Genomic DNA, 119,140 nt, shown 5'->3' on the forward strand with positions numbered 1-119,140 from the left:
GTTAAGTGAGTCATGGATATGCACTTTAATGATGTCTTCAGTAAACAACAAAAGTGCTTTCCACATTGTAAACTGTTGTTGGCATTTCAGAAGCACACAGCAAGTGCCAGTGATGACCACTTCAAGATGGAAATGGCTATGTTCAAAGATATTTTAGAGATGTACAACAAGGAAGATATTGGGATTCTCGTTGTCATCGATATATGCGATCTGCATAGCAATGTCCAAAGCCTAACGGGCACTTTCACGTAGAGATCCTTCCTTATACGCGCTTATTCGCAAAATTCTTGCAGCAACATGTTCACATCGTACACGTGCGCATCTCTCCATCATAATTTTTGGACCGCAAGGTTTTTTACTGCCACTTTAAGAAAACCAAAGCCTCCAACCCAGAGAGAGTAAACAAGAGTAAGGTAGCCAACATAAGAAGGTGCAATATGGAAGATTGAACATGCTTTTCTAAAGACAGAAGAAGCCTAAGCAGTGAAGAGAAAATTGGGCACAGGCAAAAACCAGGTGTATGCACTAGAGAAAGGCAAGGCAGTTTCACTACCAATATGTAAGTTAGTCAAAGCAGCAATGATTTTCTACAGAGATCAGCCAGTACAACAATGGTAGTAATAATAGTAGTAGTAGTAGTCCCACGAATCTCACCAGCAGTGGCAGGTGAAGGACGAAAACTTCCTTGTCAGAAGAATTGGTATCTGTTTCATCTTAAAACCGCTTCATGCACAAAAAAAAAAAAAACACCCTAGAGAAGATTCTGCCAGGCAAAGACACAAAGCAAGACATTATTGGAAGCTTTTTACATAAGAAAGCAAGAAAGTTTGTGTGTTAGTGATACATAAGTAGTTTTATATAAACTGAGAAACAGTTTATTGAGCTGTGTTTATTGTATTACCCCTGATGTTCAAATGGATGTTTGTTGCGCAGGGCCGAATTGATGGTACATATGTTGTGTGTGCTTTCTGGGAATTAAAGCAGCTGTGAGTGGCGCCATGTCCAGTCATCTTCTCTTGTGGTGTGCGTCTTCTTTTTTTTTGTTGGTCTAAAGCAGCTTTAGCATGAGGAAAGAAAGCCTTAGAGGAATGCAGTGGGGCAAAGCAGCTGGTTAGATATAGGGGTTGTTGCTGTACAGTGATGCTATTAGTTTTCTTGTGCCCTTTGCAGCCATCTGCCACTGGTAAAAAAATGCAGCCCAGAATTTTTCAGCTGTGCCAGACGCTATGGCAAGGAAAAGCATTAAAAAAGTAATAGCATTGCTCTGCGATAACCGCCAGGTACAGCAGATCTGTTTAAAGACGGGGACACGTTCTTGAAAAACTGCCAGTTTGTATATGCAATGCCTCTTTACTGTGAGCGTGCTGAAATCTTTGAGAATGTGAGTATTGCCCTAATTAATTATGTATGACATTACTATACAGTTTTTATGTACTTTTTAAGCTTTGTTTATCAATGTCTTGTATTAAGGTATTTTTTTTTGTTTTTGGTACAGTTAACTTATACCTATTGCAGGGCCGTACCCAGAATTTTTTTCGGGGGGGGTTCGCGTGTAGAACTGCCATTTTTTAAGATTTATACTGGCTATTTCGTGAATAAAACAAGTACATCGCTTACTTGTAATAATTCGATGGTACTTTTCAATTATTTGTACCCAATAAAGAAATTGGTATGTCAACCTCAAATTCTGGTTAAAGCAAAGAATAGTTTGGACAATAGCACCACCAAGCTGGGACACCGCGACCAACGGCTCCTGATGAAGTACACAATGTAACCGCGTACAAAAACGTTATGTATGTGTTACAACTGCCACTCTAGCGTCGCCAGCGCAAAGTCGGCGACGGGAATGGCAGCAGGTTAGGTCGTTCCGTACGTAAGCAGAGACAGTAAAGAGATCAGAGACGTGGAGGGAGGCGAACCAGAATGTGTAGTGCCATGTGCCACTCACCTTCCTTGGGCATTGCCAGTGGTAAAGAGGCGTCACTTTGCCCAGCGTTGACGTAGAACAAAGGTCACTTGGAGTGCACTGCGGCCACCATCATTTCCGGCGGCGCATGGGTGTCCTGCTTGTGTTCGTTCTCATGTGATTCATATAAACCGGTGCATTCTCCTGAGTCGCTACAGAAGTTCGGACGCGCTTGGCTTTCCACCAGTGCTGAGGAGGGCGAAGGTTTTATCCTTCGAAGGAGGCGGTTCTTCTCCGTCCGCTTCATCGGTTCGAACTTTCTTGAAGTAAGACGCAAGACTCCTTTGCTTCGTTGTTGCAGAGTGTCTTTCATTTTGCTGCCGCAATCCTGTGCACGCACACAGAAGTGGCCAGTGGCTCCAAAAAGACGTTTGCGACTGCTCGACTGCCTGGCGTGACGGCGGGCGATGTTTTCTTCCTCTCTTATCCACTTTGCAGTGGCTAGAATGTGAAGTGTGATGAACGCGCCGGCTCCCGCGTGGCGCATGTGTTTTCTGAACGCCGCTACAGCTGGTGTGCATGCAGGCCCATTATTGTCTCCAGCTGCAGCAACTGGGTTAACGCTACTTAAAAGACCTTTTTCACAAAGACTCCACGGCACTGCATACTCCCTTAATATACGTGAACCCCAAGAATGCACTGCCGAACATTTGCACTCCCCTGGTACAGTCCAGAAAGGAGGTGTTGCCTCCGTTCCTGTGAAAAAGTCACCTTTTCACAGACGGCTCCCTGGGCGCCTGCATAATTCTCTGCTCTGGCTGGCGCTAATTAAATAGCCGTGACCCCCCAAAAATGCACTTTGTAGCTGTGACTCCGCCTCTGTACTCCCGCGCGCAGCTCAGCTTGGCGGCGTTTTTTTCTCTCCTGTGAAAGTGACCGCTGGTGCCGGATTGTGTGCCGGCTGTATCCTCGCTTGTGCGCTTTGTAGGGAGGCGCATATACCTTCGTGTACAGAAGGTAGATGTCCTTGCGTGTGGTTAAAGTTGTTCGAAGTTGCTCGGATATGCCAGTCTTTCAGTAGATGTCATCTTCGATGATTCGTTTCGGTGGCGAGGACTACAGTTTGAGAAAAGTTTACCCTGCAGCCTGCGTCCTCGGAATGCTCCGCTGAGTTTTTCCGCTTAGGGGTTTCGTTCCCTGGCAAATTTGCGCACGTCGTGTTGGTGTTGCCGTTGCTGTCGAACTGTTTACCTTCACAGAAGGAGACGCGCTTTTCGTAGGAACCCAAAGCCGACACGTGCGGTCCACACAGACGGATAACTTCTCCAGCGCAATGCACAAGGAAAGCATCTGGAATCAATAAAGGAGCTGCTACGGGGTGAAAGACGAAAAAAAAAAAAAAGACTCGAAGGAACGCGAGGGCGAAGTGCAAAGCTGTACAAATAGGGCAGGTGCGGGGGAGGGAGCGCTGAGGTGTTCTGGTAAAAGGGTAGGTTTGAAGAAAGGAAGAAGAGGGAAGCAATGCCAGGAAAGTTGCAGTGTAACTTTGGCAGCTGGTGGTCGCTGTGAAGGCGTGTAAATATTTTAGTATCACCCGAAAGTTAAAGCATCAAAAAAATTTCGGGGGGGGTCAGAACCCCCTCAACCCCCCCTAGTTACGGGCCTGCCTATTTGTAATTTGTATCCAATAATCATGTGCTCATGTATGGTCTCATAACCAAGGGACCCTTTTCTGTATATCCCTTTTTGTTGTAATCATGCTTTGCAAAATAAATGTTCGAATGAAAAGGGGCATCAAGAAATTGAAAAATTAGAAGCCGATCAGCTTACTCATAACTGCTAACAAGGTATTTGCAAAAGTAATAGCTAATAGAATTAGGACCACCTTAGAATCCAATCAACCAAATGAGTAAGCAGGATTTCATACAGGCTACTCAACAATAGACCTTATTAGCACTGTTGATGTTATGGATAAATGCATGGATATAAACCAACCCCTATATATAACCTTCACAAATCATGAGAAAGCATTTTAGTCAGTTGAAACCTCACCAGTCGTGCAGGCATTGCAGAAATGGTGTGTACACAATTGTATACAAAAATACTGGCTAAACTCTAGCTTGCTGAGCCGTAGGAGTACATATGTAAATTTTATTACATTGTTATAAAACGGACAGTCAACACTGCCACGCCAACTGTTGTTAGACAACCGTTGATTAAAACATTTATTCACGATCTACACGGTGTGGCTGCAGCATGGTGGTCATTGCAGCACATTGCTACAGTAAAATCACCAACTATAATTGGTATGTCTTTCTCTTGTCCAACCCACACAAGATGTCTTATAAAACTTCCAGTGTCTATTTTCCATGTTCCTGAGATGATATAGACCAGGGGTCTCAAACACGCGGGTTGGACCTTTCGTAGCGGCATACCCACAAATGACTGTCTTTGTCCCGCACTTTTTTTTTCTTAATAGTCTTTAGCAAGCTACGGAAATATGGTACACAAATACGGTAAGGCAGTAGGGTAGCGCTCCTCCTTTCCTGCTCGTTGTGCTTAAGCCGCTCCCAGTTCAGGTGACAGTTCAGGAAACTGTGCATCCTCAAACGACAGGTTCCTCGTTAACAATGTGTAGGCTGACAGGCAACAATGATGCGTGACAACCGCACAGTAACTTGAGAAAGCTTTTGTGGTGTTGGGTTGCCTTCACCGGCAAAAGCACAACGAGCGGGAAAGGAGGAGCGCTACCATACAGCCTTACCGTATTTGCGTACTATATTTCCGTAACTTGCTAAAAGACTCTAATAAGTATGTTTATGAGCTACAGAGACGCGACTGGTTTTAAGCATTTTTTCATGTGGCAACCCCATGTGAGGTTGCAGTGCGGTGAAACATAACCATGGAACAAAAACTGTATATTTCAGAATCAAGGTCCAGATTTCAGTCATTATGGAGATCTCTCGAGTCCTGCTGTCAAATCCCTCGAGAAATGACCCACATATGACATTTTGTTCAAGCTACTGTTGAAACTAAGTAAATGGCAGATACAAGGATGAAGCATCAAGTTGGCGATTGCAAGTACGCAGCATATTAACTGCATACACAATAAACTGTCAGTGCGTGGATGTTGTCAAGGCTTTTCAAAGATAATTTAAACTTTAGGCAAATTGACATCTATGGTGACTTGTGTGTGCTGTCGGGAAGAGCCTTTTTTTTTCTTATAATTATTATTAATCAAGTGGTGTCGTATGTACAGTTATCAGTCTCGTCAGTGAGCAATTTCCAGCTGCTGCTTTTTCATAATTCAAAACATTCTTCGGATGGCACTAAAACAAACAAGAGCCTTCTTTTTAAAATGATTCCTATTGCTCCCTTTCCATTATATCTACAGGAGGCCTGCACTAAGCACACTGAGCCTGCACCGAGCGCATTGAGCTCGGCCTGCCAGGCGGCGCTAGCAAGTGCCTACATCTGGTCATTGTAGCCGTAGTCGTACAGCGACCAGGCGTACAAGTCTGATGTCACGAGAAAAAATATTGAAACAATACGCACGGCCAACAACCTTGGTTGTAGTCCTAGAATGAGGACCACGTGGACGACCACGGCTATGGCAGCTGCCGCCCTAGTGTTCCTTGCTCATGACATCATGTGATTACCTCCTATAGCATCAGCTTTCATATGCCAAAGCTTAAGACAGCAGACTACGCAACTGCTGTTAGAAGCAGAAGCAGTCTACGAGGCAAACATGTGGTATTGTGCAACGTGGAGGTGGACAAATATCACATAGCAACGTTCACTGGACTAGTTCTCCAAACAACGCCGGCAGACAAAGAATGGGCTAGAAATCGCAGAAACTGAGAAGTTACTGCAGCAACGAGCTTGCAGCTATAAAGCAGGGTAAAAACAAGGTGTAGAGACTGCAATAGAAATTTTTAATGTGCAAAAGTCTATGGCAAGTTTTCCAGCAATTTCGGTGCCAATATTGTGTCTATAACGCAAAAGGTGTGACACTTTTCCAACAAGAATACATATGGCTTTGTAGAAAACAAATGGATTTGGGACAGGTCAACTTAACTGAAATTAGCTTGAGTGCATCAACCTAATTTTGGGGGTGATATGGAGGTAAGAAACATATGGGCCACCTTGAGGAAGAAAAGCATCATTAGCTGGGCAGCGTTCACAGGCGAGTCTCGGTGAGTGCTTCCTGCTACTCACCGAACATCGCAGCCCCACGTCAAAGCAGAAATCTTCCTTGTGGAAGTGCTAGCCAGTAGCTGTTTACAGTTTCTAAGTTCTGCATTCGCAGATTCATGCACCTTCTTACCCTGTGGACACATGTGAAAGCTGGCAGCAGGCTCCATAGCGTACGCCCTGCATTGAGCACTGGCCTACCATACAAAACTCCTCCAAAGACAGTGGCTACATAATGTAGTGATTTCTTTCAAGTGTTGTCGAGCGCACAGCAAGGTGGCATTCTAAAGTTTTGTTTTCAGCTCGCTCTGGTGCTCCCAAAGCAAGACTAAGCAGCCACTATGACCACATGAGCCTGCCTAGCACGTTGCACCAAAGGTGGCGTCTGCTCTTCCAGTGGTATGCCTTACGCCCAATACCAGTTACGGAAGTGGCCATGAGAGCACCCGGATAAGGGCAGCTAGAAGTTAGATGGAGTAGATAATAAGGAAATAATTTTAAATGCCTCAAGTTAAAGGCACGCTGAAAGCATAGACAGCTCTGTACAAATGCACAATGTTGGTAGGTCCTTATGGTAACAGGTTGTCTAAACCATGTCACTTAGTAGGCTTTAAATAGTGTAATATATGAAGACTGCACTTACACCTATGTCTTCGGTCACCTCCGCTTGGCGGGGAATGCCATTCATGCAAACAGTGCGATTGGTTCCCAATGTGGTGATGTTGTAAACAGATTGTAAACAGATGAGCCATGCCGCCCTATTTAACGCCTTGTTTGTTCTGCATGCACGAATCGTATTTTATGTACGTGTAAAAATAAAACAATTTCAATGTACGCAGCTTGCAGCATTCAATGTAAGCATCGTAGACAGTCTGCCACAGCTGTATCGGCGCACTCGCGCTAGGAGTGGAACGGATTTAAAGGCTGGGATAGTAGCCGCAGCAGCCCGTGGAGGGTCCCCTGTAGCGCCAAACACGTGACTGGCTTCTTGCGATGCAGAAAATAACCTAGCCCTTTCAGACTTCAGCAAGCATGTCAATTTCTTTTAGACGGATTTTATGCCTTCACGGGCCCCTTCGATGGCGTGGTATTGACTATCTTCTTTTGCGAACAAGGCAAAGGCAACATTCTGCACGTTGCGTCAGTTGACGAACGAATGCGACCTCGTTTCAAAGTCCGGTGAAAAGGGCAGAATATAAACACAAAGAACGACAGAAAGTTTCTAGAGGTAGGAATCAGTCTTTAATCGGACGAAAAGCGTCAAAAGCCCACACATGAGAAGACACGATGTCTGGTTCTCTAGTGTCCGTATTGGCGCGGCTCACTTTCTTCTACGATAAACATGGGAGGAGTCGATCCCGCCTACGTCGTGCCAAGATGCAAGGACAGCGGTCGCCGTAAAGACGATACATATTTGCTTCACTACGCAGACAGCAGGAACGTCGTGCAGCATGCAGTGGTGTTTTGCTTACCTTCTAGTGGCAAAGCGCAAGTGTCGCACATCAGATTTCGATGCTTGATATCCCGGATGGTGTCTAATATAACCATAACGTACACAGACGCATATATATTCCACAATATCAAGTACAACAGTGCAAGGAAAGGTTGCAATCGCTTGGAGTTTCAAAAAGTTAAACAGGAAGTCTCCATGACACCAGTTGCAGGAAGCAGGTGGCGCTTCGCGCTGTCAAAAACCGAAACCGAAAGTTATCCTTGAGCGCCTCCCGTCATTTACGGCCGCCGACCCACTCACTTCGATGAAAAGAAATCGAGAGAACTTTGCTCCACGGGAGATATGGGGATTTTTGCTGTATTTTAAAACACTTATGCGCCATATGGCTAAAATGAAGGTGTCGAATAGTGGTTTCTGCATCGAATTCTTTCATTCAGCAGCAATTTTCACCCTTGAAAAAGACAAGACTGCTTGTTAAAACGCTGACTCCAGCGACACTCCGTGTCCAAGGATTTTTCACCTTTTCAAGCCTCCATCTTCCCCTAACTTCTGCCATTTTTGGATTATCAATTTTGCTGGCTAGAGAAGCTCCAGAAATTAATCCGATGCCATATTATGCAGACATCCCTTTAGTTATCACTCTTGATAGAAGTTATATGGAGGCATAAAGAAAAACAAATGCCTCAGCTTGCGCCACCGAGGTGTAACAGGCTAACAGTGAACAGCTAAAACTTTTGATTGTGAAATGCTGCCGTGGTACAACGCTTTGACTAGGCTGTCACTGGAGCCAACATTTCGACAAGCCGACTTGTCTCCAAGTTGCAGCCACGAAGACAAGTACGCTTGTCGAAACAGCTCCAGCAACACCCCGTGTACAAGAATTTTTCATATCAGCAAAATCGGTGTTCTTTTGTCCAAAGAATTAGTTAATGCTGTTTATTCTGACATGGCAGTCGCTTAATTCATTGCGCTCCAGACAACATAAGCATTTTAAGTCGACTCATTTTCATAAGTAATGCTGCATGGAATGTGTTATACTGCGCTTCCAAAGTAAATGCAAAATTTCAACAAATGTTGTCGATCATAACCTTTATTGTAGCAATTCCAACCAATATGCTGGCCACTTGGCATAGGAAGAGCAATGGAATTGATGACTTGGTCCAAGAACCTGCACGCAAAAGGCACAATAAGTACAAGGTGTCTCCATCGAGCAGGCATATATCACCACAACAAAAATCTGAAGGCTGACTTGGCAAACGCACAAGCACAGCAGCAACACTTTGTCGAATTGTCGAACACCTGTAAATGCCAAAAGCAGGGGCGGTTGAACAGCTGATTTTGTCTCACTTAATGAAGTAAATCTAGATATGCTAAAGAATCTAGGGTAGGCAAAATTAACGAGCTCCTCCACAGCACTGTGTGTGACAATCATATTGTGGTTTTGGGAATATCTGGAATTCTAATTTCATCTTGCACACAAAAGGCATATTAAATGAAAAAAATGTTTCAGTCAAGCATGCACATACACCTGCATACCAAAAAACAAAACAAAACAAGAGGCTATAGTTTGGTCAAAAGACAACAGACGATGCAGCACAGGGTGACAGAGGTTTAGGGAAAAATTCAGCCTAGTTGGCAACATACTAAGAATTTTTTGCACATAAGCAACACGAGGAGGAAAATGGAGAGACACAACACATGCACTAACTTTAAACAAAATCGTTTATTGCACACGAGGCAAACATTTATACAGTGTTGGTGCCCTCACACTGCACCAAGAAGCCATGCACAGAGATTTATTTGTCTTTTTCCACTTCATTTTTACAAGACGTACGTAACACTAATCAACTAACGAACTATTGCACAATCAAGAAAGCAGATTCTTTATCCGACAAGGACAGGGACAGAGTGCTAACACGACTGGTACCCAATTTTTGCAATTCCTGCAGCTAATAGTATTATAAATCTCGTTAGTTCAGCTCTGTTAGTTGACAAAACCTTTGTGTTCTGCAAGAAAGGTTCACACATTACAATGCTATCTTAACCTATCATTCATGCAGCTGCTTGTTTGCCCAGCATACTGCTTACTGCAGAAAAGAGGTATCTGATAAGCAACAGCTTGTCTACATTCCGCAAACCACATCCTATATCGTTTTCTTACAAGCAGTTTTCTTCCGTGCTTGACTGCAAATTCTGCAAATTGATTTCAGCTTTCATAGAGCTGGAAAACTATTTGCACATTTGTATGTGACACCAACCTTATTATGTAATGCTAAATTTTGTGCAAGTATGGCACATCAGCTATTCTTTTTTGAGCGACATCACTGTTGGAACAGCCAACTAGAGCAATGGAGCGGTACTTCCTATTTAAAGGACCCCTGACACCGAATTTGGAAACGAGAGATGCTTGTGTTGTTTCATAGTCCTGCATGCGGGGGCACTTCTGACCGATTGTGAGTGACGAGCGTTGCCTTTAAGATATTTTAATTTGGTTTTAAAGTAAGCCTGAGTGCTCACCTGAACTTTGAACTCCTATCAACATAACCACTAGTATGACGTAGACGTAGGCCCCTTGTGACGTTGCAGAGGTAAAGCAAGTATTGTCGACGTCACAGACAGAAATACGCGCGGTGCACTGTTGTTATAGTGAACTAGAACCAACTTCCTTGTGGCGCGAACGGGAGGGTTCAGGCGTTCCTCTTGGCGAAGAAAAATCCTGATGGCGCCAGTGCAACTTTTTCTAGTCGCACCGCCCCTTCTGCTGTAGGCGCTTGCGCGCGTTGTGTGCATTTCTCCACATTCCGCGTTGTTGTAGCGGTGCCGTGCATTAATAGACAGTTTCAGTTGAGCGCCCACTACATATATGTGGACGCAGCCTGTCATTGGGAATGGCTGGCAGGCTGCATCCGCAGAGCTGCTGCGGATGCCCAAATAAAACTGTGTAACGCGTTTAACAGAGAACGTGTATGCTGTTCGCTTCGACTAACTTCCAATGAATATCGTACTCGGCTGTTTCAGGAGGTTGAAACAACTTACACATGTTATAGGTGGATAGCAAAATGACGTCTTCCGGTTCGATGCCTAACTTTCGCTGTTTCAAGGTGTGCGCCGTTCAGCGCTTTCGGGTGAGGACGTACAACTGCGGCGTCTAAGCGGCATCTGTAGTGAACTGGAATCGTTATAATTTATTATCATACTCTTATGTTTTTCTTTATATTTCACTACAGCTGCTTCGACTAAGGCGCAGCTACCATATTTCAGACGCCAGTGATACACCAGCTCACGGCTTCTCACCGTTCTTCAACGGCGGCGCCAAGCAGTGCTGTCAGCACTAGACGCTTGTAAAAAAAAATAACTGCCGGGTGGCGACAAAAAGAGTAACGCATAGTGAGTCCACTATAGGCGAACGCATCGGAGCGCTAGAAAAAAGTGCAGCCGCGATCCTTGCGGCGAGGAGACGCGTTCGATTTCAGCCGCTGCATTGCCTGGCTCCTCCGTTCAAAACATTCGCAACCTCAGCGTCTGCCACTTGCGAACCGTCGTCGGGCTCGTTAGACGATGAGTAGGGCCACGAATCTGCGTCTGACAGCGATGACATCGTCTACCATGTGCTCGACGAGCAGACGAACTTATCCAACTGGCAGTTCAACAAGCGCGTGGCTGACGTCACCCAATACTGAGCGTACGTCATCACGCGGCGCTAGTTTCTTATCCTCTTTCGGCGCGCGTTTTGAACCTACGTTAAAAATGATCATAATTAAGGCTGCTAAGATTAATTAGACATCACGTAGGAGCATTTGCGGTGTCATTCCGTGATTACAAGACATAGACCTACTTATTGCAACATAAATGTCACAAACAAAAAATCGGCTGTCATGGGCCCTTTAAGCCTTTTACGACTTACACTTCTGTTTGTGCGACGCGTTGTGTGTGAACCTTTCCCATGTGCTGTGTGTCCTGTTGAGTTGTTACGCTATCCAACTACAGTTATGGAAAGGATGGCATCACGTGCTAATGTACAAGTAGTTTTTCAGCTCCATGCAAGCTGAAATCGATTTGCAGAATTAGTAGTCAAGCACCAAAGTAGACAATTGCTTGCACAAAACGACATAGGACATGCTGAGAAGCTGTCGTTTATCAGATACCTCTTTCATGTGGTAAGTGGTATGTCAGGAAATGAGCCACTGCATGAATGATAGGTTAAGAGAGCACTGTAATCTTGTGAACAAATGCAACGATGGATAGCTGGCGTCACAGTGTAGGGCATGAGAGTATGAACCTTTCTTTCAGGACACAAAGGTTTCATCAGCTAATAGAGTTGAACTAACGAGATTGATAATAGAAGCTGCAAAAAATGTAAAAGTGGTACCAATTGTGTTAGCACTCCGCAACTATCCTTCTCGAATAAAGAATTGACTGTATTGAATGTGTAGTCGTTCGCGAAGTGATTATAGTGTGCCATATATTTTGTCAAAATAAAACAGAAAAAGACATCTCTCTGCATGGCATCTTGGTGAAGCACTAGGGCACCACCACTGTGTCTATTAGTGCCTTGTGCGCAATAAACCATTTCGTTGAAAGTTAGTGCAGACGTTGTCCCTCCCTTTTCGTCCTTGTGTCGCTTATGTGCTAAAGATTCTTACCAAGTAAGTTGAGGTTACTTATGAGTACAGACAGGAAAAAAGATATGTTAAAGGAGTACTGACATGAATTTTAAAATTTTTCGGATTGATGCTCTAAATAAAAATACTGGCGTCGAGAAACCTAAAACGAGTATTGTGGTGCCTGGGAATGCATCGTATATATTTTATTTATCGCTACCTTAAAAAGACACTTTTGGTTTCGATATCGAGGGGGCGGCTGCTCGGTGACGTTTCATAGCAGTGTGATGTCACGGGGATACAGAAACTCGCGACGTACTAGCGGCAAATCCATCATCTGCCCGTGGTGCACATAAACAACAATAAGTTAACCCTTTGTTGCATGCTGTCCACTACAGTGGACAAATTTTTGGAATTTTTGAAGCAGCTGCGATGCCTCGGAGATGCGCACCTGCGTATTGGTAGCTACGGTGGACAAAAGGGGTTTTCATTCGCCGCACTAGACGGCGGCAGGATACCGCGGGTTTTTTTGCACACTTGCTCAAAATGGCAGCCTCCTGCTCCGGCGCGTATGTCACGTTCTTCTTTACTTCTTTTCCTTATAACTGAGATGAAATAGCGATTTGTTATGCGTTATTGTATGCACGCGATAGAATAAGCATTCGTAGTCACGAGCCATAAATATTGTGGCTTAGTGAAGTGCAGATAATTTTTCAGAACAAATTTTGCAATATGTCTACTGTAGTGGACACCATGCATGGTGGGAACAATCAACGCTCACGTGCGGGTTTTGTATGTCATGGCTCTTCCTTTTTCTGGCTTCATATTTGTGGTTGCTGATGTTTCTATTATTGCGATAGCAATTATATGGACACTCTCGGCTGATTTTTGCCGTCGCCGTCATGCCTCGGATATGTATATGTATGTATGTATATATATATATATATATATATACAAAAAGGCACAAAGAAAAATAAAGCAGAAGAAAAAGAATCTGAAGTACCTGACCGCAGATTCGAACCAGCAACCCTTCGCTCCCCAGCGCACTGCGTTAGACAACTCAACCACACGCCATGGATGCGCCGGCGCAGCGAGCTACTCGAAAGAAACCATTGACTGGTTCTGAAATTGAGGAATTGTTGGACCTTCCTTTCTCGGAGGATCAAGTGAACGCGCTGCTCGACGAAGACGTGCCATCTGGCAGTGAAGACGACCGCCTTGAAAGTGAAGGTGACAGCGGTGATGAAGTAGAAGTAGGTAGATGGAGTGACATCGTTGATAGCAGCGACACTGACGATAATGCCGTGGACACCGACAGCGATGCCCAGGAGTGGGGCTCAAACCTCTCGCAAATTTTTTCAATTTGTCATGTGTACATTTCTGGCGACTCTCGTGGTACCGCATCCAACGTTTGGTGTTCATGCATAAATTTGTTCGGGCAAGAAATCTCGACGATTGAAAAGACTCGCCACTTTCACTAATTGAAGCTGGTGTTCATGTTGTCCACTGTAGTGGACATTCTGTATCTTATGAAATAAACTTTTAACTTCAACGAGACTTTTTTCTCAGCTTTTTCTGAATGCACTATAATAGAAAATTAAAAGTAAGCGGTGTTTACATGCGTAGATTTTTGTCATGCAACAAAGGGTTAATTGTCGTCCAGTGACCCTGACAGTGATTTCTACGATATAGGCTGCATGCAGGATGCAGAACTTGCAAACTCGGGGGAACTGTCTTGACTCGTCAGGATAATGCCCATTGCACTGTGGCTGGCTTGCAGATGCTCAGCGACGAAAACTTCAAAGTAAAATTAAAATATTTGATACGTGTTCTCCAATTCCGGTGTGTGGATATCGTTGACACTGCATACCAAGGAAACCAAAAATGTCCCTTTTGCGATGTCTCAAAATCGTGTCAGTACTCCTTTAAAATTAAAGCAATTTCAACCACAAAATACACATAAGCGCAGCAGCAAAACATTGGTAAACAGCACTAAACTTGTAACAGCCAAAAGCAGGTGCAACTGAACAGTTGATATTGTCCCACACAGTGCAATTAAATTTAGGTGTTTTATGGAATCCCGGGTAGGCAAAATCAACGAGTTCCACCACAACAGTATGTCTCACAATTGTGACCTGGTTATGGAATTACCAGAATGCTAATTTCGTCCTGCATGCAAAACGCACAATGAAGTCGGTCAAACATATGCATGCAGCAGCTTACCCTATGTTTCAGAAATTACGACAAATCGGAACATTTTCCAAGTATGTTTGTGACACTTTCTGCGATGCCGCAATGGTTATTTATACCACCTGCACAAATCCTTATAAGTGAAACACACGGTGTCTTTAGAAATGTTCACGCATCCGAGGGCAAGCTTGTGAAGTATTTGCGCGTTTTCAAAACCTTTAGTACCGATGAAAGTGCCACCTGCATTATATGTTTCATAGCAAGCCCACTTTTGTAGCTGCCGAGCCATTTGTTCTAGAAAGTCTACATCGTTATCAGTGCCACGGTACAATTAATAGGTCCCCAACTGCTGCAAGTTCATAGGTAGAAGGCAGGCACGTAGCCAGGATTTTTTTTCGGGGGGGGGGGCCCAAGGCCTAACTATTCGAAAGAAAGTCTTTTCATGGCAAAAAGAAAAAAAAGTTGCCCGGGAATATAAAAGGATGGACGAATTTCGGGGGGGGGGGGGGGGGGGGGGGCCCCCCGGGCCCCCCCTTGCCTACGTGCCTGGTAGAAGGGTATGGCACACCAGCAGGCGTTTCTTGTGTGAGGCGGTACCGGACATAATACACCTATGCTATTTAAAACTCTGCATGCCTTAGTTGGTTACTTGTTTTGTACTGAGCGCACTATGAGAGTATGTACTTACAAATGCACATTATCATTATCATAACCACTGCTATGCTTGTTAGAGCAAGCTTACTCTCTCTTTGCACTTTGAAAGCTCGACACCTTGGCAGACATCGCTTGGTGTTTAGTCAATGAACTTTTTTCCAGACATGCAGCACTGCACTTTCCCCTGATGTTGGACTTTGGCAAGAGGATGCGCCAGCCAGCAAATGTCCACAGGAATGTGAATGCACCGTGCAGAATTTGCACATTTTCTCCAAACTTGCTGACTATCTTCTGTCCTGATCGGTTGGGACATGCTAGTGCGCACACCGTTGAACCTTCGGCAAACATTTCACAAGGATTTAATTGGCTTCAGCCCGTGGCAGGAGCACCAGAAAGATGGTAGACAAGTCTGCTATCTGAAAGGCTATGCCTTACCACCCTGCAACTGCCAAATTAAGCATAGCACACAAACTCAGTGCACAGATTCCAGACAAGGTAATTGAGCAGCGTTTCCCTATACAAATAAACTAGTTAACATGAAAAGTAATACCGAAGGATTCCAACAAAAATATGCAGATCTTATGCGAATTTGTCTTTTTTTTTTTCGAACGTCGATGAATTTGCATGGAGGTAAAGCATCACCTTCGAGATTGGAGTCCAGGAACTCACCCTTTCAAGTTTTTTTCTTCCTTCAGAAACTAGGCAACTAACAACGCCAAATGCTACTTTGAAAGATGGTGACGATAATACTGAAACTTTCTGCAGTATTTGAGCACATATGGATCTGCGTATGTGCAAAATCTATCTCATACAGAAACGTACCCATCCCTACAACATGCTTTCAATAACAAACAACGGAAGAAACTGTTGATGTACTTGATGTCTTGAGCCTCTAATTCATGATAGAACATAGCATGGAATGGAAGAATTTAGGAAGCTTGTACATTAACTGCTGACCTAAAACAGCCAGAAAATATTCCGGGATGTCGGTGTTTGTCATAAGAGCCATGCTAATACATGGCAATAGCAGAGGGTAATGAAACTGGCATGCTTTCATCCGGGCTCTTTGGCTCGCTCTTGCTAGTAATCTTAGCACTGTTAATGATTACAAGAATCTAAAAAGGAAATTTCCTTTTCCTGGAGGGCTATTGAAGACTGAATGACACAGTTATGCCCTGCCTTCTGTATTTTGCGGGCCTCGAAGATTTCGCATGTCAACTGGTCGTAGTGGCGGAAAAGAATCCTCATTCTAGAAAATTCTGCGGTGTACCCGCAATCTTGGCAGTGCATTGCCAAGTGCGTCGAGCGAACATTACTTCTCGGGGAATTTTGATGCTCCCTCAGTTGCGAGTTTACGCGTCGCCCCGATTACCCAATGTAAACACTTCCACACGTACACAATGCCAATGGCACAAAAACATTCGTGTGCTTAATGGAATATGAATCCTTCACCACTGGGCCTTTTTCCGCACTGCTGTGTAGATATCACCAACTTTATTCTTGGTTGCGAACACCACTTCAATGCCATGACGTCGTCATGAGTTTCTTGCCTTGTAAGAGCATGCGCAGTAAGAGTACATCATGATGTTTCTTCAATAAACTTTTCAGTTGAAAGTCAGCACTCTTGTCGTGTGTACTCGTCCTTGGTCTCTGTTATTTCGCACTGTTTAGCCTCTACCAGCTATTAATTGTTACCAACTCGCCCAATTGTCAATCATACTAGCCTGTAAACCTTCGGCCTAGATTTCTTTTACCTTGAGCGGTAGTCCTGCCCACGGTTTTTGAACCACAAGAGCCCTATTGTATGTGTTAGCCTCCTGTAAAGCTTTGAACAACGGCTTGAAAATAGAATTTTGAATCACAGCGCAAGTTGCCCTCATTAAAGCCAGACCGATGCAAAAGCTGTGTCCCCTTGAACTTCATGTCTGGCTTCTTGGCAGAGCAGTGGCCTGTGCCCATTAAGCTAATGAAAAAATGCCCATGAGCAGTGAAGTGGGGACACTACGGCTCATTAGTTTTATTAAATGCTTTTTGTTTAACGTTGGCAGATCAATTTTTGTGCACTGATTAGTACACCACTTCTGACATATTTCGCAATGGTCAAACGAAGAATATGCACGCACAAAGTGTACTTACATACAGCTCCAACTTTCTCCATGGGCTCGGATCCAACGCCAGTGTTACGACTGCACTCGCAGCATGGGCACCTGCGCAAATAAAAGCTTTTTTGCACACTAATGTACAAGCGAAGACCTAGCTTATTGCATTCGTTCTCATAAGTGTGTGTCACAAACCTTTTACTAGTTCAACTCTAGGGCAAGAAAGTAACTACAAGCGGTATTCAACCGTTTCCATACAATAGCGTGAGACGGAAGCTGCATAAGTTTCTGTCGCACAAATTGAACGGTGTTCCCAGGCTACAAGAAAATACAAAAACTGTCACGCTGAAAATAGTTCTAAGTAGAGACGCGTACTGCGTGGAGAAATTTCATCGTCGCGCGTAGAAAACATCGCAGAACAAGGAATGCAAGAACTTACCTTGAGTCCTTGACGTGAGTTGACACCGGCGCGAAGCGCGTTTAGGGACAAGTGGAGCTAGGGGCGTTTTCCTCCTCAGTACCTAGGCCAGCGGCCGTCTTCAGGGAGAAAAAGTGCCCAGAAGCGCGTTTCAGGCGCTATCGGATGGCGGCGCGGCGGTCGCTCCCTGTAGTGGCCACGAAAACAAATGTCGCCCGCCTCGCAACGGTAGCAATGTGGTGAGCCAGCCTTTCCAAAATGTATGTGTCGCACAAATTTGGGAAATTTTGATGCAGTCCTGCGGAGCGTTTCAAGAATTCCAATGCCAACAGCAAGATTGCCGTCGTCTGAAGCGCCGTGCGTGTGCCGCAGTGTCGAGCTAATCAGCCGTGTCCCCGTGGCTTGCAAGGTGGGACTCCATTCATTCATTCGTTGACCGGCTGGAACCCCGATAAAGGCACCATGTGCTAGCGACAAACATGAAACTGCAAGCGAATGGCGCGCCAAAAAACGGCCAACCCCAGCAGCACCCACCACATTACTACCCTGAACTGCCGACAGAGGTTGAGGAGCGACTGGAGAAGCTCTTCAGAAAGTTAGACGCCAACGAAGATGGTCGAATTGACATAAATGATCTTACCACTGGCTTGCGCAAACTGGGACTGCCGCATTCACCTGGGAGTGTAGAGGTCAGTGTCCAATGTCCCACTGCACGCAATTTTGCCCAAGGTAAGGGCGCCGCGAAGAATGCGTGCGCTCGCTGTGTGTTCAAGGTTCGTAATTTGCACAGCAACGATTACGAAATATATGCTGCTACTTCGTGGTGACGCAAAATAGGCGATAGCACCGCAGTGAGCGTACCACGACCGTCAGCAACTTGGAAGAGACCGATGTAAATGCCTCGCTTTCTTCCTATCCACTTATGCGCTGCTTGCATTGTTTTCGCCTGTGTAGTTTGTACCGTTACATCAAAGTTGTCACACACTTCACGTTGTGTTGTTGTGTGCCTTATATATATAGTGCCGATCGGAACATTGGAATTGTCATCTAGGAATTGCGCCGATGAGCGTGCAAGACTTTGTGACTGCAGTTTACTCGAGCGTGCAATTCTGTGTTGGTTCCGGGGCTCCGCGTATTTACAAGGCCGAATAAACATGATGTGCAGTCACGCACAGCTCGACTGCTTAGCACATTTCAGTAATGGTTTAGTTCGAGGCACAAATTGTTTTGTTTAAGGACGAGCAAGATCCCTATTTTTCATTTTATTGAGGAGCCGATTACTAATGTTTGTTAGTTGCACATGTGACGGGTTAGTTAGCGCTCGTATTCTGTGTAATTGCTTTGTTAACGACATTTTTATTGTTTCCTCTCCTTCTGTTTTTCTCTGTTTCTTTTTTATTTTTGGCACAGAGGTTCATAACGGCATCAGACACTGGAAAAGATGGCACTGTGGATTTTGCAGAGTTTGTACACTACATAATTGAACACGAAAAGAATTTGATGGTGGTTTTTAAAAGCCTTGATGCAAATAGTGATGGTAAGTTACCTTATTCAGTGAGCATTTTTCGCCTACATGTAGGTGGTAGTTACTCTCATATTTCTTTTTGCTGGTAAAGGCTCACTGGATGCGAATGAGATCAGGACATCATTCCAGAAACTTGGAATTCAAATTGATTATGATGAAGCCATGCGACTCCTCAAGCGGTGAGTTGGCAGTCTACATACAGAAAGGCTAATATAGGTGTCACACGGTGCACTGCTGATCGCAATTAAGCCTGATTGGGATCAAATCTCTCAACAGTGATTGACTCTGATTACAGCTTGCATGAGGAAGCCAATCATGATAAAGAAATTCAATTTAGATCAGGCCTCATCAAGATCAAAAGTGACCGTGTGACACCTGTGTAATAATACTACCAGAGCCTTTAATAGTGTTTAGAATGCTATTATGTTTGATCCTTTTGACGAGGATATGTATTTTTTCGCTTTTTAAGCAGTTAGAAATATACAGCAAACTTTTTATGGCACAGCAGTCATCACTGAAATGGAAAACCATTGCCTGCTACAAAACACCTGTGGCCCTTATTAATTTGCTAGATAGGCCAAAACAGAAACAAATGGAATGTCTGGATATTGAGATAACATAGAAAAGAGCGAGGTATTTATTTTTATTAGTTGGGACTGTCGGGGCCCTTGCTTAGACAAGAGGTCATTGAGGTGACCCAACTTTTTACTTAATTCAAATCTTGTGTTTGGCGCGTGGTGGCCTTAGTTGCTTATATTCCATTAAACCCAACACACAAACAAGCATCTTACCGCTGTTATTTCTGAATATGAAATAAAGTTAACTGACATCTAATAGCACATGGGTTCCTTTACAGTCTAGTTGCTGCGACGCCTATTCCCTAGTTGTCATAAAAAGCCAATGCACTGTGTAGCCAGTTATGGGATCATTTAAGCCAGAAATTGTGGATATTGATGCATCTAAAAATTATTTACATTGCTTCGTCTCCTCTTCTCTTTTGTAAACACTCTCATTCAAAACTGGTGAGGCACTTCACTTGTAGAAGTCATCCAGCATATTAATTAGGTTTAGGTACCAATAGAGTGCTGCGACACGTGGGACAATCAGGAACTGTCTGTTAGCTAGTTCTCACATATTTTCACTTGCATCAAGATGCTTTAGCTTTCTGCTCTTTGAACATTAAGACGAGTCGAAACCAGAGTGCTGTGAAAGGTTGAGTTATTGCAATTATTGTGTGGCATGAGCAGTAACATTCCTTGCTGTGCCCATCATTTAATGCAGAACCACTGTAATTGTAAACTAGCTTCCTATTAGACATGCGTTTCTTAATTGTCATTTCGGCAAACACCACTAATGCAGTGGCTTTTTTTTATTTTGTTCTTGGATTGTCTCAATGTCTTTGTCTGACATTCCACCAGTACACGATTTTGATGTTTAACAATATCACTTTTTTTTTCCCACATTTTGTGTGCTCTTTTTCACCATCCAAGTTTCCTTATCTAATAATAAATTGTATCCATGCACTTCTGCGTAATGTACTGTGTAATTAGCTCTTTTTTTACAGTACATTTTATCAGTACGTGAAAAAAATTTGAGAAACACTCAATCTGAACATTCATGCATAGGTCGGCAAAACAGTTGGAGCTCACTCAGACTCTCTCAACAAGTGTATTCTGCTCCTAGGGCTCAGTCGGACTCAGACTCGCTAAACTTTTTCTCAACCGGACTCACTCAAACTCGCGGCTTGACTTGAGTCTGAGTGAGTAGACTCATGAGTCCGTGAGCGTAAAACTACCTTTTTTTGATTTTGTTGTCAATGCTCTTTAATGCCAATATCTCACATAATCAGTGCTCTTTGATACGCCTTTTGATCTTATACCTTCAAGTACGAGTTCTCAGTAATCCAGTCAGGACATTTTTATGAAATACCCGACTCACCAAGATATTTTTATAAAGAACTTTCCGGGAAAGGGTTTGCGGGGGGAGGCCACCCCTCCCAATTCACGTCTCTGACCAATAAATATTGAGATGGTGCATGAATGTGAGTGCGTTGAGATATGTGTGAATAGACTTGAGTATAAACATAAGCCGATATAAGGCTGACAGTAATGCTGAAGATGAGTAGATAGGACCACTTAGGTCGGCAATAAAAGGTGGAGCTCACTCAGACTCACTCAAGAAATATATTTTGTGCTTAGGGCTCACTCGGACTCGGAATCACCAATACTTTCCTCAACCGTACCCACTCGGACTCAGACTCACTAAAAATCTCAATTGGACTCATTCAGACTCAAGCTCGCCAAAATATTACTCACCCAGACTCACTCAAAGTTAAAGTTTATTTCACCAGAAAATTCTTGATAGTCTTCAGGGCTTAAAGCTACTCTAGGCAGCTTGACTTGGTCCCTGAAGACCCTTACATTGGCAGCATACAACGTTTACAGTACAAATGGTCATGTAAGATCATACTTAACATACACGAGTAATACTGTAAGAGTTGCAGTTAGGACTACATCAAGCAACAGAAATAGCATATAGAGAGTCACAGTAAAATTTGTATTTAAACGTTTAGTACAGCATAAACAACTTCGTTACAAAAAGTACTGTAATTGCAAGATCAAAAAATAAAAAAAATAAGAACAGCATTCTGTAAACCTTAAGGTTTACTGAAAGTACAGAAATTTTACAGAATAACAATATCGCGTAAAGATGACAAGACAAAAAATAGAAATAGAAATGCGATATGACAAGGTAAGCTAAAGTTTGCACAATCAAGACGTATCAACGCGAGAGCTGCAACATAGACGCAAAAAATTCACGCAACTGCCGGTGTGAGTCTCAGGCGCTTTGCGGGCCGATTTGAGTCTGAGTGAGTTTGCCGACCTATGCATTCATGTATTTAATTAACTGCAGCCTTTATGGACATTTTAGTTGCATATTGCACATTGATGTAACTAAGTAATTATCATGCATATTGTAAAAGTCATTGTGTAAACATTTTTATTTGTGTATATGAGAAAGCATGACACTTTTTTCGGTGTTATCCATATCAAACGAGATGATTGTCAGCCACAGAAAGTGAACAAGAGGTTTAAAAAGAGTAAGTAAAGCCCTGTAATTGCTTCCTGGGTGTAACAATAAAAATGGCTCATTCAGGCTCACATACACCTAAAGATTCATTATGTGCTTTAACGCTTTTATGTTCATGTGAACCTTAACCCTTTGCAGTCCAAAACCTTTTTTCACCTTGCGTTCGTTCTGGTCAGAAACTAAAATATTCGAACCTCATGTAAAAGAAGTTGACTTACTCTGTTACAGATGGTGCATAATTTAGTTCACAAACACGCTCAGGAATCAACCGCAAAAGAACTTGTTGAGCAGTGCATGGCCACAGACCGCTGCGTCCATGTTGTGCTGTCGGGCAGGGTCTGACAATGGACTGCAAAGGGTTAATGTCATGCCTCTGGAAAGTAACAAAAATTGCTGGTCATTTGCCACATTGTTCTAAAGGGGCACTAAAACGAACTGTAATCAACATGTAAGCCCTATGTTATTTCGTTGCATGCGGAAGGGAACCTACAGTTCACTTAAGGCCACTGCTTTTGTTTTTCTTTCTGTGGCATCAGTGACAATATCACAGAAGGGGTGACAGCTGTCATCAGTAGCCCAGAGATGCCAGACATGGGTATCACATTTTCACCATGAATTACTCGCTAGCGCAAGTTTGAACATTCCATCTGCATTTTTCCACCTCCTCTAGGAAACAAGCAATCAGTATTCCGCAAAATGCCTCACCAATCCCAATCTTTCTATATATTGCTCTTGAGTACCTTTGTCAGATGTGAACCTCAAAAAGTTATCAGCACATTTCAGAAAGAAAGGAGCAATAGGCAGGACATTGCCCCATCTTGAAGAAACAAATTTATTAAAGGGGAATTGGGAATGTAAACGTTGCACTCATTAATATATCTGTCCTTATTGGGTCCTCATAAAAATTTCTTTAGGAATATGTTCCTTAAAAGGCATTGCACTCATTTCAGCATGCCGCTCAGCTTTCAAGAAAGGTGTTACAGGGCGCCTTTCATGTTGTGCTTCTGTGGCTGAGATTTCTAATTCTAGTGGTACTGTACAATATATGAAGACATTGTACTCCTATGTTTTGTGTAGGCAGACTAAGAAAAAGATAAAAAACTGGGAAAAGCAATTCCTTGGGCATTTATGGTGTTTTGTGTGCTGAGCAGACGTCCAGGTACCTTGTTACTTAGCTGCAATTAAAACAATGTGAATCTTCCCTTTCTCAGAATGGACAAGGATGGCTCTCTGACCATTAGCTTTGAAGAATGGCGTGACTATCTACTCTTTCACCCTAGCTCAGAGATTCACGACATAATTCATCACTGGAGACATGCTACAGTAAGTCTTTATAACATATATGTTTCCTATTCTTGTATTACTTCTTCTGATTTGTACTTTTGGCCATGGCCATATAACAACTAATAGTATTCCAAACGATTTTTTGCATTCAAGCAGTGGCATTGTGATGAAGTCTGTTATATTAATGCTGTTTAATTTACTGCAATGCTACTCTAAAAGAAATTTGATTTAAAAAAGACATGCGACCTTCCAAATGCTTTGATACTTGTTTATGATACAGGGCCCCGTACCTGTAAACTGTACCTGAACTGTGATGCCAATTTTTGTATAACTTTTTTGGTTCCGCTTTTTCCAAGCAGTTTCTTCATTACTGCTTGTACTTGACATAATAAATACAGCTGTTTGAGTATGTTACATATTTTTCATTAATATGGTTTCTGAGCTATTTTTACTCGCAAAGGTCAGTGAGGTTAATATAACAGTGTTGGCTGGTCTCTTTTTCTTGTCTTCAAAAAAAAAAAAAAATGTTCTGGTATTATCATTGCTAGCACATTTTGCAGCGTACATTGAGGATAGTAATTACAGTCTTAGGCTTGTCTCTTACATTACAGGAGCAACTTACATTACTGGAGCTTTCTTTAGCTAGAAAGAGTGAAAAAAAAAATCTGTTGAAACAACAATGGGATAATTGACAGGGAGCTTCTACCAATAGGAAATTAAGAAAAAGCTAGCGCATATATTATATTTTCACTCATGCACATACACATAAATGAAGAAAGGGAGCTTGTGTACAATACTAAATGTCATTTATTGCTATCTGAAAGCCATGCTTTTCTTTTGAGCAGGGAAATCATTGGTAAGCCAACACACGTACCATCAGCTTTACTGCTGCTTCTGCAATTTTGAATTCCTGCTTAGTTTTTTCCTTTTTCAGGTACTTTGTCTTATTGAATACAAGATGTGCAAGTACAAAAGAATCAGCAGTGTGTGTAGTCTCATATGTATGCAACAAGTCTCATAATCTGGAAAAAAAAAAAGGTGCCAGCAGGCACAATGTTAATGATTTTTTTTTTTTCTGTTCTTTGTACATTCTGCCTGATACTACTTTATGCATGGTCAAGAAAAACTGGCTTGTTTCACCTACCATATTACAAAAAGTACACTAACCACATATCAGAAGTTGCGGAAATCATACCACAAATCTCATTAGAATCTGTCATAAATTTTACATAGATTGTATAGGCAAGGCAGTGTCTCACCGGCAGGGCCAGGGAACACCATAACAGCATAAAAAAAATCAGTTATTTGGCAGTTCATTGTAAAGAGTGTTTTCAAACCTTTCTTTGATTAAGTTCCAAAAAGGAAAAATTAAGCAGGAACACAATGTATAGTTATCATCTGACTTTGCTTTCTTTCTTTAACATTTTCATTGTCTGGACAATAGTTGCTCTATTGATGAGGTAGACAAGTATACTTTTCCAAATGTGGCTTATTTGTCTGTGAAGTCAAGGTTTTCACGGAAAGCTGTCTGGTCGGCACGCATCATAATAAAGAGTAAAAGGACACCAACCACAAAAGAATATGAAAAAAAATGTTCCGGCTACCCTGATGGGAGCCTTGTGAGCAATAGTGTGAGCAAAAGCTCCCGTCAGGGCAGCCGTAATGGCTTTTCCTTATTCTTTTGTGGTCGGTGTCCTTCTTTTACTTTTTATCAATTTGTCATCTAGAGGGCGTTTTTCTTTTTTTTTACAATGCAGATTTTTTAATAAAAATTCTGACAGTCGGGCTCCTGTCGTTTTCATACACAAACTCTATGTCGAGGCAGAAATAGTGCTTTGCCTCAGCTAAAGAAACATTGATGCAACTAATTAACAAAATCTTGTTAACTTGTGAATTATTGACTTGAGGGCAGTCATTTATATTAGAAAGTTGTAGTGCATGGCAATTTATGGCATATCTGTTTTTTAGAAATCACGAAAGTTGCACCTAATTCGAGATATTCATCATCAAATTTTATGGGAGACATCCAAACTGACCGTGTCGGGTGTGCAGGAAACATAGCCTCTCTGTTACGTAAGACCGAAACTACACGTAACAAGGAAGGGACGAAATTTGAATCAAGGTGCGCTGAAGCAGAATCTGGTCAGGAAAATCGGCAAGCATTCTGAAATACACAAGTAGATAGCTCATTCTTTGGGTGCGATATGTGGTGCTTATCTGTTTCTTTCTTAAACTATACATAGACGTAAAAAACTATTTCGCCCATCTGCAAGAAGCAGCGCCGCAGTGGCTGCACCTGAGTTTTATGCTTCACAGAGAAAGAAAAGCTTGATATTGCAGTTTTCTTGGGCACAGCTCGAAAGAAACAGCTAAGCAGCAAACATCACACTCAAAGGTAAGATGATGCACTGGCACAAGTGAGATTACTTACCGCTTTTCACGAAAAGATACTACCAAGACACGCCTTCATTCAAATTTCGTCACTTCCTTGTCACGGGTAGTTACGCTCTGACATAACAGAATGGTCGCATTTCATGCGTGGCATGTGCAATCGGTTTCAATATCACCCTGAAAATTTCATATTGAATGTCTCTAACTACATGTACCTTCTGTGATTTCTTAAATATGGGTATGTCATAAATCAGGGGTCTCAAACATGCGGCCCACGAACCTTTTGCTTGTGGCCCGTGGCTTCACAAGGAATAAACTTTCGTGACCTCATGCAGTCACTATCTGTTGAAACAGCATTGTGGAACAAAAGCTCTATTTCAGAATTTTAGTCATTCTGCTGATCGGCACCGATATCTTTTTGATATCTTTCTCGAAACCTACGTCAAATCTCCTTTAGGTATGAGCCATATATGAGAAACGGGAAAGGCGTTCTTTCAGATGGCAACATTGGGTAACATTTTGTTCAAATACCCCCTCCCTCCCACGCTCTGGCTTTTTTCACTCTCCCGGTCCTTGTTCGACTAAATTTTGGAACTGTGGCCCACTAGTTAAGATGAGTTTGAGACCCTTGCCATAAATTGTCATGCAATAAAACTTTCTATTATAAGCAACTGTCGATCCCTGGTGGCGGCAGGTTATCTTTTTGTCCACTTTACTTTCTTCACATTTATATTCCAATTATTACAAATAAAATCTCCTATACTTTCCTTGGCATTATAGTCTGTTAGTTCTGATCAATATTGTGTCTAACAAAAAAAAAACAAGCCCTTAAAAGCCATCTTCTTTGCTTCATTCATAGCAAGGGTCTCGTTCTGGCAGACTTGATGCCTTAAGGTAGTATGCGAGGGATTATTGGCGAGCTGCCAGCTCGTAAAAAGATCACGTGCTACGTGACGTCAAAAAGGCAGACAAAGAGTGTTCCACACTTGCCGCCATGGCTGCGATCGGCGCTGACTAACACTCCTAGGTTTAAATGCACATATACAGTAGAACCCCGCTGATACGTTTTTGAAGGGACCGTAGAAAATAAACGTAAGAGACAGGAAACGCAAGAGCCGAAAAACAGGAAAAACGACAAAATATTTAGTGGTACGGAATTTTATTTCAATGCTTACGAGCAGCACGAAAATTGGCGCGCTCAGCCGCGATCTAGTCGAAGGATAGAAACGCGGGGCTGGAGACGGCCTCATCCACAGAAATGTAATCAACGTATGCGATTTTTTTAACACCAACAGCTGTAGGCATGAAAGAACTAAGCACACGCAATCACGACCAGCGCCGTGAGTCCGACCGCGAACCGCGCGCACGACCATGCGAGCTCCAACCAGCTCGGAACTCCTCCCGTCCTCCGACAAATAACGATGATGATGAGTCTACGCCAACGCGATGGCAGAAGTGAATGCCAATCTCGAAGGCCTTGCTTTTACAAGCAATTACGTCATGGACGCCATGTTTCTGCAATACAAATCTCAAAGGCTATGCTTTTGTCAGTAGTAAATGCCAATCTCGAAGGCCTTGCTTTCGCGAGCAATTACGTCATAGACGCCATCTTTGCAATACGAATCTCGAAGGCGATGCTTTTGTTTGAATCCTGTTGCTTGCGCCTCTAATGCGCCTAATGTTACGGTCAAATCAGCAAAAGCTGCGTGAAAATGCACCATGGCCGCTCTCTTCGGTAGTCACTCGGTCAGCTCCGAGTGCACTTCGTGACGTATAATACGGGAACGGTCCGACAGTTACGACGTAACAGCGGGGTTCCCAATACATTGTATCCTATGGGAGCTATGCCGGGACCGGTGGAAAACGCAGCAGTGAGGAACGTAACAGCGGGGTTCTACTGTATAGCCTATAAAGTGGACGGGGGGATGACGGCCGCCGTAGCTCAGTGGTAGAGCATCGGACGAGTTATTTGAAGGCCACAGGTTCGGTCCCTGCCGGCGGCAGGTTATCTTTTCGTCCACTTTACTTTCTTCACATTTATATTCCAATTATTACAAATAACATCTCCTATACTTTCCTTGGCATTATTGTCTGTTAGTTCTCATTAATATTGTGTCCCCAAGTCAGTCATTAAAAAGTTGATTAGCAAGTTTTTGTTAATTTGTCATAACAGTGTCATTTTAGCCATCGCAAAGTATTTCCGCCTCGACGTAGAGTTTGTGTGCGAAAATGACAGAAGCCTTACTTTCATAAAATTTTTATTAAAAATCTGTATTAAACACCCTGTATAAGAACAAAGGTCCTAATAATGAAGCACAACATTTTCTCTCGTGGGAATAATGGCCTTTGCAATCCTCAAGTTTCTGGTGGCTTTTGATGTACGAAAAAGTCAATCCACGTATGCATTAGGTGAGGAGAAACCTGGGATTCTCACACCACTTAGCTAAACAGCAGCATTTGTGCTGTACTTCTGACACATTATAAATGCAGTTTCATTTACACTGCAGAAATAGTGAGTATTGTTATTCTGATGGTGAAGGTGAAGAAGATGTTTTAGGTTATGCAAGAATGTCAGTTTTTCACTTTTGTACAATCGGCGTCAAATGAAACGCAAACAGCGGAGCACGTGCCACAAGCATTAGCGACTATATAGTGCACGCCGTCCAGTCATCATGATTGAAAGGCGCAGACATCCGGTGTGGCAGAACTGCGCGATTCCCCTATAGGGAAACACTTTTGCTTCTATTCTAGTTCTGATATTTAAAAGGAAAAAGTAAAAGATATAAATGAACAAAAAAGTGAAACGGCCAAAAGTGCCAGGCACGCCCACGTCGGCCACCTTTATCACCATATCAGAACTAGAACAGAAGCGAAAAATCGCACAATAAGGGGATCGCACAGTGCTGCCAAACCAGATGTGCGTGCCTGGCAGTGACTGGACGGCGCGCACTAAACCTTTGCTAATGCTTGGGCCACGCGCTCTCCGCTGTTCGCGTTTCATTTGACACCGATAGTACATACACTTAAGCAGTGACCATAAATATTGATTGGAAAATACTTGTGGACTACTTATTGGTTTCAGTGTACCTGAGTTAAATGAGACATAGTTGATCAGAATGGCTGTTCTGCGTAATTATGTGTACGTGTTGCATGTAATCGTTTTGTAGCTGTTTTTGAAGCACGAAAGAAGCCGAAAAGCTGCATTTTGAAGTTATAATAGAGCCACTACTTCAAATGGAGATGAAATTAAATATATTTAGCTTGTTTTTTTTTTTTACTTGTTCACAAAGTAGGGCTGAAAATAAATACAGTAGACTCTCGATAATTAAAATTGATAATTCAGACTTTCAGTTAATTCAAACATATCTTAAATTTTTGGCTGGCCTGCTATGTTTTCAATGTATTTTAAAGCTGCTTAATTCAAACTGCCCCACTGTACAAATTCAGTTAATTCAAACTTTTTGCTTGTCTATGCCTGGAAATATCTGCTGCCTTTGCGTTTTTATGCAACTAACAGTCGCAAATAAAGCCGATTGCCTGCCTATAGAAACGACCATACTAGCCAAATTGTGTGGCAACAATTGCATAGTGATTGAAGAAGAAGGAAGAAAAAGAAACGAGACTGTCTGGCCTTGGTCTATCGCATGCTGAACGCTTTATAAGTCACTTTTGCCGCGGTACACTGGTGTCATGCGGGAAAGGGTGCTAAGATTGAGAACCAGCTGTTGTGGGGCACAACGTATTTCGTCCCTTAATTACACATGCGGGCGTGCACTGTATAATAATGAGTACGAGTATGTTCGCTGACATATAAAAACTTGCAGTCATGCAGCAGAGCTGTCTATTATGTTGCTGCGGCTCTGAGAAACAATAAACATCACAGCACTAGCTGGTAAGTTGCCTTGAGTCATATTTATGAGAACTTCTGATAATTCAAACAAAATCCTGAGGTCCTCTCTAGTTTGGTTCATCGAGAGTCTACTGTATGCTGAAGACAAGGATAATGCTCACTAGCCTAATGAATGAGAGTTCATGGTTAGCTAAGCCCCTAGAATCTCTGCAAGTTTATGTATATCTAGACCAATTACTAACAGAGGAGCCTACTCATGAAAAGAAAATCCAGCGAAGAATAAGGATTGACTGGAGTGCATATGACAGACATTCGCAAATTGCCACAGGCAATTACCGGTGTTCCTAAAGCAGAAAATGTATGACCATTGCATTGTACCAGTTCTAACATATGGCGCAGAAACTTGGAGGATAACGAGCAAACTCAAGAATAAATTAAGGACCATGCTGCAGATACAGCGGAATGAAAAAAGATGGGCGTAACATTAAGAGGTAGGAAGAGAGGAGAGTGGATCAGAGAACAAACAGGGGTAACTGATATCCTTGTTGACATTAAGAGAAGAAAGTGAACTTAGGCGGGTCGTGGAATGTAGACTTGTTACTGTGTAGGTGTTCTTTTCAGTTGGATACAGGAATGCCATGTTGTATTGTGCTCAGGTCAAGTTACACTATTACTCCAACATTTGTTTTTTCATTTAACCTTTTCATTTTCTTTGCTAGTTTGTGGATCTCGGGGAGGACTCGTTGGTGCCAGACGACTTCACAGAAGAAGAGATACACACAGGCATGTGGTGGCGGCATTTGGTCGCTGGAGGAGTTGCTGGTGCAGTGTCTCGAACGTGTACTGCCCCTCTGGACCGGCTCAAAGTTTTTCTCCAGGTACTTAATGTGCATATTTAACAAATACAGGTATTCTTGGTTTAATGGGGTAATTGTTACTTGTAGCCTTTTTTTACCTAAATGTAACTATGCACATGCATCTTATTTTTGTTTGCAGCTTCTGAAAACATAGGCAGGCTCTACATAGGCAACAGAGGCTTTTGAATTTCTGCTCTGGAGTAAAAGCTTCTCAACGGCACAAACTAATAAAAGTAGCATTGTTTAGATTACATGCTTGTGCAGTTTTAGTGCTTATGCTTGAAGTGCTTTGAAAGTACCTGCTGAAGGTTATCAGACCTGCGCTTCTGAATGTAATGTGCAGTGCTGCCAGCTACACTGGGCTATAATTTGCTTTCCTGCAACTGTGATTTAATTAAGCTGTGTATTCTTCTGTCACCATTGTGGTTACTAGGTTCGAGGCAGTGAGTTCCACTCTATCCATCAGTGTTTGCGGCATATGTTGCAAGAAGGGGGCATACAGTCCCTGTGGCGTGGCAACGGCATCAATGTTATCAAGATAGCTCCTGAAAGTGCACTCAAGTTTCTTGCCTACGAAAAGGTTAGTTTGCAGTTCTTGTTCCGCATGCACTTCTTCTTATGCTTTGTAAGTAAACAATTTGGCTTTGTAATAAGTGCCATGCACAATGAACTGCAGTAGAATATCAATGATACGAATTAATTGTATGAATGAACTACAGTGGAATCTCGATGTAAGTCTTTATTTATTGTTTCTTAGGACTGCTGCAACATCATGCCCCGCTCTGAAGGATTGCCAGTAGTTTTTGGACGACAGTGATGATACTGGTACTCGTAATTATTTGGTGCATACATGTGTGTGTAATTAAGGGAAGAAATGTGCCGTGTCCCATGACAGCTAGTAGCTCCTTCCGAATCTTAGCACGCTTTTCCACGTGACATCAATGTACTGCAGTGAAAGTGACTTCAGAAATGTCGTGCATGTGATAGACCAATGCTAGAAAATTTTAGAACCACTATCCTTTGTTATCACTATTTCATTTTTGTGGTGGGTTTGGTGCTGTTTTCGCGGGATTTATGGCCGTGCCTGTACAGTCGAGAGGATTGCTCAAAATTTGCCTGTCTCTCGGGTAAATTGGGTGAGTGTGGCAGGTACGCATACCCCAAAAATCGTTTATGTTGACGTTGTGAGGCCTAGCTCCTTCACCAAGTTCATCGGCTTCCTCTTTGGGACATTGTCTGCTTTTCGTAGGATGTCCAGTTGAGAGACATGCTTCAATGAGGCAAGCAGGCGTAGACACACAACAACAATGTAGCCTCAAGCACAGCAGCACACGTCAGCGCCTCATGGGGGGGAGAATGTGAAGCTGACTTCATCTGTAATCTAAAAGCGAAGGCACGTGAAGGTGCAATATAGGCCTCCTAGATTCGCGTGCGCCATCTTGAGGTAACGACATGCAATTGATGGGTGATGCTGGCAACCAGTCAAACCAATGGTGTGGTGCACGTGCCTGTGCTTGAGTTCCATGTAGCTGTGCATGATTGCCATGGCTTCTGCGGTTGTGTGGCCAGTGCCTGTTCATATCTGCAGGCAGTGAAACTTCTCATGAAGCGTTGGGGGGGGGGGGGGAATCTGTTTGCAAGAATCGTACTCTTGCACATTCCAGACTAATAGTCCTAGGCCGTGACCACAGAAAAATTGGTACAACCCCGAAATTCGTACGATTCATAGTTGTATCACTGATGTTCTACTGTAACTAGGTCACAACTTGCACTTTCTTCTATTGAATGAACTTTGTACTGCAGCAGGATGACCATTTTTAGTGAGATGAAGCATTTGTAACAAATACAGTGTTAGAAATATCAGACCTGCAATGCCCTTAGTAGTTACCATTTAGTACCTGGTGAATAGGTGTGTTCGTATGACAAAGGACTAAAGAAAGCAACCCATGTGTTTTGTACAGTCGTTAAATGCTTTATACACACCAAATTCTTGTTACATTATCTTTGTCTAGTTTGGCACTTGTATTAAATTCTCATTTCATTCCTCTTGATATACTGTATATACGTTCAACTGTTGCCCTTGATATTAAAGTGTGGTAGTTAGCCAGAAAGCTGAAAGTGCATATGCTTGATTTATTAGTTACTTTTGTTCATTTACATTTAAAAATGTACCTTCATACTAAGAATAACCAAAATGTTTGCGGGCTCAAGTATACCTAATTACAAGGTTTTAGATAAAGCCTTGCATAATTTAGACTTCATTTCAAGTGAGTTTGGACATGGAAATGAGGTGGCATTTTTATGAGTTTACATTAATCACTATTTTGAATTATCAATATTATTTACCTGTTTCTTATTTCATGTATGTGTGTGTAGTACATACTTCATGCATGTGGGCCTTCTCCCACTGAATAAGACCAAAGTGGCCTTGCTCATATTTTGTATACACTGTCTAATTTGGACTGTTGAAACTATACGTACTGAAAGCCAATGAAACCAGTCATTGGACAGATGCTTCAATGTGGGGCAGTCACAATAACAGTCAAACATGAACATTCATGCCTTGATGTTCTGGTTTCATTGGCTTGCTATCCTACCAGAGTTAGATTTGATAGATATACAGGATTTCCCACTCACTTTAATCAAAGTGCCTGCTGTAATAATGCATGCCGGCAGGTCTAATTTAAGTGCCAACAGCTTTAATTCATGTGCCAGTCAATTTAATCCATTGAGAGAAAACAGCAAGTTTACAAGTCTAGACTGTCTAAATGCCAAAGTAAAGTACAGTAACCGTAATACGACGGCAGTAATTTTTCAACTGAAGTTTGTGTTGATGACCTGTGTAGCTGGTGATGGTGGTGTTCTAAAAGAAACCCTCCTCACCCTCAGCTCAAAGAAATAATAAATAAAACAAAATATAATTTTCTTTCCGGGGCTGGGGTTTGAACCATGGTCCATCCGGTTCGAAAGCGAGTATAAAGAACAGAGACCGACGGCATGGCTGTCTTCCATTCTTTCGTCGTCTTCCATTTTCAACATCTTCCCGCCTGTGACAAAGAAGCGAAAAGCAAAAGATGGCACAATACAAAAAACACTCCAGAGCCACCCCACGGTCGCGCACTGCCTGCCTACAATCATCATTAGGATCAGTGTGCCATTAAAGGGGGAAGAAGAAGGCAGCGATGCCGTCGGTCTTTGTTCTTTATATATTTTGATGCCATGAAACCCAGCACTACGACTCCAGCCTGAACTGAGACGGCAACTCACGGATTGATGAGGCAGCGTCCGTCGCTTAGAGGTTTGCTAGGTGGGAGCCCATTACGCTTACTTAGGCTCTGGTCTGCCCTTGCCCTTCAAGACGACGGCCCGACGTTTGCAAGGCTAGGATGACCGCAAAGAAAGGAGAATCACATCCTGTCAGCCCAGCCCTCGGAGCAGCCAACGGTATGTCTGCCAATCTACTAGATTTTCCCTTCGGTGACAACTTCGAGGTTAGCGAGGCCAGGATGACGAACTTTTGCTACAATGACGCCCGTCGTGCAGGCCTAGCCCTCAAAGCTACCGACTGTTCACTACTCGACCGGCAGTGCTTGCGTGAAGATACTCAATTTAAGAGCCCAGAAGTCTTCATGCCGAAGCCTTTACACGAGAGTAACAGTGAAGGCCCTACCCTTGGATTAGATTGCGCCACACCAGCATCATTGATCTTAATGCGTAACGACTGTGAAATCACGAGAGCAAACAAGACAGACACGATTGATGAGAACATGAAGCGACTCCAAGGTATTCGAAGATGATTGCGTATAGCTATTGAAGGAGTCTTGAAAGAAAGTGACAGTATTTTCTTCTACATCACCGCAAATCAGCAAGCTCAAGAAATATTGCTTATATCTTCAATTGATGGAGCAGGAATTGAAGGAAGGGGACTGCCACATTTATGACGCTATACCTCTTGAAGAACTAGAAAGCGACGTCGAAAGTTGTGAAAACTTTGACTTTGACATCCTAAGAGTGATATCAGAACAACTTTTATTAGCAGAATTCGAGAAAAGACCATTGTGCACACTCAGACAACCATCAGGAAGTTCAGTGACAAGGTTAGCCGGGCTTGACTTTCTCACAGGGCGAGAGAATGCCCTTCGACAGCAACAGAGACAAAACTGTCAGTGAGGAATTCCACTGCCAACTCGCAATACAACCTAAGTAATGTAACTTTCGGAATAAGTGGCACAGAAGATGAAAAAGAGATGCAAGCTCTGATTGACTGTCTGAAAAAAGTTCGAACAATTGTACCAAAAATAACGACGTAGAACTTGGCACACTGATGTCTGTCAGTAGTGGGAGCCCCCCTGAAGGCATTTCCAGCTATTATGTTACTGGAGATCACGAAAGATCGGACGCCGCTCCGAAAAAGGCGTCAAATGTGTGTCACGAAGACAAAGGGCCCAAACGAAGGAAAAAATCGACGAGAGAGCAAACACTCCAATACTGTTAAAGACGACACGTGGAAATTGGTATCAGCCGTTCAAGTCATTATCTCGGCCATCTGGACGACAAGCCTCAAGGAGAAAGTGCACATACGTGACATGCAATTGAAGAGACGCAGCCATCAGGCTCGGGGCATAAATGACACAAGAAGAAAAAGCATCCGGGAGCTTGGAAAGACAGAATAATGTCATTGAAAGGAAGAAGGCAGCCATGCTGTCGGTCTCTGTTCGTCATAGCGAGTGCCTTGAACAATAGGCCACACGCCCATGCTTGCCCAAAGTAGACTGAACTGAAGTATACTAATGCATTCTACCGGCAATGCAAAAAACAGTTTGGAAGCAATACACTTGCTATGGGGGCTTCATTGAAATATTTTGTGTTGGCGGGCTAAAAGCGATCTGCTGAACAACACGTAGGGTCGATATCAGGAATTGCACATTTCAAGAAAATTTCATTTTTAACCCGCGTTCCCTTGATCACATGATGGTCTTTTCGTTGGGCCATTCCACAGGCTGACGAATGCTTGAAAGAACATGAGACGCTATGCCAATTCAGCCCGAAAACAGCGTTCCAGGGACGGTCGCTACCCATAAAGAAAGAAAAGCAGTACGTTACGCACGCCCAAGCCAAGCTTCGCTTGCCTCCCATTTCCCCGATTGGGGAAGAGCTCCTTAATTTTTTGTTTGCACTGCTAACACTTATCAATTAAATTACCGTGGTATTATCACTGAACGTTTTGGTGTTAAACGTAAGGATTTGAAAAAGCAGTGTGGTTAATTTACATATTTGGACACCAAGTGTATACACTGGAGAGCACATGGTAACAGTTTGACTGAAGGACTGAGTGAGTTTACGCTTTATCACTGTTGCAGAAGTTCAGCTCATCATGTACACTGTTGATTGCATTCAGCAGATATTCACTGTCTGCTGGATCTGAAGAGTGCGAGGGCGACTTACAGTCAATATTCACCTGTTCTTCAGATCAAAGAATAACACCTTAACATAACTAAATATACATTTACTTACTTTCATGCGCAGTATGTTTCCATAAAAACAACAAAGGTGATGCACTAATTCATGTAACAGACCACAATGCGTTGCCAAAGCGTGTTTGCAACTAGCATGCACGTATTTAGAGGAGAACATTTCCAGATGGGAAGCGAGTTTTGTTTGTCACACCTTTGAGAAATTGACCAGGTCCTTTCCCTTTTGTGCATCACTAATTAGTGACTGATTAATGGCTGGCTGCAAGCGAGGACCTCATTTCAAAGATCCAGAGGAACCGTGGTGAAAAACAAAGCAGCAGTGTCAAAACTGCAAGGTCTATTGCCACCACCAACAGAGAAACGTCAAAGCGAAGGGATAGTTCAGAAAAGAAGTTTTCAGATTACATCGTTACTACTCTAAAATGTACTGTAGACGACAGCTCTACATTTATGCTGAGACAAACGAAGCAAGTCAGGGAGAAGGAGATACCTGGTATGACAATTGGTACAAACACTTTTGATCGCCTGTTGGATGCCTGCAGCTACTCAAGTGAAGCTGGTGATGCATAAACCCGGCGATCGCAGCCGTGCAACAAGTGCAGCCATAAGCTGTGGCTGCAGTACAAGAGACCACGTGTGTGCTGCTTCTACTTGGACAAAACCAACAACTGGTGTTCCAGGAACTTTGACAGGGCAGCCGAAGGGCAACTGGCTGCATGGACACAACTTCACTGTCCGCACAGCATTTCTGCTGTAAGGGGCTTGTATGCATAACAGAGCAGCAATACCTATTGCAAATGTGGTAAAGCAAAAAATAAAATGACGATAATCTGCAGAGCTACTGTAACAACAGCAGATTTATGACTCGGAGGGGACAAACATAACAAAGCAAAAATGGAAAAGTGCATCCAAAGGTTGAACAAAATGTTCAACAGTAATTTGTAAGTATCGCTCATCTTTGATAAAATGAACTAGAATGAAATATCAGCACCAAAGCAATCATAAGTGCTAAAACCTGCACACGCTCATTGTTATTACACAATATCTGTGGCAGATGGCATAAGAGGTTCGATCCACAGCAAATGGACCGACAAGCAGAGGACTGCCAAGAGTGAATATTGTATTGCGCTGACAAAAATGTAAAATTGCCCTGATTTTCATTGATACCAGAAGCTACACTTTGAAATTTGTGAATAAGAAAATATGTGCAAACCTCTTTTTTGTGGTGCAATTTGGAACCAGATTCAATTATCGTGGCAGTTATTTTGTCAAAAGAGGAACCTGGGATGGTGACGTGTTTAGACGGGAAGGTTAGGCAGGCCCAAAACTTGTGGCCTGTGATTGTTAAAACACAATCAAAAGGTGCTTCTGTATGCTACATGTATGTATTAAAGTTTGGCCTTCAAGCAGCAGGTTTAACTGCTGGTATTTAATTGCAGTTCATTTGATCAAATATATGAGTGATACTTATGAACTACTGTTGTGCATCTTGTTGAACCTGTTAGCCGACTTTTTACATTTGTCACCTCTGAGTCACAAATCTACTGTTATAACAATCTCGTGGACTATTTTGTTTTCTGCTTTACCACGTTGGCAATACTCTATGTATTGCTACTCTGTCGTTTAAAGGGACACTAAAGGCAAATATTAAGTAGACGTTGATTGTTGAAACAGCGGTCCAGAAACCTCGTAGTGCTACTTTTATGCCAAGGAAGTGGTTATTTTGAAATAAAATCACGTTTTAGTGGTCCGCATCGCGTTAGTGCACTTAAACTCACCCGCCTGAAATCAGACTTTCACACGTCACTGCTGCCGTGCCCAACGTTGCCCGCCTTTACTGCGCTGCCGCGGACACTAGTAGCAGCAGAGCGAAAGTAGCAGGACCCACAGCAGCAACAACGGCCATCGAAGGCATCGAAGCTTGCCGCAGTCGCCGCAATGGATGTGGATGGAGAACTTGACGACGAGACATTGGCTCGCGACGCTGGGCTCCAATTCAGCGACTTGAGCCCTGATGAACGCGGTATGCTGCTGAGGGCTCGTAGTGCCGGCGTCGTTGCATGCGGCATTTTGTCGAACTTTCTGTCAGAGCGACTTTCACGAGCGCGCAAAACACACGCGGCGAGATACGCGATCCCGAAACTACCACTGACACGTGACCGTGTGAGCGAAGCGGGGCGCCGGGCGAAGCGCATTTCGGCGAAAACGGAACCTTTGAACCACGTGCCCCATTCCCCATGGCAACACCACAGAGGTTCTTTTTTCCATGAATCAAACGGAAACGAACAAACAGCATTTTATTACGTCTTTTGATGCACGGAAGGTTCTTTTTTTATTGCTGCTAGTTTGATTACTAGTGATTTATTGTAAGCGGACTCTCATACGTCATCGGGATCACTTCGAAAATGTCCCACTCGTGGCACTCATCATGTGATACATTTAGCTTAATTTCTCGGTAAGTAGGGCACTGCTGTTGATAATATTGCCGTTTTAGAAGTTGTCATACATTGAGCTTTCACTCTGACATAAATTGTTATTTGCCTTTAGTGTCCCTTTAAGGACATAATTTAGCTGCAAAGTAAGAACACACACCCTTGGTGTGTGTTTTTACTTTGAGGCTAAATTATGTCCTTAAGTAAGTACCAACTAGGCCAGCAAACAGTCTGCTCTGTCGTGCATGAAGCACCTTACAGCAGAAATGTTGCGTGTTTATGTGTGTCTGTTAACACAATAAAGGAAAGATTACTTTTAAGGGCTTGTTTTTCTTTGTTAGACACAATATTAATGAGAACTAACAGACAATAATGCCAAGGAAAGTATAGGGGATGTTATGTGTAATAATTGGCATATAAATGTGAAGAAAGTAAAGTGCACGAAAAGATAACTTGCCGCCGGCAGGGACCGAACCTGCAACCTTTGAATAACGTGTCCGATGCTCTACCACTGAGCTTCGCCAGTTCGCCGCCGTAGCTCAATAGTAGAGCATCAGACACATTATTCGAAGGTCGCAGGTTTGGTCCCTGCCGGCGGCAAGTTATCTTTTCGTGCAGTTTACTTTCTTCACATTTATATCCCAATTATTGCACATAACATCCCCTATACTTTCTTTGGCATTATTGTCTGTTAGTTCTCATTAATATTGTTAACACAATAGTGTTAAAGAGCTCGTTTCACAGAAATTTCGGTGTCTGTGTTGACATTGGCCTCATTAGTTGTGAGTGAAAAAAAATTGACGTAGTCCGTGAGCAAAAAATCGCTATGGCTGCAAATAATAAAAATCATGGGTCCGAGGCGGAATCGAACCCAGTCCATCTGTGTGGCAAGCAGGCGTTCTACCACAGAGCCACGCCAGTGCTTGAAACTGTTTTGGGAAAAAATCCTATACTAATGGCATGTAGTGCGAGAAGTCGTTGCGTGGCAGAAAGGTAGAATCACACCCGCCGTCACACCATGTCGATTGCACAGCGAGTGGATGGTTTAAAGGCCAACTCATTACAAAGCTTTTACACATAATTAATAGTCATCAGTAACAGCATCGACGAAGTGTGTAGCTGTGCAGGTGCAAATGCTGCCTTACGGATGGGTAGTGGATACTTTGCCAGTTCGCAAAAAGATGAATTATGGCGTAGTAGGCACTTCGCGACTTCGCAGTCGGGATTCTAGGATAGTTTAAAGTGCCCATTGTTACATGCACAGACATTCCTTTCCTTGCGGCATGGTTGAGATGTTCACTGAGAAGCAAAGGCAGGCTAGCGATCGAGAAGGCTGAAGTGTTTGCATCGAAGTACCATTGATGGAGCTCCTTGTACTTGCCCTTGAAAAAAGCCCGCAAAATACAAAAAAACAACCACGTGATAGCGCTACTATTTCAGCACCCCCAGATGACCAATTAGGAAACATCCTCTTGTCTCTGCAGCACTGTCAGGGACAGGTTTGGCATCTGTGGTGACCGCAAGGAATGTGCCAGCAACTGCTGACGCATCATGAAATGCAAGCAGCCACCGCTTCTGTAGGAAGCAAAGCCTGGCCCACATGGAAGCTTTTTGCGTGTGAAAATGTACCGCACGTAAAACGCATGTGACCGTGTCATCTAAGTGCACAGTCATGGGCATAAGAAGCAGGTGCAGGAAGTGCTTATGACAGCACCACTTGGGCGAGATGACTGCATGTGTTTCTCATGCAAAAAAGCTTCATGGGGGCCGGACTCAAATTGTGAGTGCATAGAATAGAATATCACATTATTTCCCGATTGAAGAGGTAGCAGCCAGGACATTAGGCTACAAAATGTAAGGTGAAGTAAAACATAAAGCAAACCATGCATTATGGTAATTAGCCAAAAACAAAACGTAACTGCGTCAAGGCTGCCTCGGCGACGCCAGCGCGGCCAGTCTACCTCTCTGGTATCGAGACGCTGTAACCATGACCTCCGATATCGCGTGCAATCTCGGAGTACGCGCTAGTAAGTGTCGATCGTGAAGCATTACTTCTTTTCACATCTCATAGACGGCGGCACCGCCCCGCTCCACCCGCCGCGAAAGAGAATGTGTGAAAGATATAAGGCGCGTTCGCACAGTGTCTCGCATCTTCCGAGTTAGCTTAGTTGGTAGGGCACCGGGCGCTTGCCGTCGCGGCCGCAACGTCGTGGGTTCGATTCTCAGCGGGGTATCTTTTTCTTGGTTTTTTTTCTTTCTCACCCATTGGCGTCCATTTTATCAACGTCATATCCGTGACGGATGTACTTGGTGGACCCCGGCATAAAACACTTTCGTGTTAAAATTCAAAAGTGCAAGAGCATCTGGCTCTTCAGGCTCGCTGCTGTCCTGGGGCAACAAGTTCACAAAGGAATCGGTAACACATGAAGGACATACGCTGTGCGTGTATATGTTCTTCCAAATGAGTCTTGACAGGTGCCTTACTTTAGTCTTTCCACATTGCAGGACGTGCTCTAACAATTCTCCTTCTGAAGCTATACAGCAATGACACCATTTCAAAACTTCTGCCGCTGTAGACCTGATGATGTCTTTGGGAATGTCGCTGCAAACTTATGCAATTCTACTTTTTAGCGTGTCTGGTATGGTGGTCTAGGTTCGATATACACGTCTGTGATGTATTCCCACGAAAAGAAGTCGAGTATGGTCATGTCCGGTGACCTTGCAGGCCATGATAATGGTCTGTGCTGCCCTTCCTAGTTTTCTTGGAAGGCCATCTCAAGCAAGTCTTGAGTTTGACTACTGCTGTGGAAGGAGCACACTATCATTCTGGAACCAAGTGCCCTCATAACTCTTTAGGGAAAGGTCTTTGCAAAAACTGTCCACTTGACCATTTAAAATTCTGTCTAGATACTGCTGTTCATCGAGCGAGCACTCATAGAGGAAGGGACCAATAATCCTGCCGTCAAAAATTCCGCACCAGACATTCAATGACCATTGGTACTGGTAACGGGATTATTCCAACCAGTGCATGTTGTTCTCACTCCAACAATGGCCATTATGGATATTGACCTGTGCATTTCTGGAAAAGTTTGCTTTGTCCATCCGCAGGAAATTGTTGCGGAAGCCTAGCTCATCATCGCAATTTATCAAAAGCCATTTGCTGAAGTCCATTCAGCTTTGGAAATCATTCTCCTGTGGCTTTTGGCGGAGTTGAAGATGATGTGTATGATGTGTATGAAGCTTTGCCTTATTCATGATCCTCTGGACAGTTGATTTTGACACCTCTACAACAGCACTTATGTACACTAACATGAGAGTCTGCAACCATGAACGCCAGTATATCTGTCTCCACGACCTCACTTATAGTTGAAGTGCTCTGCCTTGTTTTCTTGAATGTCCCCGTCTGCCTTAGCGTCTGATAAGGCTTCATTATAGTGGATGCATTTGGTCTCCCTCTACAGCACCAAAGCTGGTATAACTTTGAGGTCTTTCTCCTATTAGAGCTCACCTTCAAAACAAGTACTACCACATTTGCCTATTGCTCATTTGTAAAGCGCATCAGAAAGACAAAATGAACACATGCCATTGTGTCAGTAGGTCCCTTTGTTGTTTGCATACCTTTTTTCGAGGCTCACTCGGACACCATGTCACAATCAGGCGCGCAGAATGATCAGCGGTGATGAAAGTGTGTTACGCGTCAATGTCGCGTCACGTGGCATAAACATATCATTCACTCCACTTGTGGACTGAAGCCCAAACACAAAAACAAACAAACAAAAAAAGAACTTGGACTTGAGCGAATGCTGACAGCGGAACTGTTTAATAATTGAAAATGGAATTGTCACTGGAAAACGCACTTCATTTGCAATCACACCTTGCCAGTCATAGCTGCATTTTCGATGGAGGCGAAAATGCTTTAGGCCCGTGTACTTAGATTTAGGTGCACGTTAAAGAACACCAGATGGTCAAAATTTTCGGAGCCTTCCACTACGGTGTCTCTTATTATCAAATCGGGGTTTTGGGACCTTAAACCCCAACAATTATATTATACTAGTGATAGCTGCTGGCTTTGTGGTCACCGCAAACGTGAACCTTGTGGCCACCGCGAACGCGAAGTAGATCCCGGACAGCACTGCAGAGATCGTTCAGCAGGAGGTGCTGAATTAGTGGTGCTATCATGCAGTTGTTTTTGTATTTCACGGGCTTTCCTTAAGGGCAAATACAAGAAGCTGCATAAATGGTAGTTAACACTTAAGTTGGCTGATTTTAAATGTGATCTACAACCTCTGTATTGATAGTTTCTTGCTAAAACTAACATTTAGAAAGTTGGGCAATTAGCTTACACTATTTAATTGACTTTGCAAACAAAAAAATACTTCAGACTAGGTTGCGTGATCCCTACCACCACAGAGTTCGTTTCAGCCCAATAGCACCCTCCATCGTTTTTCAATGCTTGGCTGCTTTTAGCTAGGATACCCTGTATATGGGTGTGCATGTCCACATATTGTTTATCACTATTAGACACTTGCTGATGTTGGCGTGATCTTAAATTTTTTCTGGAAATTTCGTTTCCATAAAACCATAAGCACTAATATAAATATAGCAAATAACTTGTGGGGCATTGCTTGCTGAAATGATGATTAGTTTATTATGAAGCTGTAATGGGAAAAACTGAATTAAGGTTCACCACAAAAGGCCTTGCACCTAATAAACAGTGCACAAGTGCTCCTGCTTTCATTCCTCCATAAGTGCTGCTGCCCATGCTAAATTTTGTCATATGAACTTGTACTTAGCAGAGTATAAGCACCCTGCACATGCGTATAAGTGTCAAACAAACTATGGCGGTCATTCAATTAAAAGATATTAGCAGTGGCTTCAAATAACAGTGCTGTCTTCTACCCTACGATTATTATATTTTGTGCTCTGCCAGCTGTATTTTAATAGTTATGCCATTTTCACACTCCATCTTGCTATTTTCGGTGTATGGATTAAATTGACTAGCACTTTAATTAAAACCGTTGATGCTTGGATTAAACTCACTGGTACACAGCCTATTTGCACTGGCACATAGATTAAATACGTTGGCGCGAGGAGTAAATCTTTGGCATGTACCTTAGACTAAATATTTTCGAGCTCAGATTATTTTTGTGGCGTTTGGATAAGTTTAGCTGGCACTTGGAGTGAAGTGAATGGGAAAGCCTGTAGTGTTGGCACACTTAAGGCCCCATATGCATACAGTAGTGGTTCCTTGCTGGTGATATGTGCAGGCAAAGCGACTTATCAAGGGTGACTCGAACCGTGATTTGGGTATCTTCGAACGTTTTTTTGCGGGTTCCCTTGCTGGCAGCATCGCCCAAACAAGTATCTACCCTATGGAGGTGAGCATTCTGCGCCATCTAGTGCTCTGTCCACATGCATTTTTTTTTTTGTGCGACTTTGTCAGTTTTACTTGCATGTGTACTTGCATGTTCATACATCTCTACAATTTCGTCACTACAATTTCTACAATATATATATAATTGAATGCCAAGTTTTGCCACTCATATTTTAGGAAATTAGTATGTCTTGCTTACGCATATGCACTAGCTTTCAGTGTTGTATAAAGTGTACCCCATGCAGATAAACTCACTTCAACATAAATGCCAGATAAACAAAACTGTGGTAGTATCAATTTAGGTTGGCCATCTATAGCTACAATGTTTATCCCTTTAATCCCCAATGTACCATATAGTATGATACACTGAGTTCGACACTTCAACATGCTAATTTAAGCACCGGAATCTTCACACAATGCCTATAGTAATGCTGTTGACCTGCTTGAGTGAAGTTTCTTTCGACATTTTAAAAGACTGGTGACTACTTAATTACTATTACTAATTTAACTTTAACTCACATTTTTCTTGTTTCTTTGTTTTCTGGCAAATGTTTTCTCTATGGGAAAAAAGAAAAGTTAATCATTTATTAAGATTTTACTCAATGTGTAATTGTGGTTGGGCATTGCAGGGTTAAAATCGACATGGAAATTAACCAAAACAGCTCCCTACCTCATTATCGTATGGAACAAAAAAAAGTTTGATAAACACGTCCAGTGGTGATGCTATTAACAGTGAAGAAAATCTAATCATTCAGGCTTTTGTAGGAACATTAAACAAAAATTAAGGAAGCCATATTCGCAATGGCATTTCAACCGTGAGTACTTCACTAGGCAGTGTTGTGACTGAAGTCCAATGACGGTATTCATGGCACCCTGAAGGAATGGAAGACCCTAGGCCTTGAGATCTGACATTCAAGACTGTTTACAAATACATGTACAGTTAAACCTCAGTATGTATAATGACTGTGAATCTCCCATCACAGTCATGGGAAACGCACTCGAGGAAGGCAGAGTTACGAGGGAGAGCCGAAATTAAGAAGTTCGCAGGGATAAAATGTAACCAGCTCGCACAGGATAGGGTAAATGGAGATCATTGGGAGAGGCCTTCTACCTGCAGTGGACTAAAACAGGCCGAGAATAATGGTGGTAACATGTAATGAAATCTTTAAAATTCACTTTGCTATATCAAAGCATTGCTGAAGTGAAATTCGATCTTTTTGGCCAAGCTGTTGTTGCAAAGAATTCCTTTTTAAGCAAAAAGTGCTGCAAGGATCTTAGAATAATACGGCAGTATGTAAAAGAACTAATTTAAATAAATTTTTAAAAGTTAATTTTGTTGAAACTGGGATTCGGCAACCACAGCAATGCCATGCCAGTGAAGTCCTTCTGACAGCATCTATATGGGCACACGTAGCTGAAACAAACACAGGTTCAATGTACTTAGGCGAAGCTATCGCCCTCATTCTCCTGCTGCCGCTTGTCATGAAAGCCTCGGATGTTGGTTGTCCAGGGTGTTTCAACAGCGATGTTGTCATGTTCACCGAACCGAGCCACTTGCTCTCTACTCAGTTCAAGAATGCATAACATCAAAGAATGCCACATGCCACAAAAACAGCAGAGCTTCAGTCTGAAATTGCATTAACGCAAGGCGACAACCTGAATTGTGGAATCTCTGTTCATAGTGCTGTGTTTTCTGTATTGCAACGTCATGAGCGCATATGTCAGAAGAATAGAGCAAGACCCACTACATCATCGTGAATTTTTGTCACCACTACACATTGGTTCTGCAGAGTCGTGTAAGTCAACTTTATCACAGAACACCTTATAATTTTATAGAGGTGGTAGCAGTACAGCAAGTAACTGAGAGCAGCTGTAAAGAAATCAGTCGGTTAAAAAGCTTGTTGCAGCTTCGCACTTAAGGAAATACTTTCATTTGTAGTAAAAGTGCCTGTTATTTCCAATTGCTACCTGTTATTTCCATTTGCCAAAGCAATTGTTCAGGAAATGGATGTCACCATCATAGCTAGTATCTTGCAAGCAATCTTAATCAGCAATCAAAATGACGTCACCACTTGTTTCGGGATATCACACATCTCCATGATTCCAAACTCGGAAAAACTATTCTGGGCTCTATGAAGAATATAGTAGTATAAATTGCCATCAGAAGCAGTCAGAACCGCTGTATTTACCGCGAATAAAGTTCTTTTGTTGGGGGCACTGCTGCAACAAGTGTTAAGGAGTCTGGTGAATCTTTTTGAGGTTCCTGCACTCACCAGCTGCACCACTACAAGCTCTATAAAATCTTGTTTGTGTTCAGTTATAAAGGTGACTTAAAAGACTTGTTGAACCAGTGCATAGCAGCGACTGAAATTCGCGATGCTGTACCGTTACTTGCTCAATTCTTCAGAAATATGTGCACATTATGTTGCAAAGCACTAAATGTGGCCACCGTATACAGAGGTGCTATAATTCAGGTTGTCTCCTTGCCTTTGTGATTTTAGACCGCAGCTCTTTTGGTTTTGTGGCATGAGACTGTTTTCACTGTTGCGTGTTTATGAGCGAGTGGAAAGCAAGTGGTTTGGTTCAGTGAACATGATAGCATCGTTGTCGCACCACTCTGGACAACGCTTGAGGTTTTGATGGAAAGTACGGTGGCAGAATAGGCGTGATAGCTTTGCTTAACCCATATTACCACAGTGCGTAGGACCTACACTTCTTCCTTCTATGTGTGATGTACGGCTGCTGTGAAGGAAACTTTGCCCGAGCAGTATCAAGTCGTGATTGCCAGATCTCAGGTTCACAAAAATAGATTTTTTTTTACGCCATTGAAATTAGTGTTTTGTACTGCCATATTATACAAACATTCTTCTAGCATTTCCCATGCAATAATGGAAGCCTTTCATGACTGTACTTTACATAGAAGGTAGAATTTCAATTTAATGAACTTTAAATATAACGAACTGAATTGCCAACTTTACAGACTTCGTTAACCGAGGTTTAAAGGGACCCTGAAACGGTTTTTTAAAGTTTTGTCAGCGTTTAGGCAGGAGCATCCCCAAATCATTCGCACCAGAAATTAAGCGATGCACTGTGTACCAAGGCCGCTACGGAATTTATATCTATACCCTCCTCCTCACCACTGCCTTGCACCCTCAACTCACAGACACCCTGACATCACCGGCGATCGCAGCGCTCTTATGAGCGCACTCGACGGTTTGAGCTTCGCGGCGGGTTGCGCGTAATCTCGGAGGCCCAACAAAGACGAAGCTCCGGAGTGGTTGATATCTGCTCCGACAGGTGCCGCCACACTACCAGCAGATCTTATTTTATTCTCCTGTACGGCGACAGTCTGCAACAGCATGCGGACAAACAAAAATAATTCGAGAACGATCACCGATAAGCGTAAACTCGGGCAATGTGGTTGTGTCTTCAGGGGTGAAGTTACAGCCACAAAAACGTGGATCGTGGCGTTGAACGGATAGCGAGAGCGCGACGCTCATTGCAGCGACGAGCTGAAGGGATTCCGCTCGCCAGATGCCTCACGAACATTGCACGATGTCGCAGCTTTACAAGTGACCAATTGCTAGAAATTGCTAGATACGTGGTACACAACAAGGCTGGGGCAATTAATTATGTCCAAGAAAAGAAACCTCAAGATAAGCACTCTCGCTCAGCTCACGTCAACACGGAGTACGTTGTAACACAGGCAGACGACGCTCGCTGCCCGCAGGAGGTTCAGTGACGTGTACTGGACATATCCAATCAGATCAGCCGCCTGCGTGACGTCGCGCTTCCAATACGACGCGCACTGGAAGTTGGCGGTTTGAAAACGCGTTTGGCTGAGTCGCTGTGATCGGTGGCGATTCGCAGCTTTAAAGCCTTGTAATAAATTACACAGTTTTCGCACAGAGCTTAAATCGGTCTGTAAATGATCCTTAGGACTTGTTCTACCGGCTCAATGTGTTCGTACATAATCGTCAAAACCGTTTCAGGGTCCCTTTAACTGTACTCTAGCCCCTATGGCTACTCGTGCTTGTCACTTGATTCACTGTGTGATCCACATTATATTCGCACTGCGCCAGCTTCATTACATTCAAAGTCTGTAGTGCCCAAATTAAGGTCACAGTATGTTGTAAGATGATGGAACTTCATATCCACCTAACTATGGTCTAACTCAAAAGGAGTGACACAGAATTATATAGCACAAGATTATTTTACAGGCCCTGGGCTCGTAAAAAATTGTTTTAATAAAAGGTTTCTTAAAAGGAAATTTCAACCAGTTTTGATATGCATATATGGGTGCTATCAAAACAGTGCTGAATCTCTCATAAACATTTAAATCATGATCATGCATCAAAAAGGTTTATAATTAAGCAGGGAACAGAATAAGAATGTTTTTTAAATCTGGTCTCTACGTATCAACCAGCAGAGAAACCTTGAATACCTCTTAGATTATTTTTTCTGTCTTGTCGACCTTGCAGGTACTGATGTCATGGTTGATGTTGGCGTGGTTATTTATGTCCGCAGAATCCCCCCCCCCCTTTTTCTTTTCTTGTGTAGCCTGTGGGGTCTCAGAGATATCGCTGCTCTCGGAACACACGGACAAAGTTCACGCCGTCCGGGCAACCAACACGTACACGTTTATTAAACACTTCTTTTACATACGGCGAGCTCGCCTGCCGAATCTAATACACAACTAGTCACTTGCTAAATAACATTATACAATGCTAATGAATACCCGGAAAACATAACACGCACTCAAGATAACATAAGACATATAATGCACCGCGCATGCGGCATTGCCGATGCACGACTCACCACGAGGGGCCCGAGGGAAATGAGCCGCGGTATCGTCCCCCACGGACCCACCGCGGGAGACGTCCATCCACGCACGCCACCAAACCCAAAAGACTCCCTGTTGCGTCCTGTCCGCCAGCCTAGCTTTTCCCGCAGGTGGCGCTGCCGGCGCCACCGCGCTAACCCTAACGCGTGCGAGCACAGCGCCACTGCTTTCTCAATAGGCCGCTGCGGCCTATCCGTGAGACGCGCGTGCGCCGTGAGGCGCAAACAGCTTTACAGGGGGTGATAGCACCCCCACAGCCCCCTATCAACACATATCCCGGCAAAAAAAAGCTTAAAACAAACAGCTACACAAGCTCTACGAAAGAAGACCACACCTGGGGCGTAAATGTCCCTAAAGAATGTCCGTGCACCGCGACACAGCCGCTTGTCCACACCACTGCACTGGCTCGACGACTTGACGTCAGTCCCGGAACCGCAAAGGCAACGTGGCCGTCAGCGCGAGAGAGCGTCGCTCGCGCCGACATGTCCTCCAGTCGCGGGCAGCACTCACGAGGGCTCCTGCAGCTGCGCAGGTCACAGGCATTTCCATTGCCCGAGATGTCTCGACTGCATTCCTGGCCAGCGGCGAAGACATGTGCAGAAGACAGCCGACCGCGGGTTACATCCCTCCCGCTGCGTACATTCAAAACACTCGACAGAACGGTGCAGTAGGACAAAGGGAAGGGAGCTACGGGCGCATGCGCCCACGTGGTACGATGTTCAGTACGCCTAGCAATGACATCGGCGATGACTGAGACGACAAATTCAAGTGAACATTGGTTGCTTCTCTTAATTTAAACACTTTTCCAAGTAACCATCAACGGCTTCATTCAAGGAGTTTATTGCCTCGCGACTCGACCCCCGCAAAAATGTTTAGAATCCGTCAAGCACGAGCGGAGTTGCAGAGATTTGCCACATGCTGTAATTGCTTTCTCTCTTCTCTCGTCCCAACGGCCCCGCCACGGTGGTCTAGTGGTTATGGCGCTCGACTGCTGACCCGAAGGTCGCGGGATCGAATCCCGGCCGCGGCGGCTGCATTTTCGATGGAGGCGAAAATGTTTGAGGCCCGTGTACTTAGATTTAGGTGCACGTTAAAGAACCCCAGGTGGTCGAAATTTCCGGAGCCCTCCACTACGGCGTCTCTCATAATCATATGGTGGTTTTGGGACGTTAAACCCCAGATATTATTATTATCTCTCGTCCCAACGAGCGCACTGGAAGCTAATCAGGGAGGGACAGCATGGGGGAAAGAAGTTACGTCACGCGTGCGTCATGACCTTAAGCACTTCTCTTTTTTTTCTTTTTTTCTTTCTTCGAACGCGCGGCTTACTTTCAGTGTGATCACGAGTGCGCGCACAGGCACGTGGTAGCCTCCCACGGCAGCCTCGGTGACTATGCAGCTCACAATGCACAAATTAGCCAATGGCCGTGAATTTGGGTATATGGTGCGGTTATTTGGGTATATGGCATCATTTGTAGAAAGAAGAGGGAACGATTTCTAGCCGCCTTTGAAGATTTAGTGTGAATGCTGGGCCGCGTGCTGTGCTATAATGTTTGGCTCGCGTGTTCTCAGGAGCCTCGACTACCAATTGGCAGTGATTTCTGACCATGCTGAAAAAGTGTTGCAGGGCCCCTTTAACTATCTTAATGGAACTCCACTGTATATTTTGTGGTCTTCCTGCAAAGTGGGTGTGTTTGTGTGTCGAGCTAAACCTGAAATACCTATGGGTTTAGTACCATGCACAGTTGTTCTATGATTATTTTTTCAGAGAATCATTAGAATCTCTGTTTTGGTAAACTTCTTTTAAAAAAAAACATTCTAGTTAGAAAAGTTGATGAGATTTGTTGCTTCATATTATTTCGAGTCTTAAAGTAAGAGAATGTCCCAGATATACCTCAGCTATAAATGGCACTCGGAGATACAAATCACAGTAATTTTATTCCTTCTAATCTAATAAGTAACGCAGAACTCTATTTTAATGTTCTTAGCTTGTGTCTGTATAATAAGTGCTTAACTTTATTCTCAGTGAATCTGGAAACAGGTGCTGAAGGGTTGTTACAGCGTAGTGATGAATGATTTTACCTTGTTTTCTTTTTTTTCTTCCCCCTGCATTCAAGCTTTGTCACTTTTTTTTTCATACTTTACATTTTTTTAGTCACATCTGAAGTGTTATATAATGCCAGTCATTATACCGTACATATATGTTATGGCAATGCAGGTGCTGAAAACCCGCTTGGCATTACGCAAGACTGGCCAGTACAAGGGAATAGTAGATGCAGCCTGCCAAATCTACCAGAAAGAGGGATTGCGGAGCTTCTACAAGGGCTACTTACCAAACCTCCTCGGCATCATTCCCTATGCTGGCATTGACCTTGCCATCTATGAGGTGCATTTCTTTTTCAGCTAGACATGTTAACTTGTGAACTAACAGTATGTGCAGAAGCTAAGCTATATAAAAATGCAGAAGCTAAGCATTGTAACAGCGCATAAAACCAGACTCGAAAGCAAAATTTTCGTCATTGTGTGTGACCTGAAGTGTAGTCAGCAGAAACTTAACAAGAACAATGGTTGCCATTTCATAAAGAGATAACTGATATTAACATTCCACAGCCACTACTTTCCAGTAGCATGCCCATCTAGCAGCATGTTATTGACTTGGAAGGTTGGCTTTATAGGCAGATAGGAGGAGACACCTCATATAAAAACCGAAAAAAGTGCAGGCACCTCATTTCATTGTAAACAGGGCACGGCAACCACACGGCCACTGCTTTAGGCACTCCATTCTGGTGTCTTCGGTAAATGGAAGTATCTGTGGTGCGATCTTGTGTGCGTTCCAAAATAAGCACGAAGGCGTGGCATTACATCCAGCCGCACGCGATTGGTCAATGCAGGGCCGTGACGTCTGTCGCGGTTCACATTGGCCATTCGTGTGTGGCTGGATGTAACGCCACACCTCCGTGCTTATTTGGAATGCGTACAAGATCACATCACTGATGTGCAAAAGAGTTTATTTTGTGCGTGGGGAGGGAGAGGGGGGGGGGGGGTTGGATGTCAATCATGCTGCAGAGCAGACATATTGCTCATGCAGTCTGCAGTCAGCGTGAAGTGGTGCCCCTTGTGCACGTCAAAGCACTTGCCATGCATATTAGTTACGAAACTAATAGAAAGCTGGGCAAGTCAGATTTGTGATACTCAGTGTATTTCCAGTGCTTTCGAATTAAAGATTTGGAGACTAGTGTCCTCCCTGTCCTGTTGTCTGTTTTCTCTTTCTAAATGTTTTTTTCTTTGAAAGCACTGGAAATGCATCAAGCTATTCCAAAACTAGTAGAACTCATTGTTGGGCTAGTTGGTGCATGGCATCAAGGAAATATGTGACCGATGAGGACATGTACCTGAGCACCATGAAAATAGGAACATTTAAAAGGGCCCACTGTATGAGAAAGATGTTCTGCTAGAACTCGTTGTTGGACTAGTTAGTGCATTGCATCAAGGAAATGCATCTAGCCGCTTTCCTGTCTCCTTCATCGTTCCCTGTGTTTGTCCGTTTTTGGCTGGATATATTTCCTATTACAAAACCAATGCAGTGCAATGTGCCATGCAGACACTGATGCACCATGAGCCAAAATTAATGCATGAACATCCCTCTTGTGAAGTATCCATCGCAAAATGCTATTTAAACAACCAATATCATTTGTTAACACAAGAGCTGAACAGGTAGACAAGTGGCTCTCACCTGCACAATTTCCGAATTGATTCTCACTTAAGTTTTACAAACTGTGCTCACGTCCTTGAATAGCTTGGCTGCAATGGGTCTGTATATTGCACCATGACAGTGCTGATGCTGTGTTGGTCTCATGAGCCTACTTATGAAAAGGGAATTCACCAAAGAATAAGATGGGCTGGAGCGCATGTGGCAGGCATTCCTAAATCATGACCGGCAGATTACCAATGTCCGTAAAGCAAGAAGTGTTTAATCATTGCATTTTCCAGTGATAACATATGGGGCAGAATCTTGGAGGATAACAAGGAAACTCAAGAAATTAAGGACTACGCAGTATGTGATGAAATGGGAAGTGATAGGTATGACATTAAGAGACAGGAAGACAGTGGATCAGAGAATTAACAGGTACATATAGCCAATATTCTAGTAGACAACGAAAGGCCAGTAAGCAACCCTGTGGTCAAAAATTTGTAAAGAAGAGATAACTGGGCACTCGTACAAGGCACTGATGAGGTAAACAAATACACAACACGTGCGAAAACTACGTGGGCAAAACTGCATCACCACAGAGCCAAGACACAGTTTTGTAGTGCAGAGAACCAATCAATGATATCAGTGCTACGTAACGTTGACAATAGGCAGCATTACATCACTTAATGGGCGAAGAGGACCAGGAGAGGGGTGCAAAAATTGTTGTTTGAAATAGAGTATCTGCGCAGCGCACAGTGCTGCGATATTCACAAAATTTGATCGCGCTCCCTTCTGTACATATGAGAAAGCTTGTTTGAGAGGCCTGGCCCTTTAAGGGAAAAATAGAGGAAAAAAAATTAATAAATTTACAGGCATAAAATTGAATTCGTTCGTGCAAGGCAGCGTAAATTGGAAATCATTGGGAGAAGTCTTTGTCCTGGCGTGGACATAAAAATAGGCTGAGATGATCATGGTGATAAGGTTAAACTGTGGGAGTGTTAGTCGGCACACCTCATTGCTTGGACGGCAGATGTGCAACATCACTTTCACTCGATTGCATCACTTAGTACTTGAAGTAGAATCTTGATCAAACGAATTGCTCAGGAGCATGCAAAATGTTCGTATCTTCATGAATTCATATGATACAAAACAAGCCAACTTCAGCATGAAAATGAACACAGGCTTTGTTATGTTCAACTGCAGTAGACTCTCTGTAAACGGAAATCTCTTAAGTGGATTTGCTACTTAAATGGAGCAACTGCCTCTATGTACTATGATTGGTTTCGTACCTGAATACTGCAACCCTGTTGATCTCTCAGTAAATGGAACTCCTGTTAAATCAAACATATTTTCCTGGTCCCTTCATGTTCTGTTTAGTGAGAGTCTACTGTATTTCAGGTGGAAAAGGTAGTGCATTCATAGTGGGTCTGAAGCCAACACCGGTGCTTCCTCCTCATGCTTCCACTGCACCTTCAACTTTTCCCCTCTCACTCTCTTCACTATCGCTTCCTTTCATCCTCATATGTACTGTGTGTTCACTCTCTTTCATCTTCCCCTGTGCTAATGGTTCACTTGGTTACGCCGACAAACCTGCCATAGTGGCTTAGCAGGTAAGGTGTTGTGCTGCTAAACTTAATTACTGGTCTCAATTTGCGGCCATGGCAGCCGCAGTTCAATGGGGATGAAATGCTAAGAACACCCGTGTGCTTAGGTACAGGTGCATGTTAAAGAACCCTAGGTGATGTAGAAATTAATCCAGGGTCCCCCACCACGGCGCGCCTCATAAGCGTACCGTGGTTTACCTTGGGTAACTTCATAAACAATTAAGTTACGGTTGAACCAACATCAGACAATACTCAAGTGCCACGAAAACCCTATGGTTATAACCGATAATTGTTGTAAACAGGTTATATGAAAAAAAGCAACATAGGGGTACGGCAGGTTGTTGTGAGAAAACTAATACCGGATAGGATATGCCAACAAACAACAGTAGTAAGGCTGACACAGCTGCAGATTTTTCAGAGAAAATATGGACCCTTTCACAGCACTGCCACAAGCGTCATCAAGTCAATGAATAAGAACGTCTGAAATTTCACACGCTGAAAACACGCTGTCGGGAGTCGATTCGTTTGCTGCAGTGGTGGATTTCGGAAGTGAGCTTTGCTGCAGTGGCGTGAGTTGGTGTCGTGAAGAGCGTCGCATTTCATGCCTGGCCAGTTAGTGGAGTGGCACAACTTTTGAGAAGTCTTAGGGCCACTTGTATGTCCGGCCAATCATGTGTCTTGGAAATAGCCCAGAGTATCTTTCCTTAGACTGTGGGGTATTACCACCTTGAAAGACTCCTGGGGAGCTTCTTCAGATGTTGTCAGGAGAACTCTGTTGGGATCAAGGAGAGCATGAATCCAGTTTGCCCACAACAATACTACCAGCTGCGTCGCACTTGGTGCCTACAGCAATACGAGCCGTCCGTGTGTGCCTGGTGGCTTTGATGCCCCACTCTTCTTGGAAACTTGGCTCTTTGAGTCTGTCATCAAATTCTTTACAAAGTAGATCACTCTGCGATGCCTTGAGTAGTTCTTCCCTGTTAAACATAGTGCCAGCAGAAATGACTCGGTCTACCAGGTATACATCCACTCTCAAGGCGGTTCACATGAAGGTCACTTCGTGTTAGGGGATTGCACCTTTCAACCCATTATAGCCCAAGGCTCCAGCCTCTACTTGGTGCAAATGCACTCGAGAGTGGCAGACAGAAATGTCAGATGCTGAAATGGGATCATGTGACAAAGTGTCAGGCCCCACGTGTGAGCTCCCTTTCTGGTAATGCACATCAAAGTTGTACCACTGCAGTCAACGCCCAGCACAATAGGCGACCTGAGGGCCATGTGGTCCTGTGGCCATGTGGGCCATGTGACTAAGCCATGTGAGTGCCATGTGGTTCATCTCCACCACAAATGGCACTCCATAGACATAGCAGTGAAATTTCTAGAGAGCAAAAACTATAGGGGGATTGCCACTCTGACAGGTACATGAGGCCTCCCACAACAGGAGAACGCATCAACGGCGAAGCAGGGTGGCTCAAGCTCGATGAAAATCACAACCAACCACACATGATTCAAGCGGTCATTGGAAAATGCAGTGATATTGTCTGCCTTTTGGGCTCGGGACAAGGACGCCAACGAGTGGTTCTGCGACAACAGCGGGGCAGGAATGCTCAGCTGTGGCAGGCCGGACATCAAACTTCACTCTGGACAAATAAAGGCCAGCAAGTCAGCTCACACCGAGGACAGAGCGGGAAGGATTCACTGAAATGCACATTGCTGTGAACGATCTTTGTTGCAAAGGTGGCCAATGAGCGTGTGTGTACCAGCACCTAAGCATGGTGGCTCTGGTGTGGAGCACTGCATGGTGCACACCGCTCAGGACAAATGTGCACCAGTGAGCATGTGTGTGCATATAGATGTTCACAGCTCAAGTTTCTCCTCCGACACCAGCGCTTGGCATTCACCTGCTGGTGAAAGTAAACTCCTGCGGGTGTACATGCCTGGCACCTCAACACCCCGTGCTTACCGATCTGCTGCACTGTGCTCTCACTGCACGCGGCATCCTTGTGTGTGTGTGTGTGTGTGTGTGTGTGTGTGTGTGTGTGTGTGTGTGTGTGTGTGTGTGTGTGTGTGTGTGTGTGTGTGTGTGTGTGTGTGTGTGTGTGTGTGTGTGTGTGTGTGTGTGTGTGTGTGTGTGTGTGTGTGTGTGTGTGTGTGTGTGTGTGTGTGTGTGTGTGTGTGTGTGTGTGTGTGTGTGTGTGTGTGTGTGTTCGTTCACGTGAAGGGCTCCGTAGTGGTCGAACGAAGGCCATCTATCAAGGCAGTGTGGCGACAATGGAACATGTATTCAGTCAACTGTCATGGCCACTCGATGGAAACACAAGGCCGTGAAATTGTTTTTTTCATCGTGTTCAAAAAACTTACTGTGTCCCACTTACATTGGCATAACATAACTGGGTGTGTAGAGCAGGATGATAAAGAGAAGATGTTCATAAACTAGTGGATTTAGGTTTGTTGGTGACCGATAGGGGCGGCTCTGGGTGTTGCTAATTCTTTGTAGTGGCAATAATCTTAACAAGTAAGCATGCGGTTGTCAATTACAGTGGCATATTTTTCCAAGAAAGCAAAGTGAGAGACACTTTTGAGAGTTCAAAACCAAGAAGCAAAGGAATTTTTTAAAAAGAGGCAGTAAATGAATTGTATCAATGTACAGACGGGTCCACTGTTAAAGGGAACACTTGCGTGCAGGGCATGTTTGGATTTCGTTCTCTTGCAAAAATTCACTTCCGGGCCTATTCTTCACCATCTCGACGCATCAGCCCCAACTGAGGTGCACAGTGACGCCAGTGGAATTGGTATCGGCGCAGTCTTAGTTCAGCGTCACGGAGCCACCGAACATGTCATTGCCTGCACAAGCCATTGTTTGAGTAAAGCTGACCGCAATTACACTGTTACAGAGCAAGAATCTCTGGCGGTCGTCTTTGCCGTGCACAAGTTTTGCCTGTACATCTATGGCCGCCGATTCGCTATCGTCACCGACCACCACTCACTCTGTTGGCTCACTGGTCTCTGTGATCCTTCCGGCCGTCTTGCACGCTGGGCCTTACGTTTGCAAGAGATATGACTTTGATGTGTGCTTCAAGAGTGGCCGCCGTGACGCGGACGCTGACTGCCTGTCGCGACTTCCCTTTGCCATGACTGAACGTGACGCCGACAATTTAGACGACTGTCTGGCAGTTCTTGACTCGCCGTTTCCAAATTTGGCCACCTTCCATGCTGAACAACGCAGAGACCATAGTCTGGCTCCTTTTCTCTCATCTGCCATCAATAAGCCGTATCAGTCCCCTTTCATTATATGGGATGACATTCTTTACAAGCAAAATTTTGCTGCACAGGGGGCCCGCCTACTTTTGGTTGTCCCAAGGGCTTTGCGACCCAACGTGCTGCAAGCTATGCACAATGACCCAACATCCAGAGATACGAGATTTGCCAGGACCTATCACCGCACACTGGAACGTTTCTAATGGCCACGCATGCGTCAAGATACATCCACCATTTCAATTAAAACCACCATTTCAATAGTTTCATTACCTAAAAGGAACACGTGCAGTTTGCATGGGAAAGTTATTCCGGCACACTAGCCATGTACACCATGATGCTGCTCGGCGGTGGTTCCCAGCGATCAAATTGGCTCGGGGCTGGCACAATGTGCGTGCTGGGAAGGAGATGCAAAGGAGAGGCACTTCAATCCCCACACACCTATGTTGCTTTTTTCTCCTCTGTCTCTGTTGAGCGAGTGACGCATGATGTGAAGCTACTGATGCTCACTTGACATCTGTCAGCGTGATCAGCAGCTCAACAAATATCCTCTGCCCTCTTACAGCGAGAGCTTAAAAAAGAAATGCTGTGTGCACACCAGGTACGAAAAGTAGGAAGTTCTGATTTAAGCTGCATAGTGGGCTGTTGACACACAGTGACTGGCTCCCACATATGCTATTTCTTTTATACAAAGAGTATTGTAAATGTACACTGGGTATTTGCTGAGTGGCTGCTTTACTGGCATAAGTTCAACCTGTATCGAGTTCAGTCCATTTCAGAGCTCAAAAAAAGGAAAGCTTGGCGACTCTAGCCAACCCAAAGGATTCAAGGATCATGGTGTCAACATGAAAAACAAAAAAGTCTACTTGAAGCAGTCATTGCTGTTTTGATTGTCTTGGCAAATAACTACTGGGAAAAGCGGGAGAATCATACGACGATCACCTTTGTAGTGAAGTTGGACAGTTTCTCAAGCTGAAGAAAGTGAAACGTGAGAACTGCTGAACGTTGCCTAGCTAATAACAAAAGATGTTTGTGTTGCTGGTGGCAGTGGCAGCAGAACTAAGAAGCGAGCAGCCCAGCAATGAGCTCACAAGACTGCTTCCCGGAGGAAAAATTTGATATGAGGCAAGCGCACACTGGTGAGCACAGTCCACCAACGATGACTAAATGACCCTGTGCACTACAAAAGTAAATGAAAGACATCTTAACTGGTGCCCAGCTGCTTTTCTTATCCTCTCCTCTCACTGTCATGGCATTACTCAAAGTACATGTCTGGGCACTAATCCTTATGTTGTGAGTTAACAAAGCGGACTTACCATGCCTAGGTTCTACATAGCATCCCGCTGCAATAGCACCAACATTTCCAGCCTGCATCCAGCACCGACACAAAATTCTTTTATCAATTTCTTTATATTTGGGCTGTTAGCTCTGAAACTGCAGTATGAGGCCTCAGTGCCTTAAGCACAAAACAAATCATTAACCCATTCCCTCCCATTGACAAGTATAGTCGTCATGAGATTTTGTACCAAAATGACCAGTGACGACTATACTCGTCATCAACAAAAATTGTTCCCACATGGAATCAATGGCGACTATACTCGTCATAGTTGTGGTTCATGACACTAGATGGCCACGCTCGTCCATGTTGTGCCATATGTGTGTCGGCTTTCATTGTATTGCCATGCGGTGAAGCCATCTTCAAGCTGTCTTTCTTATGCAATTAGGGAAATAAAGGAACCTCATTGAATTGAAATAATGGTGCTGTTTTATTCAGCAAAAAAATGGTCTACAAATTGAGGGCAGAAAAGTTTCCGGTAAATTTGGTACACTTTTCTTTTTTCACGGTGGGAAAGGGTTAAATGTGTTATCAATTAAGTTGGCAAGTTCAAAATGCATACTCTGCTGAACAATGTTCTTTGGCAAAGGGTTTGTCGAGCAAGGCGCCTCCATATTTCATGGAAATCAGAGCTGTGATGGTCATGTGGCATCACAAACCATTGATATACTCTTCAGACATAGTGAGACAGTTGCTGTGGGTTTCACCTTTAGTGTGTCACCGAAAGCTGGGTTTAAAGCGCATCAGCCATTTTCTTTTCCACCCTGTGCTTCTCCGCATAGGAAGTCAGATAAGCCTCATCTCCTGCTGTACTTGTCTTGAAACACAAATTGTGCCTCTCACCTTACCTCCTATAATATGCTCAGTGTTCAATGAGAGAGTCTCAATCTAGTTTGAGGCCACTGCACCAGACTTGGTAACCTTATCAGTGGTTTATCAATATATGCTTCCGCTCACTTTTTTTTTCTTTTTGAGGATGTAATGAGGAAGCTGGTTAAACATGCCCATATCGATTATTATTTATTTATTCTACTCATTTATTTGTTTATGTTTAGTTTACTTGTAGTATGGTATGAAGTAACTTTATTGAGGTCCTGAGGATTCAGTCCGGTTCTGATGTGGGCTGCTGCCACGTCGGGACAGAGAGGCCAAGCCCCTCTGCCGCTACACGAGCCCTCTGGACAGCCCTGAGTTGGTCTGCCAGCACATCACTGTGCAGCATCCGCTGCCACCACTGTTCACCTTGCAAACCATCACCTGCCAACGCCGAGCAGCACCAGAGCATATGGTCTAAATTGAGCAAACCCCCACAATTACTACAGTAAACTGAAACCCCGCAGTCCGATATTTGATTCATGACGACCGGGTTAGGGTACATCCGTGTCTGCAGAAGCTTTAATGTAACCGCCTGTGACCTGTTTAGTCTAGAATGTGGCAAGGGGAATGCCCTGCGCCCTAGGTAATAGTGCTTGGCGGTCTCGTTGTAGATTAAAAGCTGGTCCCTAAATTCAAGAGCGGGAGATCCAGGCCCCTCAGGGAGTGCACGGCACACTAATTCTCGCGCTTCCCTGTGCGCCACCTCATTGAGGTTACGCGGGGCTCCTTCCACTGACCCCATGTGCACTGGAAACCAAGTAACTGTATGCAAAGTGATGTCCCTATCCTGCGGCAGTCTCTAAGCCGGTTCTGCAACAACTCCCCTCGAGAAAGCTTTAATCTCAGATCGAGAATCATTAAAGACTAAAACTCTGCCTGAATCAATGAGTGCTAGAGCACTAGTCAGCTGCTCAGCCCCGGATCCTTTGTATAAACAGAAGCGGCATTTTGAACGCTCCCTTTGCCATCTACCGCCCCCACCGAGTAAGCATCTTTTTCATGAATATATGCCGCCTCGAGAAATGTAGACTCCTCCTCCTGTTCCTTTGCCTCTCGCAACAAAGCCCTAGCTCTCACCATTCGCCTCCATCCATTGTGCACAGGATGTACATTCTGTGGAAACGGACGAACCATGATACTACAGTATAACCTCATTACAACAGACCATCATAGTGAAGAGGATTTTGGTCTGTTGTAAAGGGAGTATGCAAAATCCAAGTACTGTTACAACAGACTTGTGTAAACACTGAATGGGTCTGTTATAACTGGAGAGAATAGGAGTCAAAAACGCGGTCAAAGAATGGAAGCTACATAGAAGTGCTGTAAAAAAATTGTCGCGCCTGCCAAGGTGGCAAGAATTCGGAAATCGCAAAAGAAAAAAATACAGAACAGCGTTTTTCAAAAAATTATAGCTCCGCAACAGGGCAACCGAGCGCCGCCATTCTGGGCTCATCGCAAAGAGCATTGCTCTGTATTCAAATTCCCCGCTTCAGCTAGCTCCTCCATTCAGAAACAAGTGTACAAAAAGCAAACGTTTGACGTTCGTTTCGAGGCCTCCGATTGGCTACTTCTGCCATGTTGCCCCGGCATATCTCGCCATTGGACCGATGCTCGCTCCGGGAGAGCGTCTGCTGCTTGCGCGTCGTGAGGTCACGGCTGTCGAAAATCGCACTACTTAGTGACGCGTTCGCACTCGTTGTGTGTTCACGGGTCGACGATCATTTAGAATATAATTACACTTTACGTTGGCAGCTTCAAGCGGAAGCTCAATCGTCAGATTACGATATCGCGCCGCACTCGTCACGAACATCGCAGTCAGAGGCGTAGCCAGAAATTTTTTTCGGGGGGGGGTTCAACCATACTTTATGTATGTTCGTGCGTGTGTTTGTATGTGTGCGTGTGTATACACGCAAGCAAAACTAAAAAATTTCGGGGGTGGGGGTTTGAACACCCCCCCCCCTTGGCTACGCCCCTGATCGCAGTCGCGCGTCTCGGACTCGTCGCACCTGCCTTTAGGGGTTCTGCTCATCAGCACTTCGTACCTCGGGACGAAGACCATCTGGGGACAGCTCTTTGTACTCGCGATCGAGCATGACTTGCTTTGAAACATCGGCCACCGCGGCCACGCACATCGCAACCGATCTTTCTGCTCGAAGTCGTGGCTAGGCTTAACTACGCTCACGGCGCCCACGTACGAGACGAATCCGAACTTTGCGGGCAAGAACAGCGAAGAAGCCGCAATGTACTCCGTCGCAAGCAACGAATCTCATCGCCCGCTGGCTCCTCGGAATTGCGGATGGGCATTTACGCTCCGGCAGCGTACCTCCATGCCGAGCTCACCATGCTGCGACCGCTCGGAGCAGCGGTGGCAGCGGCTAGCAATTTCGCGCGTCGGCACCCCAAGACGCAAGACCAAGCACGCTGTGCTCCGATTTTTTTGTTGCCGCGGCTAATCATAACTTATTGACGGACCGGAGATCGGCGACCTTTGTTCTTACATCGGTACGTCGATATCCGGTGCGCTCTTCGCGTCCCGAAAGCATGTCAAGCGATCGATGTTTGAAGTCGGAAGTTATTGAATTTGGAATGTCCGTGGTTGAAAAGTCCGCAGTAAAGGGGTCCTGACCACCTTGCTGGCCTCACATTTTAGTCAATTATATCCGAATGTCCGTTGTACCAGAATCCGTTGTAAACGAAGCTCAGTCAATGGAATAGATAGGGAGGTTGGCATAAAGCCGCAAATTGGTCTGTAGCATCCAAATGTCTGTTGTAAGCAGATCCGTTGTAACAAGGTTATACTGTATTAGCATAAGGTTCACGTTCAACTCATATAGCCATGCCCCATCGTGCGACACAACCACCAATTCTCCAACTGACTCCAAGATATACTTACCTGCCGGTGTACGTAGCAGCCGCTCTCTCTTGCCGTACGCTGAGCCTCGGCAATTTCATCTAAAGTATTATGCAAACCCAACGGCAACAACAAATACCCAAATGGCGCGCCTATTCTTTGTGCATGGTGTGTAGTGCTTATCTGTTCCCTTCGCACTGTACCCAAGAAAACTGCAGTTTCAACCTTTTCTTTCACTCTGTAACCTAAAACTAGGTGGCAGCCACTGCAGCGCTACGTCTCGCAGAGAAGCGAGCGAGTTTTTTTGCACTTCTTTGAAGTTTAAGAAAGGAACGGATAAGCACACCACACCAAACGCAATGAATAAGCGGTCCAATTGAATATTTGAGACGGGTGGCCATTTTTCCTGACCATGTTTTGCTGCGAAGTGCCTTTTTTAAAAGTTCATCATGTGAGCTTCCGGTCTGACGTAACACAGATGACGCATTTCCTGCGCATCTAGTGTACTCAGTTTCTGTATTGCCTCGATCGGGGCCTTGAATTTCGATGATTATTATCTCAAATTACGTGTTTTTTTGTGATTTTTAATAATGGGCATGCCATAAATTGTCATGTCCTACAACTCGTCCATGTAAACAACGGCCCTCAAGTTAATAATTGAAAAGTTAATTAAGATTTTTTGTTAATTACTCATTAGAATCTAACTTTTGGCGTGGCAAAGTTTTTTTGCCTCAGCATAGAGTTCGTTTGCAAAGACGGCAGGGGCCACACTGTAATAGCATTTTTACAAAAAATCTATTTTCTAAAAAAAAGCACCCTGTATATATAATATGCACACATGGTAATCGTGCCAGCTTCCACACAATTGCTGTGCATGGTGAAGGCATAAAACAAGGCTGTTTAACAGAGCTGTCTGGATTGCATGCAGGCACTTGAGTTCATTTCTGCACAATGCTGGTTTGCCCCCTCTGAGGGTTAATTTTTTAAAACTAATGGCACCATAGTGGCTGAATTAGTGTATGGTGTGAAATAAATATATTTAGTAATTTGTTTGTAACATAAACACAAAACTCTGTGAACATTTTATGGCAAAAAATAATTGTTTATTAGCGAGTCCACAAAAAGTAAGGTTGATTTAAATAGTATTTGGGTACTTGTTTTTAAATGGATGTTTCTGCACTGGTGATTCCCAACGTACTAGAGTCTATCAACAATGTGGTAGCCCTCAAATACAGCTGTCTACTGCTGAGTGCCGCACTAAGATGCTGCACAGATGATACTACCTTGTCTGAAAGCGCAGGAAAATCTCATGCAAATTGGGCAACCTTAGATCGCATGAGGTTGCCATGTAGTGTTAAAAATCATATCCATAAACATGAGTAAATGGTAAACGTGATGAGATGAGGTCGTCAAAAACGCTTATTGGGTTTAAAAAAGCAGGGGACTTTTTTCCTTTTAGTTGAACAAAATTGTGCTAAGCAACCATGCATTAAGCCAATAACTGGTGTTTACCAAATTTGTATATTTTAGAAGCACATGCAACACCACTAACTTGTGGTGAAAAGTTACTGATTTATCATGCCGCTGATTTGTCGGTAGGCGCTGGAAATACAATTCAAGATGTGGATCCTATGCTGCTCCCCTCCCCCATCTCCCACATCGCAGTGCACGTTGACATCAACGTGAGTCTGGGCATCTTTGGTGTCTGCACTCCGAAGAAGCATCTTATTTGTTCAGTACAGTGAAACGCCTCTACAACGAAATTACTGGTATACGGAAAGTTCTGTGTATCCTGGCCGAACCCTTGTCTTTCATATGTGTTGCAGAAGCCTCTACAGTGAATGTCACTGCTCTGAGTTTGCTTGTACAACAAAAAGTGTACAGGTACACCTGGTGGCTGATTTGTTGCTGTAAAATGAACCCATGTAGTGGCAGCTACGCCACTGCCTTCTGCAATGACCATTGAGCAACAGCAAAATGAAATACTGCACATACGAATTCAAACTCTTATTTCCCTCTTTCCCACACCACCATGTTATAAAAAAAAAAGAGCCCCTCTAGCTAAATGACCAATGACAAACTACCCACAGAAGGATTACTTGCCGAAAAAAAGAATGACCGAAAACTAAGCACCACAATCTTTATGTATTACTACTACTAGTACTTAGCAGCAGTACTTAGCTTGCTATAGAAACACTAACAAGCTAGGCTATAGTGGAATTAGAAGTTCTGCAGCTTTGCCTTTCATTTCTGCCAGGTTTTGCCTATAGGTATGCCATCACATCAATACCATAAGATCAGCTGCTGTCATGTATTCCATCAGATGAACTGTGCAGAATAAAATAAGCGATTTCTGGTAGTATTATGCATGATCTGTACAAATAAATGACTTTTATAAGGAAGGATATTGTAGATCCTAAGCACTTCGTTTTAAAGGCGTTTGGCTGTGCAGGCACTTGCTCTCGCTTTTGAAAAAGTTACATGTTATTAGTCTTCAAGTACTGTCTTCTGTGCTTTTTCTCAGAGATATTAGAGTTGTAGTATCTGACTAAACTGTTTTGTTGTTATTGATGCACAGTCTGAAGCCAGTATACTTTCTTTTTATGAGATACCATTGGGTATGCATCAGTCCTGGACAGTGACTTGTGCCTATAACGTGTTAAAAAGTACCCAGTTACGTTTTACTCGAGTAGCTATAACATGGTAACAGCACCTTTACTTCGTTACAGTTGCTAAAAGGCATATGGTTGCATCACAGAAATACTGATATTTCTGCTATTAAATATAAAAAATAGAAACATTGGAAGATAATACTGATACATTTAATTACAATGAAAAGGCAATGACATCTCTTTGCTGTGAATATAAACAGAAATAAAATGTATTCTTTGTGATGTTTCAGTTATATTTTTATCAGTTAACAAATCAACTAATTAATTAAATGGACAGATTTTTTATATGCCATTAAAAATTGTCATTGGAAATCTTCCACAAACAACACCATGCGCCATACTAAAAGAAAACTTATAATTTAGTCAGTTTTAGCGATTTTTGGCACATTGGGGAGTCTCAAAGTCAAAGAGCAGGTATCACTGTAACTGGCATCACGTGCTTCTATGACGTCATTAATAAATCAGTTTGAAATTAACACTTTGGTTGATTTGACGACAAAACTATAATATAACAGGGACTGAATACACAGGAGCTTTTGTCAGGTCTCATTTCTCGTTCTGTTGTTTACGCTGTTTTAACAATGCCTCAAGCATCGGTACAGGTTCAAAAGGGCACATCGCTTTGATAATTGGATTTGGCTAACATCGAGCACAATTTTTTTTTCTCTTCACACTAAGAACGAACACATTTTTGGCACTAAGCAAGCAGTTGTTTGCTATTCTTACAGTAATGGATACAAAAGTATAATACATCTTCAGTCTAATTGTAACAAGCTACTTTGTACTGTAACTGTAAGAGGGCTCCTGATGGCAGGCCCATGACTCGTATGCACCATGTGCTTGCATTAAAAACTGTTAGTGGCTGCTACTGGTATAGCTTCAGTTAATGTTATAGTAATTGTAACAGCCATGGCATTGTACTCCTAAATTCTCAGCAACCTGTTTTTCTGCATTAATCGTTTTTCCATTCACCTTTGCACATTGCTTTTCCTCATGTCATGGCTGTGTCCTTACCCTGTAGCACCACTTTTGATAGTGGTAATCTGAGCATCACTGTATTTACTACCATGATAAATGCATAAAACAAGGTTTGATAATACTGTGTATACCATTTGTTTCCCATGGGTTCTGGCAGGTAGGTTTGTCTCTCTTTAGTTGATTGTACTACTAGTCTGTCCTGATTGTGATGCTGACAGGACAACATGGTAGCAGGAAGGGTGCCAGCTGAAGAACAAGCTTTGCTCATGCCTCTGGGGACTACTGTTGCTATTTTTGCGTGCATACATGCTACCAATATATGTGGCATAGGTATTATATGGCCCTTTTTGTCAGCTTCTTTATAGATGTACCTTATTCCTACCTTTCCAGCCCAGTATGTGTACTTATACTTCAAATAGGAGAATTTAAGACTTCATGACAACTGTTCTTCATATATGTATTACTAAGGGCATATGTTTATGATTAAAGTATTGCTATGCTTGGAGTTCCACAAAGCATTGGCATGAAAGAAAGTGTAGTCATAAATGGTTGCAAGCAGTAACAGAATAATATTTTCAGTAATAAAACATTGTTTTATTGTGCTCGTTTAGACAGTTGAACACATAGAAACCTGTATGTTTTAAAGGACCTCAATGATTAGGTTGACGTGGGCATTTTGTGATAATTCAATGAAACTTACCTTGTAACGCAAATTTCCAGATTCAGTGCTTTTTTTTTTCCATGCACTGGTTGTCCCATCTAATTATTTCCAAGAATTTAAAATGTGGCTAGGTTTACATAAGTCGCACCCATTTTATTTTGATAGATGTTGTTTATTCTATCCTTTTTTTCCTTGATTCTACGAAATTGAAATGAACTTAGCTTAATTCAATAGCTTTCAGTTCGTTTACATTATCAATGAGGCATCACTGCGAAAATTGTGGAGTGTGTTGAAAAATGAGTGACAACTGCATTTAAAGCAGCCTAAGTTTTGCGTGCTCCTTTCTTCAATAAAAATTAAGCCTGGAGAACTTTAAATACAGCATGATAGCATGTCTGCACACCAGGGATTGTAGTGCCATCAAGATCAGAACTTGTCAAATGCAGGGCCAGCTCATCGCATCAGGGATTAGCAGCCACGTTCCTGCCACAGTGTGTGAGCAGCTTTCAATGTGCATTTTTATTCCCTGTTAAACACAAAGTGCTAGCTTTGAATGTGCACGAGATTCACTGTGTACTAAGTTACAAAGTTTACATTTCAGACCAACGCTTTTGCTGCTTGCTACATGGATATGCTATGTCACTTGTTAATTTTTTAAAGTCTGTGGACTTTCCTTTTATTACAGAAGAACACATTACACAGGAGCTAGGTTGCTTTAAATGCTGTTAATGTCATTTCCCAATGTCATTTAAGACTTTTGTTTTGAGTTGTTGTTTAAGAAAGGAAATGAATATTTAGCTTATTAAACTTTATTTTTTTCAATATTAAAATACATCTTGGCTAGCATAATTCCTGTGACATCTAGTTAGAACATCTGGTAGTGCTGTCCCTTGCTGTTGAGTGTTGACTAGTTTTGCCTTGTAGCTGTAGGGGCACAGCGGTCTTCGGGTTTATAAAAGCACAGTAATATGCATCATACCACTCCTTACTGCTGTATGCTGTGTCCGTGGCATGTCAGTACATACTGTAAACAGCCATGCATCCAAGGCTGAGAATAACATTTGTTGTCAACTGTACACAAAGTTGCCAGTTCCACTTATAATAAGCCAATTTGTGCTTCTTTTTTCACCAAGTAGCTTGTAGAATTTTGCAGTCACTTGTCACATTTCTTGGGCTTATTCACGCTTTTCTTGCAAATATACTTATTTTAGTGCTCATCACGTTCACCAATAGAATGTTGGTTGTTCACAAATAGCATGTTTATCAACGACTTTGTGTAGCAGTGCGTTATCAAAAATAAGTAAGGGGGTCAACAAGTAACGTTATTCATGCTCTGGCAAACATGCAATGAACAGAGTGGAGACTATCCTGGAGACTATGTTAAAAAGTAAATATGTGGATTCATTCACAGTTGCACATAATTTTGCTGTGTAAAATAATAAACGTTATATTTTTACGTTCCCTTCGTGTTGTAGCGACATTTGATATTATATAGTAGACTCTCATTAAACGGAACCTGAACGAACCAGGAAAATGTGTTCCGTTAACAGGAGTTCCGTTTACTGAGAGCGGAGCAGGGGTGCAGAATCCAAATATGAAACCAATCATATAGGGGCAGTTATTTCGTTTAAGCAGCAGTTCTGTTTAAGAGATTTCTGTTTACTGAGGGTCTACTGTAATTAAAAAATATTTTTCAAGAATGAAAATATTTATTAAACTTCTGCTTCTTCTGGGCTTCATCGCAAAAGTCTCGCTGCTTTTTGGACCCTCTTTAGGGATGATTATTTGCTTATTAGCTCGGCAGCATCTGGTAACTTTGACTGCGCAACACCACATCATATTGCATTGCAAACCTTGCTGAATGCTGTCACATAGTGGGGCAGGTCATTTCCACTTGTGCTGGTTGGCATCATATGGTTCTTTGGCATGACATTCTGAAAACTTCAGCTTGCGGGGATTCTTGCACCCCCTGATAAGGTGTTTTCAACTTGTGGCACTTGCGTTTTCTGTAAGCCTGCTTCCCCACGGGGACTCGGGTCAAGCCAAAATAGTGCCAGCTTTCCCCTGTTGGCACCACCTGATGGTGGGGATACACGGGGCCATGAAGGTGTTTTTATCTCTTGAACCTGGGAGTGGGTCAAACACACAAGAGTTCACTGCGCATGAGGAGGAGCTCCGTTGGGACTATTTTAGGGGGTATCTTCCCGTTTTCCCAAATACGCCTCCATTCATGAGACATGAGCGGCAAATGGCATAGGCTTGGGTTTCTCTCAAGGGCTAACCTTATTCACTTCTTATTCTGGTGTGGTGAGTTGAACATTGTTGATTCTGCTGCGTGTACATTGGCATGCTATTGCCTGTATAATTTGGCTAATGGACTTACTATGTAAAAAGGTACAAATAAATGCTCAGAAGTTTCATGTGTATATATAAGTGGTGTATGCCTATACATTGTGTTATGATTACCATAACCAAATGAATCCAACAGACATTTAACACTTTCCTGTCTGCGCCTATACTCATCGGCAGTACGTTGTTGATGGTTTCAATTGAAATTTTATTGCGTTCGGAGCACTTAGGGACAGCTAGCGCTATCCAGCGCATAAAAGGAGAACTCTTTTTCTAGTTTCGCTTTGGTGTTTCCTTTTTTCGCCGCAGGGGGATTTTTAAAGCGCCTTTCAATCGTGCTCGCTGCCCCTTGGAAACGGCGCAACGGATTCCGATGAGTCTGCATCAGAATTTTGTGACGGTGGTAGCCTGAATCATCAAGAGGTTCGCGCTTCGATCAGTTTGCGTTCAGGCTAGAACTAATGGAGCAGCTCCTAGGACTTGATGAGCAACAACATCCAGGTCCCAAGGCTCCTGCGGCTGTTCCCGCTACAAGTGCCCCTAAGGATCAACAGCACAAGCCCCAGAAGCTACAAACATACAAGAACTGCAAAATGTGCTATTAAGAATGGAAAGTTGAACAAAGAACAAACGTTTTCTGCGAGACATGCTCCGCAAACTCGTGCTTCACCACATCATGCAACTGCTTTGTGCGGTGGCACTGATAGCCACTATGGCTAACATTTTCTTTTGTATAAAATTAACTTGTACAGATAGTTCATATTTGCAGTAATGTTGTATACAGCCTTCTTCTTTAAAATGTATATTTGGAAATTTTTTTTAGGTTGCATTGGTGCAAAGCAGCATCGATGTTTTTACGGAGTTTTCTCGTTTTTGTTACAAATTTTTTTATTAAGTATTTTCTTCAAAAAGTCATTAATAAATGTTTGCTTGTGAATAATACCGTTAGGAAGCACAATCCTTTTGCTACAAATTGATACTATACATTGTAATATAAAGCATTTGGTGTAGGAGTAAAAAAAATTGTTTGCTAGACCACCCAAAAACTGCTTATTTTCCTGTGGACAGGAAAGTGTTAAGCCAAGGAAAGCATAGGGGACATTATTTGTTATTGTTAATGCTGTGTAATAGTTATGACACAGATTGAAAGGAATTACAGTGAATGGAAAAGCACCCACGTAACTTGAAGGTTGTGGGTTCAGATCCCACTGACAAAGTGCTTTTTTGTTCACATTAATTTCTTTCAATCTATGTCATAATTATTACACTAGGGTTAGGAACATTCGATAAAACAATTTTGTGACGCTGCCCATATTCAGTGTATCTTGGTTACTGGCAGATGAGTTCCGCGGAATCCCGTAAGGTTGCGGAAGGATTATAAAAGGGATGATTGACAAACACCTGTTAGTAGCATGAAGCCACAAAGAAATCCATACGAATTTCTCTGAAAGGAAAGCTTCTTAGTTGAAGAAAATTCCTTCTGGTCTGGGGATCGAGCCCAGGACCAATGCCTTTCCCTTTCATCATAACTTGATTACCGTACAAAAAAATGAATTGAGAATTTCATGACACATTTAGAAACTACCTTTCAAGTATTCTAGCTAATTTTAGAATAACACTAATTGTTAGCTGTCTAGGTAAATAACTACATCATTTGAGTTTGAGTGTTTTGTGTTGATGTCTGGTTTGCCATATCTCCAAATGCTTGTTGTGCATGAATGAACATGACTTCATCTATTGAGAAGTTACAAAGCTGTTGGAATTTTCCTTCCTTGTTTAAAGGAAATCACTATATACCTGGGTTTGAGTGTTTGTTATTATAGACAAGTATTAAACCTTACATGCCATTTTGTTTTTTGGCACAAATTTTGGTGATGAATTGGTTCTAACAAGAAAAAGACAAAACTTTGTTAGTTTTTATGTAAGAGCCTGCTTACACTAATTAACAGGAGGTAGTAAGTGCTTTAACTCAGTGGAGGAAGGCCAAAGGGAGCGTAGCAGGGTATTTGCATAATTTGAGGCATCAGCTGCCTATTTTTGCCTATTTTTATTCTGTTATGGTGCTTCCATGTTGATTAGTGCTATGCATTTTACAGGTTAATTGATTGTTTTGCAGAATGAAAATTTGAGAATAGCCATCTGCTTCTTCAGTCATTTCAATGATAGGAGCATTGTAAAGTAGTTCCTGGAATTTTGGCAAGCTCTTACTTTATTTTCTGAGATATGTTGCAGTTATGGAAAGCGTACAGTTTATGCACTTGCATTTTTGAAACTATCAGTATCCCCCTCTTTTTTTCTAAATAAATTCGTTTTTTACTGCAGACACTCAAGAAGCTGTACTTACGCCGGCATGACCTGACAGATGATCCTGGCATCCTTGTGCTTCTAGGCTGTGGCACTGTGAGCAGCTCCTGTGGGCAAATTGCCAGTTATCCATTGGCCCTTGTAAGGACAAGGCTGCAAGCACAAGGTGGGCATTGCCGTGCTCAAAAGGATGCTTCCGAAAAATACCTACTCTAAGTGCATTACTCAATGCTGATTTTATCATGTACCTAATGCAGCTGTGTTGTCATGTGCATTACCTTAGACTCATCTGGCAGCTTTCCTATTTTTATGTCACAAACCCAGGCTTGATTCATTGGCTATCAAATTGGCCTTTTTGGAAGGCTCTAGTAAAAGACTTTTGAATGATTACACTGTCAGGATAGCAACAACGGGCTGTATATCAGTAGGGGAAGCTAAAGAACTCTGCTTTAGATATTTTCCGAAAACATATTACGGTGCAATAACTAGTTTGTGGAGAAGTTGGTACTTGCAATATTGAAGTCGAGAATTTGATGGAAGCCCGTCCAGTCATAAAGTAACATCGCAAAAGCAGAAAAAAGGACACCATTGTTATGAACAAGGCTCCCTTCAGGGGAACTGAAACAACTTTTTTTAATTTTCTTCAGTGGTTGGTGTTGTTTTTCTACTTTTACTTTTTACAATGTTGCATTACTGATGGGGAAAGTTTAAAGGAGAAAATATTCTAAAATACTCTAAAAAATGTTTTCACCTCAGTTTCCTATAGTATCTCATAAAAGCTTGTGTTCTATCTCACAAGCTACGTGTGCTACAAACACATTTTTTTGCATTGTAGAAACTGCCTTTTTTCTGGTGTTCCTCAGAAATATTACGTAAAATGTCAAACTAAACCTTACCACATCATCCTACAAAAAGGCTCAAAATATGATACCGTGTAACAGCTTGAAACTACAGGTAGACAAAAGACAAGGGCAGGTGCGGACTTCCAACTTTTTGTATTATTCAGAGATACAACATATATATGTGAAAACAACGAACTGAGAGGCACAGGGTGAGATCAAGAGCATCTAACTTAGCAGTGATGATAGCTTGCCAAATCGCACATTAAATTCATGCTCAGCTTGCCGCTTATCCCAGAAAGGACAGTTCTTTTTGGGAGAGGTTAATGGAAGGTTTACTAACCGCTGATCATCGACTTGCAGGATCATCTGCTGTGTATGACGATCCCAGTCAGTGTTCATTGGTGTGCCTGTCAATAATCATAGTATCCTGGAACAGCTGCACTCGGAGCAGTGCAGCTCCAAGAAATCTTTCTTGCCTTTCTACACTTTTTGTCTATGTTCCAAAATACTGTGACTATTGGCAGGCACACCAATGAACTAACTGGGATCATTATAGAAGCTGGAGCTATAAAACAAGGATAAGCTGTTAGTAAGCCTTCTGCAGTCAAACCTCATTAATTCTAACTCTGTTATTTCGAAATCCCGCATAATTCAAAGGATTTCTGTGGTCCCGTATTGTGCAATGTAAATTTGAGTGGATAATTTGAAGCGGCGGTCAGTACCAGCCCGGTTAATTCGAAAACTTTGGGTGCCATGTGCCAATTTCCGATCCTGATTTCGCCGCAAAGCCGCAGAAACGATGGCCCTTCGGAGCCACAAGGCAATGCAATGTAGGGATACTAACAATACAGGTGAAGCACCTCAGCCTCGCTGCTGCGGCGCAAGGAAACAAAACGGCGGTCTCGTGGTCAGCTGAAATGTGCGCCTGTGGCAAAGAAGACGTGCTTCACTGCAACACAGCGGTGACACGCGGGCAGCAGGACGCATACTTCTCTCAAAGTCAGCGCGTCATGATTTACCCATTCTTTCTGGGAAAATAGAGAAATTAATAGAGGATGGTCTGACAGAATTCGCGATGTATGCAAACGTCCGATTGGCGGTTGCTCCGGCAGTTTGCGCACTTGTACCACTTGTAAGAATACTTGCCTGCAATGCCTACATCGAAAACTTGGTTCGAAAACTTCAGTGATCTTGTTTTCCAGCCAGAACACAGCGAGCATTCAGTCACCCTGCTCATTATTAAATTCTTTATTTTACCAAAAAGAATGGGCGAATGGTCGCATCATGACACGCTGACACTGCGAGGAGCAGGCGACATGCTGCCCGCGTGTCACCACTGTGTTGCAGTGAAGCACATCTTCTTTTCCGCTGGCGCGCATTTCAGTTGACCACGAGATCGTTTTTTTTTTCCCTTTGTTTTCTTGCACTGGCAGCAGCGAGGCCCGTCGTTTCCCCGGCTTAGCGGCAAAATTGGGACAGGGTTTTGCTAGAAAACATAACCCTTGGAGCCGTAAACTCAGTGTTGCCAGTTCCGCTTATTATAAGTGGATTTGCGCTTCTTTTTTGGCTGAGTCGCTTCGAAATTCTTAGAGTCGCTTGTCACGTTTTTGTCGGCTTACTCGCGCTGTTTCAGGAAATATTATGATTTTAGTGCCCAACACGTGTATTTGTCGTCAAATACATGGCTTCAGTCAAAATATACGAACCCCCCCCCCCCCTAAGCGGCAAAATCTAGCGCTCCTAGGCCCTTGTTTTCCTCCTGACAACATTTATAAAGGCGCTACAGCTGGGAGTGAAGCTTTGCCGACTTTCCGATCACAGACTTCCCGCAAGGCTTCCCTTTCAGTGAAGCCTCGCGAAGTGGGAAGTCGGTGATTTTGACTGGGAAGATTCTTCTCTCTTTACATGTGAACAGTTCAAAAACCAGCTCGAACAGTTCGAAAACCAGAAAACCGACTCGAAAACCACGTGGGATGCGCGGTGCACGTGTCGAGGCGATTTCGAAACCAACGGAACGGAACACATCACACTGTGCCACCGCAATACTGTTGGCGATCTTATTTCGTCCGAGTATTCTGCTCTTGCGCTGAGAGAAGTGTATACGAACATTCTAAATTATACTGTCAATTCTTGTTTGTATTAGCCGAGATAAAATTAAAGATGCTTTATCGGAGTAGCCAAATTACTGTTCCGACGACCAAGAGCCTTGAATTTGTATAGCTTTATCAAACGCTTTAGTTTTATGCCGCCGTTTTGTTTGCATTTGTTTGGGTTATCAGCAAGGCTGCGAGCTAGAAGTGGTGATACAAAAAAATCTATTCAGCCTCACGGTGCTAAAGAATTCTCGGCGATGACCGGCAACACTGATACTTCACGTACGTACGTACATTCCTACATCTAGGCCAATGACTAAACCATCGGCAGTTTACGAGCACAAACATACATTTTGGTTGTAGCTTGAGGAATCGTTTTAACTTGCAGAACAAGTTTCGGGCAGCTATAAACAGGTGAAATAAATGTAGTGAGCAACATCCTGCCAACGTGGAGGCCAGCAGAAGAGAACGCAGCGGACCGCATGCACTGACTACGGCATGTTGTGTTAATGTTTTTACGACTTTTAATCACGTACTCTACAGAAAACATAACAAGAACAATACCCAACCATAGAAACCGTGCACAGGCTTCTATGGTTGAGTAGCATCTCTTACGCGACGCCGGTCACCGTGCCCTGTGTAGTGGGCAGTTCTGAAGTGCAAGAAACAACCTTCAGTGTTTTCAGTCATTCAAGCGCCTATTTTTATTATGTGAAGTGAATAAACAATAACGAAAAAAGTAATATAAACTTTTTCACCTTCCATATGTGCTTGTAGTATTTTTTCACACTATAAAATAGTTTTCAAGAATGAGAACATTTTTTTGAACTTCCGCTTGCTTTGGGCTTATTCACAGGGTGCCGCCGCTTTTTTGGGCTTCTTTTGTGGTGATTATATTCGCTTGTTTAGTCGTCGGCATCTGGCAACACTACGTAAACTAGCAGGCACAGCAAACAACCACCTCTGATTACTTTCAATAATTCAAAGTTCCTTGCATTCCGCTTTTTATATGTTTGATTAATTCGAAAACCCACTTAATTCGAAGATTTTTCACAGTCCCAATGACTTTGGATTAACGAGGTTTTACTGTGTTAATCTCTCCCAAAAAGAGCTGTTCTTTCTGAGATGCGTAGCATGCTGCGCACCAACTGATGTGTGATTCGGCATGGGCTCATCACTGATCTAGGTGCTGGTTATCTTACCTTGTGCTTCTTGGTTCCTTGTTTTCGCGTTTGAACATATACGAGGGTTATTCAAAAAGTGAGGGCCATTTGGTCCCCGAAAAATAAATATTCGTTAGTAAAAGTTTTTATTGGCGGGTTTAGTTTAGTACAAACCTACTTCTTTTCTGCATAATCGCCTTTAACTTCTGAGCACTTTTCATATTGCTGCATCAGTTTTTTAGTCCCTATGCATAGGAGTTCGCTGCCTAGGAATTCTTTGCTGTTTTAGCTGGTCGGTAAGCATTTTTGGTACCCACCTTGCACACACTTTGTGATATCCGAGCTCCTCAGTTACAATCGTTAAAATTACAGTGCGACCAACAAGAGGACATTCATGCGACAGACCATTAACTGGCAGTCATCGATCTAATCGCAATTCCCGGTTCGCTTGTTGAACAGTTTCATTGGTGTGGATTTTGGGCCTGCCACTCTGCTCTTCGTCGTGTGACATTTGTGTGGCCATTTGTGAAGCCTCAACAGCATTTTCTGACCTTTACTTCACTCATCACTTCAGGTACATAATCTAGATATAACTCCCCACAATTTTGAGAAGCTGATGATCCTTTTGTCTGCAAAAATCGAATTACAGCTCGCACGTCACGGCAGGCGGGAGCAACGATTTTCGCAGACATTGTCGTTTGCATTCCCCGAAAAGCAGACGACTACTGAGTCAAAACAATAACTTCAGGACCTTCGCGAAGAATTAACAGATGGCTCTGCACAAATAAATCATTATTATGATGCGTAAATATTTAAATATTAGCAAACGGCCCTTACTTTTTGAATACTCCTCGTACTATATGTTGTATCTTTGAATAATGAACAGAAATCATTTGGAAGTCGATGCTCGTCCTTGTCTGTCCTTTGGCCATGTCTAGTTTTGTGCTGTTACATCGGTATCATGAACATCCCACTAGCCTGTTCTAAAACCTTTTCAATATGAGGTACAATATTGCCAGTATCGATACAACATCTCAATCAGCACAAAAATTTGTCAGCAATCAGAAATGGCAAAACACTAAACTTGCTGCTGAAATGATGGTTATAACCACTTCTTTTGTACATTGTGTGTGTGTGCTGTTTTATGATGAAAATATCTACATTTAACAAGTGGTATGCGAATAGTGAATTTTAGAACCGAATCAAATATGAGTTGAATAGTGATAACACCAAATCGAATACGAATACAAACCGAATACTATTCAGATAGTAAAGCTGCCATTTTCAAGACAGCGCTAAAGTTCCATATTTTACTTGAAAGATGTGTTCACAATATTCCAGGGGACAGGGTAAGCGAAAATTTGGAAAAAGCATTAAAATTTTTTTTTTTCTAAATGTAAAAGTATATTGTTTTCCGTATCTTTTCATGTTCATCTTGTGGGATTTTTATCAAACTAAAAAAGCAATCTGAAAGCAAAGTGAGCAGCGACATGCCCCCTTTTTCGGACGCTGTTTTGTAGCTTTCTTTCATCGTAAATCGACAAACAGCATTAAGTTTCTCTCTTTCTAGGTGAAAGAAAAAGCCGTCTGGCGACAGTGTTTAAGCTGTTAACCAAGACTGAATAAATAAGTTACAAAATGTTGGCAGAGTGAAAAACATTGAATTGAAGTTATTAAGTTGGTTACGTTGAACTCTGTTGTCTCAAAACAACATTTTTCGTCATGTCGGTGCAGTTATTTTCGGAATGACAAAAAGATAGCACTTTGATACTCGTGTGTATACTCATGTTTATGTGGCAGTATGCTGAACTTACATTGAGGCTTTACAGCAAATCGTTTTTATGTGATCAATTGATTGATTGAAACAACTTTGTTCACATTCTCACATTTTTCATGTGACTGTAAGAAAATATGCAAAAATTTCTGTAATATATCATTGTGACAGGTTCGTTTAATAAACCGACTAGAATGAGTTGTGCAATACTACTCTCGAATAAGAGACGGAGGTGAGCGTTTGAGTTTCAGACAAACGAAAATATATTTTCACACACAAAAAAAAAAATAAACGAAAGGGTAACACTAGAATGTACAAGAGGTAAACTGACAAGGGTCGGCCTGACCACAAGTACATAGAGTTCTCCTTAAACAAGGGAATCTTATCAAAAGCCTAGAATCGTGCAAGTCCACATGCTAACGTCGTCAGGAGAGTCCTGATGTGGAAACAGAGCGGTACGGCTCACCAACGGGTTGGACACACCAACAGTCAAGTAGGAGGACGCGGTGGTGGAAGTCTCCAAGCTCGGGCCCTCAGCCTGACGACTCACTTCCGCTCCCGGTGGATGCCGTCATCGTCGGCGCTGTCTCCCGTCCGAGAACCACAACCACGCCAAGCCGGGGCCTCAGCAAAAGCCACGCCGGTAGAATGGTCGCCAGGTCCACGTGAAGGCCTGCGCCGGCTAGGTGGACGCCTTCAGAGCCCGGGTACAAGCGCCCGACAAGCTCGCATTCTGCACCCTAGCCACGTTACTCGAACCGCCAGCACAGCTCTTCTTCTTTTTCCTTTTCGGCGCAGTGGCTCTTGGCAGTTTTCTTATTTTGCGGGTTTTTTTTTTTTTTTTTTTTTTTTTTTTTCATGCTCCGATGTCCGGCGCGCTCGCGCAAGTAGCACGTTGTACGTCGTCCTCGTCGTTCTTGCTGCTCCAACCATCGGAAGCACCACACTCGTGCACTTCACTCATAACAAGAGTCCCCCTTTTGAAAGAGTTTGTTTTTCGAAGAAAAATAAACTGCAGTTCAGTGCGCGACAAATCACTAAATGTCGTCCATACCCAGAACATCCCTAACAAACAAAGAAAAAGCAAACACAGTAGTCAGCTTGTGTTTAGGGACCTACTACGAGCTCACAGCCGGCTCATATAATCCGCCCCAACATTTTCAGAGCCCTTAATGTGTTCGACCCGGAATGAATATTCTTGCAATGCAAGGCTTCCCCGTAATATCCTGCTGTTCAGGTGCTTAGTTCTTAAGGGATACTGCAGTGGCTGGTGATTGGTTTGCACGACGCATTTGTTCCATAGAGAAAGGCATGATATTTCTCGATCGCCCAAACCAACGCCAGGCATTGCCGCTAGACTGAGGAGTATCTCTTTTCGCGAGGTTGAATTTGGCGACTGGCATACGACACCGGGTGGAGCATACTATCGCATTCCTGCGTGTGTCAATACCACAGCTGTCTTGGACCCTGAAGCTAGGTAACAGTTTCTCAGACTCCTCTTCCTCCACGACGACAAAAGAGGACGTTTGGGGAAGCTCTTCTTGGCGGCGCTCTTCATATTTCTTGAGCATATTGACATGAAAGAGCTTTCTGCAGTGTCCTAGGTCCAGCCAATAGTCATAGTCGCTTTTCTTCCCTGTTACGGTAAACGGCCCTTTCCAGTGCATTAGTAACTTATTATTGCTTGTTGGAAGCAGAATCAGAGCCTGATCACCAACTTTCAGTTCTCCTTGCTTGCTGCGGTGGTCGTAGTACCTCTTCGGAGACTTCTGAGATATTTGCCCAGGGAATTTAGCAGTTGCGAATCTTCGCGCGCTCTTGGTGCCTGTTACTCCAACCATAAACGAACTTGGCCGGTTATCTTCGGCCGCAGAACGAACCTCTCTTTTGCTGGGTTCATCTCGAGAAGGAAGTTGCCAGCAGTCGTTAGGGTCATTGGCATCACGTGACCCAGGTATATTACCTACTATGACATCATATAGTGGCGATGCCATACACTTGACAATGGCCGTCCCGGAAAAGTAGGGAGATCTGATGTGCACCTCAGCCTCAGGGACTACAATAGTGCTTCCATCAGCCAGCCACAAAGTAGCCGTATTGCCAGTGAACGCTTTATCTGGTACTAATGATTGGCGTACAACCAAAATGTTACTGCCGGTGTCCCTTAGGACCCGTACCATTTGTCCATTGACTTCGCCTGGTAACACTGGCATGTGACAAGTATTACCCAGCGGTTGCGTCTTCACCGTGCCAATGACATAGTCATCTTGTTTTGACTCATTGCCATCGTCCGTGGGTTGTTCTGGAATAGTCTCGTCGTTAGGTAACAGCAAACAAGAGGTAGCTGACCTTGACGTGTTGTTCCTTCTCACACAATCCTTAAAGTCATGTCCCGACTTACGGCAGTATGTGCAATATAATTGCTTCGGCTTAGTACGACAATCAGAAGCCTTGTGCCCCGTACGGCCACAAACAAAACATTGCACCTCTGCTCTTGGGCTCGAGGAACTCCCTTCAGCCTTGACACTTGTATCTTCACACTTATCCCGAACTGTTAACAAGTTCTTCAGTCGCTTTGCCTCCATGAAAATATCAGCCGCGTCTGCCTTGGCTTCCAGAGTCTTGCAGTTCTTCTCCCGTAAGAAGAGCGCCAGCTGACTGTTGCAGTTGACCATGAATTGCTCGGCCACAATCAAGTCACGGACAGAATCGAAGTCCCTCCCTATATGGGACATTTCTATCCATCGGTCAAAAAATCTTTGGAGTCTTGTGGCATACTGCCTTCCAGTTTCACCGTCTTCAGGCTTGGTCTGCTGGAACTTCTCCCGGTAGCCTTCAGCCGTGAAGCAAAAACGCTGGAGCAAAGCCAACTTGACCTTGTCGTACGATAGAGAATCGTCAGGCGACAATCGCCCAAATACTTTCAGAGCCTCTCCGCTTAGGCACAAGCTAAGAGCGGTTGCCCACTTTTCTCGTGGCCAGTCTTGACCGATGGCCACCCTCTCAAATCTCTTCAGGTAGGCATCAAGATCGTCTCGGTCCTCGTTAAAAACTGGTATAAAATTATGCGGGTTGACTACCGCAGAAGCGCTCCTTTGGATACCAGAGTCAGCCACGGTAGGCTCTCCAACACCGGTCTCAGCTACTCTCAGGCGCAGTTGCAGCGTCCGTTCTTCTATCTCCAAGCGTCGCTGGCTTGCCTCTCCGCTATGGCCCTCCTTTTCTGTGACTTGAAGGCGCAGCTGTAAATTTCGGCCCTCTAGCTCGAGCTGTTCTTTCTTCGCGTCTCTCTCTGCCGCTCGTTCCTCGCGCGCTCGCGCTTCTCGCTCGTCGAACCATGCCTGCAACTCCGCTCCTTCCAACCCCATGCATTCTGCCAGCGCCATCAACTCTCGCGTGCTCATTTTCTTTTTTACCGTTACGAAAACCGAGAACTGGGTGTCAAACGCTCACGTCCTGTCGCACGGACGCCAATTTGTGACAGGTTCGTTTAATAAAGCAACTAGAATGAGCTGTGCAATACTACTCTCGAATAAGAGGCGGAGGTGAGCGTTTGAGTTTCAGACAAACGAAAATATATTTTCACACACACAAAAAAAAAAATAAACGAAAGGGTAGCACTAGAATGAACAAGAGGTAAACTGACAAGCGTCGGCCTGACCACAAATACATAGAGTTCTCCTTAAACAAGGGAATCTTATCATAAGCCTAGAATCGTGCAAGTCCACACGCTAACGTCGTCAGGAGAGTCCTGATGTGGAAACAGAGCGGTACGGCTCACCAACGAGTTGGACACACCAACAGTCAAGTAGGAGGACGCGGTGGTGGAAGTCTCCAAGCTCGGGCCCTCAGCCCGACGACTCACTTCCGCTCCCGGTGGATGCCGTCATCGTCGGCGCTGTCTCCCGTCCGAGAACCACAACCACGCCAAGCCGGGGCCTCAGCAAGAGCCACGCCGGTAGAATGGTCGCCAGGTCCACGTGAAGGCCTGCGCCGGCTAGGTGGACGCCTTCAGAGCCCGGGTACAAGCACCCGACAAGCTCGCATTCCGCACCCTAGCCACGTTACTCGAACCGCCAGCACAGCTCTTCTTCTTTTTCCTTTTCGGCGCAGTGGCTCTTGGCGATTTTCTTATTTTGCGTTTTTTTTTTCCATGCTCCGATGTCCGGCGCGCTCGCGCAAGTAGCACGTTGTACGTCGTCCTCGTCGTTCTTGCTGCTCCAACCATCGAAAGCACCACACTCGCGCACTTCACTCATAACAATCATGTACCCGAAGAGTAAAAATCGTTAACAATTTTCTTTTTGGTTCAGTTCAGTGCATAGAACAAAAGGCACAGAACAAAATAATATAAACATCTTGCCACTATCTCCAGTAGTTGCTGAAAAAAGGGCACCACAATATGCCCAAAAATGCATCGGAATTATAGGGCTTACCGTGTCCCCTTAAGAAAGTAACATCACAATTACTTTTAGCCAGAAAAAAATACCACAACTACGTAAACTGAGGTAAGCTCGTATACAGCAGGACTAGAGCCTTCGGGATATTTGTAACTGCGGGTTGAAATAGTACAGCATTGACTACAGTATTCTAGGTGGTACTTTGTCAGAATCTTATAAATAAAACTAAGACAAAAAAATTAAACAATATTCAACCAAACACCACACATATAGTTAGGTATGTAATGAAACAGATAAACTAGTTATCACAGCAGGGGCCTGAGCACCAAAAGCAGGTAAACATCAGTGATGAATACTGTATCTGCAAGAAAAATATTAACAAACACAGCACTTGCATCTGTTCTTACTAATGCAAACAGGTGCAAAAATTGTACTCCTGAAGCTGAATGCTGCCGTGTTCCCAATCTTCAGTTATCACAAGATGAAGACAGGAACTTACTGATACTATTCAGCTGCAGCATACTAATAACTTTTTGCAATGAAACCTAATGCAGGGGTGTGTGAATACAGTACAGTAGAATCTCGGTGCTAACAAATCTCAAGGAGGAGTGAAAATATTCATGTCATAAAAAAACTAGCAAAATCTATTTTCAAATCACAATATACACACAAAACATTTATTTCCAAAGAAAGAACTCACGTATGTCTTTTGGGACACGCGCGAACGGACCAATAAAAGACTGTGCAGCTGGCTGCTGCATAAACATGTGCCAGAGCCTCGTGTGAGGCCACCTGAACACTAGGTCCGCTCCACCATAGTCATAAGCAAACGACAGGAACACCGAAACACTTTGTGCCTTTTTACGACTTTATTGCCTTTAATGTACCGCTGCATTAGCCGTGTACCTTCAGAGCTGCGTAGTCGCTATCAATGATCACGTCACTAGCCACCATGGTTTCATGTGCAGCAGTTGCAGCAAGCGGTAGCTCAGTTTTCTATCCACGTGCACTGGCCGCGCACATGCCTTCAAAACTGTGTCGTTGCTATGCATGATCGCGTCTACCGCGGTTTTGTCTCAGCAGTTGTGGCAAGCAGCATTGCTTTGACTTGATGAGCGTTGGATGCGCGTGCATTTTCGGCGTTTCGTTGACACCATACATGATAGTGTCCACAGCGACCAGCGGTTTCACGCAGCAGCAGTTGTGGCAAACGGTAGTTCTGTTTTCAATCTATGAGCGCTGGCTGCAAATGTGCCTTCAGAGCTACATTGTTGCTATCTATGATCGCGTCTATTATAGTTTTGTCCGCAGCTGTTGTGGCAAGCATCATGGCTTTGACTCGGTGAGCGTTGAATGTGAGTGTACTTTCGGAGATTCATTGTCACCATACATGATCGCGTCGATAGCGACCGCGGCTTCGTCCACAGCAGTTGTGGCAAATGATAACCACAATCCTGACTCTATGTGCCCTGGCTGCGCGCGTACTTCTAAAGCTCCCGTAGCACGATGCTGTCAGACGTCGCTCGACAGTTTCAGTACCCAAGTTCGTGTCACCTGTTGCAACGTGGAAGTGTTCAGAACATCCAAATTTTGGCCCATTGGACACGGAATTCTGCGGGGCAATTTTACGAATCATAACCGACCGAAATTCTTATCAGCCGAATTTGTATCACCGAGATTTACCGTATTCGAAATTTTTGAATATTTATATACCCCTACATGTTACAGACAGTTGCGTATGACAGACACCATTCACCCACATGGTTCGCTGTTCGATGTCACCCATGAGCAGATGTTTTTCAAGCACACAAGCGCCACCAACAGGCACGCAAGCGCTCATGGGAAAAGTGTGTACGCCACAGCAGCTGCTGCAACGAGTGCGCGGACATTTACCGTGGTGCGGGCCTCACGCTTTAGCTTTCCGTTTGCGTCATGCCAACGCTTCCCAGATCAAGCGAATTTGGCAAGTTGCAACATATTACTGCGCAATTCAATGATGAGTTTCTTCTGCGTTTAGCTACGACGGCCTCTCTACAATTTCCATCTGTCTAGTGTTTCCACGTGCCACTGTTGGACCAGCTGAGCTGTTCAAAAGCGTCATTTTCGTTTTTTTTTTTTTTCTTTGTAACAGTATGCCGTACGCATAAATTAAACAAAAAGATAAAACTCTGTTTCCTAGAATAACAGAGAGCTGAGCTAGTTGGTACGTATTCATTCTAAAAAGAGACAGGGCGTGCAAACACGGACACAAGAAAGAGATCAGGACACCACAAATGCCGACTAACAACTGAAGAGACGCACAACGGCTGAAAAGAAAGAAGGCACGAAAACTTATCTGCGCATGCCCATGCAACTGGCGAACCTATCAATCCGGCACGCGTGGCGGTCTACGTAGAAGATAACTGTTAAGGCATTTGATTTCATCTTTATGCAAGTTAATCGACGGTTGGCTCACGCATGCGCTACCACTATTCTCGATATGCCATGCTTCAATCATCAGGCGCGTTTCTTCATTTCTATGCCGGTACAACACTGCGCATTCATCGAATTTTGGCGTGCACTTACAATCTCGACAATGTAAAGATAAATTAGAAGGTGAGCCTCCTGTTAGCGATCTCTTATGTTCCAACAATCTCTGGTTAATGCATCTGCCCGTCTGTCCTACGTAGAAGTGGCCGCAGCTGAAAGGGACCTTATACACCACACTCGTACGGCAATCAGTGAATTTGTTGGTGTGTTTTACGAAACAATTATCGGTCCGCTTCTTGTCTTTTACTCGCTCATTCTTCCTCTGCACAGCGGCACAAATCTTACCTAGCTTATTGGCAGCCGTGAAAACAACATTAACGCCGTATCTACTTCCTACTTTCTTTAGCCTATGAGATATGCAATGAATGTACGGAATACCTACGACACGTTTCTTCCTATCGCTTTCTGCAACCATGCTTGGACTTAACACAATAGACTTCTTTAAACGCTCAGCGACCGTGGCCACTGCATCACGAGGATACCCTACATCTAAAAGACGCGTAACCTGTGCGCTAAAGCTATCACTCATTTTGTGCTCACACGACTTGGTGAGGGCTGACTTAAGGCAAGACATGGCGATGCCGTTTTTTACAACCTTCGAGTGCTTCGACGAAAAATTTAACAGCGGTTTGGAAGATCTAGGAGAATACTGCCAGCACACGTGGTTCTTCTGGAACGTTAAGGAAATGTCTAGAAATTGTATCCCATTATTCTGAGGCACCTCTTTAGTAAAGCTCAGCCCTCCTCCATTTAATTCAAATTTTTCGCTCACGGAAGTTACCACCTTTTCAAAGTCCTCATCACTACAAAAAATCAAGTAGTCGTCCACATAACGAAAAACCTTAATAACCGAATTACCTAAGGCGCCTTCCAAAAGATTGTCAATCTTGCTAAGGTATAAATCACTAAGAACCGGAGCAACCTTAGAACCAATACATATCCCTGATTTCTGCACATAAACGCCTTCCTTCCAACCTACCAGCATCGACTTTAAATACATGGAAAGGATTTCTAGAAATGCCCCGGTAGAAACACCACATTTATCGGTGAAAACCGTCTGGTCGCCTTGTTCGTTAATACATTCATTAACACATTTTAACAAGTCCTTATGCGGCAAAGAATAATATAGGTCTGAGAATTACGCATACGAAAAGGGTCTGAAAAACTCAAAGAGGTTAAGCAGTTCTGCAAATAACTAGATACAGCGACTTGCCAGGTGCCTTGCTCTGAAACGATTGCTCGAAACGGAATCTCGTTCTTATGTGTTTTGGCTGAAAAAAACAATTCTAAAGTAAGTGATTTAGCCTTCTTGACATTACAAGCTATTCTCTCAAGATTATGTCTTGACAAAAGGTCGACAGCACGTTGCCTAACTACCGATGGCTTAAGTTTTACCGTCCTAAAATTCTTTTCTATGGCTGTTAATGGCGTTATGTGGACGACTACTTGATTTTTTGTAGTGATGAGGACTTTGAAAAGGTGGTAACTTCCATGAGCAAAAAATTTGAATTAAATGGAGGAGGGCTGAGCTTTACTAAAGAGGTGCCTCAGAATAATGGGATACAATTTCTAGACATTTCCTTAACGTTCCAGAAGAACCACGTGTGCTGGCAGTATTCTCCTAGATCTTCCAAACCGCTGTTAAATTTTTCGTCGAAGCACTCGAAGGTTGTAAAAAACGGCATCGCCATGTCTTGCCTTAAGTCAGCCCTCACCAAGTCGTGTGAGCACAAAATGAGTGATAGCTTTAGCGCACAGGTTACGCGTCTTTTAGATGTAGGGTATCCTCGTGATGCAGTGGCCACGGTCGCTGAGCGTTTAAAGAAGTCTATTGTGTTAAGTCCAAGCATGGTTGCAGAAAGCGATAGGAAGAAACGTGTCGTAGGTATTCCGTACATTCATTGCATATCTCACAGGCTAAAGAAAGTAGGAAGTAGATACGGCGTTAATGTTGTTTTCACGGCTGCCAATAAGCTAGGTAAGATTTGTGCCGCTGTGCAGAGGAAGAATGAGGCGAGTAAAAGACAAGAAGCGGACCGATAATTGTTTCGTAAAACACACCAACAAATTCACTGATTGCCGTACGAGTGTGGTGTATAAGGTCCCTTTCAGCTGCGGCCGCTTCTACGTAGGACAGACGGGCAGATGCATTAACCAGAGATTGTTGGAACATAAGAGATCGCTAACAGGAGGCTCACCTTCTAATTTATCTTTACATTGTCGAGATTGTAAGTGCACGCCAAAATTCGATGAATGCGCAGTGTTGTACCGGCATAGAAATGAAGAAACGCGCCTGATGATTGAAGCATGGCATATCGAGAATAGTGGTAGCGCATGCGTGAGCCAACCGTCGATTAACTTGCATAAAGATGAAATCAAATGCCTTAACAGTTATCTTCTACGTAGACCGCCACGCGTGCCGGATTGATAGGTTCGCCAGTTGCATGGGCATGCGCAGATAAGTTTTCGTGCCTTCTTTCTTTTCAGCCGTTGTGCGTCTCTTCAGTTGTTAGTCGGCGTTTGTGGTGTCCTGATCTCTTTCTTGTGTCCGTGTTTGCACGCCCTGTCTCTTTTTAGAATGAATCTGTTTCCTAGATGAGGTCTACAGGAGCAGCCTATGCAACTTGCAGATGAACTTGGAATCAACGTCTATACCCACACTGTCGACAAGTGCTGAAGAGGTTCTGAGACTTTTTTAAAAAGCATGTGAGAGAGAATAGGTTGCATTTAGTAAAATAAGGTATACATTGATCAAACAGCATGCACATCGCCCGTATCATAGGTAACAAAAGATAAGCTTCTATCACCCTTCATTGACACTAACTGCATGCAGGTGTTGCATTTTTACATTATCGATTGTGTTTTCGCGTGTTGTCTCACAGGTGACCATGCCGTAGATATGTGTAGCTGTGAGCGATATAAGATGGAACACTGAAATTGCCTTGTAAAGGTCATAGCAGCTAGACTACGCCTGTGTGAATAGTAAATTTTATGTTCGAAGCGAATTCAAAGCGAATAGTGATTTGATCGAATCGAATTCGAATACTAGTATATATGACACATTATAGAAAAAATGAGCATATTTGTCATGACTCAACTAACCTGCACAATATTTTTTTTAATTGAAACAGGGCATGCGCAAATGTCATTCTTTTTGGTTCAGAGGAAGTGGAAGCAACTTTGAATAGTAGCAGCATTTGACTTTTGGTAGAATACAAGTGATAACCTGTAAAATACGTTACGTTTTAAAACTTGCTATACTTAGAGCATGTAAGTTGGTATAACAAGCTTTAAACTTAAAAAGTGATGAATCAATGTGTGGACAATATGTTCATTTAACCTTAAAGTGGGGCTTCGTGGCATTGCGGGTTTTCCTGGAAAGGTGTATTCACGGTATAGCACCCCTCCACTGCAGTGAAACCACCTTTTCAGGGGGTTACATGTGTGCTAATATACACCTATTCGTTCATTTCAAATACTGTAATATTCGTTCGAATATTCGAAGTGCTCGAATATTCGCACAAGCCTAAGCTAGACGCATTTGGCAAGTGCAAAAGTGGACACCAAATGCTCAAGCGCAAAGGTATATCTCTTGCAATTCAATGCGTCACATTAATGTAGGTACAATAGACTCTCCTTAAATGGAACCTGAAGGGACCAGGACAATATGTTTCAATTAACAGGAGTTCCATTTACTGAGAGATGAACAGGGTTGCAGAATTCAAGTACGAAGCCAGTCATGTTAGAGCCAGTTGTTCCATTTAAGCAGCGATTCCGTTTAAGAGATTTTCGTTTACTGAGGGTGTACTGTACATTACAAGTAATCGTTAAATAAACATGAAGTCGGTGTTAAATAAACATGAGTTCGTGGGCCGATACTGTCTTGATGGTATCAGCACGCGATAATGCGCATGTTCCTAATGGTGCATTCAGACGACGGACCGAATCCGGATGTGGCGGGGCGGATGACGCGTCACGTCACCTCACATCAGCGATTCTCCTCAGCCGCGCCTTGTGCGCGTGGCTCGCGAACGGATGAGCCCAACCTGTTTTTCACATCGGGGATTCTGGCGGCGGAACGCCGCAGCTTTAGCAGACAAACAGGCTGGCAACTAGTACACTTTTCTTCTGCTCAAGCCGTACGGCTGTCCTCCCAGTTGATTTCAGCCCTGCTGGCACTTAGTTCAGTTTATTTCTGGGGCCAGCAAGCCATCATTCCAACTTTTAATAAAGTGGAACAGTAGCGAAGTAGTATGAGAAAGTTGTGCTGGGGAAAAGATAGATTGTGTTCTCTACCAAATAAATTGCATACCAATACAAAAATTGTAAATAATAAACCTTTTGCAACAGGCTATAGCCTTCTTTTGTGCTTATTTCAGTCATAACTGGGCTACGTCAAAAAGTCATAACATGGCTACGTGTCACAGTGATTGGGAAACTTCTCCATTGTTTCAGACAGTTCTCATAAGACAGCACATATGACATGTGTATTGAGTTTATTCTCAAGGAGACGACGCGTTCTGCCAATGATCAGATTACTCGACGCTCGACGACTGTTCTCACTGCTATCAGTGTACAGCGTATATTGCTTGTACTTGAGTTTTCATTTTTCGAGTGCAAGTTTGCCCAATAAAGAGTTCCTTCTTTTCCAGTATTACTGCAGCCTTCTTCACTATCACAACCACATGAAAATACTATTGGACAAACATCCCACTATGCTCAGCTTGCAGTAGCACACCTCAGCCACATGCTGTAGAGGCAGTGAAAATAAGGCCTATAATATTACAGACATCTCTACAATATCACAATCCTCTCTAAATAAAATTAGTCATCATCATCATGTAGAAACCGTAACTTACTGCCGAACAGCCCGACAGCCTAGCCTTTTTTGGGATTTTTTTTTATTACCCCTGTTAACTCTTTCATTCACAGAACTCCATTTTTGGCAGAAAAGAAAGTTCTATTGAAAAAAAATGGTGAACTCTTCTTGAGGAAATGATCTGCTCACAAGAAAAAAAAATTGGCACTTTTAGTTCAAAAGATGTGAAGTGGTCACCTCGGGTGACCACCATGCTAGTAAGAGTCTACCGGTCAATTTTAGAGGAAGGCCTCAAAAACAGTCCTTGTTTTCCCGCAGGAGCAAGGGGACATTGTATAGTTTATTCACTGTTCATAGTGACTGCACATATACAGGGTGTCTTTTTGGACAATGCATATTTTTTATAAAAATTCTATGGCAGTCATGCTCCTGTCGTTTTCACACACAAACTCTACGTCAAGGGGAAATACTTCGCTGCAGATAAAATGACAATGAAGTGATTAATTAAGAAAAACTTGTTAATTAACTTTTTAAATTATTGACTTGAGGACAGTCGTTTACATTAGGAAGCTGTAGTAGTGACAGTTTATGGCATACCAGTGTTTAGAAATCACAAAATTTGCTCATAATTTGAGATATTCACCATCGAACTTTGATGGCAATACCTTCGAACCCACATATATCAAACTCGCAAAAAACGGGAATTAGTTCAATATATTGTATAATTCAGTATAAAACTTCGAAAAAACTTGCCATACTTTGAGTTAGAATTTCGGTACGCAAGTTGCCTTCACAGCACTGTTCACGATAATACAAGGAAGGCGGCTTCATGGCAATACGCGAGTTTTTTTCTTTTTTTGTCATTATTTGTAGTTGGGCGTGCAGGTTATATGCAGCAGGGGTTGCACGCGAGAAAATACAGTATCACTGTAAACAGCGTCTTAACATCGTATGCAGCGGTGTGTACTCGTCTGGTGCCAGAAGCCTCTAGTCTCCCTTGGTCCTAAGTTGGCATTGTTTTTCGATATCATATTTAGTGTGCTCTTGGGATGCTGTACACAGTGGCAATGTCAGGCTGCTTTACTCTATGTTAGACTGTGTTGATTATCTCCAGCCGTGCAGATTCTTCCATTTTATGGTAGCCATTGCATTAAAAAAGAAAGTGGAAAAGCGCATGGTGACCCAGCACGACGGGCCAACGGGTGCGACGATGCAGAATTGTGGGAGAAAGCACGATGGCAAGCAGTAGTTTCTACTTACTCTGTGTGGTGTCCTTCTAATCACAATGCTCACTTCCAAATGCATGCGGGAAAGCCCCCTTCTGTGAAAAAAAGCCAACTTGTTTGGTTGTTTTGCACTGTCTGATGTTTGATATATCATGTGTTCCAGCAATTTTTGTTCGCTGTAGCCGTAGATTTTCCTATGCATTGACGTTAAAGTATTGTGGTATTCGAAAGTAGTGCAATGTAAAGGATCATTTGATTAACCAAGTTCTATATAGTCAGGCTTGACTGTATCGAAACTGACTGTGCCCATTGCGCAGGAAATGCAGCCACTCTGTTACGTTAGACCGGAACTTCCTGTAACAAAGAAGTGACGAAATTTGAACTGTCACACCATTTTTATCAAAAATCTGTATTGTCTATAAATACACCCTGTTTAGGTAGAAACCCTGCATTGAAAATTACTTTTTGTTGGGAAAGCCAGACTGAATATATAAGAATATATATAAGTATACTTTCTTACTTTATAAGTTTAATAATTCAACATCAAAAATGATACTGTTACCAATTGTTCAACATGCAGACTACGTGGTGAGCTGCACCCACTACAGTGATTTCTATTAGCTCTAGTACTTTACCGCAATGTTTAGGAAGTATACTTTCTTATTTAATATGTTTAAAGGGACACTAAAGGCAGATATTAAGTCGACGTTGATTGTTGAAATAGCGATGCAGAAACATCATAGTGCTACTTTTGTGCCAAGGAAGTGCTTATTTTGAAATAAATTAACGTTTTAGTGGTCCGCATCGCATTAGCGCACTTCAAATCACCCGCCTAAAAGCGGTCTTTCTCACGTCACTGTTGCCGTGCCCAACGTTGCCCGCCTTTACTGCGCGGCGGCGTGCACTGGCGGCGTGCGCCATTCGGGCATCCGGCAACATCATATGCATGCGGCATTTTGTCGAACTTTCTGTCGGAGCGACTTTGACGAGCACGCAAAACACACGCGGCAGTACGTGATACCGAAACTCCCACTGAGACGCGACCGCGTGAGCGAAGCAGGATGCCGAGCGAAGCGCAGTTCGGCGAAAACGGAACCTTTGAACCACGCGTGCCGTTCCCCATGGCAACGCCAAAGAGGTTCTTTTTTCCATGAATCAAACAGAAACGAACAAGCAGCATTTTATTATGTCTCTTGATGCACGGAAGGTTCTTTTTTTATTGCAGCCAGTTTGATATCGAGTGATTAATTGCAGTCGAACTCTCTCACATCATCGGGATCATTTCCAAAATGTCCCGCTCGTGGCGCTCATCGTGTGATACATTTAGCTTAATTTCTCGGTAAGTAGGGCACTGCTGTTGATAATATTGCCGTTTTAGACGTTGTCATACATTGAGCTTTCACTCTGACATAAATTGTTATTTGCCTTTAGTGTCTCTAATAATTCAACATAAAAAACGCTGCTGTTACCAACTGCTAAACGTGCAGTCTACACGGTGAGCTACACTCACTACAGTAATTTCTATCAGCTCTAATACTTTACCACAATGTTCAGGAAGTGGAATGAGTGTTGTAGAGTGTGTTGGATACATATGATATCACAGCATAACTTTACTAAACATAAGGACCAATTAACTGTCAGGATAATTAATGAAAACTAATTGAACGAGTTCATTGAAAGAGCGCACAGTTTTCTTGTGAGCAGCTAGGATCGTTGCGGCACTTGGTGGAGCAGATCTCGACCATGCACTTTTTTTTTACGTGACCTTTGATATCCGCAAGGTGGCCATACTCTTAAGTCAGGCTGTAATTTTCCACCACAAAGAAATGGCGAACCTTGAGTCAAGGCACATTGCGGCAGTGTCTTGTCATGACATTCATCTCACTTATCGAATCACGTTACCTTTGCGTGTGATGTTTGGTGCTTATGTGTTTCTTTCACGTTGTATGCAAGAAAACCGCAATTTTGGAACAGCATAAAAGTTGGGGCCAGCCACTGCGGCACTTCTTGTTGTCTTCGGTGTGACAGACCAAAGAGTGCTTCGAGCTTACTCATAGTTTATGAAAGAAACAAAAGAAACATATAACCATGCATCACTCGCAAAGAATAAGTGGTTCACTTGTGTATTTTAGAAACATTGCCAATTTTCCTGATTGGATTCTGCTGCGACACACCTTCATTCAAACTTAGTCACTTTTTCATCAGAGGATGTTCCAGTCTGATGTAACATAGTGGCCGCTTTTCCTGGTCGCCTGGCACACTCTGTTTCAATATTGCCATTGAAATTCGATGGTCAATATCTAAAATTACGTGCAAAATTTATTATTTCTAAAAGATGAGAAGGCCATAAATTGTGATGCCCTAAACTTTCCCATATAACAACTGTTCTCAAGTTGTTAACGTAAAAATTTATTTAAAATCTTATGCTAATTATTCATTTCAGTGCAACTTCATCAGCACAAAGTATTTTGGCCTCAACTTAAAGCTGGTGCCTGACTGTCATAGCATTTTTATAAAAGACGTGCATTGTCTGAAAAAAAAAAAAAAAAGTCAGCGCTGTATAATGCAAAGTACACTGAAGTGCACAAGTTAAAGACAATGCCAGCTTTTTGGTTGTTTCTCTACTGCAGTGCATATATATCACAACACATTTTTTATTTTTCATGGTGTTCGTTTTTATCAGATTATTATTAACTTGTTGCTGGTCTACAATATTTAAAGTTTTTTGGACATTGTTGCCTATTCAAAAAAAAGAGGCATGTCTGATCAGGTTACTTACATGTAAATGATTAATCTGAAATATGTGGTATGATATGTACATTTAAAACTCGATTTAACGAAACCCAATTTTACAAAGTTTCCCATCTAACGAAGAAACTTCCATTCCCTGGCAAATACCCATAGGAGAGGGAAAAAGAGAGGGAAAAAGCGTTTTTCCTATAAGAGCATTTTCATGAAACATTCTTCCATATTCGTCCTTGAAACATCCTTCCTTGTGTGCCTTCTTCTCTGTGGTGTTGTCTTGCGCTGTAAATATGGAAGCTAGAAACCGACTCGCCCAACACATTGTTTTGTGGAACTTCATGAAACAGTTTCAATTTCAGTGCATGTCGAAATTCCATGTCGTTTAAAATCGCACTGTTCACTTGATGTTATGCAACTAATAACTATTTCTGCACTGCTAGCTTTAGTCAAACGAAAGCAAATCCTAACCCTTTTTAATCTTTCACTGTTCAACAAATCCCACGTCTGTGTCATCTTCATAAGATTTATTACTTAGCTCAAGCCTATGTTATCTTTTTTGCCTGCACCATACATTTCGAGGTGGCCATCAGTCTGAGTTGATGTGCCCAAGAGATGCACCAACCTGAAATTTAATCTTCTCACTCCAAAAACAAGCGCAGACTGGAACCATGTCCCAGCTTTCATATCCTGTATAACTGATGTTAATGCCTTCACTGCTGCTGATTCTGGTTACTTTTTATAATGTTCTTAGTTCGTTAGTAACCTGTATTATGTACAACTTTGCTTTTATGTTGTTTGTAACCCCCTCCCTTCCTTTCTGTAATGCTTTTGCTCTAACAGTGAATAAATGAAGTGAAATTAAACGAGTTATGTTGCAGGAGGTAAGCACCAGACATGTATGTGCTACAGAAAAAAAAAACTATCCAATTAAAAGTACAGTTAACTCCATCGGTTTCAAAAATAATAGATTAAATTTACCATTTACTGCCTCATGAAAGTAATTGATGAATTACGAAAAAGTAGTTAGTTACTTTTACATTATATTCCTTCCACTTTGGCATGCCAAGTATTTCTTCACCTACTTACACCAGAAAAATCTTTTATGGCGTGATCTTGGCTCAGGTTGAACAACTCACAGCTAGGAAAATCCCAAAATTTGGCAGTGCCATGTATCATAATACCAGGGACCTCACACCCAAGAGCAGTCTCTCTTAATTATTGCGTAACTTATGCAGGTCTTTAAGGTGTGTATAAACATTGACCACGTGCATGAGGCACTTAAAAAAAGACAAAAAGAAGTGTAGTTGCAGTAGTGTAGTGCCTCGTAACAGCTTCTTGCGAAACATGCAGGCATGCTTATGTAGCGTCAGGTGTTGCACGTATGTAGTTTCTGCACCACATCTTGCATGACACAACAAGCTTTCTCTAACGTTGCAAATGTTGGGGCACGGACAGTCAATTTGTTTAACAAAATTTGGGAGCATTTGAATGAAAACAGAAAGGTTCCTCAGAAAGGTAATGATTACATGTAATTGATTACAGAAAAACGGTTATCATTCAACTGCAAAAAATGTAGTTGATTGCAAGTAATCAACGTGTAAGTGCATAGGCGCAGAACATTGTGATGTTTTGTCATTTAAATTAGATTCTGGGGTTGTTTGTGCCAAAACCATGATCAGGTATGTCATAGTTGGTCTCCAGAGTAACTTCACTTCCTTGTATTCTTTTACATGCCCCTAAATTTAAGCTCGCTAGCGTTTTTCATTTTAGTCACTTCAAAGTGTAGCTGTCACTGCCGTTATTGAATTCGTGACCTCAAGCTCAGCAGCACAATGCTAGGCAACTGGGCCACTGCGAAACGTGTTTTGGCATTCACTCCATCCCACTCATTCATAGTGCACCTGTTGTACTGCTACTTTGGACCACGTAGATTATTAGCATCCTAGTAGGCAATCAAGTTAGGCACAGTGATTGCCAAAACGTCACAGCAGGGTACTCCCATGTGACCATCATCTGCATCACAACATCATGACAGATAAAAGTAAAGCCAAAGCGGTTTGTAGATAAAATTATAGATCAATATTAATGATGTCTTGAGGCCTGCAAGTACTTTTTCAAAGCTTTTCTAGGCTTAAGAGCTTCATGTAATATATAAAGTTCAATTTAAAAGAATTCATGTTAGAACTCTTTTAATGTATTGAAGATTTGAATGTCCCATTCCAGTAGGGGTGCTGCTAAACATGCTCTGGTACATGACAGATATAAACTTAGAAATTATTTATCTGTGCGTCAGCAATTGCACAATATGACAGCCACATTCATTTGTTTGCAAAAACCTTGTCTTTTATGTATTTTTAGCAATGGAACAATGTTTGCCCCCTGAGACCTAAATGGTGATATATTTTACAACTTGCATGTTTGTAGAAAGGGTGCCCAGCAGGAAACACTTACATGGACAGAAGGGAAGAGATGCACTGCTGAAAGTATAGAACTCTTGTTATGGTTTTCTGCCATATTACTGTGGACATTGTGGCCATGGTTTTACCCAACAATGTGACTTGTGCCCTTCTGTCCACGTCATTGGTTTCTTCTGGATACCTTTCCTGTGATGTGCTTTCAGTTAGCTCAGGCTAAGACTCTACATATCTTGCACTGTTTTTCGACATGGCAGACTTGGACCTCAGTCATAACAGGTTACCTTGCCTTTTCCACACTGATACCCAATGTTCTTCAAGTTGTGGAAGGGAGAGGAGAGAGGGCTCAAAACATTTGTGGAGGCATGAGTTTTTGTTAGCTTCTCTGTAGTCCACAACCACTTACTAACCGTGCGCTATGCCTGGAAGTTGCAAGGCAATCAAACATCAGATTAAAATGGTCCAGCAGAAAAGGAAATTCAGCCTTACTTCCGAGTGTGATTTGTATGGTTTTGATGGAAAAAGATGGAACAATGATTCAGGAATTGAAAGATAGGTCCTTTCAGGCACGTGACAGGATTTCTAGTATTATAGTATTACTGACCATAAAGAATGGATGCATGATCATAGCTGGCGGGTGGCTGGCGTCTAGATAAATAGACAATCTATAGGGTTACTGTGTGGATTGGCATGGGCATTTGGTTTGTTTTGCATAAGGATAACTGAAGCTGAAGGTTAGAGAAAAGGGTAGAAAGGTTAGGGGGGAGAAGGCAGAACGACTGAGGCCCCCCCCCCCCCTCCAATCCTCAGAACCAGGGGAACTCCCCTCCCACCTCACGCCATTTCCAAAGCCCTTGTCATACCTTATAAGAAAAATACAGTAGACTTTGAGCTATGTTCACTTGTATCATAAAATAACAGTTCAGTGACCTAGGTATGGTGTAGTAGGCAGGAGTGGAAGTGCTGCGCCATTTGCGCCGCACTGCGTCAATCTGCTTCTGCTCCGCCAATCTGCTCCAAAACGCATTATTGCGCTGAAACTGCTCCAGGCGGCCTTTGGTGCCTTCATGTGCCGCTGTCATCCTCGGTGTGGCGCGCCCGAGTGAGCTCGTATCAACCTGGCACGCTCTCCATGACATTCGTGATGGCACAAAAAAGCTAGCGAATGGTAAAGGGCAGGAGAGAGCTAGCTACTGGAAAGTAGCTGCTCAATCACTTTTCCGTAGTCACACTGGCGGTGACGGAATTTTGTGAAGACTTCAGTTCTCTCATCTTCTCATTTGTACATTTCAGCTGGTGTTTCGTTGACATGAACATAAACAAATTCTCGGAATTGTAGTTGGGTTTAGCTATGCAGTGCATCTCTATTTTCCTCTGGGTTCTCACCTCGGCTTTAAGAGCATTAGCTTTTTAAGGTTACTTTTGTTGAGTCTCATTGTGTTTAGAATAAAGGTAACCTTTATTGGCTTAAATCAGTTCATGGCAGCTTGGAGCGTTTTTCATTCGTGTGAGGTCTATCGTAAAATTCAGAGCAAGCGTCCCCCCTCCCCGTCCTCAACAAGCCAAAATACCGGCAAAGTGGAGGAAAGCGGGGGCGGGGGACTGATTCCCGGAAGGGCACGTAAATTCAAGATGGCGGCGGCAAATATTGCTCCGAAAAAGAAAAAAAGAAAAAGATGCATGCTGACTTCCTCAGAAGTCTTCCCCCTTTCCTTCGTGGCACGATGCATAACAACGGCCCTCAAGCACAAGAAACGCAACGGCAACGCGATCAAACCGCGGGAAGCATGACATGGAAGCAGCTCCGATGATGTGCCAACGCAGCAGCGCTAAGCAAGAAACACCAGTCTCGAAGGCCTTACGCTAGCTGACTACATCGTCATAGTTACGATCTTGGAATAGAGATCTCGAAGGTCATGCTTTTGCTCACGGGACCCTGAATATCGTCATGGGTGTTTTGCGCTAAGTGCGGGGGGCGATCATTATTCAGGAGAACAAAGAATCAAATTTTTACAACACATTTCACCCGCAGACACTTAGAGATTGGGCTGCTAAGCAGGATTGGATGGGATTCAAGGAGGCTACTGTAGCATTGACGTGTCCATAATTGGGGTAAGAAGAAAGGACGTGGGGGAGCGGGGGTGCTGTGCTCTCCCGGGACAGCGTGAAAATGTAATTGGGAGTGAAATTTGAAACGGCGCTTGCTCGAAATTTTACAGTAGTCAAGTGTAGCTATCCAAAGCATCGCTTATCTCTTGTTTTATCTTAGTTACTGCTGCGCAAGCTGTGATGCTTTAATCATGGAAACGTATTAATTTGTGGCAAGTATGGTCGTTTCATCAATGTTCAATGTTTAGTAAAAAGCATTTGATTTTTTTGTGTTTACCAGAAATAGAAATTTCAATTAACAATGATGTTTTACCCTAGAAATGTGCTCCAAAACTAACTTGCATTGCTCCAAAACTCCCCTTTTACCGCTCCAAAGCTGCTCCAAAACAGCATTATCACTGCTCCCTGAGTAGGCAAGTTGGAAGTGATTCATTTTAATGAGCACACGAACACGAAATGACAATTGCCACAGGATCACTTTTGACCTTACCCATACTTGGTTGCAGTGCCAACAAAGCCTCACTGTATCCACGTTGAAACAAGGTCATTCATTCATTCAATGAGCACACAAACACAAAATGACGATTGCCACAGGATCACTTTCGACCTTACCCATACTTGGTCGCAGTGCCAACAGAACCTCACTGTAACCATGTTGAAAGAAGTTCATTCATTCATTCTAATGAGCACACAAACACAAAATGATGATTGCCGCAGGGTCACTTTCGACCTTACCCATACTTGGTGGCAGTGCCAACAGAACCTCACTGTGTCCATGTTGAAACAAGTTCATTCATTCATTCTAATGAGCACACAAACACAAAATGACGATTGCCACAGGATCACTTTCGACCTTACCCATACTTGGTGGCAGTACCGAGAAAACTTCACTGTATCCATGTTGAAACAAGTTCATTCATTCAATCTAATGAGCACACAAACACAAAATGACGATTGCCACAGGATCACTTTTTACCTTACCCATACTTGGTGGCAGCGCCTACAGAACCTCACTGTATCCACGTTGAAACAAGTTCATCTCTGTCGTGACATCACGGAAATGAGCGCACATAAATTGGCTAGTGCATGTATATATGAAACATGTCAAATTGGACAGTACTCTATTTACCACGGCATTCTTAGGTTGTCAAGAGCTGTAGTGATCCTCATTCACTTACAATTAACCTAAGTTTGTTTCTGATGTTTGTCTGGCAGCATGCATACATTCGATGCGAAGCAGCTTTTGCTCGGGACTGTGTCCGTCCCTCCATTGGCGTCCGTCCGCTCCCCCACTGCGCATGCGCCAACTCTCCGCCTCATCCTCCTCCAGCGCAGGTGGTGTGAGCGCAAGCCTCCGCTTCGTTTCTCCTCTCCCGTTCTCTCTCTCCGGGGAAGCTGTGCGCTCGTATATAATGCGATGCGTGCTCGCTCCGTTGCACTCTCCTACGCAACGGCGCTATGGCGCCAGCGCAACGGCACCGTTTTCAAAAAATTACGCCATCTCCCACTAAAGGGAACCATGTGTGCTGGAACGCGCTAGCACGTTCGGGCCTGTGTAAGGGGCTGGGTAAGACGCTGTGGCCTCCCCCCTTACACTCTCTCAGCAATCACGTGATGCCATCGGGGAACGAGATTCTGCAGACACGCGATGAACCCACGTGCTCCCGCGTGGCGTGGCGATGAACCCGCGTGGCGTGCTCCAACAAGAGTTCGGGACAAGTAACAGCAATAGCAACTACAGTGAATTCGTGGTGTGCTCCACTTGCAAGGACACGTTAACATTGGGCAAGGTGCCCGTGATGAACAGAACTTTCAAGTATACCTATGCGCTGCTTCACATCCCCACATGGTTCCCTTTTGTGGGAGATGGCGTAATTGTTTTTTGTGTAGTATGTAAGTGGTAAGTTTCAAAGAAGCTGTGTGGCAGTTTATTTTTCTATTCTTTTTTCTTTTGTAATCCTGCTCGTCAGTTTTCATGTAAACTCAGCATGTGTGGCTGAAATAGCACTAGTCAATGACATGCATTGGTAGTCATGTCAATGAAAAATGAGTGCTCTTGTTTGTCTCTAAGATGGTGAGAAGCAAGATGGTGCTACTTTCACAAGCAGAAATTCAGCATTAGTATAGTTCTAGCTTGTAGAAATTCAATTCCTGCTAGGCATTTCATCTACCAGATGTATGCCATTTGTCATCTTCTGCAAGACATGAGCATTAAATAGTGCGATTACATGTCTTTCAGCACCTGAGTGATGGTATGTTTTTAAATGATATTCTATTTTCTGAAATCCAAGCACACTCTGAGTGTGCATAGCGAAAAAGAAGTGAACAGCACTCTCTTTGTGTGTGCTTTTGGAATTCAAGCAAGTGTGGCAAATAGGCAAGAACAGGACAGTAGTTTGTTATGGTGTGTACTGATAGCAACAAAAGCAGCAACTTAACAAGTAGCTAGAAAGACTTCATATCAGTTGTGACCTGTGACCAGCTGTAATGTGCTGACAGTGAGCACTAGTTTATCTCAATAGCCATAGATCTTATATTTGACAAGACCTTTGACAAGTTTATATATAAGAAAGTTAAGTTTCTAACCTATGCTTAATTATATATTTTGTTTCCAGCTTTGTGGTTTTGTTCACCAAAAGCCGAGAGGTGCTCAAGTTTGAGATGATTTGTCGAACTCGTCTTTTAGTCTTTCAAAAACTGATCTTTTTCTGCATTTACAACAGCAGAAAATACTCCATTATCTCATGTAAGGTAATCGAATTGAGGTGTTGATGTGTCTCATGTACTGCAGATGGAAAACACGAGCGGACCTCCATGATTGGACTCATCAAAGGCATCGTCCGCACTGAAGGCTTCAGTGGCCTTTATCGTGGCATCACTCCAAACTTCATGAAAGTGGCTCCTGCAGTCAGCATTAGCTATGTTGTTTATGAACACTCACGTAGAGCCTTGGGTGTCACCATGACATGAGAACTTATTTTAATTTAGATATATCTTGAAGTAGATCGTTCTTTTTTTTTATAGTTTTGCTGCCTGTCTGCTAGGAGCAGAGTTGTCTGTGCTTGAAGTGCAGCTGTCTTACTAGTGAAAAGAATGTGCTGCCTCTCATGCAGGTTTTATTTTATTTGTACATTATGACTTGTTTTCTATTAGTGGCCGTATGCTTGTTTCTGCAGACCACCTAATTACCTATTTCTCCAGCACGTAGGGTGGCTTTTGTGGCAATTGAAAATTTCCACTGTGATCATGCATCATTTATTTTGCATCCACAGTCATGCAACTTTTTCCTGCCATCCTTGCAAGCATGCTGCATGTAAAGTGGCCTGGACATAGGGAAGGAATTGCATTGCACTGTGGTCAGGCTCGCCCATCATTTAGGAATATTGTAAAGGGAAGCACACGGGTGCGTAGTGAAGGCTCGTGTGGCCTTTGCTAATATACATATATTTCCAATGTCACCTATTACTAGGTATGCATCTATGTACTCTTGTTGAACCGGTGATCTTGATTTTAACAAAGTGCCCAGTCTTGGCAAGTTATATCATCTTTGAGCTGAGACTTGTGCATAACAGTTCGAGAGGTACTGTTGTCTGGCAACCTCCCCCCCCCCTTTTTTTTTTATTTTACTTACGCCACATGCAAGGCTTAGCTTTGATGCACATCGCTGTGATAATGTGAGGACAGGCTGCCTGCATCCAGGCTTGCACCAGTACACTTGTTAATGTTTTTTCGAGCTTTTGCATACTGCTGTCAATGCAGGGCAAATGTCTGCATGTGAGAAATATGTAGTTGGATTCTGTACATACAGTCCTTATTTTGTTGGTGCAAACAAACTGTCAGAGAGAGCTCCAAGCAGATATTGCACGTCTGGGAAATTGTATGTCCCCCAGGGTTCTATATTTCTCTAGAGATTATCAAAGTTAGTTTGGGCATTTGTGAAGTATGGTTAGTTTTCTATGCTGCAGAAGCTATATTATTTATTTTTGAGCTGTGTACAGCCTTGCCTAAGGTCTCTCCGAGACTGAATGTTGCTGATACCTAGACTATGGCAAGACATTGCCCCTTTATACTTTGCAATGCCTAAGCGCTCTAAGCATGAACGTATGCTCTTGCATGGTAATATGTATTTACAATTTAAATGTCTTTTTGATGCTACAGCTTCTTTACTGAAGTAGCCTTTCAAGCTTGAATGTTCTCTATTGTTCATTCCAGAACTGTCTCAGTGCTTCTGCTAAGACGAAGAAAATAATTATTGAATTCCAAAATTTGGAAACTGCACTGATGTTTCTCTTCCACTTTGCATGCACCTTCATCAAGACAATGCTTGGCTGTATGGGCTCATTTCCTTAACAGGCTTGTGGCATTCTGGCCAAGTGTTGCCAGTTCTGTGAACTATGAACTGTCATTTTCTAGATCACTGTACATTTCCGATATGAATAAAGATGCTTCATTTCTCTTTTGAACAGTGCAGAGCTTCCTTGTATCGGTATTGAACAGTAACCTTTATTGACTGCTTTTCGCTTCACCATTAAGAAGATGGATTGGGATCTTGATAGTCAAAAACCTCGTTAGTACAAGGTCACATGAAACCTGAAAATACTTGCGTCTGGTCCAATATTCAATAGAAGATAACACGCACATACAAGCAAAACATGCAATTACAATCTGGGTCTGTGCAAAAGAAACATCAGCGGGCTGCCTACAATGGCCCATTGAAAGATGTCCTGCGGATTTTGGTGACACATCAGCATACAAGGCACAGGAACAGCATGAAATCCTATACACTCCATATGCAAGTGCATAGGGTCCCTCATTAGGGGGGGGGGGGGCACCATATAGCCAGCCCTATGCTACCCCCCCTCCCTCATTCCCTGACAGTGCCCGTTACAAAATGAAAACCCAAAATAGGAAAGCTAACTTGCACAAAGCTGCATGCATAAGTTCCAGTGGAAGAGATTTCAGCTTGTGTGTTTTGCTACAGTTACACTGCTCTACACAAAAGCTAAAGCCGTGCCTTCCCAAGCTGGTATCTAACAATGTTTTACACTGTCTAAAAGTTTCATGAAAAGTAGCCAACGCACTTCTCCCACTTGCGCTACCACTTGTACTGCTCCAGAGAACTATAGGTGGCCCCTCCAGCTTAAAGATGACAAGGAGAGTACAGCCTGCATTATAAAATGTATGAGCAGCTCACAATAATTGCCAGGCTACAATATTATCAAATCATCCACACCATAATTTAAGCGAAGCACATGAAGGAAGCTACGGGTGGTTAAATGTTGCTCTCCTCCTTAGCAGTGCTTTTTCTCAACTTCTTTGCTGAGCAGTTGGGTCCACTGGGGATCCGTGGTTGGGTCTAAGCTCTGCTTTTCAGCAAACTCTGCCAGCGCAGCGCATGGAAGATTGTAAAGGCCACCCCATAATCTGAAGACTAGGCTAACATAAGCATTTGAGCTGTGTAGTATTTTTGCACTGCATGCAGCGGAGCATTTGGGAATTTACAATCTCAAGCACTGTGCTGTGTGTGAATCTTTTCTGTGTGTCTTGACACGAGATTGTAAATTCCCAAATGCCCTGCTGCATGCAGTGCAATAATACTACCAGGGATGCAACAGCTGCGCCAATTGCGCCAATTTGATACAGTTCCTTATTTTTGCGCCAAGCTGAGCCAAAACCGTGAAAATTGTTGAAATTGCGCCACGCTGTGCCAAAATGCCCGACCAGCTTAAAATTTTCTCAGTTACGCAAATTGGAGCGAGAAATGGAGGCCGCGTTGGTCATCTGCAGTGTGGGCATCGTCATCCAATACAGACGCGCATACCCTAACCCCCCGCGAAAGAAAAGAAAAAAGTCAGTTTCACCGGAAGGACGAAGCAATGAATGCGATAGCAACAAATTGTAATGCTATACGAAGTGAGGCTGGCAGCAATCTCGCGTAACTGCAAAACGTTGGTGTAAGAGAATACGGCGTTGTTCCTGGGAAAGATGCTCTTTCTGCACAGTGTCTTCGCATTGAGAGCGCAGCACGTAGCACAGTGGCGGATCCAGGGGGGGGGGGGGGCGATTGGGCGATCGCCCCCCCCCCCCCCCCCCCCCAAAGCTATAAGCCAACCCGCTTTTCACCTCACCGAAGGCCATTTTTCAGAACGTAGAATTTTTTCAGGTGGTCGCTGTGTCCATCCCAATCCGAGACTAGGGAAGCACCCCTCACACAGCCCAGCGCTTTTGTTAAGAGCTAAACAGGCTTTCTAGAAAAGATTTCTTCTGCGTCCTGCATCTTTCAAATACCGACGAGCACAAGCCTCAACTATTTTGCTAAAGCAACTGCTGCCTTTATGGAAGCGAGCTAAAGTTTCCTCCCCACTCCCAGGGCCATCAGCTCTTCAGCAAAGCGAGGGGTCTTCAAATTCTCCGATCTTTTTCTCAGAGACAGGAGTCTGTTCTGTGTCATTCAAACTGGCATCTTTCGTCCCACCACGGCCGGGCTAGACTGCACGTGCGCGCTTGAGCGCGCACGTGCAGTCTAGCCCGGCCGTGGTCCCACAAAGCGTGCAGAACAAGTTACCTTTTAGTCAACCTTCAGCGGCTGGTCCAAAAAAAAAAAAAAAAAGAAGGAAGGCAGGCAGTGGTGCTGTGAATTATATTCGCCGAAGTACCGAGCAAGCCTCTGAGAGCACGTGCGCGGGGTATAATCGAGCGCGACTCCGAAAGCTCCGTTTGACCGTCCTTAGGCTGCGGAGATAGAAAGGGCATTTTCTGGCAACACGACCGGCCAGAAAAAAAGGCAATGGGGAGGAGGAGGCGGGGTAACAAAGGGAGGCTTACTCCGAAACTACGTTCAAGGAATACTAGAGCTCGCCGTTGTGGGAATACTCATTTATCGAGCAGGTGGCCTGCCCTTCCCTCTTTCACCCTCCTCTTACCAACAACACTGATACGTGTTCCCCAATGTTTAGCGGAAATATGCGAAATTTTAGATAATGAAATGGCACTGAGCAATGCAACTGAGAACAAAAATAATGAGCATTTGGTTACTAACGTGAAGTTTTAAAGTTGGGCAACGCCCCCCTCCCCCCTCTCCCCCCCCCCAACAACCAACCGCCCCCCCCCCCCCCCCCAAAGCAAGCGCCTGGATCCGCCCCTGACGTAGCAGGATATACGAGCCGCCCGCTGATGGCTGCCGAGATAGCGCGCGCGCCAGCGATCGCGACCGCGCCCTTAGAATCGAAGTTCAAAAGTTGCTGCTCGAGCGACAGCCCCCCCGTCCCCTCTGGTGTCTATTCATGCACGTTCAAGACGGGCGGGGCGTTTCCTCTGTGCTTCGATGTCAGGCTTCCCGAGCAGTGGGGTTATCACATGCGCCCTCCGAGCGATGGAGATGGGCTGGCTCGTTTGATATCTGCTTCAGCCGCGTTCTTCGCACGCACTCACGCACTTTTACCCACGGTAGAACATACTATGCACAGGGATATGTTATCAATTTGGACTTTATACTGGAGATGATGGCAAAAATTTGTCGAGAGTGTCCATATAGTTGCTATCACAATAGAAAAGGACAGTAGTTCTCAAATTTCCTTATGCTTGTTTTATTGCCTGCAGAACGCTTTTTAAGCCACTTTTGCCGCAGTACACTGGTGTCCTGCGGAAAAGCATACTGAGATTTAGAAGGGGCTATTAGTACTAGCTGTCAGGGACACAGCACATTTTGTTCCTTAATTACTCATTCGTGCACGCGCCCTGTAATTACGAGTACTAGTATGATCGTTGACGTCTAAAAAATTATTGGCAATCGTGCTGTGTATGGCGTTTCTGCGGCCTTGAGAAACAATAGACAAAAGCGTATGCCAGTTTTCTTTTTTCGCTACCCTCACTTGCTCCTGCTTTACGAATCTCCCAAATTTCCAGGTTGCCAGGTTCGCAGGTCCACATTAGCATTTCCAGTGCCTGTCGAATTATTTGACAGGCCCTGCAAATGCTGATGTGGACTTAGTCATTGTTCGCACTGTGGGGTGGCTCAACACACTGCTTTTATCAGTGATTCCACTCCTGCGCAAACTGCGCCAAAGTGCGCCAAATTGTATTTACTGCGCCATCCTGATAATATCGACGAAAATTGCGCCAAACTGCGCCAAAGTCTCGGGTTTGGGGGCGTCTATCACCGGCAATCGCACCGGCCGGCGCGTCATAACATGTGCAGCTTCGATCTTGGGGCTGCCAATAAGTCGCAATCATGGACCAAGAATTATTAAGCTGAATAAATAGCGCTCGGGCGTGCGTCCCGAATAAGCCACAATGCCAAGCACGGTGCCGACGCAGCTTCTGTTCTGCAAGTCGGCTCGACAGCAAAACGCGCTCTCCGCAGAGGCTCGTGACGTCTAGGCCTCTCGGTAGCGAGAAAGTGCGACGGCGATTCATCGGCGGACGTCGTCTGTTCTAGAAACGCTGCTGATAGCTCGTTTCAAGCGTCGCACGGCACGTAAGGAAAGCAATGTTCAGTAACAACTACATGTGTGCTGCTAAAATGTCTGTCACTTCTGTTTCCGGACATCGCGGAATGAAATCTGGGATCGCTAGCAGTAGATATATGGGACAATATCGAATTTTCCTTGCTTCGCGTCTAAGAGCACGCGAACGGTGGAAACGCGTTCACATGCACTTTTCCTCAGATATACTTTATCCGTGGATCTTCATTCGGAAGAGCTTTTTCGTAATTGCTTATACCAGCACGTCCGAGTGGTCCGGGTTTGTAATCACTGTGCGGTAAATACCCCCTAAAGGCCCTGCCCTTTCGAGCTCACGTGCTAGGGTTCCAATTCGAATTTTTCGCTTGCTTTTTAAAAATGTCATCTCATTAATAAAAAGCATATCTGCTGGTCGGAGCAGCCGCAAATGCGCGGGCCCGTCGCTGACAGCCCACAGTGAAGCGGCTACCCCATGTTACACGTCCGCCCCCTCGCTTTCGGGGGTGAATAGCTGACGGTTAAAAAAACTCAGTTTCGCTTAAGGGCGAAGCAATGAATGCGATACCAACAAATTGTATTGTTGAACGAAGTAAGGCTATCAGCTAACTCTTTTGTATCCGATCTCGCGTAACTCAACAAAACACTGGTTTAAAGGGGTGGTGCCATCAAATTTCGAGGCTATAACAAGCCTGTTGTGGGTTTCCTCTGTATGCAAGGACATTCCACACGAAGTGTCGGACACAGCAAACGTTTAGAATATATTTTAATTCACTTCCAAAGTGTACCTAAATGCCCATTCTCCCGATCGAAACCCATCGCTAGCGCGCCAACAGTGACGTAGATCTGTAGGATGGGCAACGAAAGTTGTAGTGACGTCACACCAAATCTGCTGTAGTAACGTGAGTGACCTCCGGACCTCCGCCACTTCCGCAACGTACGTACCGGCTGTAATGAACTAGAATACATTCTAGTTCACTGTAGTACCGGCAAAGCATCGGTTGCTACATCACTCCCCGAGTTTCGATCGCTTCCTGGCTATGTGCGTCACAGCCTTGTGTGGCCACGTGACCACGCCTCCTACACTTCTACGTCACTGCCCAACCTCGGCGCCCAGAAACCGAAACCGAAAGTTGTCCAAATCAAAAGGCGATATTAAGTTATTTAGCGAGAATACATGAATCTTGGTACGTGCATCATGCCTCCTGGAGCTATAGGAAACGCTTACAGCAAAGAATGCGCAAGCCACAAATTTGGTGGCACCACCCCTTTAAGGGAATATGGCAGCTCCAGGAACCGAAGCGTTTTCTTGCTCCAAGTTCTCTAAACACGAAGTAAGCGTTGAGAGCACAGCAAGTTTACGAGCCGTATCCTGATGCCTCGAGATAGCGCGCGCGCTAGCGACTGCGCCCTTCGAACGATGCGGTCCCCTGCCCCCCCCCCCCCCCCTTCCGCTCCCCTGGCGTCCTTTCATGCTCCTTAAGAAAGACGGGCGGGGCGTTTCCTCTCTGTTTGATGAGCAATCGACGGCAGGCCCGCACGCGGGAAGATGTTATCTCATGCGCTGTCCGTGCGACGGAGACAGACGGCCGGCTAGTTTAATCTCCGCTTCAGCCGCGTTCGTCGCCAGCGCTCGCGAGCTTTTACCCGTGGCTAGAATGCGCGTGGTGATGTTAATAATTTGGTCTTTATACAGAACATTACGGCAATGGCGACGGCAAAAATCCGCGGAGAGTGTCCATATAATTATCACAATAAACATTTTAAAAAAGTTGAGGAGCCATTTCATTCTGTGAAGTGGATGATCAGCGAAGCTCTTTCGCGCATAGCAAAGAGGTGACATGGTGGAGGACAGTTTGGTATGTAAGGCCAGGTTGTTAACGTTCAATACGCAATATTAATGCGAAAGCCTCAGATGCTTTAACAAACACGAAAATTGACCATCGGCGGGGTCAGTCGATTGATGCAAAAATATAATCATGTGATGGCGTCATCATCACGTCATAGGTCGTCAAAACTTGTGACGTCATCATGGCGTCATATATCGTGATGTCACGTGATGACGCCATCACATGACATCGTCGCTTTACACTGCTTCCGTGATTGGTGCGCCGATCATGGAGCTAGCGCAAAACCAGGTGAGGTGCAGATAGCTTGCAGACAAGGAGGGGGGGGGATCAACCCGTCGATCGAGAAGAAAAAGAACCTGGCTTTCGCCTTGGAGTTTTCTTAGGGGAATGCATTAGGGATAGTTTGGCTCTTTGGCATTGAGGCACTGCTGTACATCTCGGCGTTTGTCTACAATGCCTGCTGATAACCACATAGATGTATTTAGAGTGTTATTTCATAAAGTGCAATTTTATTGATCCGGTATTCTGTTTATTTGCTAGTGTCGAAAATAATCGCCAAAGAGGTTAATCCAGAATACTCAACTGCATGAGCCTTTTTTTTTTTTTTGCGAGTGAAATATGAAGTTCTCCTGAGATGATCTTTTCCATGAGATTTGCAATGAATCGAAATATTTCTAGCCTTCATAAGAGCCCCATAGTCATATTCCGGTGCTTGAATGTTATTGCAATATGCTTCTGTAGTGCACTCTAGGATGTAAAATTCGCTGCTCCAGAGTGCTCCCAGATGCAAAATTATCTGCTCCAGAGTGCTCTAAGATGAAAATTTTGCTGCTTCAAAGTGCTCCAAAACGGAAATTTTGTTGCTCCAAAAATTGCTCCAAATCAGAAGTCCTCGGTAGCATCACTGCTTTTATTGAAATAGCAGTGTGCACGAATTAGCTGATGTTGAATGGTTTGTACATATTTTTGTTTTCTTTTCTAAAAGTAAGCCTTCTTTGTTATACTGCTCCAAATTTGGGATTTTGGGCTAAAAAAATCAGGTTTCTTTTTTTGCAACCTGCTCCAAATTTGGATTTTTGTGCTCCAAAAGCAACATTTTGCTGCACCAAAACTTGCTCCAAATCCTATTTCGTCTGTTGTACCTCTGTACTACACAGCTCAAATGCTCATGTTAACTTAGTCAACAGTCCAGCAATGCATAATTAATATCTTAAACAAGCGTTTAAGGGATTTATACTGTCATCCTTCCGCCGCATGCGATACATCACCACCTCCGAAATTTTTCTGCCACCATCAAGAGCAAGCATATGTCTGTTGTGCGGACACCCGGTTTGCATGCAAGTCAACCATTTTATCACGGAAAACGTGTATAAAGCACTGCTGATGCCTGAATAGTGTGAGCACGTTCTCAATTCACTTTAGCCGCTCCTGCATATTCCAGTTGAATTCCACCAATCAATGAAGGCCAGTTTAATGCATACAATCGCATCATTTTCTCTTTACTGATACTGTGTTACACGGCTCTGGTGGCCACATGGAGAAAGCAAGAATTATGTTTGCAAATAATTCCTTTCTTGGAAGTGTGAAGCAGAAGAAAGGATGACTAAAGAATGAAAAAGACAATGTTTCCAAGAGGACTTCTAAGGGATGAAGTAATATTACGAAAAAGAAAGCTGTCCTGAAACAAAAGGGTAGTTCTGCTGGAACCATGTTATCAGTGGGGGCCATCCAGTAATTGGCAGCGAGTTCCTGGTTACCAAAAATCTGTTAACTTAAGCTAATAAATTAATGCCTCAGCACAAATTTAAAATTAAAACGAGCTCTATAGAGGTCATCTGGGCTTTTTACCTGGGAAAATGTGATTACTCGTGGAATTACAACTGGGCAGCAGCAGTACGCACATGGCCGTGCTCTTCGAGGCAATGCTTGCATCACTAAACAACTGACTGCTGGGCAAAATACTTATTCATATGGATAAGTGAAGAACACAAGGATGAAGAAGGGAACAAAAACACAAGCACAATTATGCTCTCAACTTATTTATTTCAGGAAAAACTTGCACTGATACACTTCATTGTCTGCAGTGCCGCCTAGTGGTGACAAAACAAGGGACTCGAGAAATGAAAATGGCAAATGACCAAAAAAGAAACAAAGAAACCCTGATTGCCTATGCTTACTTACACTTAGCTGTTACTAGACACTCAATGGATTGTGCAAATTTTTAGATGCGAAGTATCTTAAGGTCGAGCTCAATCCGGCGGTGGTGGTGGTGGTGTGCGGCGTGACCACCCTTACTGCGCATGCGCATACCCTCTCCACACACCTCCTCTCCCCTCTCCCCTTCCCCTCCCCACTTTCCCTCTCCACTTCCCCTCTCCACTTTCCCTCCCACTCTCCTCTCCACATTCCCTTTCCCCTCTCCCATTCCCCCTCCCATTCCTCTTTCCACTCTTCCTCTGAAACGCGGGCTAGACATGCCGAAATTCTCTCCTGCGCAACGCCGCGATGAGCTCGAGCGCATGCGCGTCCGCTCCCCTTCTCTCTCCTCTCCTACGCTGCCCCCCTCTAGCCCGCCTGTCGACCGCGTTCCCCGCTCGCCCTGTGAGAATTAACGGCCAGGCTAGATGGAAGATACGACGCGCGTAGCGTCCCTCTTCGCGTTCCACGACGCAAGGTCGGTAGCATGCCAAACGAACGCCAACGGAACGCGATCGTGCAAGTGCTCCGGCTTCGCATCGCCTCATGGTCCCGTTTAGCGGGAGATGGTGTAATTTTTCATTGGTGAATGAGATGGAAGACCGGCTACCCGCGAAATGCAAAACCTTTATAAAACATTTTATAGAGGTTTTGTGTTTCGTGGTTATGCTCCTAGTATGAAATGGTTCTCTAATTCCTCTGTTAGTTTTGTGTTATAATCTGCTGTTAGGATTTGGGCGTCTGTCAGCAGAGCTCCTGCTGCCATCCACCACATGACACTATGCAGAATTATACAGGGATAATTCATGCTCCCTGAGTTCATTGTTAAAAGAACAGCCACCTTGGTCGATGCACGACTTCCCACAACTTAGTGGCACTTGGAAGCAGTCTTGCACGACCTGAATCATTCGTTGTGCCTGATCCCACAGACATCATCACTGTGCAAGAGAGAAAGGATAAATCTTTATTTTGTGAATGTGGCTTTGGACAGGCTTATAGTCCAGAATGCCTTGAGCTGAGGCCACGTCCTGGGCCCTTGCGAGCAGCCTGGAAAAAATGTTTTATTTGTGCCTATATGTCAGAACCATCAGTGCTCTTAGTGGTGCCTTTTATAATGGGCAATAGCACCTCGGGTCATGTTTATTACATGGCTGGGGCATCTGGCCGATTCTAGCCTTGCTATCTGAGTGTGAAAACTAATCTCAAGCTTGTGCATACAAGATGTAGGGAGAATAGAGTGTTGACAAGAGACCACAATGCCATCTATATTGAAGTTGGAGTGGCAGTAAGGTCTTAACAGGTTTCTTGATTCATGGGTTGTAAGGTCAACAGACATATGGCTTGGCAGAAAAGAGTCCAGTGTCCTAAAACTGGAATACATTAATGCCCTACTCAGTCTAAGTCATTAAACCAAAGGAGCGCTCTTGAAATATGTTCGACATGATAACCTTTTGGTTGTAGTTATCCTTATGTACAAAAAACCAGATAATCGTCAATTTAATGAAAGATGTGCTCGGCTGCCTGTTGTTTGCTTCGATATTATTCTGTTTACACATCAGTCAAAAATGTCACTTCAAAAGGGAACTACAGAAGAGCCTGTGCAAACACTTGCATAAAGGTCCTTGCTGGCACTCACAAATGTGAGCTGTAGAGAGAAAATCGGCATTTCTAAGGAGCATTCCACTGTCACTCCATTTTGTCCTTGAACTGGGTGATGCAAATTTTCACACTTTCTATTAACTCCTTGTGCAGTTGTGAGTAATACAGCTCCTAGACGTTGATGCTCACTGCAGCAGAGTCGCCTGCATTGCGAAGATTAAACACGGTCTGGGAGTTAGGTATGCAAAATGGTTCTTCAATATTGGGCTGGAAAGCTCTAATTGCAGAAAACTGTAAGCCACCTCAAGCCAGTTGTTTTTCTCGGACACTCTTGCATATATGTTTGTCCTGTGCATCTTCATGACAAAGATGATGTCAAGCTGCATTCCTTCCACAATCTCTTTTGTTGTAGTTCCTTATCAGTAAATGTGAATACAGGCCGTTGTGATGACACTGTGCTTTTTTTTTACACCCACTGCAATCGTCTTCAGTTCCACAGTAACTGCAGCGTCTATTTTTTTACTTTGGTTGCCTTCTCTGATGCTTGTTCAAAGTTTTTTTCTTGATCATGGCATTTGTCTTTTCTGAAAAGTGGCTGTCTGATGAAATCACAAAACTGTCCTTGTTTATCTGAGAGTATCACTTTCAATTTCTTCTTAACAGAAAAAATTAAGCAGCGGACGAACACTAACAGGTTTTCGTTGATGATTCCAAGCCCAATGCTCCAGCCGCAACACCATAATCACATATGTATTCCTCTCATGCCAAAGCTAACTAGTTCACTGAGACACTTGATGCACGTGTCACATGCCAGTTTCTCGTGTTCCTTCCCTGTGATAGCTCGCACCTTGAGATGCTTTGTCTAGAATGCACCATCAGGGGCTCCGGAAGTATATCAGATGTGTGGGGGCGACGTCTGTGGGCTGATGTCGCATCGTGTGTGTGTTATATAGTATATATATTTTTTTCAAAATCTCAAAGCTCGGAGGGGTTCCTCGCATGAAGAGCTTCAATTCTCCCATTTGACACAATCACCCAACTCGCCACTAATTAAAAAGTTAATGTAATTTTCTTAATTACTGTCCTAAATGATGTCCTTAAAGGGCCCCTCACCAGGTTTGACAATTTTGAGCTAACGAGCGCATGCATACACTGGGCGTTCACGATCACGTCTGCCAAAATTTGCAACGCTACGTGCCGCGGAAATAGGTCAAATTTCAAGGTGAACGCTGCTTGCCCTTCCTCTCGCGGGCGCGCGCTTTAGAGACTGAGGGGATGACGTACATGAGAAAATGGCCCTACGTAGATGGTAGTGCTGTGACGTCGCTCCTCTACGTAGACGACTGTGCTCTGACGTCGCCAACAGTAGCACGTGACACTGCGATAATTATTTGACACGACATGTGTAGTTTGTGTAATTTGTTGCTTGAATAGATTAATAAAAATTGAGAGAAATAATGAGACACACAAAGGGAATGTGTGCGTCTTTTTCATTTTTTTTTCGTGAATTGCAGCGAGATGTCGGGCTAATATGTGCCTCCCTTTCCCATGCGTTCGTGTCCCCGCGGTTAGCGCATCGAGCAGACGCCAGCCCTGGAAACGAAAGTAATGTTCTGGCTCGTTCGAGAACTCATTATGCTCATTTATTCTACCGCGTCCAAGTAAACGTTAATGCGGCACTGGCTCGTGATACCGCCACTCTCGTGCCCGTACAAATGTCTCAACTTTCATGCCCGTCCCGCAGAAACTGGCAGTACACCACAGAGAACGCCGAAAAAACGCCCACGGCCGCTACATAAAAAAAAAAAAAAAGGTGGCGGCCGTGCAACGCCGCTCGCGTGCTCGGGCTAACTCGGGCACGTCATGCGCACGTGACCATGCATGCGCATGACGTGTTCATGCGTATGTGTCAAGTGAAGAGGGCAGGGAAGGGATTTGGCTTGCTAAGGCTACACGGGGCGAGTGGCAAGGGTTTGAAACTCGCCTCCTCGCATCATGGTTTCGCGCCGCTGCACTTCATTATTTTTCTCAGCTCGTAATGAGCCGATTTGAAAAATTCTTGCGGCATACTGCTCTTCATTCGGCACACAACAACTTCCAGCGTCTAACTAAAATTTGCTATGTGGCCTGGTGAGGGGCCCTTCAACTACCTTAAGATTCCTGCCGCTACAGAAAAAGCAATTCTGAAAGCCCCGAGCAAACATCGCATTTTCCTGATTTTTTTAGAAGGTTGGACACATTTCTTGAAACACCCTGTATGTATATATATATATATATATATATATATATATATATATATATATATATATATATATATATAAAGTGTGTGTACGTGTGTGCACCATCGGTTAAGCGGCCATGTCACGTCGTATTTTTTTGTATTTCGCGGGCATCTGCAATAAGCGGAATAACACTAATGATTAACAAATATAAAGTCGAGAGCTGTCAAATCGGGCATTTTTCAAACCGATCTACAATTTTTAGCCATAAAATTTTTGGCTAGCTTCTTTGCTTCAAAAGTTAGTTAATTAATCATGCCTAATTGGGCATTTAAGCAGAAAACAAAAAAATAGTGTGACTCCAGATGATAGTAAGCAACGTGCATTTGGTCGCATCGTACCAGAGTGACCAGAGTGCATTGGCGTATTTTTCAAGATAGCGGAGCACCCATGTTTGTGTGTGTGTGTACATACTAGTGATGCAGAACTATCGGTAAATTGACTATCGATAGCATCGATAGTTTCTTTGAAACTATCGATAGTTTAAACAAACTATCGATAGTACTACTATCGATAAACTATGGATAGTCGAATCGGTAGCACCATCGGTAACATTACTAGCGTATTACTTCCACGCGTGTCTATTGCTTTGTTTTGATGTATTCGTGTTTCCCCCTCAGACTGTTAGCAGCGTTTGACCCAGACCACGCCGCAATGTTTGAGAAGCTTCGCGATTTTTTGACATTTTAAGATTACGCGCCGGACGCGAAATTCAAGTTTATTCGAGAGCTTACGCGAGCACCAGCGATAACGCTACAAGGTTTCATGACTGATGCATAAAAGGCGAAGCATTCCACCGATTATCAGGTTACTTGACGGCCGGCGAGTGTTCCCGCCGCTATCAGTGCGCAGCGTGAATCGTTTAATTGTATCCTGAGTTCCGATTTTCTGGGCACAAGTTTGACCAAATAAAGAGCTTCGTATTGCCCAGTCTTGCTGCAGCATTCTTCACCGTCAGAACCACGTGAGAAATTATCCATAGTGGTGCGAATAACGATGCTGTTGCTGGCTGGCCAAATTGCCAAAATATTCGGGATAGTGTACTATCAGCTTCGATTAATTTATGAACAAATTTTTGGCGAGAAAAATTATTTGCGCAGTGAAAACGGCAGCATATGTCCATCAATAAATTCATATTTAAAAGCAACCAGTTACATCTTACAATTAACAAACTTAGTTATTGATAATATTTTTTATTTTGAAATCATCAAATGCAATATAAATCTGAAGCTGCGCAGTTCCACCCCATGTAAGGGCTTCCTTTCCGCTACAGCTGAATAGTTTGACTTTATGATCATGTGTCAGCGAAGCACTCCGCTGAAGAACACAAGCATGTCAACTTTCTTGCCCCTCAGCTTGCTCCTCCGGCTCCACTATGTACCACGCGCGCGGGGAACCAAGTTTATTCCGCAATGAGTTCGCGCTGTTGATTTGAAACTATCGATAGTATCAATAGTACCATCGATAGTTGTGCATCACTAGTACATATACATACCTTCCTTGGCATTATTGTCTGTTAGTTCTTATTAATATTATGTCTAACAGAAAAAAACGAGCCCTAAAAGTCTTCTTTACTTATATATATATATATATATATATATATATATATATATATATATATAATATAATATAATATAATTGTTGGGGTTTAACGTCCCAAAACCACAATATGATTATGGACGCCGTAGTGGGGGCTGGGGGGCTCCGGAAATTCCGACCATCTGGTGTTCAAAATAAATGAGCTACTTATATAACATTAACATGTAACCAATTCCCACAGTGTGTGAGATCTTATTATTATGTATGAACTTTATACTATGTGATTAGCTTCTCACAGAGCAATTATGGTTGCACGAAAAGTGCCATTTGTGTTAGTACCTTGCTTGTACTTGGACGTTTCCATTGTGAGTCACAACTGGCTTCACTGTTTTCTTCACCACTGAGGTGACATATCTAATATCAACGGTGACAAGAAAAATTCTACCCTCGCAATCATGGCTACGAACTGCAGTAGTTACCCACAAGAGCAACAGCTACATTGAATATGTTACAAAATAGCCATCCACAACAAAACTCCACTTTTGAAGTCCCTTTTTTTGAAGACTTTGTTTTTAGAACTGAGGTGGATGTGCAAACAGAAACACTAAACGGTTACAGCAACATATGGACATTATTAACTATAAACATCTTAACTCTCCAAGCAAGAGAACTGTTGCTAGATGATGCAGTGCAATGTTACAGCTGCTAAGCCATGATGCCGGGAAACAATAACAGATGGTGCCTTCTCAGTGTAACAGAAAATCAAATCTTCATAAGAACTTGCCAGTCGAAGAAAAAAGTGCGCTTGTTTCTTGGTTCCCAGCAGGTAAGCATTCGGAATTTTTACTATTTTGCTGTTCACAGTATTAATCCTCATTGCCTTCTCAGTGTATCGCCTAAAAATATCATTATGGTGGCTTCTATTTCACATTTGCGAAGGAAGTTTATCTGTTAGGCCCATGCTCTGAATTTTGTGGTAGAGTTCAAATAGATGTGGCTACAGGCACATCATCTACATAGTGTACATGATTACTACAACCAGCTAGCCATGTTTGTATGAGGGAAATTTAAATTTTTTGAAGCCTTCCCAATTTCACAGGGTATAAACAAAAACTGTCACTTTCTGGATTGCTCGGAAAACACAGTCTTGGCTCAGTTCTCTATGAGCAGCACATGCCAACAGTCCTTGATAGGATCAAGTTTTCAAGATCTGCATCTCATTTGCATCTTGTTTCCCACTTCCGTAAACATCACATCTGTACTAAATACTGTGGCTCGCTGTCCAGGGTTGCCAGGTTTGGCTACTTTCCACCAATTTGGCTACTTTTTTTACGCTGGCGGCGGCATTAAAAGTGGCTTGGCTACTTTCTGGCTACTTTCTTGTCCCCTCTATTTGAACCAAATTATCAATATCTGGTGACATGGCAGCCACTGGTGTTCAAGTATGCGGTGTCAAAACATGACGGCCAAGGTGCGTTTAAAGCTCCCAAAATTGAATATGGCACTTGCATTACACAAAGAGAAAACTGTCGCATGGGGCCTCATTTTGCAGACCACCTATTGTTGAAGGTGACTTTAAACCGTTATTGGAAGTGAATAGGACAATCGAAAGCACTCTGCATGCACGACGCTCTGCACTCATTAACATAGCCAAGTGGATATCTGACGAAGCGCTTGTGTCATTTGTGAGGATCAGGAACGAACTGCGACTAAGGAATATCAACTGCTCGGACTTCATCATCATGCAAGAAATGATTGCTAAAGTGACTACAGTTTATGCGTCAATCCCAGGAACTGTGACTTTGAGCACACTTATGCGGTACTAGTTTTTATTGTCACCACAAGACTTACTTCTAGTCGTTTTAAGAATAGTCATGCAAGACGCGTGAAGAGAGTCTCTTTTTTGTAACAGCGCAAGAAACTTCATCATTCTGCATGAAATGATTGCTGAAGTGGACAATTTATGCTTGAATCTTGGCAATTCTCATTTTGAAGGGCTCATGCTGTACTTATTTACACTTTTGCCAAAAGGCTTTTGCATATAGTCATTTAAATAAAAACCTCACAGTTGTTTTCACACATGCATGGCTACTTTTGACGACTTTTATTGTGCTTGGCTCAAGTTGACTATTATTTGGCTAGTTTTCCCAATTTTCTATTTCTTGTCTTTTAGACCTGACAACCTTGTTGCTGTCTATGATAAGGACAATGTTGATTTGCCAGAAAACAGTGTTTGCCTTTTAACAAGAATCATAAAAGAATCATAGGGAATGTTCGAGCACTTGATTCTGCCAAACTTTAACATCTCACTAATTTCATGCCCAACGACCACCTCCAACAGAGTAAATGAATGGACAAGACAACAAGAGAGTTGTATATCATTACCTTGGCAAAGAATAATTGACTCATTGGATGTAATGTCTCAAACCTCATAGTGGCAGGCCCCACGCTAGCTTCAACCATCTCAGCACCCCTCCCCACCCCTTTTTTTTCTGTAGCCATTCTCTTCCTGTACTGTTATTTATGATGATGCGATGTTGTTCTCGGCAGAATATTGAACCTGCTAATTTCTGATTTATTTTCAATGCCAATGTAAAAGGTGTGAATGGGCCCCAATATGGCATTGTGTGTGAAACCTACCTAAAAGGCATGAACATAGGCCATTCAGCTAGTGAAAGCTGGCAAAAATAGAGTCCACGCAGGTTTCGCAGGTGCTGAGACGAAGTCATATAACTAGGGGTGTGCGAATATTGGAAATTTCGAATATTTTTCGAATAGTGTTTGCTATTCGATTCGATTCGCACTGAAATTTTACTATTCGAGCTTCCCAAAAACAAATACAGTCAACGCTCAATTGAAAAATGACCCCTTCAGATTTTTAATATGCTTCACCACATTACACACTCGTATTGCGGCAAAGGTGCCTTCCAAGCTCCGTAACGGTCGAACTTTGCCAAAAGACAATTTTCGATTGAAAGTGGTCCCTAGATTTTCAGTATGCTTCACCTCATCACAACCCGGTATTGCGGCAAAGCTGCCTTTCAAGCTCCGTTGCGGTCGAACTTTGCCAAGACCCCATGTCCGATTGGAAGTGGTACCTAGATTTTCAATATGCTTCACCTCATCACACCCCGGTAGTGCGGCAAAGCTGCCTTTCAAGCTTCGTTATGGTCGAGCTTTGTCAAGACACGGTCAACGTCCGATTGGAAGTGGTCCCTAGATATTATATGTTTCACCTCATCACACCACGGTATTGCGGCAAAGCTGCCTTTCAAGCTCTGCTACGGTCGCAAATGTATTAACTCAAGAAAACGCTGGTTCCAATTTGGAAATGAAAGATGTGGCAGAGGTGGGGGCTCAATTAATGCTGTTTTCGACCTGAAATTTTAGCAGGAAGTCCGAAAAACCAGAAGCCGAAGCTTTTTAGCATCCAAAATTTCAGATGTTCTTATATATCGACGTCTATGAGGCAGATTTGGAACTCCAGACTTCCCTTGTCCGCCACATCAGTGGGTCTTCCACAGAAGTTCTACAGAAAGAGGAGGAGAGGCTGAGGAAATGGCATCTTTGTCTATCACGTGTAAAGTGCTGTTGGCAATACTTTGGTTGCACCAAATCATGTACATAAATACAATTCGGCCTCTACATTGCCTCATTCTTGATAAGACAACTATGAAACACCACTCCGCCAGTGCTTCATCAACCTAGCGAAAAGAAACACTTCCATGTTGCTATCTCATAAGAATATACTTAGGAATCCTCTCTTAACTTTTTTTTCTGCAATTTCACTTCGAAGTATTCGAAAAATATTCTAGAAATATTCGAGAAATATTCTATTCGATTCGCACTCACACTTCAATATTCGAATTCGCTTCGCACCCAAAATTTTGCT

At 43.4% G+C, this 119,140-nt stretch overlaps 1 protein-coding gene and 1 non-coding gene across 3 annotated transcripts; both read left to right on the forward strand.

The window, feature by feature from the left end:
* The first annotated feature begins 17,706 nt into the window (after nt 1-17,706).
* On the forward strand, nt 17,707-101,789 carry LOC119404190 (calcium-binding mitochondrial carrier protein SCaMC-1-B). Of its 2 annotated transcripts, XR_005186219.2 has the most exons (11): nt 17,707-18,204; nt 18,926-19,052; nt 19,132-19,219; nt 23,342-23,453; nt 30,375-30,533; nt 30,946-31,092; nt 43,686-43,796; nt 50,854-51,021; nt 63,848-63,930; nt 71,231-71,378; nt 100,118-101,789. XR_005186219.2 is itself a non-coding variant. In XM_037670768.2 (10 exons), the coding sequence occupies exons 1-10, from the start codon at nt 17,995-17,997 to the stop codon at nt 100,294-100,296; spliced, it is 1,449 nt and encodes a 482-aa protein (XP_037526696.1). In that variant the 5' UTR covers nt 17,710-17,994; the 3' UTR covers nt 100,297-101,789. The 2 variants fall into 2 exon arrangements, 1 of the variants encoding a protein (XP_037526696.1); XM_037670768.2 differs by lacking the exon at nt 63,848-63,930 and having other exon boundaries at nt 17,710-18,204.
* Nucleotides 27,737-27,808, forward strand: Trnat-agu (transfer RNA threonine (anticodon AGU)). The gene has a single exon. It is a non-coding gene; the product is annotated as a tRNA-Thr (tRNA).
* Nucleotides 101,790-119,140: the final 17,351 nt, after the last annotated feature.

This window comes from Rhipicephalus sanguineus, chromosome 1 (assembly GCF_013339695.2).
Source record: "Rhipicephalus sanguineus isolate Rsan-2018 chromosome 1, BIME_Rsan_1.4, whole genome shotgun sequence".
NCBI classification, from domain to species: Eukaryota; Metazoa; Arthropoda; class Arachnida; order Ixodida; family Ixodidae; genus Rhipicephalus; species Rhipicephalus sanguineus.

What these genes read in the sequence shown, in the direction of transcription:
- LOC119404190 (XM_037670768.2), top strand. Translation starts at nt 17,995, where the DNA reads ATGAAACTGCAAGCGAATGGCGCGCCAAAAAACGGCCAACCCCAGCAG. An exon ending in CCTTGATGCAAATAGTGATG is followed by an intron (nt 19,053 to 19,131) that starts GTAAGTTACCTT and finishes TTGCTGGTAAAG; the next exon opens with GCTCACTGGATGCGAATGAG. An exon ending in GACAAGGCTGCAAGCACAAG is followed by an intron (nt 71,379 to 100,117) that starts GTGGGCATTGCC and finishes CATGTACTGCAG; the next exon opens with ATGGAAAACACGAGCGGACC.